Below are 144179 nucleotides of genomic sequence, written 5' to 3' on the forward strand. Positions count from 1 at the left end.
CCATCATCAAATCATGTTCTCTTCTCAGTGCAGATAGGAACAGGCTGATCACTTTACAAAGAGAAGATTCTGGAAAGGTGGGCTGAGCACCTCAACTGCGTCCTGAACAGTCCATCATCGATCAATGATGAAGCCATTGATTGTCTGCCCTAAGTGCCAGTCAATGAACCACTGAATGACCCACCAACCCAGAAATCAATACATCTGTTCTCTAGCGGCAAGTCTTCTGGCTAAGACTGAATCGCAGCAGAGATATACAAGGAAGATGGTGCAGCTCGGAGTAAAAAAATCCATCAATTGTTTCAGCTCATGTTCTCCGCCATGCAGATTGATGCATCCGCCATGCATCACGAATCGCCATCTGAAGAAGCAACTGGAAGTGGCCCTGAAATTCGATATGTTTAAACACATCGTGTTCGTCATATCTTTTGCAAACGATGTATTGGTATCCTCTGAGAGCCAGACTTTTTGTGTCCCGTATGAAACGATCGCCCTTCTTACTGTGAACGCTGTCAATATTCCTGCATCAAGCATATATCTCACGTTCAATTTTTGCACAACAGTCTATGAGATTTATCTAAGTTTTAGGTTGCTTAAAATGATGAACAAACCAAGCAACAATAACCAGATGTATGTTATCTGCAATAATACAGTCTCTGCACATTCATTTAGATCAATTGTATTTCCATGGAAATCCTTTCGCAGAGGCCCGTTTATTGCAACTCTCATTATTTCGTGTGCTGGATGACCAAATTGTGAGAGATATGAATCACATTCACCCGCTCTACGAAAACACACAGGGTAACAAACCACCATATCAGCTGAAATTGCATCAACGAGATTCTATATTGTGTTCCAAAGACCACCATATCCAAGGTCAACACATAAACGTGATATATCATCGAGAAATTCCCTTTGTGTTGGATGCCGATAATGGTTTTACCGGGCGATATGAGAAACCACAGACGATATTTTAAAACAATTATTCAACAATTCATCTATATCAGTTTGTGAATCGACGATGGTGTATTTTAGTGATACCTTTTCCATCTTATCATGGAGAGATTCTTTGCGATAAAGTTTACCTCACGGTAGCACGAAATGATCAAACCGATAATTGAATCCCAATTCCGATGCTGGATCCGTCTGACAAGATCGTGCTTACTACTATTATCAATTTCCTCAAAAATATTACCGTAGTAAATTCTGGCAGTTTTCCTCTGTGGAAAGTTTGTTACGCTTGTCATCGACGCATGAACTGCTTGGTCAACTATTTCTACAGGGGTGCCTCATGTTTTATAGTTTAAAAAATTATGCAAAACCTCGTCAGATATTGTTTTTACTACCATCGGAAACTTTAATCGTTTTTCCAACGCGGCGACGTCTACTATTTTAACTCCTTTCGCTTTAAAAGTTTCTGCCAGTTTGTTTATTTTTTCGGTTCGGAATTGTTAATCCATTTCCTCGTCGGGTGTTCATAAAATATTCTGTGACCCGCTGAACCACGCAATTTCAGATGCTAGTTCATATCGGTTGAAGAGCATAATTATCAGGCTCGTTTAGTAGATAAAGTACGTAAATAACATCGGTTACAGGATATGCTCAGTCAGTCAATACCAGTCAGCGCTCTAGGTGCAGCATTTTTGTTTACCGAACAACACGCTGTCCTCGTGATTCTTTAACAGGGTCAAGTTTGTCCCGGATAATCCATGTTGGGCCATCCCCACTGTCATGTTCGATAATAATTTAATTCTAAATAAATAATTTTTATCACCCACCAGATGATCAATAATCATCCGCACCCGCTGATCATTCATTGTAACATCAATGAAAATAACATCGTGATCTATACGGAACGTTGATCAAACAAGAGCTGCGCCATCGCGCATCAATTCCTCCCTAGTTATTCTGACATATTCGGTTAATTGTGAATCAAATGGTGGGCTTTTTTGCTTATCGTTAACATCTTTTTAAGTTAGGTGATTTGCTGAATAAAGGTTCCTTCCATAATTCCATTAGAAAACTCCAACAAACTAATAGCGTAGGCTTTGCTAATGGTTTCTATCAGCATAACTGATAATAAATGTAAATAGCTCATTTGGAACAATTGTATCGGCAATTATCATAATAATATAAATTCGCTTCATTTGATAACATTTTTATTGCAATGTAGTGACCTCTACATTTGAGTTCTAACTGTATTTCATGCCTATAGGATTGTTTATGGTATACATTTATGACGGTTAAATAGTGAGTTGGAATATTTGACAAACACAGAACATTGTGAATAGAAGTTGAATATTAATATGAATTGACTAAGTTGCCGTTACGTTATAAGATAATGATAATTGCTCTTTGCTACGATATATTTGCAGACATCGAGAAAAAAACTACCTGATGGAGAGGAATTTCTTTCCATCTGCTCAAGTTGTCTAGTCCCCTCTGGTCACTGGCTAGTTTAGTTTTACTTGTAACTTGATGTGGTTTGATTCACAGATATGTCGATGCATCAATACGTAACCGTATGCAGCTTATTTTAAACTTCATCTGTCGTTAATAAGTATTAGTCATTTACCGAGTTAATCTTTTAATTGAGAACTCATCTGAAACAGCTTTTGAAGAAACAGGCACTAATATTTTGTCAGTAAACACGAAAAAGACTTGCAAATTGCCTGCATTATACATATTAACGCAAAATGACATGCATCGTAATATTGTCCCCCCCCCCCCCACCTTCAGCGCCAATTCCATGCTAATTATTTATCCAGGCATAAAGGAAAGCGTAAAAGAAAAGGTCCAAATGTGTTCCACGTGTACAATCAAGTACATTACTTATTATTTTGTTGACCTCTCTCGTGGCCTAGTGGTTATGGCGTCCGCCTCCGATGCGAGAGGTTGCGGGTTGAAACCCTGGCCGAGTCATACCAAAGACTAAAAAAATGATGCAAATAGCTGCCTCGCTAGGCGCTCAGCATTAAGAGATTAGTGTTAGGACCAGTCGGCCTGTTGTCAGGATAATGTGACTGGGTGGGACATCATGCTACATGTCTGCACCGTGATGCTCCAGTGCTGGACATCACTATAAACTGCCACACCTCAGACAGCGATATGTTAAAGTTACGTTAAAAAAAACAAAGACACACACATCATTTAGTTAACCATTTTCACACGAAAGTTCTTTGCTTGTTTTTTTTTTGTTTACTTTTGTCGAGTCTTAAAGCTACACTACTTGTTTAACACAGTGCAATATGTTACACTGAATTCTCACTTTGGTTATTGTTTGTTCCGGTCCAGGTAAACACTATGCACCACTCAGAAATTAATATAGCTTATTCGCTGCAAGTCAAAACAGGATCTTAAGGCAAAGGAACAGAGAAACGTTACGCAAAAGCGAACATTAATTGTTCTATAAATTGCTTAATTTTTACAGAGATGACGCCAGTACTTACGGATAGCGCAAAAGTTTCACGAATTCACGCACTTGGAAAGCAGTATAGGGCGATAACTCCTGCATATTAACTGAATGTCGCACATATGAAAATGTTCTTGGCGCAGTATATAATTTTTATTCAACCGCTCATCCTTAAAGTGTTTTTTGCGTCATTAGTCCCGACAATAAATGTATCGTAGCTCTTGTCGCGACATCTGTTTTTCGGATGGGCAACTATTTATACATCAGCTTGACATGAAGGTTGTTAAACTAAATTTAATCAACGTAACAATTATGTCATACTTTGAATCTTGTTTCAAGGAAGTTTTACAGATACGTGTTTAAAATACAAGCTACCTAGAAAACCAAAAATGGATGATTTCTAGCGTAGTTCATCTTCAGATCAGCCAGTGTAGAAAAAGCAGAATACCAAGCCCAATTTAAACTACAGGCAGTTTCGAAGTCCAACGCAATTTTAATTTCTTTTCGCAAAACAATTCATCCCTGTGCGATTATGCGCTGCAAAACTATATATCCCTATCCGAGTTCAGATAAACGGAATAAATCAGGATGAACAAAAAATGAAATTAAGAAGTGGATATATTTACTGGATCAAAATACCTCTGTCTGGTGGATAAAGTAAGTCCAGCTTCTGATCAAATGGATCACCATTAAATGGCCTAAAATGTTCATTAAAAGTCACTGACAATTAAGAGGTAGTCTGTTTGAAAGCATTTTAGCTGCCATGTCATGGATGAGAATGGCATACAAAAATAGATGCTAAGTATATTAGATGCTAAGTATGTGTCTGTAATATGCATACTGGGAAAACATTCAGTAAATTACGTACAAAGGCATCATCTATCACTCTCAGACCTCCCAAAGATGGAAAGACCATCAAATTCATGTGTATCGATAATATATCGTTTCGTACCCTGTGTATCGTGAATCGAGGCGCAGGTATATCGTTTCACCCATATTGATATTTGAAAAAAAGTAATTTCATTGCATCGTAAACTTGATATTGCTATTTATTTCTTTGACTATGACAAAAACAGGAGTCAGTCTAAAGGAAGTGGTGTTCTACTGGCCAACTTAGTTTCTCCCCAGTTATCAAAGATGAGACCATCTCTTTTCTTTTAATTGCTTAGTGTTGCAACTATCTCTGATATTCTTTAGTTATAACAATAGTTTCAAGATGGCTGTCACAGCAGCCAAACTGGATGCAAGATCGACACTTTGTCATTTAAGACCAACAATATATTATTAGAAGTCTTGCCGGGATACAGCAAGAAATGTACTACTTCAACCTGTAATAATAATTGCTAGCCAATGTTTAGAACATAAAATAAAAAAAATATTGCTTGCTTTGAGTGAATTAGCATGTATTTTACTAAAATACTTTCATCCAACCGATGAAACATGTCTGTTATTCTCGCATTTCAAGAAAAGTTCTTATTCATGCCACTTCAATATGTGGGATGGGAGAGGGATTACTTTCATCTACTAATGGGTCCAAAAACTAATATGACCGCACCATTTTAGAAGGAGTTAAATAATTTAGTATGGCTTGGTAATGATATTGCAGCTTTTGTATTCCATCTGCATGGCTGCCCGTGACACTAATTCTTGTGGAGGAAAGTATTAAAATATTTTAGCTATGGCGAGAACTAAGCAAACTTTCCACAAGTTCACTGCGATTAATTGGCAAAGACCCTTTACTAACCACCTGCACACATAAGAATAAATTCATTTTATATGCCAAAAAGTACGATGAACCCATTTTAAACATTTCAGAACTAGAAGTGAAAGGCCAAGTGGTCAGTATATCAATAGCCCCTCCGATAGTTCGATAGGTTGAGGACAAGCTAACATATATCTACGTATCAGGCCTCTTCTTGGAAATTGAAAATCGAGAGATAGAAAATAAATTAGAAAAAAGCTGCAGAACAAGGTTAGAAAGTGCCGGATGGCAACAGTGTGGGGTTTTCAGACTGTTAAGACTGGTATAAGAGTACTTACTCTAGTAAAAGAGGATGTAGTCATGATCCCCGTTTCTCTGTATGATGGGATTTCTCTTAAAAACCTGGTACAGAGGCTGCAAGAATGACCGGCTGTGCTCCGGCTCTAAGCAGACGGGGCATGACTCAAAAGAATGCAAAAATCCCCCAGCCCAGAGCATTTACGTTAATCAAATATGTAATAACTTCATCGATGTGGTAGAAGGAGCTCAGGGGGGAGTACAAATAAAAGGGGCGATAGGGCCTACAAACGCAGAAATAGACTAATTGATAGCAGAGTGCATAAATATACAATTAAACAAACACGAAGATACGGGAAAAGCACAGAGGGCAGTCAGGAAAGTGTTACACAGGCCCCATCAATAAATACTATAGACACATCTACGGTTGAAGTATTTAGCCCAACCATTCCTCATAGTGGGCAGACTTATAATATCCAAGTTCCCAGCATAGACAGATCCGCAATCTCCGATGGCGCGGAGAAAGACTCCAAGTCCTGCAGAGAATTGGAGTGGGATAATTTTAAAGGAAAACGTTCTCACACACCCACTCCCCCCAAAAAAATAAATAAATAAAAGAGTCAACAAAACCCGAGTTGACGCATTAGAACAATGCAAAAAGCACATATTAGCCAACAATAAATAGTATTTATTGCAGAAACTGATGGTGGAGGAAGGGAACTCTTCCTCATAATGTGAAGAAAGGTGGGAGACGTCCACAGAGGACATTCCAGAGAAAGAAGGGGTCAATATATAGGTCTCCAATCCCTGACATCAATTCCAGCCCAAAAAGAGAATAAATAGAAAACTGTTGAACTCAGGTGAATCCATGCAAGTGGATGACCCCCCCCCCCCCATCTCAGAAGGGAGTCACAAAAAGAAAACCCCCAAAACAGCGATTCCCCATACAAATTCTCCATTATAAGTTATTAAAAGACAAAAGGAAAAGAAAGTTTGGAGACTGACGGAAAACAAACGCAAATGGATTAAACAGACGGACATAAAGAAAATGTGACGGACTCAAACGACGCTGAATTAATCAAGACAATAGACTGGGAAAAACAGACAAAGTTTCGGAAAGGGACATGGAATCAATCGACAATAACACAGAAAATATCAACAGAATCAGGAAACTTAGTGACGGATTCAACGTGGAAAACAAACATGGAGACTGACGAATCAAGTTAAACAGCTCAACAAGATTGCTCAGGCCGAAAGTGACCAGAGTTAAATAAAACAATTAAATAACTAATGTGCTAATAATTGTAATTTGAATTAATAAAATACGAAATAAATTATAAAAAAATAGGCAAGACATAACTGGCAGACAAACTAAATTGGGAGTAAAATGGAGGAACGAAATTTCTGATTGCGACCATTAATATAAATCTGGTTAACGAAGAAAACTTAGGGAAATGTATAGAGGAAACTAAGGACTATGAACAAATAATGATACAAGAAACATACAATAATACGACAAAGGAAAAAAAGCAAAATTGGAGATAAAAATGGATGTGATTTTAATCACTAGTGATAATCAAGAAGATATTAGGGGTGGACTAGCAACAATAATTCGAAATAATAAAGGTATATCACGACGGCAACTACATCTAGGGGATATTTTTAAGTGCGTTTAATCCATATAAAAATTAAAGACTGACGTTGCGTCAACGTTAACTTTCCTGCACAAAGAATTAAGAATATATCTTTTTTTATAGAAAATTTAAGCACACTTTTACAGGACATTAGAATGGAGAATTTTATAATGGAAGGGGATTTTAATTGAGTGTAAGACGATGTAGATAGTAAAACATATTTAACACCAAACGATAAATTACTAGGTAGGATATACAAGATTTTAAAAACCCACAAACTATTTGATCCATATAGAAGATTAAACATTTTAAGGAAAGAATTTACGTATGAATATGGTGTAGACCAAGCCAGTAGGCTTGGGATACATAAAAGAGTTTAGAACAACTGAGTGTAAAATATCAGACCATAAGATAGATAATAAAGACATAATAATGGAGGAATGGAAAACGTGGGAGAGGCGGGGCAATGGAAATTAAACAATAAAATATTAGGTGAAAAGGAATATGAAGAAATTATAAAAGAAGGTTTAAGTTTTTTTTAGAGAAAGGCAGCCAAGATACTGAAAATTAATGGGATATCTAAAAACGGAAATTTACAAAGAAAACTCCAAATTATTGTAAAATAAGGAGATAGAAAATAATAAATGAAAAACAAGAACTTAAAATATTTGTAGACATGACATAGATAGATGAGGAAAAACAAATAGAAACTTCTAAATGAAATGTTATAGGAAGCAAAATGATGGAGGGAAATAAGAGAAGGGAAATTTACAATACTTTGCAAAAAGGCAAAGGGTTATATAAGAGGGAAGAATTTAGAAAGGGAGGGGGAGAGTAGAATCTGGAAAGTATAAAGGACGGAAATAATATTTATACATACAAAGATGACATATTGAAGTGTATAAAAATACTGCGAAGATGTACATACTGCTTAAAAACAAAGAAAACAAGATAATAAGTGCATACCTGCACAAAGTAGAATGTGAGGTGGTGTCATCAGAACACAAATACATGTATGATGATTTCATATCAAATGAGGAAATAAAGAAGACAATTTTATCCCAGGCGAAAGGAAAACTGCCAGCGACTAACGAGCTCATCAAGGAATTCTATCAGAAATTTCAAAAAGAATTAATGCCTATTTTAGAAACACTATATAACAATATATTTTAAGGAATGGGAACAATTTCTAAATCCATGAGGGAGGGAATGATCAGGATATTATAAAAGGAGAAAGGAAATAGGGAAGACCTTAAAATCTGGAGGACTATCTCTCTTCTAAATGTCGATTATAAAATATTGAGTACGATTTTATCAAATAGAATACAAAATTGTGTGAGGAAAATAATTAATGGAAACTAAAGTTGTGGTGAAAAAAGGTAGGGGTATTCAGACTAATATTTTAAACATATAAAATGTGATATTCTATATAAACCAATCTGGTCACAAGGGTGCCATGATACTTTTTGACCAAGTAAAATAATTCGACAGATTATAACACAACTACATACCACAGGTAATAAACAAATTTGGCTTCTGGAAACATTTTAGGAATGGGCCGAAATCTTGTACACTGGAATAAAATCGAGACTACAGGTAAACAGCAGTCACGGAAAAAATTTAAATTCAAAGGTCAGTGAGGCAGGGATGCCCACTGTTCATGCTATTATACGTAATATCAATTGCGATCTTGAGTCACAAAATAAGAAACAACTCGAAAATAGAAGGTATACGCATTCCAAACATGAAACATGAATTAACACGCATATGATTCCACGAACTTTATCAAGGATGCAATATCTTTAAGCACCTGCAAAACGAATGTGAAACTTTCAGAAAAGCCTCACATTCCAAGATGAACAACAACAAAACAGAAATTTTAAAGATAGGAAACTGGAGGAGAAATCACCCGGGACTAATACCATACCTAATAAAAGATAAGGTCAAGGCCTTAGGAGGGACCCTTGGCCATCAAGCAAAATAGACAACTACAAATACATAGTATCAAAGATAAATGGAATATAGATATATGGATGCTTACGCCACTGTGCTTAATGTGGCAAAGACACACATGTAGGCCTATAGCAATATGAATTATATACTAAAGCTCCGTTGACCTGGAAATAAAACACTGAATGAATTAGACAAACAAATTGTACATTATATCTGGAACAGCAAATATGCTTAAAGAAACATTATATACGACGACTACTAAAGGGTGATTAAGTCTTTCCAATTCAGTTATAACTAAGGTAGATATTATTTTAAATAGATTTGTATTAAAAATAAAATAAAATCCGACATTAGCATGGGAAGATTTGTAGCCATACTGGCTGGGTTCTACTTTAACCCCCCCATATATATATATTAATATTTAAGTATTTTCGTTTAAAGGTTGTTTCTCTCTCTCTGTCTCTATTTCGCTCTCTGTCTCTCTGTATATATATATATATATATATATATATATATATATATATATATATATATATATATATATATATATATATATATATATATAGAGAGAGAGAGAGAGAGAGAGAGAGAGAGAGAGATAGGTACAACCTTTAAACTAAAATACTTGCAGTTCCACAGAAGTATAGATATATTAAAGAAATAGTTAAAGTATAGAGAAAAAAGGAACAATGGGGAACAGAGAGAGAGAGAGAGAGCTTCATTCGAATGTATCGGGGGAAACAACGAAAACTGTCAGATGTAAAGTTGACCAAAACACTGGGGGATTAACTGGAAAAATGTGTGGAAGACATAGGCGAGAATTAAAGTCCTTAGAAGTTCAAAGTATGATATTTAAATGTGTACACGATGTATGGCTTACGGGCTAAGTGGCTCTTAAAGGACACATGGTAAAGGAAATACCCAAATGCCCAATATATAAAGCAGCCATTTAACAAATAGCTAAATGTAAGAATAATAAAGTAGAAGGAATTAACTTCATAATGCAGATATGCAAACAAGGGAGATACCGAATAAATATTTATTATATCTAGACGGAATATCTGATATAAAGTACACAAAATATAACTGATTATATTGTTAAAACAATGTTGAAATGTGATCATGTAGTTAGGATTAAACAATAGGTCCTTGACTAAATAACATTTTTCTGCACCCTTGTAGAAGTCAACTGTGGGGATCGGTCCCAGTTCATCGCCCCGCTTAGAGGGCGGTTCCAGCCCGTGCGCGGGCTGGGGCTTCTCCCTCACATGTCACAAGTATGAATTGTTTTTCCTTTTTAATACTATCTCCTTTAGTTGTTCTTTTTATGTTCGCTCATTAACATAATCTAACATTTAAGCTCACATTACAAAAAAGGGAAACCCACCAATCTAACACAACATTAACAATCTCTTTAGATAGGTAAACCAGGCCTTTCAGACGGGGAACATGGAACCCGCGTACTGGAGGAAGTACTTAGTGTACATATCACGAAGTGAACAGGTCTGTGGGGTAGTTCATGAAAATCTCGGACGCAGTACACGGACAAACACATAAAAACATAAAAGATACACGAACACAAGACTAACAACATGATTTTCATCACAATAACAAACACAAACACAAATAAACATACAGACGCACAGGGTAAAGTTTTACCCATTTTTTTATTTTAATTTTTATTTTCGGCATTTTTTCTTTAGACCTCTTTTCCAGCTTTAAGAAAACTCGAAGTACCACCAGACCATGCCCCAAAATAAGGAGCAGCACGATTATCAAATAAATGTAGTGTAGCCCATTTTATCAGGCTAGGCAAAGTGCCCTCGAATAATATTAAAAGAATGAGAGAGAAACTTACAAGATGCAAATAGAAAAACACAGTTTAAGGTTTTCTTTGTATTTTTACCTTTTGTTAGAATACATAACTATCTCTCATTCTTAAAGAAATTTAAAAGCAAAAAAGAACAAAAAAGAACTCCAAAATGTAAAGTGTTTTTATTTTTAAATAAATAAAATAACAAGTATAAAACCAGGGGAATGATATAACATAATGATGTCCTTACAATAATATCTATAGCATACAATCAATATAACAAATATGCATATAGCAAACACAAGATATAGGCAATCACATAAACAACATGGGGAAGAGAATCCACCACAGACAATGGCCTTTGGTCAGATGAACAACTCCCATTAGCTAGAGGAGCCAGCCTGGGTACCTCACACATACACATAAAAGCTTTTTCTTATGTTTCAGCAAGGGGGATGGGGGCCAAAAAAAGTTAACCAAGTTAAACATAAAAACGTTTGCAAATGGATAAAAGACCTTGCAATACAGTTTTAAAAGGCATATATTTGATTTAGATCACCTTAAAATATAATTTTATTTCTTTGTTTTGTTTAGTATGGCAATAGAACCCATAGACACACTATCGCCTTAATGATGGGTTTGACACAATATGTGTGTGAAGATTATGTCGGCATATGGATGTAGATGGACATACATAATATAGTTTTAAAATGTACATATTTAAGATTCTGATCATCCTAAAATATAATTTTAGTTTCCTGATGGCAATACGGACATTAGAAGCGCTGTCGCCTTAATGCTGGACTAGACAGAATATGTGTGTGAATAGTCTGTCGCCATAAGGAGGTTTTGACAATAAAATTTGTGTCTAGGTATTAAGACGACGCAACATTAAGGCGACTAATGTGTGGTTATGTTTAAAAATAAATTTTGTTCTATTAAACATGAATATTGAAGCTTGATAATAGGAATTATAATTTATTTTGATGAATTCATATACAAATATGTGCTGCTGTTTCATAATACAACATAATGTTATTCTGTGACCCTAATGCTGCTCTGTGACATATGACACCCTAACGCTGGTGTGTGTGTGTGTGTATGCGCGCGTGAGAGAGAGAGAGAGAGAGAGGAACCACATTCCAAATATTTTTCCCGGTGACATTTTGTCATTTTGACATTTTAACATGCTTATAATTTAGCAAGGCCAAACTGAGTCGAGTATTAGGACTAAATAGTTTATTTTCGTCTCGAGATTAGACACGGTTTGGGTCTAGGACTATGGTGGTACTGGTTGAAAAACTAAACTAAAATTTCAATTTATGACGACAGTGAAAATATTTGGATAAGTTGACTTCAAGCTAATCCTATGTGATAATGTATAGCTTTCCAATAATGTAAAAAAGTTTATAAAAGGGATTTGATTCTCATACTTAAAGGAAAGAAAAGCTAAATATTCAAACCTTAAATGTATTTGTTTTAAACAATACGTGTACTTACAGTTAATGAACGATGATATATATCCTCTTGTTCAGACAATATCTAGCGATACCTAACCGCCCAATTTTTATATTTTCAGTATTATTTTACAGTATGTTTTTCTCCTCATTGTCTAAGTCTTTTGATGTATACACATAATCATTTTCATGTACCTTACTATATATGTATAATACCGCCAGAAATAAATGCGCGTTTGCATAATAACTGATACGCATGAGAGTAATGTAACCGTCGAAATCAATGTTATGTTTATTCATCATAGATGTGAACTTAACACAGAAGGGTAATATTTTACCTACAGTATATTTCCCGAATATCCATTTCAATGTATTACACATAAGTGTTGTATCATCATGATGCTATCTTTCAGTCTCTGATACAGCTAAGGACAAGACATATATATCAGAGACAAGATAATATTAAATGTGAATCTTCATACAATCATCAGATCTGAACAGGAGGGAAAAATAAATGTACATATTAATCTGACACATTTGCTTTAATATATTTAATCTGATTACTTTCCTGGGTGACATTTTGGTCAGCTTAATATCCTATTAAATGCATTAAATAAAGCTGGACTGTACACTGTCCAGCTGTATATTTAAAGGGACTGTTGACGAATATTTTAATAATTATAAGATAGAAAATAATGGAACAGGTATACACTTGAAATGGGTTCGATACATTTATGAACTTTATGATAATTAATATGGACAATTGGGTTGAGAATTTACTTGTATCACACAATCTGTATGTTACCATTCCTACCAGTTCGAGAAATATCACTGCTGATTACGTTTTACACCATTTCGTTGAATATAAATAGAAATACTCTCTACCAGGCACGAAAATATGTTGATAAATTCTGGTTACTGGTAAATGCAAGTATTTATTTTTCCTAGAACGTGTGTGACGTGGTTAATTACGTTTCATTTGAGCCCGATAAAAGCATGTAAACACCAAAATTTACAATAGGTATGAAATTTGACAAATGTTGGTTTAATGTGCAATTCATCAAACGTATCCAAACTCTGAACAGATCATTTTAAAAGTGTTTGATGACTAGAAAGCAGAACGTGTCTTGACATAGTGGAAGATAGATTTATTTCTATATAAATTTAAATGGCACAATTTAACAAAAGTAAATAAACATTCCTTTTAACTAAAGAATCATGTGTGCTGTAGATGTAGAAATTTGTATAAATATGATTGTAACGTCTACCTCTCTGCAAAAAGGGTGGTTAATTGGATTTGGCTGGCGTTATCTAGAGGATGCCCTCCCTCGATATTATAGCCCGGCGCGAGTGAAAGAAATATAGAATTTCAACATAGAACTGAGCGAGAATACTGGGAAGAAATAGAGTAAAACGAGCCCCTTTTGACAAGAAAATAACAAATTTAATCAGAACAAATTAATAACGGCAATTCCAATTCCAGTTAGATTATATCAATAGAATGTAACAGGACTGTCCAGTTTGGATTTATTTCATCATCATAACGAGAGGTCAAAATAGCGCAATGTCCACGATTTATTTGCATCACCTTCCTCTCTTGACCGTATATTAACGTCTCCTAGTTTACACTTTCTAAGCGCTATGCTTTGCCTCTTTATGGACTTCCTGGTCCTTTTATTCTGACCTCGTCCTTTGTTTCCTCAGACTTCTGTCTTCAGACTATCCCGTCTCTTTCCAGGAAAGCTGTTCCTTAAAGGACAATATTACCCCAAAATTTCGGTATACCCCACTCTCTAAACGTACAAAAAAATTACCTCACGTTACTCAGAACATGTTGGCTATCCACACACTGACTAAATTCTGACTTAGTACGGTAGGACACTGACCTCGCTTCCAGCGGCAGGTCTTAAATTACCACGTGAGCGTCTATCGAATATTACAGTATTCTTCTACATATGCTACAACATGTTCGATCACTATTGCATGAAATTCATAAATTTTAACTCACAGCAATCCTTAACCTACAAGATTATTCAAACATTACAAAATCAGATATAATTAGGTGAGTATCGTTAATTCACGATGATCTATATCATCTTAACAAAGAAATAAGTTATTTCATATAACCCTATGGAATCCTACACATATGAACATTTGGATCGCATGCAATCAATTCTACCAATGGACTAATAACTGTAAAATGAAAAGGTAAATTGCATACTAGCATCAACACTTTCCATGAAATTGAAAAATTAAATTGCATAACAAGTGTAGCATCAACACATGTCCAAGAAAATGAATAAACGATACATAATATGGTAACCTGGTCATAGCAAACACATTTGCATAAAACAAACACTCAAATAATAGAATATTACGTGAAACTAAAATTGCGTACTCTATTGCTGTTCTCTTTCAGCACTTGTGCGTCCTAGCACTAAAACCTGTCTTTCTTTTACAAGACGGCCACCTGGTCCTTTTCTTGTTTAACGAGGAAAGCACTATTCTCATTAGGCCTCCCCGGAGTCAAGCCTACACTTGCTCTTCCAGGAAATTTCAGACTAAAGAATTTCGACTAAGGTCGTCACTTTAAATTCTGATTGCTTCTAAAGTATACGCCTTAATTTATTCTGCTAAATCGTTTGCAGCGGTCCCTAATTCTTCCAAAAGAAATAACTCCTTTCATCAGGTTTAGACAGCTCGGAATCTGTGAACGACGGTGTGTAACAATTTCCTTTTGAAAAAATGATAAGTGGTTAGGGTTGGTAGCTCAAATGTTTACTTTCTAAGGACCGTGTTGAGATACCCCCGGTCAATTGCACTGAGTTGGAATGCTGCCCCTTTGAAGTTTACACTGACATGATGGGAATGAAAGAAGAAAGGTCGAAGTGACCCTTCACAAAGACGTTTCTGGTTTAAATGCGATAAAATTTTAATGCTCAATGCATTCAACTTTAAAGTTCACTGCAATTGAAAATTCGACACTTCACAATGATCATAATATTATTATTTTTGATTTTGCCAACAAAACAAACGTCTAATAAAATTTATTGCGTTTCTTCCAGCAGTTTAGTATATCTTAAGATAGTTATTCTACTGTTTAAGGAAATCACTCGATACCAAGTCTCAAGGAAGGGTGTAAGTCAAACGCATATGCTGATGTGATTCTAGGCATGTAGTTTGACTTGACATATGTTATCCTTAATAGCTTTTTTCTGCCTACGAAATATATTGCCTCTGATTTCTTCAAACTGACAGGCGGATTTTACCTAAACTTTCACTGTTCGTACAGCAGCTCCATGACTATAAACATTATAAGAGTTGTTTAAGTCAAATTATTTAAGCACGGGTTCATCTTCTGATTTGAATATTTGATGTAGCTTCAGTCATTTGGCTGCGATATATGCAGTGAGATAGTTTATAGTGAATTCTAGCAATGAGGCATTATGCTGCAAACATATCGCATCATGTCCCACCCAGTCACATTATTCTGATACCAGACCTACCAGTCCTAACACTAACTAGCAGATATATTTAGGTCATACTTGACAATTTTCTTAGAAGCCCGTTATCATATATACTATAAATAATAGACATCATTTCGCGCATTGCAATGTAGTGTAGCTTACAGCAGAAAGCTACAGGTAGATGAAATCACCACCTAGCATGACTGACCAATTTGTTACAGAGTATTCTCGTTTAGGTGAGTGTTGCTTTTCATGAGTACTCTATTTTAATTTCTCAGCATATAGCTGTTTTCGAATGAGTTACACGACATATTATTGTTCTTTATTGATCTCATGCATGCGATATCGAGTTTACCATCTTAAACAATAGGTGATAATGAAGAAGGTAACGAGGAGGAGTAATGATTGTAATGGTGGATTGGGTGATGGGGATTTCGATAACAATTTCAACAACAGCAATAACACGTAGAATATTTGTTCAATGTATTATTTATTTTGGTTGTTTGTTTTAATGACACTATTAACAGCTTAATTGGCTACAGTATGCTCAGGAAATGAAAGATAAAAGTGTGTTTTCCAATAACACACAGAAAACAGCTGAGCAGAGAATCTTCCTATAAAGGTGAATGAAATGATAGCTAAACTTTATCATGAGGCTGCAGAAAGAAACTCCTCGTCGCAATTGTGGTAATGTATAAATGACTGAAGGCAAAATAACAGAAATACAGAAAGTAAAACGGGTACTGTAAAAATCAAATTAATAACATGTGAGTAAAAAAACTAACACACTATCTATAAGGGTGCATTGTTTGTAATACCCAAGGCACTAATAGATCAACACTACAGCTTAATATTGTATAAAATCTAAGCATTTCCACCACATACTGCAGAGAAAATCGTGGATCAGAAATTTAGGATGGAAGTTCTAAACAAAAGAAGAGAAAATCCAGCCACATGAAGAAAAGCATTATTTTGAATGGCAATATCCCTACCGCACTCCAAGGATTTTGCCGAAAAGATTAGTGTTTGCAGTTGTATACATGCTATGGATGTCACATGTTTCTGAAGCACTATATGGTGCGAAGAATGCTAGCGTAAGCGCAATAGGGCAGGGCTGGACAGGGACAGTTGAAGAACGAATATTTTTGATCGACACAGAAATATCGAAATAGCAACAGGGACAAATCGGGGATAGCAGGATATATTAAGGCGGAGCCTATACCCCCTACCCACATGACGCTTCCAAGAGTAAATTTCGGTATTAATCTACAGTTTGATAGTTAAAATAATGCCCTGGAAACGTTTAACGTGCAGGTGACTGGGGGTGGGGTCGCCCTTGAGCATTTAAAGGGGATTCCGTTCAATGCCCCCAAATAATAATAAGTAATATTTATTCATCCGGTCATGAACAAAATCCTTAAGAGACCTGTTATGAGCACAGTTTCAAACAATTAGCAAACAGGCACATAGTAGATGTATAGATAGACTGACCGTGGATGGCAATTAAATAGGTACGTACAATAGTTTTGTTCTGATTATTCCCCTTTTTCATGTATAAAAGATGCAATACTCGCATATATGTTGACTGATTTACGGGTCTGTAATAACTTAGTTACATAAATGTAGACCAATCTGAGACAGCTTTATCAGACTGCCAAGCAATATAATCACAATGCATCAAGTGGAACTTTGCTTCAAGCATTCCCTGCACAAACAAATATAAATCACCACTGTATGTGATACCCTGTAATTACCTTCTCCAACTCTTAATGCCAGAACTCTATGTGATACCCTGTAATTACCTTCTCCAACTCTTAATGCCAGAACTCTCCGTGTAGTTTCAGAGTCTGTTTACTTTGCATATGCAAACCGATGAAAGCGTAAGGTACATAATTTAACTTCAGCAGTCTCGATGTAACGACGACTCTGACTTTGATAGTGACGGTCTTAGCTTGTCGTTTTCTTTTCCGTTTCTATACAGTCTTATAAATAAATATGTGCAACAACAAATAAAAACAGGTGAAAGGAAATGCTGAAAAGCTAGGTAATGACTTAGATGGTGATGATAATGAAGATTATACAAAAACAGTACTCGTTAGTAATTTTTAAAAATATATCTATAGAGAGAAAGTACTTTTAAAGCGATGGAAGAAAGGTTTAATGTTAATGTGACATAAAACTTGTTCAATAGTTTATTTCCAAATGCCGTGCTCACAGCCGGCCCCACGCGTAAATCGAGGGGCCTCCGTCAAAATGATCCAAATCGGGTCCCGCGTTTGCTAAGGCTGTTACTGTGCATGATAGTGTCAGCTGTAATTAATATTTATTTACGAAGGGCTAAAACGTAAACCGATAATGAATGAAGCGGTATTTCATCAAGCTCTCCCAATGTCTGTCACCATGTGTTTACTCAATCACGTAGTTAAAGTCACTATTGATCTTTACAATTTTTGAAGTGTTGGCTTAGCTATTATACTTTATGCAGTGTCACTGCATATTTATGATTGCTCATTCTTATTTCTTAAAATACATTTTTATCACCGTGCTTTGCGGGAGGCTAGGGTAGTGGTTTCCTAATACATTTATATAAACAAGTTTAAGAAAGCCTTCCATGCTACGCAAAAGCTTGTCAAAATCGTCTGACAACCAAGTATTTCATGTTTAATTTCAAGCCTCTTAAACGGGTTCCTGTCTAGATTAATCACCACAAAAATGCTACTGTTACACATATATACAACTATGTTCGATGCTTTAAGTCTTTACGTGACAGGTTCACACAAATAAACTGATAGTGTGGTCCACAGTTGGACATTAATTGAATCTTTAGAAATATTATTACCATATTTGGGAAGTTTATGTCAGTTTCTGCATTGAAATTATTGTCAAATAAAAGGGGCTGTCGGCATCCATCATTTCCAAGGGCCTTCGTTTCAAATATTGCAGGTAAAGATGAACCGGGTCTCGCTCCGGTGTTATTCCAGTAGCAAAATGCGAGGTATTGTTGATCTGTAGTCATCCTTCCCAGTACCGTCAAAGGTTTTGCTATCCCTCTCAGCATATTGAAGATATTATGTACCGGTTCAATCTGTGAAAACTTATACATCTCCAAACTTTAATTTTCTGTGCTCGTCTCGGTCTCTAAATTCAAACATTTTTCCTAAAAAGTGGAACAGGGAAAATTGAAAAACAGATGGTGTGTGAAAGCCCATTTCACCGGCTGAAAATAAAGCTTCTTCGTCATTGTGGCTTATCGGCTCTGATGCTCTTGCTTTTCTTCCAAAACAATCCTTATTCAGTTGCATTTTTTTAGAATTTATGCTTCGATTGATTTCTGAAATGGACGGTCTCTAAGAGAGACGGGATACCCTTTAGCCTTAAGATGTCGTTCTATGCTATTTCTTATGGAATCTAAAGAGCATGGCTCATACTCAGAACCATTGACTTTGCGAATCGTTATAAACATCTCTGCTAAACACGTGTTTAAATGACCCAGACTGATATTTTCAATGCAGCGTGTCTCACGTTTGTTATCATACAGCCATCACTGCATATTTCTGATATCACGTTCAGTCGCCTGCTTTGTTGAATGTTTATTTTGTGATTCTATGAATTCATCCACATTGTCAACTTTGGCATCTTTACTTTCAAATGGCTCAAACAGCTGGTTACTTCATCCACAGACAAATAAAATAAATCAAAAGTGCTGGCTTCTGCGTAAATTGTTTGTTTACAATAGAAAGTAGTTCATTTATGCACGTGAATGCAATATGTGTATTTGCGCGCATGTTCAGTATCGGGTAATATTACACGATTCTGACAATGTAATGTTAATGGGGGAAAAATGAACATATAATACATTTAGATTCTGCCTATAATATTGGTTTGTGATTAACCCGTAACTGACCTATCGCCGTAGCCGAAATAACCCGTATTCAGTGGTATAACATTGACTTCTGAGATGAAAACAAGAAGTAAAATACGTTGTAAAATAACTAAAGCACAGATTTCAATCCGCAGTGAACATGCTAATTTTCTAGATAAGAATACGAAACAGTGTTCGTAAGCACAAAGTATGGTAAGCAGTTTTAATGGACTGTTATGTGCTGCTGCGATGTAATTGGTTAAGTTTCGCTTGGAACATACATACATATTTACATATTTACATACTTGCATGTTTACATACTTACATACATACATACATACATACATACATACATGCATGCATGCATGCATACATACATACATACATACATACATACATACATACATACATACATGCATGCATACATACATACATACATACATACATACATACATACATGCATGCATACATACATACATACATACATGCATACATACATGCATACATACATACATACATACATACATACATACATACATACATACATACATACATGCAAAGAGGAAGAGAAGAAGTTATCACAAGACAACCTGGCCTTGAGAATCTCACTCAGGGAGAAGAATAACCAGCTGGAAACTATAAATGCTCACCAGCTGTTTCTACACCAATTGCTCGGTGATAAAGTATATAACAAGGCTAAAGAAAATGTAACTTCAAAATGTGAGGCAGAAACTCAGACATTACTAGCTGATATAGTGCGTATGGGCAATCATTCAAATGAAACACAAACGGAAAAGAGGACTAAAGCGATAAATGCTCTGGACTCTGATTATATCAAACGGCGGAAGCATTTATCGGATCAAACGGAATATACGGCCAAGTCAACTGACTCAAGGGAAGGAGTGGCGTCGACACTATCCACCATACTCAATACCTCCAACGAAGAACCTACATTAGTTAAAGATAACGATGTACGTGATTATCTCCAAGATCAGAAATACTCGGCACGAGTACACACAAGGAACAACGATAAGGAGAGAAGGTCACCATTAGCAAACAATCCGGGCACCTCATTGAAGGACACTGATAAAGTAAACAAACCGATTGAAGTTATCACAACCAACAGAAACTACAGACCACATAAACGAATGAGGAACTCTTATGAACGTCGAGTTCTAATGACAAGAATACCAGTTGATAGAACAAGAGAGGAGATGAGAACCTGTATTAAAAAACACGCTAAAATTAAAGGGGTAGAAGTAATTGACTCTCAGATATTAAAGCATTGGCGAGTAAAAGGAGGAAAGGACACTTTTACTGTTTTAATCACGGTAGATAAGTTAGACTTTGAGAAAGTTTTAGAGGAAGGTTTTTGGCCAAATTTTGTATGGGCAAGAGAATGGTATGAGGATTATGGTGATAAGGACACCCATCAGTACTGGCGTAAATAAATAAAGGAGTAGTAAGTAAAATACATATATTATGGTAAATTGCTATATAGTCTTTGCAATACTTGTGTTGAAAATCTATTTTTCGTTAAGTCAACTAATGTCTAGTCATACATTTCGTTTGTTGACGTGGAACGTAAAAGGAGTCATGTACGGGTCACCTTACTTGTATTCTTTGCTAAATGAGGTAGATGTTGCTGTACTTACTGAGCATTGGCTTCTTCCGGAGCAGCTCAATTTCCTAGATAATATACATCCAGATTTTAAATCATTCGCACGCTCTGACAAAAGACTAGCAGTAAATTTCGAAGAAAGGCTAAGGCATACGGGGTTCGGGGGAATAGCAATCCTTTATAGGAAATCACTCCGCGTTAATCCCTTGTCGAGCGCTGGCAGTGACAGAGTTTTAGGGATAGAGGTAAAATGTAATGATAGACTTAAATATTTTATATTCGGGGCACTTTTGCCATCACCTAATTTTCCTATTGCAAGTTACTCGGAAACAATAGAAGAACTAAAAGATCAGTTTGATATTTTCTGCAAAGAAGGCATTCCCGTACTTGCCGGAGACTTCAATGGTCAGCTAAGTTCACTGTTTAGCTCCAAAGCAAATTGTTTAACATCAAACGCTAGAGGCACTATTCTGGAAAAGTTTCTGAGCGATAGACATTTAATATCTGTTAATAGTCAATCCATTTGTGAAGGGCAAGATTTTACTTTTTTCTCAACCGATGGCAAATCAAAATCTTTGATAGACCATATACTATTGCAAAAAAGTAAATTCGATTTAGTGGTTAAGGCAGAAATAATAGATGATCATCCTTTGAACATTTCAGATCATCTTCCTGTAAAAATAGAGTTGGTCACACCTTTAGTACATAAGGCAACAATGGCTGACGAGCATATCATTCATTCCATAAATTGGAAGAAAGCCTCAGCAGAACAAATGAATAGATATAAGGAAGCAACACGCAACGAATTGTTAGCGCAAATGCATAAAGCAGAATTAGCGACGAATGTCGATATTGAAATTATTATTCAAGACACAGTAAAGATTTTACATGAAGCAGCATCTAGGTTTCTCCCCATAAAGAGGTTTTGCCCATACGCTAACCCCTATTGGAAACTATTAAACGTAAAAAAGTTTCACACGGAAATGCGGCTGAAACGCAGGGTATGGATTTCTAATGGTAGGCCAAGAGGTTGGGAATATATATCTTATGCGAACTATAAGAAAGCGAAGAAATTGTTTGCAAAAGAATTATTGAAAGCTAAAGAAATATACGATAGAGAACAATTTAGTGAGCTTGAAAAGGCTGCAGAGCTCGATATTTCTACTTTCTATAAGTTTATACGGAATAAAAGAAATAAACGCGATTACATTCACGAAATCGAATCAAACGGGAAAATTGTACGCGATCACGACTCTATTAGAGAGTTATGGGCAAATCATTTCTCCAGTTTATCACTGCCTGACAATACTTATCTGTACGATGAAAATCATTACCAGATGGTCTTAGCAGAGGTCAGAAAACAAACTAAAGAAACCTATTCACACTTTGATGAACTTGTTGATAAAATCCCCACTAGAGACGAAATCAGTAGTGCAATTAGCTCTCTCAATAAAGATAAGGCATGTGGCCACGACGGTATTGTTGCTGAGCATTTACTGTTTGCGGACCCTCCAAGCAGTGTAAAATTACTTGAAATTATATTCACAAAAGTGTACGAGGCCGAGAAGTACCCGTGCCACTTTAAACAAGGTTTGGTTATACCAATATTCAAAGGAGGGGGAAAGAACAAACTAACTATAATTCCAGTGCTTCAGAAAGTTCTAGAACAAATTATATATAGTAGACTACTTATATTTTCTAAACAGATTTCTTTTCCAAATCCGTTGCAACAGGGTTTTAGAAATAATTGCGGTAGTATCACTGCAGCGTTCTGTATCAAAGAATCTATATGCTACTATTTGGATAAAAATACTCCTGTCTATGCTACATTTCTTGATAATGCTAAAGCCTTCAACACAGTTTGGCATAACGGGTTATTCTACAAGTTGTACAGACTTGGCATCAAAGGGAAGACCTGGCGCATCATGAAAGATTCGTTTGAGAGAGTAACAAGCTCTGTTTTATATGCGGGCAAGCTGTCCAAACGCTTCGATATTATGCAGGGTGTAGGACAGGGCTGTATCTTGTCTGCCTGGTTCTTTCTTGTAATGATAGATGATTTGATCACGGAATTAGATCACACTTTGCGAGGTCTAAATCTTGTTGATCTCCACCTGCCTTGTGTCTTATTAGCAGATGACACAACTGTAATGTCTAACTCGCGTCATTCAATGCAACAGCTGCTAGATACAATTTCCGACTATGCGAAAAGGTGGAGATTAAGATATAATGCAGATAAAAGTTGCACCATCTTGTTTACTAACAAAAGAACGACTGGTATACCTTCTTTTATGCTCGACAAATCTCCAATTCCGGCAGTCAAAAGTCAGAAGTATGCCGGCATACCTCTAAAATACAACTTAAAACCAAACGACGCGATAAAAGAAGCATGTGATAAAGGCAAACACTTGTTAAACTCTTTATATTTTATTGGTATCAGAGATGGAGGAATGAACCCTCTAACAAGTCTGAAGATTTGGAAAAGAATTATTCTACCCTCGGTCCTATATGGATGTGAACTATGGTCAGGTATCACAAACTCAAATATAGAAGAACTTGAGTTATGCCAGAGATATGCAGCGCGACGTATGCAAGCTTTCGATAAATATTCGCCTACGGAGGCAACAAGTAGTACCTTAGGACTCTGGTCAATGGAAGCATACATAGATAGGATGAAATTGCTCCTTTTCAACCGATTATGTAAGGGTGATTGGACTTTTATCTGGAAAAAGATTTTCATTATGCGCCTATGTCAGTATCTGAACAACCCGCTAAAACAGACGGGATTTATACCTGATATTGACAAAATAACTAAGAAATATGGTATGGGAAATGTTCTTTTAGACTATGCAGAAAGTATACAAACTGAAGAAAAACTCATCTGGAATCGACATATTACTGATATTATCCAAAACCATGAAGAAACTACCTGGAGAGCAAATATGGAACTAAGGGATGATTTAATTCACTTCAGAAACATTCATTTGGACTTAAAACCAAGTAATATATGGTTTCTTGGGCGTAAATATCCATCCATGTTATGGCCTCTCTCTGAAGTAATGAAACTATATATCATGCCTGTTGGTAAAGTTATGGTATGCAAACTCTGTGGAAAAGAGACTGACGACAGAGCGAAACATCTTATTTTAGGCTGCGAAATGCTGCTTGAGGAACGAAATGTTTTCTTTGAGAGAGTGATTGACTCTTTAGAAGTGAGAGACGGGGTTAACTTATTCAATCAAGAAGACGATATATTGTTGGAGACACTTCTTGGAAGCAGGGTTGACTGCATGTCGTCTATTGACGATGACGTATCAGATAGGCTCATGTTGGTGACCGCAAACAGCATAGCTTCATTCTACAATAAAATGTGTGCCCTACTATCAACTAACATGCCCTAACATGATATTAAAAGTAAGTAGTAAATTAACATTAAATATAAACAATTAAAGGCCAAAGTCTTCTTGTCAAATCCGCAAATTTTGTTGTCTGACAGCTGTTTGTGTGTGCGTTTATGTATTTGTTTATGTATTTGTTTATGTTTATTTCCAAGAGATTTCTGTATGGTTTTCTGTATTTATATATCTCATTTTGTAAACGCATTAGTTGACGATGTATATATCATGCTTGCGTTCTCGTCTATGATGTGTCTCATAATTCTATGATATGTATAATATGTATCTTAGCAACCTGATATACTCTTTGCTGTAGAGGTTACTAAGTCATTTAGACAGTCAGTCATAGATAAATGCATGCACGCACGCATACGCGCAAACAAGTATATATATGCATAAATACATGCGTCATATGAAGAAAAGAAACTACATATAGAATTACACTGTTATAAGTTTTACATTTCATTTTCGTTGCTATCTCGGACTTAATGTTAAGCACATAACACTATAGACGTATTAACTTTTCGAAATATTATCATCATCAAGCAACTGTTAAAAGATCAGTGCCATGCTCCGCCAAATGATTGCAGATCTGCATAATTGCAGGTATTGAGATATTTCGTTTTGTCAATACGGTAGCTTACACAGTATTACAATTGTATTACTACTGTATCTTTGTCACTTTTCTGTTCTATTTTATGATCTTGTATTATTCTGAATTTGTTTAATCTGATGTAATCTCTTTTTAAAGAGGAAATAAAGTCAGTCAGTCAGTCAGTCAGTCATACATACATACATGCATACATACATACATACATACATACATCCATACATGCATACATACATACATACATACATACATACATGCATACATACATGCATACATACATACATACATACATACATACATACATACATAAATACATGCATACATACATACATGACTGCTCGTTCAGCTTGGGTCTTAATTTTCGAACATCATTTCCTTTCATTTATATTATTTCATTTCAAGTATATATATGCATAAATACATGTGTCATATAAAAAGAAATACATTTATAATTACACTGCTATAAGTTTTCCATTTCCTTTTCGTTGCTATTTCGAAGTTGATATTAAACACATAACAATATAGACGTATTAACCTTTCGAAATATTATCGTCGTCAAGCAATTGTTAAAAGATCAGTGTCATGCTAAGCCAAATGCTAGTTAGCTCTGATTACAGATTTGCATAATTGCAGGTATTGAGATATTTCGTTTTGTCAATACGGTAGCTGACACAGTATTACTGTTGTATTTTTGTCACTTTTATGTTGTATTTCATGATATTGTATTATCCTGAATTTGATTAATCTGATGTAATCTCCGTTGAAGAGGAAATAAAGTCAATCAGTCAGTCAGTCAGTCATACATACATGACTACTCGTTCTCCTTGGTTTCTTAATTTTCGAACATCCCTTCCTTTCCTTTATTTTATTTGGGGGTTGGGGGAGTTGAGGACATGGATTGGCGCGTTGCCGTATCAGTTAGGGCATTGTCACATGCTAAATAATTTATAGGTACCAGTACATGTGGTACGGATTCCAGTCCAACTCGGAAAGAATTATTACTCTATAATCCGTTTGAAAATATTTGTGCTGCTACCCGATCGGATATGTTGCTTCGAATTTTCTAGTTCATTAGGCGGACGCTAGGTGATACCGGAACACAGTTTACATTATTCGTTGAGGGTATTTCTAGTAAGAATGAATAAAATGCGAATAGGAACCTGCAAACAGTATTCTTCATGATTGCATTTTTTCAATTATCCATTAGAAGAAAAGACTAGAAATGTCTCTGTGCAAAACATGTTTTTCATAAAGTTTAGTGATACGCCTGTTAGAGGGAATACAATTCTTAGACTACGTCTGCATGTGTTCCTCATAGAAAGAGGTGCATAACAGGGTTATTTGTCGTTTGTCAGTCACTTACATTTTATACATTTCATGTGGAAAACTATTGTTTTTAAACTTAGGCTTTGTTGCTATGATGTTGTTTTATGTATGTTTTGATGGCACCTCCATGTTCTTTACATAAATATGTAGTTTTATATATTTTAAAATGTTAAACCTGGTGGAAGTAGTGAGGGATAGGAGAGATAGAGAATGACAAGAATAAATAGGTCTTAATATGGTAATATAAGTCTGAATAACACACAGAAGGGCGCATATACGTCTTAAATCTGCTCTATTCTTTCTTACTTGGTATTTCGAGAGGAGTAACTTCTAAAGTCAGCATTTGTGGGTTTATCCTTAACCCATGAGATGCCGTACCTAGGGTCATACCTCTTATACGTATACACGTTATCAGAGCAAAATGGCATGATCCCTTTTGCAACCAGCTTAGGTCTCTCGGTCTCTCACTACCTCTAGTGTACGTGGCTCAGGGCTATCATTCAGAATCTGTACACAGCAGGACCCCATACTCACACACGCACACGTGCTTGTCCTTGAAAGGAGAACACTTGCTTGCCTTTGAAAGGATAATTACCTATATTATCTGAGAGAGTCTCTGGTACCCTGAGTTCTAAAAAACATTTATCGACAAAGTTATTAATACTCCTCATTCTCAAATCAATATATCACTCCAAAACGCACAAATGATATTTCTTTAAAAAAATATTAGCGTGTAATGCAGACCCTGTGTGGAATGATTTATCTAATAATGCAAAATACATGTAGCAGTGGATATATGGAAGACTTTTAATGCAGCTGTAATCTTTAAATTCTAATGCACATAGCGCGTTTGATTATCTTCAAATGTCATGATTTTTCCTTTACCTAGTTTGGCTTATAAATATTAATATTCTTCACACCATACATTGCATTGCAGCTCGACACTGATTGTAAAGAGCCTTTTCTTAAGCAGTATATTGAATGCATAATAATAATAATAATAATAATAATAATAATATTATTATTATTATTATTATTATAATGGAGAACGGCCATTTAAAATCTGGAAGTCGACAAATCTCATGTCCAGTTTTCCTCGATATCCGAGAAGTATTGTTTACATTTTATATATTAAAATGCGCATTCAAAACAATTCATCATCGCACATGGCAATAAAGCATATGAACAACGCTTGATTAAACTGTTGTGTTCCAATTTACATGTGAAAATTCATGACAGCATTTTTCCCTGTCTAGCACCTTATCGATCTGACATAAAATATATTCATTTAATAAATAAATGAAACAGTGAATTAATTATTTACTGGATGAATACATTTTATTCTGGAAACATTTTCTTGGGCATAGGATTAGTGGAATCTAATTGCTAACCTTGGATAAAAATATTTTAGAAAGCTCTTGCCTCAACCACGTGTTCATTTAACGAGACACAATTCACGTAACTGCTATCAATACAGATTCAGATATAGGCTATACAAGTATGTGGACAAAACGTGGAACTTATTTGTTGAACTGACAATGTTATTATTGTGCCATTTTCTTAATATAACAAATACGGCATAAACAATATAGTCTTGTTTCTTTCTTTCCGTCCGAGTAGAGACCATGTCATTTTCTCACAATACCTTCAGTTTGCAGTGGCCGTTTCAGCTTGCACCCCAAATATCGAACTCTGGATGAGTAAAAGCTACTGCATTTTTTTCGGGGTGGGGTGGGGTGGGGGAGATCAAGATCACTGGAACCTATGTTTAAAGCTTGATTTTTGAAATCCATGCAATAGTTTAGGTTTGCCGCACCAGACTGTTATCAAACTTCATGTATGTGTCATACACGGGTAGGAATAGTTGCAGAATAATCTGATAGAAAAACGTAAAAGGATAAGATCCATGGAGATGAGATTATGTTTTTAGTTTCAGGCATTCGTTTCTCCACATTACGTGTCTGATTAACTGCACGTTTGTAAATGGACTATACTTTAAGGGTTTGGAATCATATTAAGCATCAAATTCTATCAACGTTGTAAAACTTGTGATCATGTTCTCATCCATTGATTTATTTTCCTGGTTACTTTTTCATTATGTTCCTTTTGTCTGGGATGATTGTCAGTGTTACGGTGAAGCACATTTTAACTTTTAGATTTGACTTTTCAATAAATATAGTTTGATGGCGAATAGCGCCATTGAATAACACATTGATTTTACTGCGCATCAGCACTTTAAGTCTATATAGAGCCACAAAGGGGTTATATCATAAAATATGAATGTGTGAAAAATGGTTCATGATGAATTAGTGTTAAAAATACAAAGACAAAAGGATGAAATTGTGAGGATAATATACCAATATTCTATATCAACGGTCGATGGAATTGTTATGTATAAAGGGTAACTGGATAAAAAGGGTATTTATGGGGATTGTCATCACACAAGTTGGTTAAAAATATTCCGAACATGGATTGCACATAAGCTAGACGTTAGATAACAGATATTAACTTTAAAATACAGCACAAATTTACTGTGCCAAAATCTTATTCATCTACTGAACATTGGAATAACGATTATGTATAGGCTGGAGATTTTAACACGCTTTCCGACAGTGCTTCAAGGTAAAGGATTTGTTGCAAGACATGCAAAGGGCCCCAAGTGGCCGAGTGGTCTAAAGCGGTCTCCGTTACGAATCACTGCCATCTCACCTCTGTCTGCGTCGGATCGAGTCTTGGATTCGGCCAATGTGGGTATGTGAGAAAGCTTGCCGGTAGCTTCTCGAGGGTCGGTGGTTCTTTCCGGGGATTTCCCGGGTTCTTCCTCCACCATTAATACTGGCCGCCATGTATAGCCTATCGTGTGCTGAAAAATGGAGTTAAACCCTAGAACAACAACAACAACATTAACAGGACATGCACTTGGGTGAATTTCACCCTATAATATGTATGAGCCGGTTATACAACTATGACACACTAATTCAGGTACTGGTTACAACTCACTTACGGAGAGAGACAATTTACCTAATGAGGGATTGACTACGCAAGGCTTGTTATCCACAGTTTTATTCCATGATGCCTGTCACTATGACATAATAATGTTTGAGGCGAGGGTTAAATATAGTGTATGTATTTTAAGATCAAAAGCGGTACATATATCGTTATTTTGGCTATTCGGTTTTCCAACTAGGTATGATGGGGTGACTGAAGTAATGATAGTGACTCGGAAGAAGATGACAGAGTTTACAATACTTTTGGTTTCGATAGATTTCATGCAAAGGTCAATTGACCGGATTTGTTCTGAAAATATCGAAGCATTATCTTGCAAACGAATCTTTGTAGTCTGATTTCACTACTGAAGGCGGCTGCATCAATTGTTTCACCTTCCTCTGAGCCGTCAGTATAAATTCTTTTTTTGATCTAACATTTAGGGAGAAATACTTTATATGAGGCATGAACAGAGGATGGATTAGTCTTGAATATTTTCTGTTCATGCAGAGTACAATATACTTTGGGTTGTTTAAGAAGCCAAGGAGGCGTTATAGAAACCATCGACGTTTTCGATTTGGAAGTTTAAAAGTTCAGGTGTTGTATCATCAAGACTGGAATATATCCAATGCCAAAAAGCAGGACCCGATTGTAGTTCATTCTGGGAAGAAAGGTGTCTAGTTGGATTGCAAAAAAGACACAAAAGCAGGGTTGAAATATGGTTCTCAAATTTAGGGCATACCGTAAGGATAATTTCTTCTCTTTAGTGTGTGTGTGTGTGTGTGTGTGTGTTGGGGGAGTCCGCTAATACTTTGAGTAAATCAATGGCTTTGAAGCATTTAGTTTTCATTTCTTAATGTGTGGAATGAAGGTACGTTTTCTGTCCAAGACATTTCCGAAAAACTGTTTCATCAACAACCGGCATACGTGTTCCGTCCAAGTGAGTTCAATATCATGTGTTCGCAGCTGACAGTAATATATACATACCGTTTTGAGAATTTAACACCATGTGCAGTTGCCCAATTCTCAATATTGTTTGTATTTTGGTGCAAATGGTTTTCAATTTTATGTACATGTTTGGATCGATAACATAATACAAAATCATTACCATATATGGAACAATTCAACCAGGAGCCAAACTGTTGCTATTACTTTTGAAGTTAAAACTCATAGGAGATCAAATGCTGTCAGAAAGGGCGGAGACTACTCGTACTTGGAATTCCCTCTCTAAAAATAAACTACGACATAAAGGTGGGAAGACGACCATTTGGATCAGATTGTACAGGTCTTTCATTATTCCGTACTTCCTTGTAATATCACAGGCCTTTCCATAGGCCTTTCCCAAGTCGAAGAATACGGCTAGTAAATGGTCTTTCTTGGTAACAGCATCGCAACTAAATGTTTAAAGCCTAACCAGAGACCTCTTTGCCTTGGTAATTTGTATTCTTTAATCTCCATGAAGTTCGAGAGTGCGAGTATAAGAAATGGGACGAGCAGTCTTTGAATCAAGGCCGCCTGGGTGGGTTTGTTTTGGTTGAAACTTCGTCTTTGATGACATATAAATGCAACACATTGACATCACTCGATGAATTACAGCAATTACTGGAGAACAGTCTCAACATAATGTAATTTTAATGATGATGGAAAACACCAGGATATTTAACAACCGTTTCCTGTTCCTTAGTGATAAAGGCATGCAAATGAAAGTCATAAATGCGTCTCGAGATATGTTTTCTATATGTGTCTGCTGTAATCATTTATCAAGAATTTTCTTACTGAGGTATTGCTTTCTCTCCTATTGACATGTGTTGGGATGGTTAAACATACATCAGACCTTAGGAAGACATCATTCAAGCATCCACATGGACAGTTAAAGATTCAACAGTTTTTTCCCATCTGTCGGACGTCGAACGTTTGCATGAGATGGCCATTTCGAAATCGATTTTCGTATCACTGTTAGGACCACTAAATGGCCGTTGAGAAAACTCGATGGAAGATGGTCCATGTAGTGAAGAACGGGTTCAACAATTAATCTTGTTTTTGCCGTTGTTCAATAACAAATCCTTTTAGAACGAGAAAATAAGCTGCCGATGTATACGTTAAGTTAATTAGCAAACTTCTGAATGAATCTAAATTTGCATATCATGATATTCAAGTTCGTTTATGCAGAAGTCAGGTTATCCTCGTCCAAAATAGACTTAAGGGTTGGATATAGATTAAAGTACTCATGTACTAATTTCTGAAATGGTTGGGAAACTTCGATTGGCTTCACAAATCACATGTTGTTGTTGTTGTTGTTGTTGTATGATTTAACGCCATTTTTCAGCACAAGATAGGCTATACATGGCCGCCAGTATTAATGGTGGAGCAAGAACCCGGAAAAAACCCCGGAAAGAACCACCGACCCACGAGAAGCTACTGGCAAACTTTTTCACATAACCACATTAACCGAATCCGAGACTCGAACCGACACAGACAGAGGTGAGAAAGCAGTGATCCGTAACGGTGAGCGCTTTAGACCACTCGGCCACTCGGGGCCCTCCAAATCACATGTACTAACATTGTATTATTAAGGATGACTAAACTATTGATTTACTCAGACTTTCTATTTATGCAAGCGTAATTGATGTTATGATAAGCTAACAAACCCTTCACGAATCACTTCCCATCTCAAACCCTGGTCGATTCTGTCTTTGCTTTAGTAGCATAACTATAGTTATAGTTATAGGCATTCTGAAATTTGATAGTGAAATTAGTCATCATGATGGTCCTAATATAGCAAACAATGTTGCCATGAATCTCAACACAGAGTATTAGCACCGTGCCTAGATTTATGGCAAAGGTGATTTCAGCAAACTTAAATTGATAGCACAAACTAACTGGAGAGGATTATAGTGATGCTGCAACAGATCACTCATCTGTTTTTCAACTTATTGAACTGTTTCAGGGTACATAAAATATCTGAAATGTTTGGCAAAGATGCATACTATGTAAACTAAAGAGAAGGAGGTGTTTGGGTTAATCTGCTAAAATGGTTTGAAAACTATCTGTGACGTTTGCACGTATTGGGGTGGGTTCTTCCAATATAATTTAATTAAATTATGATGAAAGTTCCACCCTGGCTCGTGAGGTTAGAAAGTTAAATTAATGACGAGGTAGTTTTACAGCTCTGAGCCCCCAGTCAGCAATGCCGACGGTTAAATTATAGAGAACACGAAGATGAAAATTCAATCAATAACAATTTAATAAATTCGCATAATTAAAACGATAACTTCCAATCACTCGTCTTTCCCTCGACCAATTGACAGCCTAATTCATCCCGTGATTTACAGCGTGAGTTCGATTTTCCCCCAGTCCTTGCATCTACTCATCTATTTATTTCCCGCTGATTCCTTCCTTCTTTCCGTTCCTCTAACTCCTCCTTTGTCTCCGTTTCCCTCTCTACTATCTCCTCCTACAATTTCGCTCCTAGACTTCAACTTCTTCTGACTTCTCTCCTTTCTTCTCCTTTCCTCCGTCTCTACTATCTCCTCCTCCAATTCGCTCCTAGACTTCAACTTGTCCTGAGTTCTCTCCTTCTTCTCTTTTCCTCCGTCTCTCTATCTGAGACTACGGGACCAAACTGAAACTGGTCTGTCCCTCAAAGCTTCCTGTGAAAAACCACAAGGCGTTAACATATGTTTTATCGAATCTCACCTCACACTATATCGACAATTAATCATCAGATAGCTATCACTGTTTCGGTCACGCATGCATACACATCGAAATTCCCACACACTTCTTGCAGGGTAAACAATGGCGTAATAACACGGTATCAGCGAATTGTTATACAGACATCAATACATTGCGTCACGTCAGTATATACACATATATATTTAACCTAATCGTACTACAATCTGACAACAATCAGACGCATGTCTGTACATTACAAATATTCAACAATGGCAAAATCTATAATCATATGAACATATGTGTTAGTCTGCTATAAAATACCCACATAGCAAAGTACAATATTAATTCTTACGACGGCTAGCAAGCTATATAATTCTTTACAAATATCAATTCATTTCTTCAAAATATGCAAACATTAACAAAACAAAGTAATTCTTTGTACTACAATTCTAGTAATAATAAAGTATACATACGACCAACAATTAAAATGCAGTCGCATTCCACAAAGACCGAACAAATATCCTACTGACCTTATTTGAAGCTCTCTACTTAGAATTTCCTGCTCTAAGATTTTCCCGCCAATAACGAATGGCTATTCGGAGTTACGCTAACCTCCACTCTGGGTAATTTCTCTCAGCAAACTAACTCTTGCCGGAAGACGCGGGGATATCATTCTACCCAAATCAAGGTCTCTCCCCTATCTCGATTCTGATTGGATGGCGCTGTGCCCCTGTCCAATCGTCTTAGCGGCCAGTTCAACCTGTCTGTCTGTTTGCAGGGAAAGAAGTTAAGACACTCCCACTTCTTCAGGCAACTTCTTTTGATCTTGGAAACATTTCGACACCTAGGTGATAATTGGCTATCTGTGACTTCGCAACTCCTATGTCCGGCTCTTCAATTCTAGCCACAACAATCTTACGTAACGGATTAGTGCTAGCCTTCGGCAATGTTTCACATCAAACAATGGCCTGTCAGAATTACTTTGATTATACATGTTTCAACTGGGCTACTCTGGGTCGGGGTAAACCTGACACTATCTAAGTAATAGGAAACATCTAATATTTATGCGCGATATTTATTTCAGAGAATCGTTTTAAATGCTGGTGTACCACAAGGATCTGGTGTTGGGATTGACTTGTTTCTGGTTAGCATTAACAATATTGTATATGGCATGAATTCTCTCATCCATCTATATGTAGATCAATCGTATCTGCCTTCAACAAACTTGAACAGGATATCCAATGTCGCATATCTTAAAATCATATGCAATAAAATGTATAATTTTATTGATTGATTCTAGGGAAAACAGATTGAGTCGTAACGTAAACATGTTTAAAAAGTAATTGTTATCGTGTTCAACCTGTTGACAGCAGCTCTGTGAGACGTGAATTACCTTTGACCTTCAAATGCCATGTTCTGATCCATGTATAGCCAGCAACACAATGAGTTGGTGACAAAGTACTCTCTGTATGTTAGCTTAGATTTATTGGTTTGAACAAAATGAAAAAATCACAATTTTACAAGATCCATGTAAATAAATAACTGATACTACATGATCTCAATATTTATTTAAGTCATGAATGTTCTCTTTATGAACCACCACCTCTCTCTCCCTCTCTCCAATTATGTTTAGCTATTCGTTTTTCGAGAGTATTGTCATCTTGAAATATTTGTATCATGTACAGATCTAGGGATAAGCTAATTAAGTTGTTTGAACTTGTGTTTAATCATGTTGATTCAAATTGTGAATACAAATATATCCTGAAACTAAATACTATCCCCGACCAAAACCACATAACGTCAAGGGGAAAACGAGATTCCTTTGATGCGCGAGATAGTTTACCTTCCGACGACATCAGCATTCGAGTTTACTCCACCTGGGGAAAAGATGATCTTAGGACAGTAAGCTCACATTTCCTTAATATGGTAACTTCTACCAATTAACAACATCAACAGCGCTGTATATCTAAAGAATTTAAATTACTTTTAAAAATCATAGCAGGCATTAGATGGGTTCTCTACCGAGTTAACATTAAACTGTATTATCCGTTTAAATAAGTCTGATAATTGTTTTTGTCATTTAATAAACCTTTGACTTAAAATGAGATGAAAATCTTCAATTTTGTGTAATGATATTTCAACATATTTCTTTGTTCCCATGATATACAATACAACTAATTTAACAATGAATATAGCACCAGAAGTAAATGTGTATTCCTTCTTTATCTTTGCTATTGGATTGAAAAGTCTTATCAAATATCATCTCTGTTTTTGTTGATACTGCGAATACAAATTTTGATGGACCGTAAACCATCATTGATGTAGACAATATTCAGGACAGTCCACGTCATGCATATGCTCAGGTAATGGTGAACAAGCTTTAGATTGTTAATCTCATAATTGAGTATTGATTCTAATCAAAATATCTGCTCACATTAATGAAAGTAATTCATATATTGCTTCCTTTTATTGTGACAGGCTAAAATAACAATTTATATTGATTCGCCAAAAGGTTTACAACAGCAACTGTTAAAATTCTCATTTATATTTATTTTTAGATTGGGGTAAAACTATTGCTCTGTATCCTAGGTATAATAAAAGCATTCTAGCTGTAAAAGGTAAAATATAACTAGCTAAAAATATTAATCTCCCTCATTTGCAAAATAGTTCGATATTTTATGGTCAATAACTTGTTCGAAGCCCTATGATCAATATAGTTGTTTAAGCGCTCTGATATGAAAACGTTTTATTTTATCTTACTTGTAACTACTCGTTTAGAGCGAAAGAAATACAAATATACCAATTGAGTGAAAATTGTTGTCAAAATTAGCCATGCATATATCTTAGATAATAGTTTTACGCACGTTTCATTCCTTCCTTTTGCCACATAATGTATTTGTCATAGCATGAATAGATATAAATGATCCTGTTAAACGTCTCTCTAACACTAAAATATCATCTGTATAAATAGTTTCCACCATTTTAAAATAAACTCTTCGCATACGAATAAATATCATCATCATACAGGTTATATAAATTTTTAATTCCCTGTCTAAGGAGATTCCAGCGAAACTTTTTATTATATCTCATGCACGTTTCATTTTCTTGCCCAAATAATAAATACGTATTTACCCATATGTCGATAACGTTTAAATCTGATTTCTAAAACATTACCTTAAGTATGTTTTGTGTGTCAGTGGTTTGTTTCGTTACAATTTGTGAGATATATGAACATACAAAGAAAGACAAAGATATCATGTACCTAAGTAGAAGAATATATGTTCTAGGCTTGTTTGCTACATCTTTGATAACTATTGAACATAAAGGGCTAAAATCTAAAGACCAATTAGAAAACCATGCAGGGTATATTCAATGAACTCAGCATAAAGAATGCACTGAATCTGTCTTATTTTTCCGTTACTCACTTATTGAAGTTGCTTCAACAGCTTATGTTGTTGCAGACTCACTGTATCTTTGAATTCTCCGCATCAGCTAATTATGGTGTACTAAAGTGGGAAGATGTGTTAGAATTATAGTTTACTATACATACACTCCAAAATTCTTCAAATATGACCCATGACATCAAATTCTCTTTCATTGTTAGGTAATAATCGTGGAAGTGACCAAGTGAGTTTAAGTTGAATTGCGACATTACATCATTTAATTACTGGTAATCAGCAATAACTATGTTGAATAGCTGATGTTCGAATAAAACATTAATATATATATATATATGTTTGGGTAGTGAAGTGAGTTGCGCTGAATCATCTATTCTATGGAAACTAATGACGTACTCGTATGGACCGATATCGTTTCTAAGAAAATTAGATCTCTTTTCAGCGTGACATAATCATTGCTTCAACGAACGCGTCATCGATTAAACTCTTAGGCAACAGCTCTACAGATTGAATGATGACGCGAAAGATATATGGTCGTTCTTTCTACATTTGTTCACCTGCAATGATTCAAGAACATATCAAGTGTGAAATTCTCATTGTTACTCTTTGTAAGTTTTACCTGTTCATCTGGACAACGTTTTAACAATCGTCTTGATAAATAATTGAATGTTACAAACAGACAAATTATGAATGAATAGAATGATATAAATTTAGCCTCGGAAATAACAATTGCATTCCTTATGAGCAGCACCTTTCCACGTAACTGTTTTGAGGTCTTTATTGCTAACATGTTTACTTGTAATCTGCTAACATATATGACAGGTATTTTTCAATGTACAATGTTTTTCATCATACTCTGAAAGCACCATATATTTAGCATTTTCTGGGTTTAATTTGATGGAAGCTACTTTTTATTCCACACAAATAAAGACAAAACACCTGAATGTCAAGCAAAATCTTCTTAATGCGATTATTCTGTGATAACTATCCATTCACTTTATGTACACACAAATTTTGATGGAATCTGCATTGTCCACATTTGCTGATTTTCCCTTTGGAACCTACCTCCTTGAGTAGCAATCAATCGGAGGTCCATGGTGTATTTTACAGATGCATAGAACTATCACAGTTTTGTGTAAAATATGTACCCCTGTATGTATATTTCTGCTCCAATGTGAAGCACACAAAATATCACAACTTATCATCTCCAAAGAAACACCGCATTTCGATGTATGGATCATTCTCGTTTGCCTCCTGATATGTATGACCCACGGTAAATTGTGTTTTATTTGCTCACACTTGATTCTGTGTCATACTTCCAATATGCTAGAGGTGTGATTACTAGATTTGTACACACTGGAGTATGCAACGTTTCATGTACCGTAGAGGTACGATGGTACGATTAAGTAATACTTATATATATATATTACCATTTTGTTCTACCATCAAAATTATATGCTGTTTACCTATCCTTCGAGCACGCTATCCTCTAATTACTAGGTCACTTTTAAGTATCCGTTCTCTACGTTGCCATTACATACCCAACATTCGTAAATTGAAGTCTTGAAAAGAGTAGATGACATTCAGAAGTTAACATGTATAAAAAGAAAAATAATTTGGAAAACAATACACCCTTGGATTTTAATCAAAAGCTCTTTTTGCGAAATATGCGCATAACGTCTCAGAGTTCTGGTTATAAATCTCTCAGTGTTGTTTGTTTAAAGGTATTATTACAAATTCTACCTTTTTCATAAATTCAGTTTATTATTCATGTAGTAAATTTATATTCATAGGTATGTTGAAAATCTAATTTTTGATACTTAAAACACAATTTGCAAGACGCACAGCAATAGCGTTTTCTTGAGAATGTTATAGGCACTTATTTACTACTACATGTTGCGTTTCCTGCACACATGTAGATCCATAACCATTATCAAAAACTTACAAATGTAACCCTTAAAACTGTTTACTATAAACATGACTCCATCAAAACACTTATTCCAATGTATCGACTTTCTTGTTTGTGTCCTGTGAACATCAGAGTTATTCTTCAAATTATCTTAAGAACATTACTGCAGCAGACATCAGGAATTTGGGAAAGTACCTAAGAGTTACTGATTTGTATGATGATAGACGGAATATAATCCAAGCATGATAAATAAAAACAAAATTTTGTGTTCGAAGTCGTCAGTGAGGGCAATAGATTGGAATTTGAAATGCAATAATCCCAAAACGTAAACATCATTTCTCGTATAAGCAAGATACACATCTTACTAAAGTTAATAGCTTTAAAATATTACATGGCACTTATAGTGCAATATATAAATATAACGGACCATATTTCGTTCTTGTGTAAACAAGAATCGTCAAAGTTTTGAAATGAAAGCTTAATGATTTGTTCAGGAATGTTCTGTCTCTCACAACGATCCAGCCAGATAAACAAGGTCCATTAGATAATCTACGGGTCTTTGAAGCTGCCTGAGCACAGACGTAACATATAATTCCACGTCTTCCAAATTATATACTACGATATATTTTTATACTTCAGATGAATCTTCAGTAGCCTGAGTATTCTGACAAATAGCGTGTCGCAGAATTGTAACCGAGTGGGTTTTTGGACGAAATGAACAAGCCAAACACAATGTAAGAAAGATGGAAATTTATGAATGAGTTAATAATGATAAATATATGATGTAAAAAAAATACAATTGAAAAAATAAACAAAACAAATATTGAATAAAATGAAGTGCAGATCCAAGAACCCTCATGGACTGCACTTACCCCTTAAACAGTATGTTGTTCAACAAGAACAAAATTATAAAGATTCAAAACAATCTTATCACGACTAAGATTCAAAACAATCTTATCACGACTAAGATTCACAACAATCTTATCACGACTAAGATTCACAACAATCTTATCACGACTAAGATTCACAACAATCTTATCACGACTAAGATTCACAACAATCTTATCACGACTAAGATTCACAACAATCTTATCACGACTAAGATTCACAACAATCTTATCACGACTAAGATTCACAACAATCTTATCACGACTAAGATTCACAACAATCTTATCACGACTAAGATTCACAACAATCTTATCACGACTAAGATTCACAACAATCTTATCACGACTAAGATTCACAACAATCTTATCACGACTAAGATTCACAACAATCTTATCACGACTAAGATTCACAACAATCTTATCACGACTAAGATTCACAACAATCTTATCACGACTAAGATTCACAACAATCTTATCACGACTAAGATTCACAACAATCTTATCACGACTAAGATTCACAACAATCTTATCACGACTAAGATTCACAACAATCTTATCACGACTAAGATTCACAACAATCTTATCACGACTAAGATTCACAACAATCTTATCACGACTAAGATTCACAACAATCTTATCACGACTAAGATTCACAACAATCTTATCACGACTAAGATTCACAACAATCTTATCACGACTAAGATTCACAACAATCTTATCACGACTAAGATTCACAACAATCTTATCACGACTAAGATTCACAACAATCTTATCACGACTAAGATTCACAACAATCTTATCACGACTAAGATTCACAACAATCTTATCACGACTAAGATTCACAACAATCTTATCACGACTAAGATTCACAACAATCTTATCACGACTAAGATTCACAACAATCTTATCACGACTAAGATTCACAACAATCTTATCACGACTAAGATTCACAACAATCTTATCACGACTAAGATTCACAACAATCTTATCACGACTAAGATTCACAACAATCTTATCACGACTAAGATTCAAAACAATCTTATCACGACTAAGATTCACAATAATCTTATCACGACTAAGATTCACAATAATCTTATCACGACTAAGATTCACAATAATCTTATCACGACTAAGATTCACAATAATCTTATCACGACTAAGATTCACAATAATCTTATCACAACAGACAGCGTTGTTCTGGAAGCTCCAGATGATTCCAAGAAACTTTAGACTGCTTAGCACAGCTTCGGACCGCTCTAGTTATATTCACAATAACATTTCATATACATTCACGGCTACAGACACGGTCAGCTACCATAATAGTCAGCTACTATAACAGTCATCTACGAACACAGTCAGAATCATCTTCCAATACAGAAACAGCTTCCAACACAGACACAGCTACTGCCAACACAGACACAGCTGCCAACACAGACACACAGATGCACAGACGCAGCTACAGATTCACATACGCAGACGCACAGACGCACAGACGCAGCTACAGATTCACATACGCAGCTATAATAAAACCAAATGGGACATAATAGTTTATGCAGAATTTCTATATATGATATTACTTTAAAAAATCTGCGTTGTAATAAACATTATTACGCGATAACACAGTACAAACCGAATAAGCTTCGCCTATTAAATAAATAGAATGTAAATTTAACACTTACCCCTATGGCTGGAGAATAAAGGAGAGTGTATACTCCTTGACGTGATCCAAAAAATGACCAGTGTGGTTTTTCGTGATTCGTCTTACTTAAATCCATAGGAGAGTGAGTACAAGTCGGGGTAGAATACCCGTGCACCTCATGTTAGTCATGATACCCGACACAAGTAATCTGTGGCTAGGTACATGATATACAGTCGCTTACCTGGAAAAACATATTCACCCTATATAACGTTGTACGCATGTACAACGAGAAAAAGTCTAATTGTTTTAAGACAAAACCAAGTTATTTCTTTGCCTTATTCTGTGACATAGCTTCACTGTATGTAAATCTGGCAAGAGCAACAAACAAACTACAGTCAGAAACTAGTATATAATGTACCAAAAGGAAAGTTACTTTATCATTCTCTTTTCTGTTGGTATTAGTATTATTTGTGTGCTTTTTATTAGTAAAGAAACAATACATAATCCGGAATATGTTCTAAGAATAATTAATTTTGTATTAAGAAAGAGGTGGATTTTTTTTTTTTTTTTTTTTTTGTAGGTCAGTACCAGTTATGTTGACATTGTAATATCGGAGTTTAAACAAATAAGGCATGACATCAACAATATTTAAATACCACGACTATTAGATACAAAATCATGTAAAGTTTTGCAAATTAACACATGTCTTATGGGTGTATTATTTGTCTTGTTTTTCCCTGTTTTGTCCTTGACAAACACCCAAGAATGCTTGGACCTGTTAACAACAAAGTTGCACAGTCTGTTGTAAGTAAACTGTTGAAACTATAAAGCCAAACACCTAATGACGATACCAACACGAACGAACATACAAAGAATAGGCAGTGTCCCATGCTGTAAACTATAAAATTTGCAAAAGTATTCTTTTAATAAAATTTTCCTGGATAACGCTACTTACAATTTGTTCTGTATTGATTAAAACTTGAAAGTTATTTGAAGTGTGCGATCGTATTATTTATAGTCAGCCTCCAGACTCTACAGTCGATGGATGGTTGGTTTTAATGGCACTTTTAACTCTATAATAGATGCGTGAAAACAATGACATTAGATCTGAATGCCATTTACATGATCAACCCACCCAGGCAACATGAACCGGGATCGTAGGTGCTACCAACTGAGCTACAACGGCTAACTCCACCCATCTTCAGCTAATAATATCATCCACGATGCGCTAGGTGTCTATTATATACTTTGCCTAGGGACATTAGAATCGTTGGAAAGATGATGGCAACATCTACCTCAACAATCAAACCCACGTTTGGGTAAGAATTATTGAACCGGCAAAGTATGTTTGTAATACTTTACCTATTTACTACTGGATTTATTACATAAATCAAAGTATTTGCTTGAAACAATACAAGCAAATAACAAATACAGTTGATTGTTCCAATACATATATGGGTTTATAGTCATAAAATAAATACAGATATATAAGTGCCAAGGGTGCTGAAATAATTTTATTATTAAATTTTATAATCAACACCATATATTACTCTATCTAACAGATAATGTTGTTTTATAACCCAAACAAAAGTACAATCTATTTAAATTAAAACTGCATATCAGACTTCATTCTACAGCATAATGTATACTTACAGTAATATTCAACTTATTAAACTGTAAGCATGTCAAGTGTGAATTACAGGCTTAAAATATTATTTCATGCAACACTAATAACTGTGCTTTATTTTATCGGGAAACTTCAGTTCTTGATGAATGCGGAGCAAAACGAATTCTGGTCAGTTCTGTCTTAAAGGTTACTTCTATAATATGACCTGCAAAGAATATCTAGAGAACATGTAACGTCATAGAAAAATGACGCTTTTTAGTGCTATATTGATGAATTTCCAGCGGAGCGATCATTAACCGAACCAGACCCGAATGATGCATATGAAAACCAAACATAGGCTTAACCTGAATGAAAATGGCGTTCAAAATAAAATCTGGTAAGCAGATAATAGAGTGTGAGCGCGGAGGACAGCCGCAAAATATCCAGAAAATTAAGACTTTGATATTCCAGTAATTGTTCTTGATCACTCTTTACTCAATTCATCCAAATAATGATTCGTTGCCGCGATTTGGCGGGAATCAGCGACACAGAAATCATGAAAGACATAACGAACCAAGGTGTCACTGCCATTCGTCCAATCCGTATACAAACGTGGTGGAACATTGCGGGTCGCAAACACCATCTAACTTTCCTTCAACACGCCAACACTAACCAAGGTAGTGAAACTTGGAGTGGTATAGGTGAACATTGAGATATAAATAAAATTCCACTTAGACATTTAAATTGTCATCAACACGACCAGCACGAAGACAGCTGCTCCAAAATGCCACGTGTCCGATGCGGAGACTCTTTCCATCGGGACTCGAGTGCAAAGCTTCCACAGTTTGTAAACTGCGCCAAAGATCACGTAGTTAACTGTAACGACTGAGAAAAAAGTTGAAAATAAAGAGAAGAAATTCGAAGAGGGAAGTACATCTCAAATATCCCATTTCCAGAAGATAGAAAGATGTTAGAATCTAGAACCTCCCTACATTACCAAACCTTCTTGGCTGTAGTAAAGAACAACCCAAATATAACATAGGATGTAAAGATCAAAACATGTATATCCAATGCAACAAATCCTTAAAATAGTCCACCTTAAAAGCCTCAGAAAAACACAATATCCGCACAGACATTCAATAATACCCCATCATCAAAGTCACCAAATCAAAAGCAAACATAACCCAGAAAGGACGTCCTTATCTAGCTGCATAGTATGTTAGAGCAGTTTGGTAGCATGGTAGAAAATTAAACTGCCCCGTGTACTCAAAGCGATAAAATATTTAACCCCGTAAATCCCCTTGATATCTAAGCATGTAAAAGATATATAAGATTTCCTTAGCGAAAGGTCTAGTCTAATTGCTTTACCATTTGTACTTTTAATTTTGCAATGAAGAATATCATAGTATAATGGAATTTTCAAAGGCTCAAAACCTGTGGGAAACCATTTTAAAAGCTACGGATAATATCACACTTAGAAGTTACTCCTTTTCTAAGACTTACTCAAAAAATATTGACAGAGCCTCAGGAGCAGATTATATAGCTGAGTACAAAAGGCCCTTCATAATGCCCTTAATTTAAAGAATAATTTACAAAACATTATTGCGAGCGTCACTCTTTGTAGAATGATTAATTCTTGTTCCATTTAAATACCACCAAATACCACCTTGCAACTAAATAAATTCAACAGCTGCCTATCCTGTTCTATTTGAAGGTTTCAAAATACATGCAAATGTGTGGCAAAAATGTAAATTTAATTTCTAGAAACGATTTGTGTCTATCTCACACGACCATATTTACATTCAGGAAATGGTACATATATGTGCATATATATATGACAATGTGTTCTCCTTCTTACTTTTGGATCATCATTGGAAGGGCACTTATGGACTCACCGTACTAATTCAACTCCAATGGTAAACATATGGAAACACTATCATATTCAAAATTCAATAACTTAAAATTTATGGGTGCTGATGATGACACCTATAATTCTTCATACACATCTAACCTTGGTGCAAGCTTATGTGTGGAGAACACCATATGACCCGCGGTACTTTGTTTACATACATGTGCATGAAACACGTGTTATTGATTCTGCACCAAATGAATCAAGTGCTACTTTCAGTATTGAGTACTCCTGAGTCAAGCCTGTAAAAATGCTAAAATTGCATCAGTAGAAATTTGTCAATATTTTTTTTTTTTACATTACATATAGGATAAGCTCTCAAAAGATATTTTTCCTAAAATTTTAATTTTCATTATTAACCAATTACGGACCACCAAAGCTGTAAATACTCTATTATTTCTTCACCCATTTCTAGACTGGTTCACAGTTCTACCGCATAATTAGTACCGTGTGTCCTTATGTGACCACAGAAATGAACACCTCTTAGTCTCTCCATGAAAACATTGACTCTACCACCCATGAGCCAATTTCGTACTGGACTTTAACGAAGGCCGATTGGATCTAGTTTGCAGCACTTTCCAAAGCTCGACTGAGCAATACATACAGTTTTAAACATGAATCATCCTTTCCAACATTTTACCTTAATTGTGTTAGCGATTCTAGAAATATATTTTCTTAAGTCCTCACTTAAATCTAAAACAGCACCAAAACCATGGTTTACTAAAGACTTTTCAAAAATTATACAATGCCGGGAAGAACAGAAAATTTAACAAAATTCCGACCCGGCTCCCCGAAAAGAAATCAAAAACAATATGCTTACATGTCTGTAAGATACGATGAAAACATGATGATCCTTAACTCACTCTGGACAAAACACCTATACCGGTTGATGAAGGAACAACGGTTTTAGGTATTGTCTTTGACTGAAAACTCACTTTCATTCCACACATTCAGAAATCATGAATAAACTTAACGAGAGGAGAAAACAACGTAACAACTTGTTAAAAATACAGTCATTGAAGACATCCATTTTAGTCAGACAAAAATCAAATGTGTCTTAAAAATGTTTAATAGTTTAACAGAACTCTAAAGACATGAATACGGAAATATTTGACTCTAAAAATTCGTATGGTTATTTCTGTAGCTATATCAATTATTGTTACAAGGTTTAATTTAATTAGTCTAAGTTCTATACTCATCCCTTCAATTTGTTTCCTTCATGAACATATAAATATTATCGGCATTTTTAGTAAATACTGATTTCACAATTTTAATACTGTCAAGATCATTTTGTAATATACTTTTCAATATCTTTCATTTCAAAAATTTTTCTTCAAATGGTATTCGACTTCTGTTTTAGTAGCTATTGTTAATGATGAGAAATCGTTAACATCCCATCTCTTTTCTTTAAGTGGCATAAATAATCATCAACACTTTCATCATCTTGTGGGATCAATACCATTAGGACCATTCTTTTTTCAACTTCGGATTTCTCACTTATTAATAAGCTTTTTCTTACTCACGAAATAATAATTCAATGATGTTTTTCCTTCTTAAACTCCCTACTCTTAATTAGCTATATCATTCAAACTTTCATCCAGAATAACATTTCCCACTAGATTCTATTTCCTGCCCTTGTTTGACATTAGAATTAATCGGAGAGGTAGCGTTATACTCTTAAAAGGTACCAACTCTTTGCCTGTGATCTCCCACTGTATCCTTCTTCTATGCCGCTAAATGTGTTATAATCTATCATGAAATTCATTCATCATGTTAAAGTCTTGATCTTGTATCGTCATCATAATTAGCATTATGGTCACCATCGTCGTTGTCTAGAGTATCATCATCATCATCATCATCATCATCATCATCATCAAAGCTTGTTACCCCGATTTACAGTATCATCAACCTTAATTCTGAATGGCATTAGTACAATCAACAAATGAATTTAACTATTTAACAATGATATCATAGATTACAGGTAAAATAAATGATTCAAAAAAGCTTATAAATGGATTAGAATCGAATCACGAAGAAGGAGTTTGCTTACACCATAGTTAGCCAGAGAGTAGCCGAATGGATGTCAGTATCTTGCGTCAATCCCAGTAAGTCTGTGTGAGAAGATAGACGAGGAACCAGGGGTTCAACCGGTTTGAAGGGCCGCCGGTCTCCTTTGTCTAAACGAATAGTAGAAAGGTAACATATTTCCTGTTGGGCCAAAGACGCCATTCTTACACTCGAGGCCGGCCGCAAACTACGTGCACTTCCGTTCATGTGCAATCACTACCCTTGTCCTCGGGTTTTTTTTTTTAATATAAAAGAGGTGTTGCAGACAGCCAGCTTGATAGCTGGCGGACAATGAAATAATTGTGGTCAAACTACCTTGTGTAACCAAGGTTCTGCACTTATGATTGAGCTGCAGACATAGCTTTTCTAGTTTGGTCTAGGAAAACGGAAGGCGATTGTTGGTGACTTGTGCAAAGGAGTAAAGGTATTTCATGAACGAAATTGTGTGTTTTTGTAGGGAAAGAAAAAGACAATTAGATAATAATACCATCTTCGAATTAACCTCTAACTTAAAGGATTACAGTATACATTTCTTGTTCTTATTGTTGTTGATGTAAGATCTAACGCTTTACACATCGCAATGTAGGCTATTCATGGTAGCCAGTAAAACTATAGAAGAAGTTCCCGAGAAAACCTGGTAAGAATCACATGAAGCTACTGGCATGCTTTATCATATACCCACTTTTGCTGAGCCCGAGACTTCATACCAAGCGACCAAAGGTGAGAAGGATGTGTTCGCATTAGACCAATCGCATAACCGGGGCCCCTACATTTCAATACCTGCAACAAATTGTATAGCATTGCGCCAGCAATGTCCAAAATACTCTGTATAATTTACAATATGTGTATAAAGACTGTAGTTATATCACGTTTATTAGAACAGATCTATTATATAACACCATTTTAAGTCAAACACATAATACATGATATATTGCAATAGACTATGTCTAGAGCAGCAGAATAACCACTACTACCTGTATATTTTAATATCGGTCATAAATAACCTGCATTGTGCAATAGTAGCTACCGACTTTGAAATGTCGGTAGCGACTATGCTGCTAGAAAGGTGTAAACCATTAGTTTGGTACGAAGTGACAAACATTTGTGATGGATAATGCACGCTACAGGTATATGAAGAATTATTTATATTTAAACAAATATATATGTTATCCCTATTTGACGTCAAGTCATGTTTGTAGTGTGCTTATCAAACATGGCGGCCAGTTGAATGCACTTGCATATCGCCTGTCTCTTTTAGTGATAAGAGGAGCTAATGCATAGAAATGATACTCATCTTTTATTAGATGAATACTATTTACAAATAGTAGGCATTAATGATTTGACTGTAAAATAAAACTAGAGAAATCTTACATATTGAATCATGTTTGATGGAATTTTATTGCATATTTTTTTCTATAATGTATCGAACATTGTGATGTCTTGTAAGAATACTATTCAATCTGTGTCATTCTAGTTCTGAGCATTGTCTTCCTTTTAATGCTTTTGTCTTAATATTCATCTCGTATATTAAGTAATATTCATATGCATCACTACTATTTTTCCTTTTTATCTATTTCAAAATAAATCTCCGCGTGTCAGCATGGCATACTTAATATTATGTCAGACATTACGATACATATTAATACATATACCGACCTCATTATCTTTTTCATGGAAGTAACCGAAGAATATAATCAAGCTTTTTTGATTGAATACATTTATTATATTTCACAACTTGGAACGTTCTTACTAAAAGACATTACTGGATGTTCGCGCACAAACCTCTTCCGGCACAAACGGAATTCAGCAGTCATTTTTCATAAGTATTAACTGATTAATTTGTTTTTTCATAAACACAATCTGTACTCCATTATTTGGGTAGAAGGAATTTAGACCTTAAATAGTTTAACAAACTTTTCAAGATTTTGTTATCTATCCAAGTTATTTCTTAGCCAACATACTGAACATTATATTTTAAGTACTTTGGTTGTAACAGAGGGTCTTTATAAAGGTGGGTTGTTTTAAAAATATGTGCATGGGGCAACAACTAACTGTAGCATATATTAATAAAATTGGTTTGTGGTACAGGTCCGATTATCTGTTCTTGTCACAAAGAGTAGACTAATTATATAAGAAAACAGTTTGAACTGCTTGATTGATGTAAAGTTAATATACAAAGAAAGTTCTTTGCGAATTCAAACAAGGTTTCCTCCCACTTTCACAGTTTTAATTGAATGTTATCAACAAAAACGTTCCAGCTGGAGGTCAGTGTGATGTCTGGTTAAGGACTTCCGTCCTGTTTTAATTGGAGGGGTGGTAATGTTGATCGTTGAAATCAGAGTTATTCATCGTCAACACAAGAATTAAAAGCTTAAACGGTAGTCATTGGAACAGAAATATCAAGAGGACTATTCCCTAACTTCCCGTAACATTGATACCATCCATATATTGGACGCTAGTGAAAATAGTACAGTTATCAAGAGTATCAGGGATAGCATTTTCCGGAACGATGGTCTTGAGCGCTTGTGTAAAAGTACACAGACGTTTATTATATGTGCGAAAGGTTTTTCTATGAAAGCACTAAGATGAAAGTAAATAAATATGGACATTATCTATGTAATACGATTGCTAACGACTATATATATATATATATATATATATATATATATATATATATATATATATGTATATATATATATATATATATATATATATATATATATATATATATATATAAGGAGAGAGAAACAATGGGCGAGAAGCTTTGAATCCTACATTTGATGAGTCTTTACGATATCTTATTTATTTGTTCTTAGGATTTGGCATCATATGGTGGACTAATGGCATTCTGTCACTAATCAGCAGATTCAAATCCATTGTTGTCGGTCCAATTCACTTCCGTCTCTTAATGTATGCTCTCTTATATACAGCTTAATTTCAATCAAATTTCGTTGGCAGCATGAACTGAGTAAGACACGTTTGAGGTTGTAAAGTCATCATTTGACAGACTTATTATGTGCCAAATGCTACATTGATCTTATATGGCAAGTGGCCACATCCTCTCTGTCTGCGAGTGTTCGAGTCTTGGGCCCAGCAAATGAGGGTACGTGTGAAGCTTGCCAGTAGCTTCTCGTGGGTCTGTGGTTCTTTCCGCTATTTTCCCGGATTCTTCCTGCACCATTTTTACTGGCCTATCTTGTGCTGAAAAAGTGGTGGTAAACCCTATAACAAGAATAGCAATTGGCTGTCGTTGAGGAATGATGATATCAATAGCAAGCTCGGTGTGATCAAATATATCTTAGGCTGATGGCCTCCTTAATACAGAACCAATCGTAGGGACGAGGTAGTCATTGCAAGGCTTATACCTGGTCATAGGAGATAAAGCAATCAAATAAACTCATTTATGTTTCATTCAGCAATAACTATTCGTATCTGGGGGATAAGAGCTATATACCTCACTGACGGTGAATTAATCACAACTTAAATACTGATAAATCTAGCTGAAACTGTAGCTAAACAACTTGTAGCACAATTAAGTTTGCAACAACTAATTGTGGTAAATCATTGTACGCAGTAAATTTAATAGCGACTGAATATGATAACATTTGCGACTATATCCTAATATCTTGAACAGCTCTCCAACTGTTCTGTATAGTACGACTTATGATAGAGAGTGGCTACTAAAATTAAAAAGGTGACTGTTATGAACAATACAATTAGCCAGATGCATGGTTAGAAATACTAGTTGATATGTATCAAGAAACCATGCTTTGTTTCTTATAAACCTTACTGTGTATATTTAGATCTGATGAGAAACTAAGGCAACTGGAGTTACTTTCAGTAGTAGACATTTAAAAATATATGCGTAGTTGATAGTACAAAAATACATGTCATCAAGAGAAAATTCACTATTGTTCTTAGTCATCTTTATCAAGAAGATATGTGAATCAAAATCATTTTCGAAGGAATTGATTTCGCTACAGACGTTGTACAAGAAGAGAGTGCATATACTTTAGAACAGAAAAAACAGAGTTTTAATGAGACTTGAGTGTATGTTCAGTACAGAGCACTTACGTGACTACGGTAAAGTGTTTGTGTAAGACACCAAATTTTTAAAATCATGTTAAAGACTCCTTTCTGCTTGGTTCATTTGGATTCTGTACATATCATGATAGCATGACATGAGCAAATTAGTTTCCTAGTAGATTTCCTTGTAAGGCATTAGCCAGTTTTCGAACATATCCGATGTTATTTCCTTTCATTCATAAATAGATTTATTCATTTTTATTCTTTCTTATTATTTTATGTAGCTTATATGAATAGAAGTTTGACCTAAATCCCAAACATTATCTAATACGTACACCGGTTAGGGAATCCTTTAAAGGTTCAAGAACTGTCTTATTCATATATTGCTCGTTAAACAGGTTATCCATAGGATATTTATTACTGCTGTTTGGATATCTGCTGTCATCCTTCATGTCGAGCAAACATATCTGCTTCTCCTTGGAATACTTTTCCCGATCACATTAACGTTATGAATATAAGTCTTAATTTCCCCCGCATCCAGCCCTCCCAAGACGAAAATTCGTCTTATCTGTCAATAATATATAGACAGAGGACAATAACTCTTGCCCATTAACTCCCTTGCCGCCATCAGGTGACACTGATTTAAGCCTCCGCTGTGTAAAGTGGCACTAACATTCACTTCACCTCTCGCAAACAAGTGGATATTTGTTTCTTCTATTTTCATAACGATTTTATAACGCACAACGATTTTGATGCCGTCCCGACCGAAGCCTACAGCCCTCGGGGTCTCGATCATACCGTCTATCCGAACTTCAATTTTGATTCCGTATGGACAGTACCTTCCAGTCATCAGCATTTGATCCATACCGTTTAATGGCTGTATAACTTTCGTTCAATTTTGTATTTTGCCAGGTCTAGCGGAGCCAATGAACCATCACATTGTTGGGCATATGATTCATATATCCTTCTGTCCTCCTAACGTGGACTGAGCATAATCGTAGTTAGCAATGGAGAGGACTTTATGAAGCGCTCCCGAGATCACGTTGTCTGCCACCCTACGCAGCAGGTGGGCATCCCTTTCTTCCTTATTTCGCCGCAGTTGAGAAGAAAGTTATTGCCAAATCTATCTGCTAAGATGAGTAACCGACGTAATTAAAAAAGGACCTTTTATGAGAATCAGCTTCCAGTACACTTTGCATTATCTCTTGTTTAAGACCCATTCTTATGCCTGGTTTACAAATCCCTGCTATAGATCAGCCCTAGGCTATGGTTACTGTGACTTCGCATGCCTCTACGATGGATGTCATTCTGCACACCAATTCCAAGCTTGTTCGCAATATATTGATCACGTCTTCGTTGTTGGACTTGGCTCATCTGGCGACTTTTTCCAACTTGAAGTAAGGCCGGCAAATCACAAACTTCCCAAACCCCACGAAAATAAATGTGCTGTTAGGTGGCAGGATAGAAATAATGTGGAGGTAGACACTCGAAGAACTTCCCTTCCATATCTGCGCAGCAACCGTCCCCTCATGATCATTACATATTTACCCTCAATGACTTGATCACCGGAGACTAGGAGATACGAATAGTTCGCTGATCAGCCCAAAAGCCAGTTGCAATCGTGATCATATGCATGAACACAATCTGCTAATCAATTTTAAAGACACTAGTATCAATGGGTTATGAAAAAAACTTTTCTAATCTGAGCTTCCCACACTCGCCAGTCATTTGTGTCCCTGACCGCCCAAAAATATGTATTTTGTAGGCGCCCGACAAACGGTATTGGATTGGTCTCTTTCCTACAAGCAAGTTGGCAATGCAAATCCATGAAGGACTTCGATTCTTGTGTTGCCAACTTCCCCTCCTTTCGCCCTCTCCATTCCCGATGAAAGTATCGTCAGAATCAGTAAGGGACTCAATTTTAGAGCATGAGATATGAACTCTCATCGAGAAGCAGGCGGTGGAGATTGTTTTGGATCCATATTCTCCGGATTCTTCCTAAAAGGTTTTCAAGCAAGGACTGTCAATTATATTTAAGATAGATTCGGCAATCTGTCCTGATCTTCACCTCCCCATCCGTCCGTCCTGTAGGTTGCATACCGACAAAGTTATCAGTTACACGATCTCTCACGGCTTAAGCAGATCTCCTAGAGTCTTTGTGAAAGTACTCCACTGAATTGTAATCCATGATTCATACGAGTTCAGCTATTTGTAGGGCGAAATATTTGGACGACATCATCCAGATACATATGTTTTGTTCCATTCTAGTGAACGGAAAGAACGATCTAATTTCCCTTTTATTTAATTAAGGTTTTCTGATCAATTGGGAAGGCCCATCGTTGTCCATCCCATTCGTTCCTCCATGTTGTTATGAATTTTCTCACCCACCTCAACCTGATAGTCCTTTTCACCTTTGGGTGGTCTAAATCGTCTTCCTCGCAGGATTCATTCCCAAAAGAAATATATAACAAACAAAGAGTTTATGCAACTAATGCGATTGTTATATACAGCAGAGGATGTTATCCCACTGGGTTGCCTCTAATTCCTCCTTTTGCAAATGAACTTGCCATCTCAAAGGCTTCCATCTTTCATGCTGATTGATTACAGGATCAATGTAACGGGCGAGATAGTATTGTATAAATCCTTTTATTTATTAAATACATATACTAGGGTTTCATTTTTTGTGTACAACGATACCGAGAGTGATTTATGTATATTGTACAATATTTCGAAAGAGTGAGTTCGGTTCATCCTATGCCGCAGGTGCGAAGTGCTTTCAAAGGGAAACGTCGAATGTTTCCAGCGCACAGATAAAGTATGACGACATCGTCTGTGTATAAGCGCATCATCGTAAGATTAAATCATCACATTACGGAACGTCTTGTCAGCGAGCGGTGTTCATTAAGGACTTGCAAATCTTCATCTGCGGATGTATGTGAATTATTAATTTCTTGTGTATAAATTATAATTATTGTACTACCACGTTTATTTTTGTAAATTTGCTTAGTAGCATAGGTTTACGTAGTGCAATGCAAATATTTTCTTTTCTGGTTTGTGACTTAGCAAGGGATTTTATTAGCAATATAAAGCTGCATTTTTTAAGAAACGTTTAGTACCGTAGTATTCTTGTCGGACACGATTATGTTTACTTCTGAACCTGTTTGTTGTTTTGTAATTATTGTGCCGATCATGTAATCTCTATAACTTAGCGTATATAACGTCATTACGTTGTATCGTATATGCCCGTGTCGTGCATAGTACACGGTGTTAGATGTATTTTCAGTTGACCCGAGTGACCGGAGGTATCCGAGTTATCGGAGTTATCAGAGTTGACGTGGCGTCAGCTGCCTAGCTAACCATATAAGTCGACCATAGCAGCATTGAAGCTAAACCATTGCAGCCGTAGAATTGAGTAAACAGTGTTTCTGGTCGAGTAGAAGGATGATCGGGTATTGCTAACCGAGATTGGTCGACGCAGATCGCTTGATTAATCAACCTGGAACACTGAGGATATGATTGGATAGTGTGACTGGTAGCCAAGTGTGCATGTGATGGAATGTGTCACTCCATACATGTAATCTTTTAGCGGTGGGCTAATTCTTGGGTGAGGGGGGTGTTGTAAAACCCAGTGTGTTTTTGGGACTGTAAATATAATTTGTATGTCTGTCTCTTTTGTTTACATAATTTCACTATTTGAGTGAAAACATTTTACTATATGAGTAAAATAATATATTTGTTTTTTTCTATTTGAGTAAAACACATTATTTTTTGTTGTGACATCAGTATGAATCATTCACCGCTTGTGCTTGTACAGTATAAAGTCATTGATTTGTATTTTCATTATTCAGTCCGTGCGTTTTATGTTAATTGACCCAATATTTGGATCATATATACGCACATATTAAAATCATAATTAATTGCTTATTCAAGTCGTTTGTTATTAAACATTATATATGTATCATCATTAAAAGATTTCTGTTGTAAATCCGAAATCCTACCCGGTTATCTTGTTACAAATATCATTCCTCAAAGAGTTACACATTTGAGGGGAATGCGTCTCAAATGGCCACACCAGGACGTGACCGTATTTATTAAAAACGCTACCACCTGTGATTGACTAACCCATATGTTACCGGACCGACCATTGTAGGCCAGAGGATCCATGTCTCCACCTCAATTTCTTGGAGATGACAATCATATCATCAAAATCGTTCGTTTGGGAACTACCAACTTCAGAACGAGACTGAGCTCCACATGCCAGACAAATCGGTGGTAGTGACAAACATCTTCTAAATGTTTCTTTTTTTCTCTATTGTTCGTCTGTTTACCGAGTACAACGATACTCATCAAAGTGGACAAATGTCTCTCCAACGCTTGAATATATAATACTTTTGTATACGAAATTTCAGTGAAGGCAATTGGTCACATGAGACATATTTTGACATTTTTTCAAATATGCGGTTTTAAGTGTCAGGAATGAATATTATTTTTGTATGTTTCTATTTACATAGTTGTCCTGATAAAATTTGCTTTGCGCCGTTGTAATTTATTTTTCAAAAGAAAATTACTCATTTTTGTTTGGTACACGATTATGTTTTTCCGTGTTAAGGGACAGTTTTAAAATAATCAAGGATACCTAATGAAAGTTCCAAGTATATATCATTTACGTCTCTGTGTTCTTAATGTAGGAACCAGACCAGCAAATTTTGTCAAGGGTAAAGAAATGTAATTCCCTGAGTCATGAAATTAAGACTTATGACGAACTACAGTAATGTCATGTCTTGATAAAAATTAAATCCAAAATAGTCTTAGAATGTAATATCACAAGCCCCCAAAAATATAATATTCCTATTAAAGTCTTTGGTATACCTTGACCGGGGCTCCAACCCACGAACCCCCGCACATGAGGCTGACGCCAAACCACTAGACCCCCGGAGCAATAAAGACACAATATAATACACATAACATCTAATATACGGCCATTATCATTGTTATATATTTCGGACAGATTTTCTTCTATCCATCAAAAATTATTTACCGGTATGTCTTTGCTCATCGCCCACTCACATAATTAAGAGTAGCGTTTAGGAACATAATCAATGACCTTGACTATGACTTTTGTACTCATCGCCATTTTTATTTGTCATCTATGTTCAAATAGCATTCGTCTTTGCTTTTGCTCATCCGTGTGGTATCTTAATAATTGCACCACTATTTTAAATTCAGTCGTAAAGAATATATTTAAATCCTGACAATAAGCAAATCCTGGCGTACTGACGTTTTGAGCTGGGTCAGATTTATAGTTACTCTTTATACATGCCTAATTTTTCGTTATATCCCATAACATCACTTTATCTTTAATTTTCACATAATAGTCGTGAAGGTAAATTAATGGGTTACAGTTAAAGTTTGTGATCATATCGTGCACATACTGGTAATCGTCATTAAATGTGTTTGAATAGGTAAGTGATGGTAACACATGTATTATATGAGTGAATATCTTATTCATACTAAGAAAAACAAGTAAATACATTCATTTTAGTTTCTTTTTCTGTTTGAGTGCATGTTTTTTTTTTCTTTATAAGGGATCAAACGACATTTCGAAAGTACATCACAAACAAATTAATTCCCAAAACATGTGTGCAAAAATTATTCATAAGATAAAAATGTTCCGAGGTTTTCATGTGATGGCAATGACATGTCATGGATTTACACTTGACCATTTTATTAAGAAACTTTTTGTCAAATAAATCGATACTTACATACTGTTTCGATGCGTTTTGTCTCTGAAGAAGTACGGAATGTCATATACAAGACATATTACAATCTTTCAGCATTTTTTCCTGCGAATTAAAATTTTCAGCAGTCCAGTTCTTCAAAATGTACGATGTGTTAGTAGCTTGTTGTTCAAGAACATTATTCGCAACACTTTCTGACTGCTGCAGGATAGCACCAGGGTCGTATTCAATTATTTAGCTGTTACCTTTTATTATCCAATCGGCTCGCATATCTGGATGGACAATTTTACCCCCAAAATCATCTTTCTAATTATATACAGTGGAAACTATTATAGTTCACTCACATTTTATAACGATCTCTCTTAAACGTCCCAAATAATAATAATAATAATAATAATAATAATAATAATAAATGTGTAGGGTCTATATCATCTTGTTTAAAGTCGTATGTTATAAGCCAACAGGAGTTTTTCCATTCAGTCTGCGCAACACATATGGTAGAATAATTTAGATTTAAATCATAATTTAACCGTCTCCTTTAAAATACTAGACACTATATATCGATGTCTCTCACTGTTTCATCAACGACATACTCACCTCTCGACCGTCACTCAGGGGTCGTAACCCCAACTCCGTTATGCACAACATACGTTATTATGTTCCTGTCTGATGACAATATTGTTTTGAAAATGTCTCAGCAGCTGCAATTTATGTATATCTGACATATGACCTCACCAAAGGGACCCCGAACATGGGACATAATGCTCATACCCATTCTTGTAGATGGCCACTCGATGGTCACCCTATGTATTAAGTTTGGTGGATTTCCGCTAAGCTGTTTGGGATGCAAACCGGGTAAGGATAAACTGATAGTCGAATAAGTAATCGAATGGAGAACTGGATGGATCAACGGACACAAGGAATGTTCACAATATTTCCCTACTAAACCATGGCGATAATTACTTTTCGTCAGAGTTTATACATGCGTGCGTGGCAAAATATGGAGATCAATATACAAGGAAAAATAATATTGTCTAGCCAAACTTATTGTCAAAAGCATTTACATGTTTATATGAGATGCATATTGCAATTATTACAACCATTGTGTGATTATCAAATAATATAAGCGCAACTTTAAAAATGCGCTGTACACAGTAATTGTTAAAAGTTTAAAAGGAGAGGATTGACATATATATATGCAATCTTAATAATACATTATTCCAAGAATAATAATTGTTCTCTTATTTTAAAACCTTCATAAACAAATTTCGCAAGTTAACTTATTATTTTCTTATTTCTAGAAGCGAACAATTCAATGTGATTTTGGATGGATGGTTTATTCAAGAAGTACTTTCGAATTAGGTTTATATGCAAGCTAGTACACACAGGGCACAATTAAATAAAATTAAATTCATGTCGTTACCCCAAGAGTAGAAATTAATACAAATGTGTCTGAGTGAACAGAAATATCAACGGGATTTGTATTCTCAATGGTAAGGTGAACCTTAGCTCATAACAGGGGAAATGTGACTATTGACTAAAAATTTTGTTCTTACCTCCACTCATACTGATTAGCACAATTAAATATATTCTAACGCAAACATATATCTGGAGTTATAAAGATATATTACAAAATAGAACAGTATACGTTTAAGCTTAATCTAAGTAATTGTGTATGAAAGGTTTGTTATACATGTACTTTAAAGCCGTGGTCCGTGACAAACATCTAGGACTACATCAGCAGCCTACGATGATAACTACCCTACTCTAGAAAATATATCCAGTTTTTAGCAATATGATAATGGAGTTTTCAGAATATTATTATTATCAGTAGTAGTAGAAGTAGTAGTAGTAGTAGTAGTAGGCTTAGAAGTGTTTCAATCTGTGAATGTATCGCTTCACGAGATGCTGCATCGATGACTTGTCTGTCGTAGACCCAAGATATCTGCATATAGTTTCATCTGTGCCTCTGTGTGTGTGTGTGTGTGTGTGTGTGTGTGTGTGTGAACGTAGAGAGGTGACGGCAGAAATATAGAGAAATAAACAGCGAGAGTCATAAAGAGAGGAGTATAAATAAGTGCACCTTTCATTTGTGCGCGCGTATATTGGCTTGAAGAGTTAAAGAATCTATATAACAACATATTTGATATGTGCTTGAGTGTGTATTTGAATGTCTGTGTTTTTTACACATCAAATTGTGATGCTTATCGTGTGAATGTGTACACACCAACGGTGAGATTCTGTCCTTGATTTTATCCAAATGCGAAATTTCTTTTCTGTAACGTCGGAAAATAGGAATAAAGAGTTATTGCCAAGTATGTGGTGTCAGCCTATTTGATACAGTATTTCTACATATTAGGAGAGAGAGAGAGAGAGAGAGAGAGAGATGTGTATGTGTGTGTGTGTTCTGCATGTGTTTGTGCATCAGTTTGATGATAACATTTCGTAAAGATTAAATTATGAGAAACTATTCAGAAAATCACCCACATGAAGATATAAGCCTGGTTGTCAAATATTTATATAGCTATAAGCAATGTAGAATAGCAAAGGCATCCTATAAGTTCTAGTGATATACCAACAAATATTATTACGCATTGGGCTGCGTTTTTCTCTAAATAAAAGTGAAAAAGATTTCAGATTGAAAAATCACTTAGAATTTATTGTATTCGCATAACTGTCTAGTGTGTATTTATGAGCTCAATTTCACTGTATACGACTTCATGTAAAACTGTTTCTTGGAATAAATGCTATTTGTGTCTACTTTCACCCCTTTACCTGTTATTGTTTCACAAGTTATTTGCATTGATTGAAAGTCTTGATGTACGTGTATTAATTTTAAATTACTATATATACCGTATCAAAACACGATAAAATATTCATAAGAATATGAACGATATCAGTATGTTAAGAAGGGCGATTATGCCAGTCACATGTAAAATGCAAATCTTCATATTTAAACCCGTCAAAAGGTAATCACACTAAGGATACGCATAAATGAGTGCATGAGAGAAGATGATGAACCATAACAATTGAAATGGGTTCTTAGCTAAAATTACAGGCGAACGGTAAATTATGACCCTAACATGTGTCTTGTAGAAATGAATTTTCTTCTAAAGAAAGATTAAGATTTATAATTGTAAAAGCTGTTGATATGAAATATATTTTCATAACCGTCTAATATGTATATACAATTAATATACTTACATAGCCGTCTAACATGTATTCATAAGCTTAACTTCACAATCAATGAAAGTAATGATATGCATGAACAAATTAAAAGATAATATAAAATCTATATTCCTACGTGAGTAAATGGTCACAAGAATATGAAACCTTATAGAATATTAGGAAAGGTGGTTCTCAACGTCAATTGTAACAAGAAAATGTTCATATTTATACTGGTCTCAAATTAATTGTACAGAAGGTAAACATAATCATTGGGGGGTACCATTTGTTGCTGGGGTTCGTAGCTAATGGTGACGAATTATAATGCTCGAAACCGTATCCAAAGGAATCATGAATACGCCAGCAATTGAATTCACTCCTTAGAGTATAATAATACGTTGGTGTCAAGTTGGTAACAGTAACTGCTGAAATCAATGGAATATAAACTTCAAAGGGAGGCGAGCAACTGGTCAAGGATTTAAAACATATTTGAATATGTATGTGCTATAACAGAAAATAGAAATATGTATTATTATGTTTGGTGATTCTATATAACAATGATGGAGAACAAAGCGATGAGCAAAATTTCAAAATTTGGAGCAGATAGGTGGAATAACGAATGTTTGCAAAATATTATTCTGGCCTCATAAGGAAATAATCAATAATCATGATATGCATCATAATAACTACTCATTACTTAGAGATAATAATTTGATTAAATAAACATATTTAGATTCTAAACAAATTGCATATTTTCTCAACAAACAGAACATATCATGGATGTTTTGACCAACCGGGTATTCTTGTGGATATAAGGATGCTAGGATGTAAATAAAATACTATATAGATGTTTTGAGAAGCTACTTTATGTTACTTTTTGCAGAAAGAGCACCTTGACTTCATGAAGAAAACGTCACTTTGAGGAGAGAAAGATTAGTCAGTGCTGTCAGCATAGCTCTAATAATACTTTGATAGCTCTGACATTATATGCTTTATTATCTCACGTCCAGTTTTTGTCAATACTGAGTGAAGAATGTTTGAGCATTCAAACACATTGACCATCGCACATGGAGATCAATTGTATGTAAAGCCCTTGATTAATGATTTGTATTCTGATTCACGTATTCATTATCATGACAGCAAACTATCGATCAAATATAAATTGCAAATAACTGACTGAATTAATAAATGAATCAATCGATGAATTAGTGAATGGATTAAACGATGAATTCAGTTTCTTCTTCAATTTGTTTAATGGCATCAAACGTATTTGATAAACGCAGGTAAAAGTTAAAAAACTAGTCGGTTTGTTCTTTTCCAATTTTCGGGGCCCTGAGTGGCCGAGTGGTCTAAAGCGATCTTCGTTACGGATCACTGCCATCTCACCTCTGCCTGCGTGGGTTCGAGTCTCGGATTCAGCCAATGTCGGTATGAGAGAAAGCTTGCCAGTAGCTTCTCGTGGGTCGGTGGTTCTTTCCAGTGATTTCCCGGGTTCTTTCTCCACCATTAATACTGGCCGCCATGTATAGCCTATCGTGTGCTGAAAAATGGCGTTAAACACTACAACAACAACAACAACTTTTCAAATTTGCAATGCATATAATCTCATAAAGACTCCTAAACTATCACAATCAAATCCAAAAGCGTGTATTTTACCTATTAATATATTAATCAGACATTATACTCTGTTTGCGGACACAAATGCAGTGGTAGTTCTCTTTTCAGCTCGTATCAGTTTATGCCAAAAAGGGACATTGTAGACATGAAAACGGTTCAGATGTAGGTGAATGTTTCTCGGCATTTTATCAGCCTTTTAGCGAAAATAACCAATGTCAAGGATAAGTAACATAATGTCGAACGTGGTGTTGACAATATGAAGTCAAGCTTTCAGTTATGTTGTGATAGCATCAAGGTCATAGATGAGCAGAGTGGAATCTTTTCATTAGAAATATTCCTGGCTCAGCAGTTTTTTTTATGTCGAAACAATAGAGGTAAACGTACAACCGTTTCTTCACGGAGGCGCTGAATATTAATAATATAGTGCTTAACAACATGCTTTTCCGAGCATTACATCGTTTGAAATCAGGCGACAATTCCTACACAAAATCCAACGAACATTGACAGGTACCTCATATTTGATGATCGAGACCTGAATTTAAGAAAAGATACCTAACTGCCCAAAGGCTCTGGATTCAGTAAAGTGCCAGATTTAACATCAAAAGCAGCTAAACTCAGGGAAACTGTCCTGCAACAAAGTAATTCCATTTAAAGCGTAGAGCACAGGACGATGGCAATGGTTTTTGGGAAGGAAACAATGTTACGTATATTTGATTTAATTTATGTTTGATTTAAAATTGTGTTTGATTTGATTTGATTGTTTGTGTGTTTTTGAATCTTTTTCTTTTCTTTACATGTCAATATAATGTAATTTTGTTTACAAGGAATTTGATATTTTCCATGGACCTCAGTATGACCTGAATCGTTCCAAAAATACCTCATAATAAGAACACTTGTTTCTATTTTTGACTTGGTTCCTGGCCTTGATTGAGGGTCAATTAAACAACATTTTCTCGGAGTAAAATGATTAATTCTCATCAAAGACACACTGGGACTACGTGATTTTATTGTAATTGTAAACATGAATTATTTTGGATTATGCTTCGATTTGATTCTTAAAACCGTAAGTTCATATTTTAGTTTTCATTTTTACACTATTTTTCCAGGGAAATACATTATTATTTTTTTTAAAGCTTCTTGTTTTCACTCTTGGTTCTGTTGCTGTTTATTTGAGCCTAAACACGTAACATAAGTACACCGTTTTGCTTTATTCTGTAAATTAACAATTATTTATTAATTTCGTCTTTTTATGCCGGTAGGGAATGTTTAGCATTTGAAGCAGTCTTTGTTTACTGATCGATTTATATAGTTTTCACTATTGCACATGTGTGGAGAATGTGTTGCCATGTTATATGTTGCTTTATACCCATTTCTCTTCTCGATTCATGTAAAGAATATGAAAATTAATTGAAACATTGATAAGTATTGCAAAACAGCACGAGACTACGCTTCAAAACAAAATATTGCAAATTAAATTAACCATTATATTTTTTCTATCTTCCCTAGCCTTGATTTTCTTCTTCTCCTGATTTATATTTTTATGTTAGAATACTAGCCATTTAACGATTACAATAATATGGCACTATCATATTTAAAACATTTTAACCAGACAATGTGATAAATTCCAATTTATTATTATAAAAGTAAGCATCCTAACATTACTTCCTTACAAATTCAATACCAATAATGCAATCAAAGTTACGTGAACGTGTGGATGCTTTAGTATCGATATATAAGAATCATTTCATATTTAACCTGTTTGTAATGTGGTTTGAAGACAGCTAGTATGAATCGAATATAGTAAAGGAATGTAGTAATTTCAGTTTTAAGCTGCATGTCTAAACTTGGCCTTAGTTCCGTGAAATATTCACACTCATTGAGTCTTCTATAGTTACACACGTTTATGTATTTGGTGTATATACTATAATAAACCTATTGAAAGCACAACAGTTTGCAGCGAAGATGTATATGTTCAATGGTCTATACTGGTTGAGGGGGAATAGAAAAGGCTATCAAGTGTTTTCCTATAATTATCTAAAGCAAGACATATCATGTAACTTTTTCCTTGTACACACACATACATACATACATACATACATACATATATATATATATATATATATATATATATATATATATATATATATATATATATATATATATATATATATATATATATATATATATATATATATATATATATATATATATATATATTCAAACTGCGATTAGAACTTCAGCATAGAGCGAAACACCCGATTCTAGAAAATATTACTTGCTGTAAACCTCCCTACAGGATATTAACTTTTCCCTGAACCAATTATTCCAGTGTAAGTATTAAGGGATGGACGCCATTCCAAAATAGTATGTTCTGAGATAATATAGATATGAAGGACAACATTTTTACAGAAAACTATAACGTTCATGTGTCAATCCTAACTTTTAATTCTGAGATAAAAGAGAAACGCACTAGAGGACAGAGGCAACTATTTCTTGGAAGAACGTGAGTGAGAATAGAGTTACAGATTCAGGACGTGTATGTCAAGGAAGGAAAAAACATCACCAGATAACCTTGTCAAGTTCATTGCTGGGTACACGAAGGACCCGTAATATGATTCATTGGAATGGGAACGAAAACTGAAACGAAGCACTGGCTAGCTATTTACAATTCAGTAACTTGATTTGCACATAAAATCACTTCGAAAACCCGTGGTCTTATTCTGTCAACCAATTATCCTTTTCTATTAGCTAGTTCGCATTCCCAAATTCATTGTTAACATAGAAGAAAAAAGAAATTATGGCATTGTTCAAGTGAAATGCTCCTTCAAATACAAACATCTGATGCCTCTTGAAACCTCACAGAAAAGCAATCTCTAGCGTAGTGTTAGAAATGGTAAGATACAATTAAAGTTAAATCATCGTTACTACTACCAGTTGCATGGACAGCTACCCATATAGTATTGACTAATCATAAGTGGTATGACCTTATTGTGTCAAACCCAAAGGATTTGGTTTGATAATCAAGTTGAAGACCTTTTTCATAAAAACCATTCTGCCAGAAATGTTCTTGAGGAGAAATGAAATTTATGTTGATCTGAATAAAATGTAGTAACCAAGATTTTGACTCTAAGCTTGTTCCTTGGATATCTAAAATAAACAAAAATATATTTAAGCTGAGCTGCTGGGTTGTTGAACAAGCTGCATGCCGATACCATTCTGAATCGAGCTAAAACCTGATGTAGATACTTGAAGACATTTTATATTGATTATAACGACTAGACGTTTGGTTGGTTATAATGATTATAATTATTAGATTAATATTTTCCGTTCAGACTGTATCGAAATTTGATCATTAATACTGACCAGAACTGATGTAAGAATACATTTTACTTTGAGCATTCATAATACATACATGTAGAATAAACCATGTTTTCTATACGTTTACAAGTATACAAATTCAGTCTTGTACAGGTTATATCTCTATAGCAAAAGTTGAAAATATCTAATGACGTTAAATAGCAGGTAATTGGCATCGCGACACTTAAGACTTTAAACACTTATAATTTGTAGCTACATTTCATATGAATCCTTACATTCGCTCTCCGTCCTGTGTCTTCAAACTGCTTCCATGTTGACCAGTTATGTTTTGCCATAAAATGGGGACTCACAAGGGCAATTCGGTTTTGAAGTTGTCAGTTCACTAAGTCAAACAACCATCATCAGCCATAACTGTTTCAAGTACCTGACATAGATCAACCACCCGACAGCTCTGTAATGTTCTTGTCCGAAATGCGTCCTGCATAAAATTCAGAGAAAAAAATATAATGACACAATAAAGAATTACACCAACCAACATATTCCATGTTATATAAAATTTGTAGTTGTAAAACATTGAATATATTGTAGCAACCCACGGGTGTGAGTCCATATTTCATTGTAGTCTATGATAACGCCTCTAGAAAGGTTCATGCATGTTTTATGTTACTACTCTTCTGCATGGCCATATACAAGTATAGGTACTATCGCAATGGATAAAAAACTCAGCCACTTCATCCAGATAATGTTACATAGAGCAGATGAACTGTGCAATATTTGTGCCAGATTTTCTTCACACAACCCCAGTCTAGTTTGCATCAGCAGCAACAAAACTTTGTCTAGCAAACTCAACTTCCTTGTTGGGTCTGACTTTTTTCAAATGTACTTAGTAGTTCTTTACGCCACCTGATATTCTCCCTTTCCATTATATATATATATATATATATATATATATATATATATATATATATATATATATATATATATAATGTGTCGAGTGTCTGAAATCTATTGCTTACTTCTTCAGGGTTTGGAACAGGACATATTTCCTCTGGGCTTCCTTCTGATTTAGTAATTCCTTTTTCATTCCAAAATGCACTGCAGATATATTCGGTTGATGAGGACATCTTCGACGTTTGACATCTTTAACTAATGATTTGTTTGCTCTTGTTGCAAGTCTCTCTCTGTCTCTCTGTCTCTCTCTCTCGTTCTGCTCAAGTACTGAATTTATGTATCTTTTCTGTTTAGTTTCCAGGTCACTTCCAGCTAAATATAAAGCAATTGCATACTTTAGAATAGCAAGAGCATCTTTCTATCTCTTATATGGTTGTCGAGCAGGAGAATACGCGTAGTTTTATTTAAATGTTCAAAATGACACTTCATTAAGTGTAATCATTGTCGATTAAGGAAATGCTTTAAAGTTGAATGTGTTACCATCCCATTCCCAAACATTGTAGCAATTATTAATTCAAAGTTTCATTATAAACGAAAGTGAACTTTGTCTTTAATATTCTCAGTAATAAACAACATTCTTGTCCTTATTAGTTCTGAACCACGCTTCGTTCATCTTAGCACCTTTTTATGTTCAAGTAAATGATTTTATGATATATAGAGTGTACAGCTGCAAATTAGTATGTTGACTGTCAAGATGAATAAATTGGAACAAAGATAAGGACATGTTGTGTATGGTACATTATCTACCATATTAATTAAATAAAGTATGCATCATGAGACCTTTGGATATTAATTTATCATAGCTCACAGTTTTCTTTGATTAGGTTTGACAGTCTCTAGCAAGTCAAGAAATCATTATGTATCGTCAAATCATTTCCTTGCATTAATCAAAAAGTCTAACAAATCTGTTGTTATACATATTCAATTGGATTTGGGATAGATGTGTCGTGTGTGCCTGCATTTCCTCGCGTTTAAAGTAATATTTGTTCTTATTTATCTAATGTCTATCGCCTTTATTATAATTTAACTTTTCCTCTTTTAGTTCCTTATTTGCTTGTTTATGGGTATTTTTGTATTCTATATTTTCACTGTTCATACGTCTCTAAAGTTTAGAAAATTATATACATGAAAGGATTATGATAACAATGATGTTTCTACCTTCAGATTTGTTTATGGAATTCTAGACTCCAATGTACAAAGCACACAAATTCAAGCGCCAGAAAGCAATATTAACCACAAAAGAAATTTTCATTTTGATACTCTTGGTCATAGGACCTGCGATGGGTAATGTTTGAAATAGATGATGAAATGCAAAGTACGATGGTATCTATGTAACCATTTAAGGGCACACTTACTAAGCTCCTCCTACGTGTGCTTTGTTTACCACGTTTTATTATGTATGCACATAGGAAACATACTCATTTCAAAATAACTAAAAGGAGTGTCTACAATAGGGTAAACAACAATTTGTCAAGCAAGCATAAACAACTTAAAGCAAATGCTGATTAATTAAACAAATTTTATAAGTGTTTTAGCAGCTTCAGCTTTTTCATGTAACAACTTTAACAGTTTCTTTGTATCTTGCGATTTTAATTACAATTCCGACAATTTCTTTTTAGGTGAGATATGTATCATTGAAAAGAAACAGTTTATCTTGATGATCGACTTTCACACTTGAGGAAAATACACTCTAACTTTTTTTCTAATGCACGTATTAATCCATTAAATTCAGTATTTCCTTCATTAATTAATCTACCTATTTCATATTTATCATTCAAAACTTTCTTCCAAAAGAGCATAACTCCAGCACATAAAATATGTTACCTCTTTCCAAACTAAGCTAAGCAGCAGGGGGGGCGAATCCGACATTTTGTCCAAACGTCATTTGGCTTAATTAATACTTTCTGCACTCAGCGGATCCGGTGTCGTCAGCGCCTGGTAAAAAAAAAACGACGTCGTCGTCGTTGTCATCGTCGAGGGGCCAAATCGACAATTGTCCGGACGTCATTTGGTTTAATTAATGCCTTCTGCGCGCCGATCCTAGCGTCGTCAGCGTCCGGTAAACACATCGACGACCGCGTCGATGTCATCGCCCCCCCTGCTGCTATGATCTTACAAACAGAGTGATCACTAACTCCTCCTCTTGCAGATCAATTAGGTTATTTGACTGATCGGTAAGTCTGAAATTAATTCTCGTTAAAAGCCGATTATGGCATCGCATATAGACCGGATTAATCGGACTCTCAACGATCAAAAATCCCGGAGGGGCTGTTGGTGAAAATGAATAAAGGATGTACCCCTGTTGAGCTTGATTTGATTGCTTGGTATCCACCTGGTAACTCCCTTCGATAACATCACACACCAGATTGATTGCTATCACCGATGCAATATTTACGTTGTATGGAGCAATATGCCTACCACCATCTCCGTTATCGTATCTGAGGATAGTTGATGGGGGGGGGGGGGGCGTCCGCGGGTGGATTCTTAGGCCATCCTAGTATGGTTCTTATTGAACTGTTATAAATATCAACCATATACCCCGGTGTGCTTATTTCAATCGTCGACGATAACGTCGGTTCATGAACCGTAATAGCGATTTTTGATTCCTTTCCTGTGATCGATTTTATCCTGCGTTGAAATTCCTTATTGATTTGTTCTATTTGGTATGACCCAGTTGGTATTGTAACCTCATTCCAGTCTGGGGTCCCATCGGGCTTATTTGTCCATGCAAAAACCAGCGAGTTATTAGGTTGTTGTCCGTTAAATGCGTCCGCTCGGATATTAGGCCAACTGTGATATACTCGCAATTTTGCCAGCGCTATTTCCTTCACTGGAACCGGCGACGGGAAGTTCACATTGAATTCTGGCTTCGTTGACGTTATCGATATCATATTTGTTTGTACCGGAGTGGTATTCTCCGCGATCCGCTGAAGTAATTGAGACCCTTCGGGGTTCAGCGACATTATTATTATTCGTTGTTTTTAGTGTCTAATTTCAACAACCAGGTGGTTCCGGCTTCCAGTTGAAAATCCTCGATTTTTGACATCGCGGAGCTATACAACTGGACCATCGTGGAGAATTCAACATCGGATATGAACAAATTATCAATCGATAACGAGATCAACCCGGATAATTTCGAGTACGCGTCGGATACTATTTGATGTTTTACTGTATACTCGTCGAGTTTTTTCTGAAAACACGATGATATCTTTTTAGTGATTGCGTTGGCGACTCCAGCAATTGTTGTCATCGCGGAGATAGCGATTGGAACAGCGATCGGGGCTATCGTGGTTACCGTGGATAAAATAACACCGGTACCGGCTACTATACCCGACACCGAGTACACGACCGCGTCGATGGTGGTTATTTTTCTGCGGTATTTTTTTATTTTTGCGCGGTATTGTTCGGAAAGCGTTTTCAAATTCGCGGAGAATTCTTTTGCGGTATCGAATCGATATTGATGTGACGTCGGTGATACCTCTGATTCAATTACCCTGGTGGTCATTTTTATTTTAAAAGAGCTAGTGTTTTTAATTAATTAGATTCGCTACAAATTCCACATACCATGTGATGTTTGTCCTAAATAGACTGCTATCAACGGCCTTAATTATAAACCGTTCAATTGTATCCTTGTCAATGATTGTTGACACTGTATTGTTAAACCCGAATGAACTCGACGATGATATACTAAACTGCATCGCCGAAATCAATGTCAATCGATAAATGCCCTTAACAGTTGCGGTGATATTTACTGTATTCTGTGTAGGAGTCCAATCGAATGATCCATGCCGAATTGTGTATACTGTGTTGATGATGTTCTCATGAGGGATTTTTATTTTTTCGAATTGCTCTGCTACTCTCGGTAGTCCGTCTTTAATCGCTTCAACATCAGTTCTGATTGTTCCTATTTCCTGTGTATGCCCGTCTATACTTTTTTTGTTCGCTGCAACCCTAGTAACGAGTATATCTATTTCCTGTATATGCGCGTCCACATCTTTTTTGTTCGCTGCAACCTTAGTAATGACTGTATCTATTTCCTGTGTATGCGCGTCTATATTCCTTTTGTTCGCTGCAACCTTAGTAATGATCGTTCCTATTTCCCCTGTATGCGCGTCTATATTCCTTTTGTTCGCTGCAACATCAGTTTTGACTGTTTCTATTTCCCCTGTATGCGCATCTATATTTCTTTTGTTCGCTGCAACATCAGTTTTGACTGTTTCTATTCTCCATCCATGCGCGTCTATATTATTCTTGTTCGCCACAATATCAGTTTTGATCGTTCCTATTCTCTGTTCATGCACGTCTATACTTTTTTTGTTCGCTACAATATCAGTTTTGATCGTTCCTATTTCCCCTCCATACGCGTCTATATTCCTTTTGTTCGCTGCAACATCAGTTTTGATCGTTCCTATTTCCCCTCCATACGCGTCTATATTCCTTTTGTTCGCTGCAACATCATCTTTGACTGTTTTTATTTCCCCTCCATACGCGTCTATATTCCTCTTGTTCGTTGCAACATCATCTTTGACTGTTTTTATTTCCTGTCCATTCGCGTCTATATTCCTCTTGTTCGTTGCAACATCATCTTTGACTGTTTTTATTTCCTGTCCATTCGCGTCTATATTCCTCTTGTTCGCTGCAACATCATCTTTGACTGTTTTTATTTCCTGTCCATACGCAGTGATATCATTTATAGTTGTTGTAATCTCATCCAGCTTGGTATTTTTTTTACCAAAGAATTTATCAAAGTTGTTATCGATCCTGTTAACATTTTTTCGTAACGTGTAAAATTGGCCCGACAGCGTTGTAAACTCCGAAATAGTAGTTTTTATCCCCGCAAGATTCGGTTCGGTTACCGTCGGGGTCCCGAAAAAACTAGCGGTAGTGAGCTGTATATCGGTGATAGATTTTTTCACCTGCGCGTCAAGTTCGGTCACCGATTTATCCAACCTTGTAAAACCGTCTCGGATTAATGTTATCGTCGATAGATGTTCACCCGGTTTGAGTCGTCCGTCGCCGGTATACAACGCGATAGCGTCCTCGGCGGCATCACGCTGTCGTATTAAAACGTCATCCAGCGACACATTACTGGATTTCAATTTACCCTGGCGGTCTTGAAATACAACTATTTCGCCTGGGTCAACACTGGTTAAATTCAACGTATCAGCGATTTCATCCTCGATTAGTTTTTTTATGTCATCGGTGGCGGGCGTTTCCGTGGGCTTTTTCAGCGCCGAAACCGGTCGTCCCCAAATATCAATCATCGTTATTGTAAAAAAAAAACGGCGTTTATAATTAACCCGCCGGGCCTCTACGACCCCACTAGTGTTTTCGTTTACAACCACATGAGGTGGTTTTCGCGATGATGAAATTGCCGCGAGTACGTTCAATACCTCACGGCCGCATATCGGTGGGTCGCTTAACTGCTGTGTTGGCAGCGTGGAATAAAAAACCCGGGCTGAACACGTCCGGATATACCGCATGAACTCGTTCGGCGGGGCTAACCCGTATGAATCAAAATAGACGACCGCACGCGGATCAATCGCGTACGCAACCCAATGAGTTCCCGCCCCGGAGGACCCATCGAGGTTAATTATGCCGGTTTCAATATTCCTTGGTGCCGCCGGTAATTGATCCCTCATAAAAACACCTCTGAAGTTTTTTATCGCTAACGAGTCGGCGGCGTCTATTAAATCAAAATTAGACATGGGAGTCATTGACTCCTGAGTCAATAAACGGTTCCCGGTAGTCTTAGACCCTTTCCCGAGTACCATGAATACGGAGTTCCCGGTAGTCTTAGACCCTTTCCGGCCACGGATCGTTTTTTTTGTAGCCTTTCCCGGTTGCCTTCTTCAGTGCCATCCCCGCCGCGGTACCAACGGCCCCTAACGCAGCCGCCTTAGCCACTGCTGGTGCGGCCGCGGCAATCAACGCTGGAATCGCAGCTAACAGCGGAAATATCCCACCGGTCTTTTCCATGTTTTTAATCGCTGCGGCCGAGAAATCTATCTGAACACCCTTTTTATTCTTCATCGCATTATTGAAATGTTTTATTTGACGCGTCGTCAACGATATCTTATGATTACCACCCGCCATCTGCGACGGCTTCAGCGTTATTGTGGTCCCGCATTGCTTAGCCGACTTTGATCGTAATTTCTTGACTTGACCATCAGTCAACTCTACACTGACGACACTATACGACATTTTATTGTAAACGTGTTTGTGCTTTCAATTACATGTTTTCCACTGGCGCATCAACGATTCTCATTCGTCCACCAACGCCTTCTAGCAGCATTAATTTATCGCTGAGAATGACAGCAACCGCTCTGTAATTAACACCACCCGGGGCTATACGAGCTCGGAAGTGTATATCAACGACGGATTGTCTCGTTAAATCAAGATGTTCCAACGAAAAATAATAAATCGGATACAGCTTTTTAAAATCAAGTTGTGATATTTGCAAACCAGTGTCGACGTTTTGATCACGACCCATATATGACAGCAATCGATGGTACACACGTGCGACATGGTTGTCGTCGTAATTAAGCTGTATATCCTCGGATGGTTCCTGTTGTCCGTTTATTCTCAGCGAAACATCCCTGACTCCTAATTGATCAAATATCATATGGCTGCGTTCTTGACTGCCCAATCGTTCCCTATTCTGTAGCGCTATGAATATATGACGCGGGGCTGAAACACCCTGTTTTGACGCCAAGTGCCATGTAAACGTATCGGTGACGTTATCCTCTTTAGCATCAGTTGTTACCGCTAGCCAACTCAACAACGATTTCCCTCCCTGTTCCATAAATGCTAACAATCGTGCTTCCGTGGTAACTGATGGAGTCAGCACCGGCATCCACAATGCCATTTTAGTTAAAACAACTTTACCGGCAGCGACGCCAGCAGCATGCTATATTGCATTGTTATCATCGCCCCTTCGCGTCAGCGCGATTGTATGCTTGGCCCCATAGATAACCCTCCTGACATTTCTGCAGAATCCAAATATGTGATGGAGTGGAATCGCGCATGAAAACTGTCGGCGTGGTCTTTTAACATCAATATTCGTACTGCGAATCCCATATTGTAATTATCGTTAAGACTTTTTATAACAGTGAAATCAGCGTCCGGTTTTGCTCTGCGGTCTGGATTGGCTGCTTCAGCCTGATCACCTGCGATATCTTTTTTCGTCAGCACGTTAACGTACTGAAAATGATCAGCGTTATCGGTGGAGTCCTTCGCAAACATCATAGATGGGCCCGCCGATCTTGTATAATCATCCGAGTATCTCGCTAACCCAATTATCGTTGTTGCAACATCAACCTCGCGTTCTATTGATTCAATTTCTCGCCCGTCAATAAGATATCTGGCACTCTCAAATAACGCCATGATACCGTTGTTAACGAAGCCAACTCGAACACGATCGTCATCCGCGTATGGTGCATTATCGGCGGCATTTGTCACGAGTTCTCCCTCAATTTCGATAAACGCTTCACACGGCAAAAAATATTTACTGGTATCTTGGACTTGAAGTTCAATTCGCGATCGTAGGTCGGGTTCCGCTGCATAATAAGAATAATATTGATAATCACGGACAGAATCATCCCTGCGCACTGGGGCATCCATATCAAACGCGGGATCAGCGGTTCGCGCAAACATTTTATTATTTATCATGTTGATGTTTTCAATTGCGATTTTTTCGTCGTAAATTCTTTGAATTCTGTTTAAGGCCACCCCCACCCCCCCGCTATTGCGTTCATGGGCGCGTTGGTGGATGACTGAGCCGCCAACGACTCTAGTTTTTCTTCCACGGCGTTATTTATTACTTTACTGACATTTGCAGGCATCACTGTCGTTGATGGCATCACCGGTGGTTTTTGCTTTTTTCTTCTCACCAACGACATTAGTTTGTCCCGCGCGGCTGAAAGCGCCTTTCCGGCAACGTCTCCAATAGCACTAATACCCTTATCACGAATAACATCAATAGCCTTCATTCCTAATTGTTTGGCTAACGGCGCTACTTTTGGAGCCATTCTTGTAAATAACCCCGCAATGGTGCTACCGAGACCATCTCCATAGTACGCGCGGTAAACAGGCAATCGCGAGTTTACCACGTAGACGAGTACTGGTTTATCGTGGTTGTAGTGTATAATCATCTTTATTATAAAAACACCGGTTTTCCAATTAGTGATTGTGATCATCACCCCCCCCCCCCCCCACCGCCGTGTGGAAAACCGGAATAAATTTTATCAAAATTTCCTGGGGTTTTTGCCCTCGATAAAAATCCGGTTTTTTCCGGTTTTTTCCTGATTTCTAGTCATTTTTGGTCGTTTTTTGTTGCCTATAGTCGTTTTTTTTCGATTTTTCAGCAAAAACATCGATTTTCTCTAAATGATTTCCTGGGGTTTTTGCCCTCGAAAAACAACCAAAAACGGTCAAAAAACGACCAAAAACGGTCAAAAAACGACCAAAAACGACCAAAAACGGTCAGAATTAACAAAACGATAATTTTTTTAATCATCCACGAGTTCGTCTATGAGCGTTCCATACGCACTAACGTCCATGATACCGCCCGTAAATAACCGCTTGCAAATATCAGCGGCCTCATTGATTATTTCCGGAGAGTTATTTCCGGCTCGTTTTCCTCCGATTAGTACCTCTAGCCGTGATATATCACTGAGAACACTGTTAGGGCAGGTAACGCCGTAGGATTCTTTACCAACAGAGTATCCTTTTCCTTTTTTTGGTATTCTACTTTTTACTTTATTGTGGAATGCGTCGTAATCGGGACCACCACCACGTGGTAATACTTTTTCATATTTACTCGCTAAATACACCATTCTTGTCCAACCCCTTAACGACTTTATATTTTTCTCGTAGCCGCTATTGATATGCTTATCTCGTAAATTCTTAGCAAAATTGTTGGCGGCAAAATCAATTAATTCTTCATCGCTGAAGGCCCTGATTTGATCTATTGTGCTCTTCTTGAGTATATTCCTCTCTCTCTCTTTTTCTTCCGATGTTTCTTCCAGTATTTCTTCTTCCGGTATTTCTTCTTCTGGTTCTCTTGCGGTAGCACCTAGTTCTTCCTCGTCGGCCATTGTAACATAAGGTTCCTGTGGTTCGGTTATAGCGAGTGGTGGTGGCCTCCGTGTTGTAGCAGCCGCTAGTGTTTCTAAAGACCTTTTTGTTTGTTCGGTCTGAGCCGCTATCTTTTCAAGCGCATCGAGAACGGGTACAGTTGCCGCCGTAACATCTTTGGTCGCTTTAGTTACCGGGGCAAAGAGTTGTTCGCTTCCAACAGTAAAATCGGTTTGTAGTTGCTGCCGCGTTTGAAGTTGCTCTCGGACCCTGTCTCGTAACGGTATAAACCTTTTAAGCGCCGCTAGCCGCTCTCTGGCTAGCCGAGTAGTAAGTGATTCGCCTACCATTATTGCAATTGCGAAGCAATTTCTAATTTCCCGCCCAGTGTGCCATCGGAGGCTCCGTCTATAATCCTTCTAATGTTTTTGATCTTACTAGAAATCTCCCGGCGTCGTTCATAAACACGTCCAAGTTCTTTTCGTATTATTTCAACGGCAGTAAATAGTCCAATGAATGCATTTGCGTCATTGTGGTACAAGTTTTCATTAATCGTATGTTGTAATCGTTTTATAAAAAAGTACTCGCGGGCCAGGGTAAAACGTCCCCGTTTTGATTGCTCGTTAATAATTTCATAATCGGATAATATTTTTTCGCTGTCGAGACCATCAGATAATTCAATTCCTTGATTTTTTAATTTTGAAATCTCGGCTAATATATTATTGATGTCTTCGATATTCATTATTCCTATAAAACATCTTGTTTTTAAATAAAAAAAAATGAACCCCGTGTATCAATACCGAGGTGTTCAACAACACTGAATACTTTGTTTTCTTCCGGAATGGACAATTTATTGTCATGGCGACTTCGTCAGCGCCATAGGCGCCGGTGACTTCGTCACTCGCTGATATTTACATATGAAAATCGAATTCTATGCCCGGTCTTTTTTGAGATTGCTGTTTGATATACTCGTTCTGCTACTTTTCGTATTGAGGCGATACAAATGTCAAAGTATCTACTGGCTTCATTCATCGACTGAAATATTTTTTCCTCGTGAGTTGTTGTATCAAATGACTTTACGGGTTTTGCTTTCTTTGGGTATTTACCGGTTTGGCCTTTTTTGGTATTTTGACTCTGCGAGACAGCTTGCAAGTTTATAAGAGAATTATCAGTCTTATTATTATTAATATGATCAATCACAAGTTCATTTTCGATTAATCCGTTGAATACCTCAAATACCGCCCTATGAACATGGTACTTCTTCTTTCCGGCACCAAACACCAGATACCCCTGATTACTTACGGTACCAACCGGCTTCTTCAGTTTGCGGTTTCTAACAATGCCGTCGCGAGATGCCTCGTAATTGACGAACACAGGATGCGGCTGAAATTCTTGGTCCATTTATATAATAATACTATTTGTCTAATTTATTATTTGGTTTAATTATGAATCTTTCAACGTAGTCTTGGGGGGTTTTGATGACGAAGTCAGCGGTGGGGTCAATGACGGCGTTTTTAATTCGCTTGTCATAATAGCGTTTTAGTTCCCTGTATTGCTTTCCGCCACAATTGATACACAACTGCGATTTTCCTCTTACACCGACGTGGCAAACCAAGCACGGGAGGGGGCCAAGAGAACCATTACGAACGCTTTGTAAATGGTACCCGCAGAATTCACCTCTACATGATTTATTGCACGGGGTTGTCGACCCAATCATCAACCATTTGCAGTGATTCATTATACTATATTCTTTCATTTAAATACTTGTTTTAATTATATGGATGAGTTCGAGAGATTAGCAGCAATTAAGCCCTGGAAAAATATTAAGTTCAATCTCGATAGAGTCCTCAAGGACGCACCAAAAGCGTTAATAAACGATAGAACCCTGTTGAGTAAAATACGCGATTGTATCAATGAATTCAAGCGTGATGGTGCATCTCATAGTTGGTCAACATTTCGAATTGATGGCGTTGTTGATGCTACCATGAACGACAACCGCGCAGCAATGATAATATCACAACTTGACTCCAGCAAGTATTTCTTCAGAGTAAAATTCATTGTCCGGGTGGAATCAGGTAATTGGATCATACGTGATAAATTTGAACCAGTTCTCAGCGACAAGAAAACAGTCATTGTTAGCCGCGACTCCAAGCCGGGGCTGTTAACCGGAATTGACAGACCATACTATGAACGAGCGTATCCTGAAACAGCAGTTGTTTATGGAATATACCCGTTAAATAAGAAACCTGATATCGGAAAACTAGCGCCGATGAAACAGTCAACGGGGATAAATTGTGTAGCAGAACGAGTAATAGAGCATTTTACAAATGCGTGTCGAGGAAACAAATTGACTGATTTACGACGTAGCAAAATCAACCGGTGGGAGGAGACAGTGCGCGAGCGAGGAGCAACCATCAGCGACATAGCGAGATTAGAAACGTCGTTGAGATTTCCAATAACCGTTACAACGATAACCGGTGAAGTATTATACGAATCAAAGTACAAATCAAATGGGGCCCCAATCAAAATTATTGATCATAACGAACACGCATGGACGCCCGCGATCACAGTGTTTCCACGGGATAGAACAGTAAAGTATATCCCGGGGGAATTTTTGGGAGAGGACGGTTTTCTCGCGGAGAGGAAACTATTTGATGCTATCGCTTGTTTGTGTAAAAACGACCCTGTATCAGTGTGGTTACTTCGCAGCGCTGATACCTTTGATCAGTTTGTAAGACCAAACGGTGAATTATATCGCACTGAAGCGTTTCACAACAAGATGAAAAAAACCGCCATGGAATTTGAAGAGCATGATGAACAACTGCTAACAAATTGTTTTACGATTCCATCGGTTGTAGCTCATGTTGCAGCGAGGAAAAATGCGTGGAGCCCAACGCGCAAGGAATTTCTACCAGATGTACAATCCAGTTGTTTGGAGTATTATCACGGTGGATTATGGAACACTGAATACAACCGCGACGCTATGATTTCCGTTGATATGGTTGCCTGTTATCCAGCTAGTTTTCTCGGGTATGGATCCGCCGCTGAGTACTTTAAACGATTTGGACACCCCAGACATGAAATGACTCGTGTTGCTATTAATGGACCACTGCCTGATTTTGATTTAACCGGATTCGCTCGCATAGTATCATTTGAGTTCGCGGCAGGACTCCATCGCTGTTGCTATATTTGGATCGGTAGACACATGACTGAAAAAAAGTGGCTGCCAATAGCGCTGCTACGGTATATGATTGATTGTAGCATGCTTGTATCGTTGATTGTCAGTGACGCGATTATATCATACCGGGCGCAGACTGAAGTCTGGTTACCAGAACCGGAGCGTCTAGATAGCATAATTGACGAATCCAGAAAACACATCGATGCCGACGAGGAATATATCATCGAATGGTCCAGGAGGATATTCAACCAACGAAACCACGAGGCAAAAGATCTCGGTAGAAGAATAATCGGTAAGTTCACACAAGGTGGAAAAAACTGCGACTACAAACGATATTGCTCACGGCTGATTATAGATGACGCAGAATATGATTTCGTGATCAAGGACGCAGTGGCAAAAAATAGATACGTGAACTGCGAAACAGCTTTCTTGTCCAATGGAACAAAGTTGGGTACAGTTGTTACCTACAGCGATGGAGACAGCCCGGCATACCCACATTTGAGGGCGTCTATGCTGGGTTACGCCGCTATCAATTTATTCTCGATGATAAATAGATTCCCCGACACCTCGGTTAGAGTAGCCGTTGATTCGTTTTATGTTGACGTAGCGTACAAGGAAAACGTAGCTGGGTTTACTAGTCCGGACGAGAGTTGGGGTACATGGAGAATTAAAAATGAAATACGACGCGATTATTCCCCATCAGCAGATGTCACCGTTGAAAACAATTACCTACGCGGCGATAAATTATCGGAATGGTCTGATGCACCACCGTGTTCTGATCCAATTTGTAGACACAAAACGGTTTATTTAAGCGGCTGTGGCGGGTCAGGAAAGACGACTCGGGCAATTGAATTATTTCGAACGCGGGCAAGTATAATCGTGCTTACACCGACCCATAGACTAACGCGAGAGATAAAACAACGAAATGTTGACGCCGTTACTTATCACAGCTTTTTTCGATACAGCGGCGGTGAGTGGACTCCTGATCGAATGGGTGAAAAATTTATTCCTGGGGTTATCATCTGGGATGAAATATGTACTGTTTCGTTAGATGTTTTGCAAATGTTTCTTGATTGGTTGCTGCGCGCGAATACAGCGGTAATCATGTGTGGCGACCATGGCCAACCACCACCATTTGTCGGCGAGGGTCCACATAATTGGTTAAAGGGTTTTGTGGACTATTATGAAGAAACCGATACTAATTACCGAGCACTTGATGAACAACTGCGCGGGGTTAAGAAATTAATCAGATTACAGCCGGATAGAATTCAGTGTGAAATAATCCGCGAGGTGATTCCGGAAACGCCGTTAAATGAATTCTGGGAAACATGGAGACCAAATGATTTGATTGTGGCGAGTAGAAAGATAGTCAGAGACACACTTCAGCGGAAGTTGTTTACGTTGCATAAGGAAAAGTTTCCAACGCGTCCAGTGCCGTTATGTTATAGACCCGCGCATACACGGCGGCAGAACATTGAAGTTGAAATCCCGGGCCCGACGGCGTCAGGGACAAAAAAACAAATTCTCGTGCTGAATGATATCGTGCTCGTTGATATCAGCGTCGTCGAGGACGCGCTACGTGCTGATAAATCCCCGTGGACGCTAGGATACGCAACAACAATACATTCCTCGCAGGGACTAACCATCACGGACACAATTGTTTGGATGGTTGATAATCGCATCGAATGGTCAAATCTAGTCTATCTTGCAGTGTCCAGAGTACGAAGGATAAATCAGCTTCGAAGAATTGTTATTGACGGAGTCACTGACGGAGTCACCGACGAAGTCACCATCGATGCAAGCGTCATTGATAGAAAACTCTCGGGTTACCGCCAACAGGATAAAAAAAAACAGCGGCGTTTTGATATTGATGCCGAATTAATAATTGCGTTACGACAACAACAGAATAATCACTGCGCGAGTTGTAATTGTGTAATGCGCTGGCGTTATTCGGATAAAGACACTCGCCAATTTACCGTGGACAGGATCGATAACAGTCTCGGTCATGTCAAAAACAATGTGAGATTGACCTGTCTTGAGTGCAATAGACGCAACGGCGCTAGTTAAGACCACGCGGGGGTAATTGAGTATCGTCAGGTATCACTTGTAGTTGCTCGCGTGTAAACCCGCGCTGAGGAGCAGTTGAATCTAGTCTATAGATCGGTGGTCTACCAGTTGATCGTGTTATCGTTGATATGTTATGTGTGGTAACACTCCAAATAGGATCAGTAGCCCTTTTTGTACCGCCTTCAAGCTCTCCTGGTTCATACAGATATCTAACAGTGACATCGCCGAGAATCGGCTTGGAAACGCTATCTATTTTTGATCTTCCGGGTATATACTCGTATTTAATCGCGTCGCTGGGCTTCATGTTGATTGCTCGGGTAATCTCGTTATTTAACGCGGCAATTACGCCTGGCAACCTTTTGACCCATTCACGAGATCGTTTTTCTTGGATGAATTCCTTCGCGTATTGATATCCAAATAACCGTTCAGCAACAGTCCGATTGAATCGTTCAACAATTGCCTGATCACGATGTAGCGCAGTATGACCTCGTCGTACCGCGACGCTATGATGTTTCAGCGTTGATAAAACAGCGCCGCGAAATTCACTACCAGGATCAACTTGTAATAGATTTGGCCAGCGCAGAGGGCCTCTTCGATAAATCCGCTCAAACGCATCGGCTACTTCAGTTGCTGACTTTGTTTTTAACGGCTCCGCTTGTTTGTATCGACTCGCAACATCAACTACGGTTAGCGCATATTTGTAACCGTTGTCATGCGGCAGAAATAGTATATCAGCCTGATGAACTTCATTAGGTACGCTGACATCAAAGCGCGAGAAGTTGATTTGTTTAGGCGGTGGTAGATAGATTTGCCATATAGCCTGTTTGGACAACCAATTAGCCGCAGTGACCCTCGTTACTTTTGCAGCGCTTGCAAGCTTACCAATTGCGGCCTTCCCCTTCCAGTATCCTCTCGGAGAATAATAGATGGATTCCATGTTGTTATTATAAACGCTAGCGTTTTCAATTACCAGCGCGAGAAGCTCCGCTTCCAATCATTAATTTACCTTTCATAGCCGATTTTACCAACCATGAAGCCAATTTTTCCTTGAAGGATTTATCAGGAATAGCATTTAACGCGTGAATTAATTTTACGTCCGCGATATGACGCTGTTGCAGATCGCTACTTTTGTAGTAAGCAACATCATGAGCATGACACGCCTTATCGATAGCGTTTATTGGATACTCACCGGGTTTGGGCTGATTTTGATCATCAAGTCTGATATCTAATCGTGTTCCCGGGCCACAGTAGCTATATCCTGGGAGGTGTTTTTCTCCTGGATACTTTGCCCACGGGGTTCCGGGGAGTTTTGATAACTTGGCTGCAATATCACCTCCTCGCTTTTTTTTAAAACATCTCCGGGTTTAATAGAAATAAATCTAAATTTCTTTGTACCGCATTGTACACACTTACCAGTAAGCGCCGATCTGTTATTTTTTGTTGTAACGGTTGTCATATCATTTGTGCCAGTACGTACTCTACACTTCACACAATATAGATCCATAATTTATGTATAGAGACATGAATATAATTGACTTTTCAGCGACTAAAACAAGAGAACCAGTTAAGCATGTTGCAGCGTTACCAAACTCGATCCGGATGATTATCATCGGACCATCTGGATCCGGCAAGACGCAATTGTTACTTAATTTAATAATGAGATGGATGAAGTGGGATAAGTTGTATTTAATCGCCCCTAGCGTAGATGATCAACGATGCTACGAGGTGTTAAAAGATTTCAACGAGAATGCATCAGCGATCGCTAAAAAAAATGTTATTGAGTTTATTACGGATATCAATGATGCACCAGGTATCGATGATATTGATGGCGACGTTAACAATCTAGTCGTGTACGATGATGTTATGTTAGACAATCAAAAAAAACCAGCCAGGATATTTTCCAGAGGCAGGCATAAAAACACTGACGTGATATATGTCACTCAACGATACACTCAGATTCCAAAAGTAATCAGAGACAACTGTAATATTCTTGCTGTATTCAACGGCGTTGATACACACACGCTACGAAATATTTGGCAGACATGGTGCGGCGGTGACATGGACTTTAATGTTTTTCGAAACTTTTTTAGTCATGCTCAGTCGACCCCACATGGATTTGTAACGATAAATTTACATGACCCTCGGACACGATATCGTATCGGACTTGACCAAATATTCGGTTAAATTGTAAATAGCCACTTAGCAGCGGGGGGGGGCGATGACATCGACGCGGTCGTCGATGTGTTTACCGGACGCTGACGACGCTAGGATCGGCGCGCAGAAGGTATTAATTAAACCAAATGACGTTCGGACAATTGTCGATTTGGCCCCTCGACGATGACAACGACGACGACGTCGTTTTTTTTTTACCAGGCGCTGACGACACCGGATCCGCTGAGTGCAGAAAGTATTAATTAAGCCAAATGACGTTTGGACAAAATGTCGGATTCGCCCCCCCTGCTGCTAGCTATAAACAAATAGTTATGTAAAATTGTGTAATGCTGTGTTGTTTCTTCAACATACCTAAGTCTATTTAATTAGCTTGAACATCATCCGTTATAGTAGAAGTAGATTACATTTCATTTGTTCATATAGATATATTTCTAGAGTCACATATGGCTTGTTTATTACTTAAATCACTATTGTTTGCGAAACTTGTTTCCTCCTAGTAGTCTCTATATTGTGTTAAGTGCTTCTAACATACTTGATTATACATTTAGCCTACAAGCTGACCACATGTTTGGCAATAATTCTTTTAATGTAATTATGTTATGATCGTACTACCTTGGTCAAGTATCATCGCTGTCAACGCTGTTGACTTAATTTACAATATCAATAACTTGAATTCATTTTTCTCCAGAATGAGAAGATTACAATTAATGACTGAAACTAAATACTGCAAATGAACTTACAAAATATAACGTTAAAACGGATTGAAGAAAAGCTGATAATGGGTGAAAAATAACTCGAAGATTTATTAAATCTTTGCAAATGCTAGCATTTAAACAAATTTCAAATCGTTTGCCAGATATTGTACTTTACACCATGATATATATAATTAGGAAATCCTTTACAATCGATAACTTGGAAAATGCTAATTGAGAAGAAGGATGACTTCTTATGCTGGTAATCATCATTATCATAATCAACAAAACAATCAATACATTACCTATTACGGAAACATTCGAAGAGCCCGGAACGTTCTTATTTAGATCTTACATGGTAAACAGGTTCTTCTCATTTTAATTGAATGATAACAACTGTAGAACGTGATGTCAACCGTTGAATCGATAGAAGACACAATGCATGATGCAGGCCATAGCTGGGGTCCTTCCAACTACGTACATGTACGTAACAGGGCATACACATATGTTTTCTTTAGCTGGCGATACGAATGGCAATAAAGATACTTACATTTATACATTCTGAAATTCTTCAGAAAGCACTTTCGTCCTTCTACAAATACGAATGTCATGACCCATGTCATAGAAATTCTGATAAACACCGAAATTGTTCTGAAATTTCAACTTATTTTACTGCTGAAATATGCCATTCTCCTTACTTCACTGAACTGAGCCAATAAATCCAGTACATCATAAGAAGAAAAATATATTGGATTGGGTCAACAACAAAATAAAACGACGTCCATCTATACCAGACCCATTGGAAAACAAACTTTTTCAATTTCCATTTATCAAACTATGGCTCTAAATTTTAATTTTAAGTAGACCAAAATGAGAAGTTCAACGTTCGTTGGGGAGTGCTATGTGCGTATTAACATTGTTACTTTGTATTGACCAATCTACGGTTGTGCATTTATTTTGAAATGTAGAACAAATTCAATTACTTTCCTTCTTGTAGTGAATTCCTTTAGTATTATACCTTAGGTGTGAAACCAAATGAGTATATAATAAAAGTGTTACTGCATTTGCATGGGAGAATATGATCATGCAGTGTTAATCAGATAAAATCCTTCATAGTTTCCCACAGCAATGCTGTAACCTATATATACATGACAACCTCTAATATTCAACCATTATCATATTGAGATATTTAACCACAACTAACGCAACCATGAATCCCACTTCAGTCATTACGGATATATTTAAAGCATCAGCATGAACCAATCTTAGTGTATTCACGATATTAGTGCGGTCACATTTATAGTTAATATACATATATACCGATATTCTTTACAAATATCCCACAGCATCAAATAATCTTCAAGTTTTAATCAATAGTCGAGAACGTGGAAGAGTGTATTTAAGTTGATGGGTAATATCACATCCTGTTGACGCTGGCAATCGTCATTAATTTGTTTGAACAGTTGAGTAACGATTAAAGCTTTTTTTATAGTAGTTATGAGCAGCACTTCTGTACTTACCTGTTATGTGGACATTGTCTCTAACATGACTTCAATTGTATTATTCTCGCAGATATGGCATGTGTTTTTGAGGTAAAATAAATGCACAATATGTTTCGCATTTTCTAGCCCTAATTTGATATATAATTTTTTCATGTTATCCAAACAGTTGTCCAACACTTGAATACGAATCAGAAACGTCTCGAAACGATCAATCTTTAATCATGAGTTCAGTGCAGGCACACATATTGATGAAATCTGCATTGTCCATCTTTATTGATCATTCTTTTTAACATCATTACCAACAAGTAATCGGGGGGTCCATGATATATTTTACTGCTGCATAATACAATCACAGCTTTACGTAAAATGCCCCCTGTATGTAAGGTTTCCATTATGTATACCATAAAACCCACCACTTACCACCTCCATGGAGAGGAAACATTTCGTTTTACGGATCTATATATAAGCTATGGGTCAGAGGTCTGTGGGGGTATTGTTTAGTTTTCTTTCGCATGCCGTTCGACACATCTGATATGGACATGTTAAACATCCGATTAAAGTGTTTTATATGCCTCATTTGGCATACACAATGTTTATCACCTTGGACATAAAATTAAGTTTTACTTCCTTATTTCTTGGCATTTCTTGACTAAAACATATGGATGATATATAGATTACTTATATCCAATTTTAGATTCAGAAATGGGCCTCGGTTACTTTGTACTCTAATGGTTTGATATGCTGTCCTTTAAATGGCATGTGAATCCTTTAAATCCATCCTCTATCAAGTATCATTCAAACCATACTAGTCCTTTTGTATGTCATTATAAACGACAGAGACATATAACAGGTTCATCTACTTGCCTCTTAAACGTTTTCAGTCATTTAAAAATATTAAAACAAGATAGGTCTTTGCTCATTAACTTTAATATCCATACAAACTTTAACAAACAAAGTGACTCACAATAGTATAAAGAATGCAACTAGATTATATTTTGACAATTACTTATATTATTCAGAATTATTTGCTTTGTCTCCACTTCAACTTAATGCAGAAGGAAGCGCAAATAATGGTATTTAGGATGGGAATATGTTGGTTGTGACATAGAATTTTACAAATATTCTATTATTGTATCGATTTAATAAGGTACGATGATCTTTAAACTGGTTTTATACATGTTACTTTATCAATGTATTTTAGTTTTGGAGACTCTTTGTAATTTTGTAATTTGGGTTGAAAATGTCAATCGTCAAGGTCGCACGAACTTTAAGAAAGAAACCAATATCATTTCAACCACACTACTACTATATAGCTGTCGCACTGTCAGACAAATTCAGAAAGATCCTAAAGAAGGCTCCTTTTATCCAAAGACATCTTATTCTACAACTCATGACCATACTTATTTAATGGCTCACATTTGAAACAAACAAACGGCACGTGTCGATTTTGTGGTCAACGGGTCTAAGGCCGTGGTTTCGGAGAATGAAAGCAACAAAACTTAAAACAGCTTGAATATCTTCTATCATTTAATGTAATCATTTAATACAATTTGCATGTGATTATTATATCATTAAAAGTTTAGAGATTAAATTGTATTTCTTTCAAGTGTTTAGGTTTATACTTTCCAAAAAGATATTGTTCAAGATATGTAAGGTCAGGGGACACAGTTTCTAAAATAGGTTATTCAGATTTCTGATTGTTAGAATATGTACAGTTTTAACGGCCTTATTTCTCAACCAGTGTTGCGATTGATCAAAGACGTAATACAATCGAATATCCTTTGATATTATCATTAATACTGAATCCATTCACGCGTTTAACTAGTTTGGGATCTATAAAAGACAACTCAAAGAAAACATTCACAGTAAAATATAATTATCGTATTCATCATTATCTAAAGCCTCAATGTTATCAGCAATCCTGTCAAATAAATTAGAAGATGATATAAAATAGTATATATCCCTTGTACCATATATATTATTAAGATGATAATGTTCTGTGTATATATATATATATATATATATATATATATATATATATATATATATATATATATATATATATATATATATATATATATATATATATATATATATATATATATATAGTGTGTGTGTTTAGCTATTATTCATGATTGTAGATTGTAAGAGGCATTTGTCATTTCGTAAACCATTGCATACCTAACCGTTGTCCACTATTGGAGATGATGCTTTAAACTAATAATCATCTGTTTACTTGGATTTGAATTTATGGCACATTTATTACCTATGGAAATTGTGTTGTCTACATAATGTTTGTATTGTTTGCAAGTTAAAACCTTTTTTTAGCGATATTTGAGTTCATTGTCTAAAATTATTTGCAAACTTCAGAATGTTCTAGAAGCATTTACTCACATCCTGGTCATATTGTTATATTTTAGGCTTTAATATAATGCTTTTATCTAACACTTTAGTTATTTAATTTTAACATCAGTCTTTGTAGAATCACTTATATGCTGCAGTTGCTAAGAGCTCATTTATATTTTGGACTAAATCATTACTTTGGGATTATTATGAATTAATTTCAAGACATTCTGTATTCTATCTTTGTGATATAGCAAGACTGTTGGTACATCTACACATTCAAGATTGAAATTCATTCGGAACAAACTATAATATTCGACGTATGATAGAACATTCATGAGTATGTAGCATTTAATTCACAACATTGTGTGTTCCTTTTCAATTTCATTTTGTAACTGAGAGAATTAAATTATTTGCTGAATTATACGCAACTTGTTTTGCTTATGATGTTACTCAGCATGTTCTGTCTACATAATATTGAACATTTCAAAAAAGTTTAGCATAAATTTTGAAAGGTTTACTAACCCTTTTGGCAATAGCATTTTATGTCTCTCTTTTGGTGTTCGTGTCTTTATAAATATCCGTATTTACATATATCCAATTGGTTCGTTAAACTGATATGTCGTATTGATCGGAAATGGTATCAGACTGAAGACGTATTCTTTAAATAAATTAACGAAGATAATATTAAGACAACACATTGGACGAGACTAAACCGAAATAATATACTACCTACCAACAACTTGTATAGTAGCCGATGCCACAATATGTCTTTGAAAAACTATTATAGAGGAAGAGGGTAGAAATAAAAATTAAGTTAATGGGAAGGAAAATATTTCTCATACATACCTGACAATAAAAATACAGACTTTATTTTAGAGGATGATATGAACATTTCTAAAACCAATTGCACGACTGACTCAGAGACAATCAATTAAGTCCTTGTAATCTTATTAGTAAAGAAAATCTTTCACCGTTTAAAAAGAATGGATACAAGAGTGAAAATTTACTAAGCAACTGTGTTTAATTATTCTGCACATATAAAATCAAGCACCTGCAATGCCAAAACTTTACTCTATGTTTACATTTGCGTTACAGAATTGATACACATATGTATAACTGTAAACAACAACTGTAGTTAAAGTTATATATAGATGTCCATAACATTTATGGTCAAACGTTAATAAAAGATTGGAAAATAACTATTTCAACTCGTGAATAAGTGTGTATCCTGTAAACAAATTGAGAATTTGAGAAAGGAACATCGCTAGAAATGTGTTAAGCAAAATATGACATGTATACAATCAAAACGAACAAAGTGGAATCTTCTTGTCATAATGATATACCTGTTTCATCTGACATAATTTGCTTATTGTATTATGGATATAAACACTGAAGTATTAAAGTAATACACAATAAGAAATAGACAAATGGTCACTAAGGACAATTTTCGTCGATGTATGATATATTTAAATATGTGAACTACCAGTCTTCTCACGCATGAAGTTTCTAAGCAACTCTCTATTCAACTTAGAACACGCTATTACTGAATTCCGACACCACTTGCTAATTTCGTTCATACACATTATCATAAAATGTTTAGGCCCTTTAGTATTTCTACTCACTGATATCGAATGTTTCAACTATTTATTTAATCGTGGTTATCTCAAAGCCACCTGTTATTTTCTTTTATCGAGAATAGAATAGGAGAGTTCTAGCTGTATAGCTATAGGATTAAGATATTGTTGTTATTTTGTCATTGATAATTTTCTCATTTTCAAATGCTGATTTTGAATTTATAGTACGAAAGTACAATCAACTGTTATCTTAGCAAGATTATATTGCATTCGGAATGACAATGTTACTCATTACAAGTATTTTTCATGATAAGACGCATAAAGTGTTGGCCACAAGCCACATAAATAATTTAATTTGGAATGTATATGCCTATTATGATATGTTAATGGGTGATGTAATGACAACAACTTCGATTACTAGATTAACAACATAATATTGGATTTCAAATACGCTGGTGCATGGTACAAAAGGGATGGATGTTGAAATAATATATATACGAATTGCATAAAAAGATTAATATATATCAATGCCCATTGTGGGCCAAAATATAGCCTGAGAGCTGATCAGAACTTGCAAACATGTTTCATTGTTGGGTATCATTGCAATACAGTTTGGGAAAATTTAAAAATCAACATAAATATGGCTAATGTTTTGGTGCGCATAAATCCAGTAAAGTCATGGAAAAGCATAAATGTCAACAAATTAAACATGCATGTTAATTACAATGAAATCCCTATGAAATAATTACCTGAAATCCAGTTCTTCGTTCTCCTTGGGTCCAGATATTATTACAATCAAATGCTATGATTTTTGTTCCGAACAGATGATGGACAAGACGATACAGCACAACACCTTGCCTTGGTTTCGAACAACTCAAATAGCCGCATCACCGACATGCCGAATCCACGAAGATCTAATGGTAAAATGGGAATTTGCCCTATTATACCAATCGTACACGCACGTATTCATTCATGACGTACTTTATGGACTTTATATGAGAGCAAATTTAATTAAGTCTATGAAACCAACAAAATTCTAACGCGTTGCTGATTGCGATAATGTCGATAGAGACGTCATTGTTTACTAACATTAATGATAAAAGTATGGAACAGAACTTTATATTATCTTAGATAAGAAAAGGGTGAAATTTTGAAACAACAAAACAATATACACAACATTTCAGCAAATTTCAGGGATCCAAGAGTTCGATGTTTGTATTTGGGAAATACTGTTTACGGATTTGGGTAATATAGAAAATGTTCTAAAGAATATGTTTTTCATTCATTGAAGTTGTCGATACATATTTTGCTTGATGAAATGTTTTGTATATACAACATGTGCATAGTTGATTTGTTATTATATTAGTTGGGTCGCTATCTTATCATTCAATTTTGACACATTTCTTCCAAATATTAATAGACGTTTCTTCCAGCCACATTTTTTAAAACATCCTGCTCCTGAATATATAGTAAGACAAGTCAAATATCTATATAGCCATCTGAGCAGGACTGTATTGGATTTGGAAAATGAACCATACACTGTCTGCCTTATAAAACATAATGCATGTGTGTTTCAAAGGAAACATGGCATTGATGCTAAATATTTTTCTCCCTTTTAAGTATACTTCGTAATAACACATATTAAGTGTTAGTCAAAATGTACAGAATCTGTATTTTGTATGCATATTATAATATCAATTATGCGGCTAAATGTTTTCGGAGGTCTGTGTAAAACGTACAAAGACGTGTTATTCATAGATACCAATGAAATACATTTTGGGAAAGTTGAAAATCTAATTGAAAAATATTTTATAATCAGTGCACAGGGATGCACACATTGGTTGGTATCAAACCAGTTATTGTTCTGAAACGCTTTATAGCTAGCATATAAAAAACTTGTATTTAGTTCACAAAAAAAAAAGCCCATGAAATACTGATCATGCATCCACTTATTTGCTCTCCATGCATCAAGATATTATTACAATCAAATTTTATGATTTTATTCAAACAGATGCGAGCGAAGCTAACCGAGGACTAGAAGCTGGTTTGAGTAGGAACACCACTACCATAAGGGATCAATCATCTTTATGTGGTAAAATGGTTTTTCCCTATTTTGTCAAAGTTAAACGCACTATACATATTCTTCCTTTCGTTACGGTCATTTTGAAAATACAACGTGTTCATAGTTTTTTGTATTATTAGCTAGAATTGGTTGATATCTTATAATTATTTGTTTTATAAATTGTTTACAATTTTCAATAGACGTTTCTACCAGCAACACTTTGTTAATTCCTGCTCCTTCTAGTTCCTTTAGTCATATAAACACATATCACATACATTCGATCATCTCAGCTGATGCAGTTCTTTTGGTCATATGCACACTAGTCACATACATTCGATTATCTCCGATGACGTATATACAATACATTTGATTGGATCCTGATTTATTTGCATTTAAAAATCTAAGCTGGGCAGCAATGAGGAAGGCTATATGCGGCTCATTAAAAACAACTTTAGGGCTTGATTGGTATTGAGTTGCGTGTACACGTACTGTCTTAGAATGTAAGCATTACTGTACCCCATTTGTGCTGGAAAAGGTTCCCAGAGCTTATCCCCCAACTGTTACTATATTTTGTACCTTTTGCACCAATCCAAGTAGCTGGACGTAGTAGGACGTTGTGCACCAAGCGCTATCATGTACCATATTACGAGTTTTACAAAACACTAAATTCTAGAATAAAATGCAACTAAAGATTTTAGTAGAAAACTAAGAACATCACAACCTGAAAGCCAAGATGACGAGACAAAGTACTATTTGCGCTATTTTTCACATAACAGTTGCTTTGCAATTTTCACCTTTTACATAGTTTGAAATAATGTAAGACTAGCGAAACAAGACATATACGTCATACCTATGGTTCATCCATCATCGAGTATGCAAGTGACAGGGCATACACTTCTTTTTTCTCGTCTGGTAAAAAGAATTGAAATCAATATACTTACATGTATGCATCTTGAATTTCCTCAACATGTATTTTCTCAGGAAGTTCTGTAAATCCGAATGGCATAACCAGTATAATCTAATTTTTACTACATTTCCAACTGAGAAAACATTCTTCTTATTGCACTCAAAAGGACGTGAATGTGATATTCCATAGTGTTTCTTAATAACTTCAGTAAAAAAAATCTGCATTTGTCGCTGATCTTCATGCTAAACAGTCACGAACAGAACAGAAAAAAGGTGCTGCTGTTTCAATGATAGTCCAGTGCTCAAATAATATGTATATCGTAGGATTGACTCAGCTATAAAAACTATCGAACGCGCGATGAAGTTCAAAGGTCGCTGGGTGGTGCTATATGCGCATTAATATCGTTACTGTGTATTGATGAATCTACGATTTTGTATTTGTTTTGGGATACAGCATAAAATCAATTACTTCGTTTTTTTAGCATATTCATTTTAATATTAAGCCTTAGGTAGAAAAATAAAATGAGTATATGATGACAGGATTACTGCTTTTGTGTGGTGTAATATTAACTCGTTTGTTTCAGACTAATACTTCACTTCCGAGGGAGGGCATGCAGTATTACTCAGATAAAAACGAGTCCTAATCAAGTTCAGTAACCTATAAATTCTAATGGATTACGGCTTTAAAATAGTAGTAGATTTAATTTGTAGTACAATAGATAAATATAATGTAACATAATTTGTTCTTGTCCGAATAAAAATCGCCAAAGGTTAGAACTGAAAGTTTATTCATTTGTTCAAAATAAGTTGTCATCATCTCCATCTACAAACAATTCTGAGTTAGATATACCGGCCTCAGCAGACGGTCTTTTAAACTGCCTTAGCAAGGATGGAAAACATGGCATGTCTTCCAAATGATAAAACTGCGATAGTTTTTTGGGTGGGGGTGGGGTTAACCTCAGAAGAAACACAAACTGGAAAGTGCATATAGCAAGCTGACTAATATAATGACTAGTTTTTCGTTGTTTCAGTTTTATTTTCCTTAAATGCATTTAAATGAAGAATTTTGATTTATAAATTCTGAAATAGTACTATCTTTACAGATGTTTAAGAACTGTTTTGGGGCTAGTACATTACTCATTAAGTCAGTTGCTTTAATAGCTTACATTATTGCAGACACCCCTTCAGTCATTAAGTTCCGTTCGTAAACAAGGATATCGATGTTTTCTTTATCAAACATTGTAAATTGGTTCAGAAATATGATCTGCCATCTGGTGGGTATACAGACAAATACTTTCTATATGTATAAATCTGGCAACAGCAACGAAGAGCCTGCAGTTGGAAACTATTATACACCAGAACAAAATTATGGAAAACTATGGATACATAACTTTTATGTTATGATAGAGTGAGATGTTTTGTTCATCATGTTGATGGTTAATGTAATAGATATACTGTGCATTCTGTGGAAATTTGGAGGTATACAAGTTATTGCAAGTGCGGATGTTCTTAGATTCCACCTGTACCTGACCATCACATTTGAGATTCATATGAATATTGCTTAAAATTGACCATTTTCGCGATGGTTTCTTGCACAACAATGTCATTGACGAAGCCATAAGACTTGATGATTTAAATTGCATCAAGACTATCAAAGTTCAAATGGAAAACTCCATGAAGATACCAAAAACTTTGATCTTAAGGCTACAAATGCTTGTATTCCCTATCTCACCTTCGCAAGGAAATACCAATAACATATACATGTTTTCCAATAAATGTAGTTTTGTATGCCACATATTTAAATGACAAGACATAGGCGTGCCACATATTTAAATGACAAGACATAGGCGAAGGACTACATAAAAAGAACATGAAGTGAAAGATGAAATCAGCCTGTAATGAGTAAACCATTAGTATTACGATATACTGCATATTTGAAACATGAAAGTTAATATGACATTCTTCTATACTCAGTAAACCAATAGTATGATGAATCAATACATATTATGAACATGCAGTTTAAAATCTACCTGAATTGTGTAAACCAATGATAACATGAATGACTACAAAGTGTGAACATGACGTTTAAGTTGATAATCTACCTATTCTAATGAGTACGCCACTAGTATGAAGATGGACCAGTGCTATGATAAGAATACGGCGACAGTGTATATAGTACTGATATGACATTGAAATTGAATTGCACTATATTCGGTAAGTTGAAATATTTTCATTTTATTAGGTGGGGTGTGGGCGTTGTTAGAGATCCTAACAAACAGAAAAGTTTTTAACAATTAAAAGTTATAAAGTAAATGTTTGTATTAATGTTCATATTGATATTGTATCAAACGGTACTCTTATCAAGATTATTTATACATTATTTCAATCCGTATTATATACAATAAAGACCAATAATTCATAAAAGCAAATTGTCATGTAAGTGGTTGAAAATTGGAATGTTTACTTTACTCTATGAAAAACGAAAGGAGAAGAAAAAATGTTTAATTTGATCACTATTTGGTAAAGAACTGTACCGTTGTAGAGTTTCGAATACATGTTTATTTCGCATCTTATCAAAGGAATCCTAGGAAGCAGGACAAAATCGAAGACAGTGTGAGTAGACATGACAGTAGAATGACATATCGACTGGTAAAAGATCTCACAACCCATAAACAAGGGAAACTACACCAATCCAAGACAAATCAGGACAATGCCTCACAAAAGATAAATAGATCCTGAAGCGATGGAAAGAATACTGCTAAGAACTGTACTATAATAAGACCCAAGGATATCCAGCAGTACTAAATTGCCATCAGGTAGAAGAAATTGATGACATCCCCATTCTTTGTTAAGAAGTATGAATTTCAGTTAGGTCACTAAAGAAAGAAAACTCAGCCGACCTTAACAACATACCAACAGAACTCATTCAAGCAGGAAGAGAAGAGCTAGTCACAGTTCTAATAATAATTTACAACTTGATATGGCAGACAGGAGAATGGCCAATCACATGCATTCAATATTTGGTCATCGTGTTTCGCAAGAAAGAAAACCTACAGCTCCGCCAAAGTATAGAATCATCAGTTTGATCAGTCACCCGAACAAAGTCATGCTGAAGAGCAAGCAGGCTTCCGAGCAGAAAGGAGCACCATATAATAAATATTCAATCTCAGACTCCTTTGCGCGAAATACCTTCATCATCAGCAGAATCTATGCCACCTCTTTAAGATTTCAAAAAGGCCTTTCATAGGGTATGACATGCAGCCTTGTTGGCAACTATGATGAAGTACATCAGCTCAAACCTGGTGCAGGTTGTTGAGCATCTCTATGACAAAGCCGTCAGTGCTGCTCTCATCAGTGGCAACGGAGGAGATTGGTTTTGAATAACCGTTTGGAGTCAGACAGGGATGAATACTGTCACCTAGTCTCGTTAAAATTTACCTCGAAAGGATCATGGAGGATGCCTTACATGATCACAATGGCACTGTCAGCATCGGAGGAAGAACAATCACTATCTTTTGCTACGCAGATGATATTGATGGTTTAGCAGGAGATGAAAAAGAACTGGCTGTCTTGGTTGAGCGCCTAGACACAACCTCCACAGCTTACGGTATGGAGATACATGGACGCTCACATCCGATCTACAAAGAAGGATTCAAGGCTTCCATATTAGATATTACCGCAAGATCTTGGGGATCTAATACATTTACCATGTAACCAGTTAAGAAGTCCAGCACAGGATCCAAAGAGCCATCAGATCCTATGACAATCTCTTGAACGTTGTAAAAAAGCGCAAACTGAAGTGGTACGGTCATGTCTCAAGATCATCAAGATCATCTGGACTGACAAAAACAACCAGTACGTGGGTGCCGAAGAAGGGGCAGACACAGAAAGATGGGAAGACAAAATTAAGGAGTGGACAGACATGATATATGATGATTCCTAAATTGCAGTAGAGAACAGGGAAAGATGGAAAAAAATTGGTTGTAAAGTCAATTGTGGTGTCCCGACAACTTCTTAGGTTAATGATGTTTATGATGATGATGATGATGACGATGATATCTATCTATATATATATATATATATATATATATATATATATATATATATATATATATATATATATATATATATATATATATATATATATATATATATATATATATACTAAATTACTTGGTATTAAAAGCGATTGTGCTTTTACAGAAAGTATAGATGTTTCCGTTTTAGTTGAAAAGTGAAATTATATACAGTAACGGCATTTAACTTTAGACACACTCCTAACGAAGACGAGACATACAATTGGTTTGTGAAACTACATGCTTCTTATGAATCCTTGTGCACACCCAACAACTGAATATTTAATTCACCTGGCGGGTGGAAAGTAATTCATTATATGATTCAGTTTCAAAGCCAAATGTTTCTTTATGTTACCAACAATGTTGTTGGTTGCAGCAGAATAAATTAGGAATGTTCTACCTGCTTGGAAATCTATCACAACATCGTTTAGTTGTTTTGTTTTGTTTGGCTTTTTTAATTGGTAATGTTCTCATTTGCAATTGTCAATCTTGAATTTGTAGCACAAAATACAAATAAATGTATACGTATATTGATTAGACTTACTGAATTTGGAATTCGTTGCATCCATCATGCACTATATATAATATTGTACCTTAAATAGCTGCAACCAGACGTATGATTCAAAGGAAACAAAGCATTGTTACTCACAGTTTTTGAAAACTATGAAATATAAATTTATGTATACTATAATAATTGACACTATGATAAAATTGGGTCTAAATATCTTATCTGATCTTATCAGACTTTGCAATCAGTCGTTATTGATCGGCATTAATGTAACACAGGTCGTGTTTTATATTCCCCTAACAAAGCCATCATGAATCAACCGTCAACTGATGGTAAGATCATGTTTTTTTCCTATTATCTTTAATTTAAACGCACAAATACGAATTACACGGATTCATTCATCATATATTTAATGAAATTTATGTATGACAATTAAATATGTATTGGGCAATGCACACCTTTGTAATTCACTCATTTTAAATTTGCCACGCATTATTGATTGAGGTATTGTCCATAGAAAGAAGTGATATTGCAGTAACATTTAAAGGTTACTTCGAAAGGAATTTTATATCATATACTTTTGAACAAAGTAAAGGCTTGAAACAGCAAAATATAATATGCATACAGTTGATATCCTAATAATTCTGAACACGTTTATTTTCTATTTTAATAACAGTTTAGGCTCCTAGCAGGTCCCATTGTCATGTGCACATCAGTATATCGTCTCACCAATATACATTTCATCAACTCCACTGATTAATGTAGTATGTAGACTGGTTAATAGCAAATATTTTAAAGGTGGTATTTATCATACAATACACTGTACTGGTATCCTACCAAGAAGGTCCAAGCCACTGTTAGTAGTATGTTGGACATCAGTTTGACCTTTGCAAATGTATAGATTGCAGATGATTACGTTACAATCAACGTACGTTTATTTCTCTAACTAATAAATAGATAATTAAATCTATGCAAATTAAACATATACTTAGTTCTTCTAAGCAGGCCATGCTAGAATCTTTGCTATTAACAACACTGAGTTATTTAAATATATTAGTACTGAACTTGTCTATTGCATGACCTTAGTAGAAGTTGAAATGATAAATCTTATTTTGTTTCAGAATAATGTTTGTATTGAACATACTACATATTTCTGAAAAATAATGTAAAACAGTTTTAAAGCGAGAACTAATATCTGCTGCAGAATATTAATACTGGCTGCCTTAATTCCTTAATAGCTAAATGATTTGAAATAAGTATTCTGTTCTCCATTAAAAAGGTATTCATATGCAAATAATAATTAATTCTTTGGGAAACAAACGACATATATATTTTAGCAATTCATCTGAATGTTCCCTAAAGATAAAAAACATAATTATATTATTTTTCTACAGTTTGTGTGCATGATACATTAATTGTGCAATTTGGACCTCATATTTTTCAAACCTATATATTAAATTACAATGATAGCTTACAAGAAATACAACCACTTGATAGCGCCTGATCTGATCAAGTAAATACAAGATAATCGGTATATATCATAATTTAAAGAGTTTGTTTGTCAGTGAGGACAAAAGAGTGCTGAAAGCAACTGGTGATTTGCTTTTTGCAGTTTACGAGTCCTAAAATTAAAACATTATTTCATGTATAATTATGATTCAAATAATAGTGCTAGTTAATCGGTTATTAAAATAGTTCATGTCACTTGTAGTGCAATAGATAATCTAATGGGTGATATCTTGCTTTTTTTCTGTAAAAGAATCGTTAAAGTTTTGAATCAAAAGCATATTACATTGTTTATAAGAGGTCTTTCTCATTACAATCTCCAAACAATGCTGCGTTACATACACAAGCTCCAGTAGATGATCTACATGTCGCTGAAACTGCATGAGCACGCAAAGGAGAACATAGTCCCATGTCTTCCAAATCATGGCCAGTTCTTTTATTACATGTACGAAATTGAAAGGTTCCTATAGCATGCTTGTTAAACTGATTGACTTTGTTTTTAATTCAGTTTTTTCCTCCGTAAATTCAATATCGTTGAAAAGTTCGATAACTGATTTCTGAAATATTAGCTTCATTCATGATGTATCAGAAACAAAGGATTTCTGCTTTTGGATTATTCGTTAACTGCAGTTTCTTCAGCAGCTTACATTATTGCAGACACATTATCATTCAGTTGCTGGTGAAGAAGTGTAATAATGTTTATCATTTTAAATATTTTTTATTTTCTCATAATTGTAATCTGTAGTAGGATGGGGTATACACGCAAGCAGTACCTCCAAATATAAATCTGGCAACAGCAATGAGCAAGTTGCAGTTGGAAACTACTATATTATCTACCAGAAGGATCACCGTTTATTCTATTTTCTGTTGGTATTAGTATCATTGTTGTGGCTTTTTATAAAAACGAGATCATTAATTATTCGGAATATAATCTATGAATAAATGCCTTTATATTAAAAATGATATTGCGCACTTGCTCTTCCTTTTGTAGGTCAATATAAGCTATGTCATCATTTTAGCATTGGAGTTACAACCATATATACCAGTTTGAAATACCACATCTATTAGATCCATAATCGTGTAAATGTTTGCAAATTTGTTGTTTTCTTTTTGTTATGCTTGCCTTGTTTGTCTCTGTTTTGTAAGTTTGCCACTGACAAACGCCAAGTGAGAGTTGAGAGCGCTTTGGCTAGTTAAAGTCTAGTTTTGTACTGTTCGTTGCCAGTAAACGATTGAAAGTGAAACGGCAGAACTCACAGTTACGATAACAACATGAATGACCGTCCACAAAACGGGCAGTACACACTTGTTCCATGTTCTAAATTATAAAAACGTGCAAAAGTACTCGTTTCCGAAATTTTGTTCGATAACGATAAATCATTTGTTGAGGATGGATTAAAATGTAAATTCTAGTCTGCACTTGCGATTATATTATTTATAGTAAAGTCTCTGGACTCTTCAACCAATGGATAGTTGGTTGAATGGCACTTTATCAGAATATTGGATGTTTGGCACCGAGGACAATACCTCTGAATGCCTTTAGCAAGGACATACCGAAACAGCTCCTATCACCCCGCTTAACTTTGGCTTGGACTGAACCCATAAAGCTTGGATTGCAAATCCGATGCATATTGCAACATAATGTGAACGTTATCCTACAGTAAGATGCACTGTTTTAAACTGTAAGCGTGTACTGTGCTAATTACATGCATAACAATTTATTTCATTCAACACTACAAAATGTGGTTCGTTTAAAAGTTAGTTTCTTTTCTCGATTTATGTGAAGCTAAACGAATTTCATCAAGCCTATCGTAAAACGTGCCTGCATCATATGATCCGCATTTGTTGAGACTCCAAAAGATTATGAAGAAATCATGTAATGTCTTTGAAAACGTGATGGTTTGTTCTGACTGTCACACTATCATCCTACGTGTCATACTACTAACATGTTCAGGTAATGTTAACACTATTTGTCTTGGCTGAACCAATACAATCGAATACAAATACTCAAAGTATTGTTATTCTTGACAACATATTTGACCTGAATTAAGAGTCTGAGGCTGTAGGCTCCTCGACTACAATCGCTAGCACCATTTAAAACATCTCAATCCTTTATGTATGCAGCTCAATTGTTGATATATTCTTGTCGGATTCATACCATTATAACCATTCCTTCTTCTTCATATGCGGCTTTCTCACTTGTAGAGAACTTATCATGAAGTTTTTCCTATTCACGAAGTACATTATTCAATTAAGTTTTTTTAATTCCACTGCATAATTCGTTTTATAATTCAAACTTTATTCCAGAGTAACATGTTCCAGCGTATTAGTTTTCCCCTTCGTTTAACATTAGAATTAACCTGATAGTTAAGTTGCATTCTATTTTAAATAGGCCGATGCTCTTCGCCTGCGCTCTGCTACTGGATCATTTCGTCTATGCTGCTATAAAACTGTTATATCCTGAAATTGTTCCTTTATGCTCGAAGTGTGAAAAGCAGATTGTATTTCTATTGTGTATCTCTAGAGTGGTTATTTTCTTACTCCATAATATCTTTCAAACAATATTTTTTCTATAGCCTAGTAGGAGCTAAACGCTTAGTACCATAATTATGAACAAACCTTAAGGTCCATTCATTTTGATACATTTTGTGCATCTTCCTTTGGCTGTATTCATATTTCTTTATCTTTGTATACGTGTAAAATACTTGCTTACACATGCATTGACCATAATATATCCATAATTTCTGAAGAATTCATTGTAACTTATTTTGTTGTGATGGTATAATTGTGGTCTTGTATCATGGATATATATATATATATATATATATATATATATATATATATATATATATATATATATATATATATATATATATATATATATATATATATATAGAGAGAGAGAGAGAGAGAGAGAGAGAGAGAGAGAGAGAGAGAGAGTTATAAATATACACCAGGCTATCCCAGGATTTTGAAGGAGAATGCTTGATATTAGTAGGCATAATTAATATTTAATAAAACTAATACTGGTTAGATAATTTGTAATTCGTACTATACCGAGATTCGAACCCAGGTTGGCAGGTAAACGATACTTAATCGGTGTTCTCTACAATTAATCCTATACATCTTGATTTCTTTCATATGAATACGGAATGACTATGTTGATAGATGAGAATTAATTAATAGGTCGTAATGCGAGTGTCTTTGCTACATTCGAGTGCATGTAACACCGATTAAGTAGCATCATTTTTGGTGATGCGTGCTTATTGGAGATGGAATTTTGACTCGTGTGCAGGCAAGGCGATGGATACCGTTCACCCCCATGACTGGGTTCGAATCTCCGTATATATATATATATATATATATATATATATATATATATATATATATATATATATATATATATATATATAAGTTATGAAGCTGAACTGAAACAATAGTGATTATATGTAATGTGGTTACAACGTCTCGTTTATAGAGATATTTTGACAAATTTTGAAACAGACTATACGACCGGGAATATATTGAATACCCTTTCGATCTCATAAGTTGGTTAGCATACAATAAAGTAGGTGTGGGACAAAGTCTTGCAAAATTAGAAATTTGGATCAAGACTCGGTATAGTTCGAAGGTAAACAATTATATCATTAATATAATGATGTTATTTGTATGATTCGAAAAGAGAAACGTTAAACTGATTTTTCCGGGTTACAAGTTTAAGAAGGTCCTGGGTTGTATATTCATACTGTCATTCTGCATTCACATTTGCATATGCATTTAGAATACCAATTTGGGATATGTTTGTAAACATTATGAATATTACTTTCTTAAATTAAAGGGGATAGTTCCTTCTTGAAACAAAACGTAATTCAAAGCTTTCAGAATTGACATGTCATTGTTTGATAATAGCACAGAGCGCGGCATAGGCTGACACGATGGTATATAGTTTCAATTAAAGTAAAAAAAAAAAATCAAAAATTTTTGCCACAGCGTCATGCACGTAATACAATGTTTATTTAATTTAGTATTAACACATTACAAGTTAAATAAACAACTTAGTTACCGCTATATACCATCGAATCTTCGATTAAGCTACTAAAGCTAGGCAGAGAATGATTTTAATGAGAATATTTAGTTTTAAAATAAATTTCTTAATTAATTGGGGCATAAAGGAAATAACTAAGTTGTTTTAATCTTGTTCAGTCAGTTTACAAACATCCAATCAAAACAAGCAGACAATTAAATAGACATAATAACTATGGTATGGAGATAATGTAGTCAATAGCTAGTTAGTCTCATTATATGGCATATTCAGTACATATAGACATTATAATTAAATTTGAGCTGATAAAAATAATTAAACTTAGAATGATTTAGTAAACGATAGAAAACTACATCCGTGTATAGAAGTATATAATAAGATAAACCCCTTTTTAAAACTGTACAGCTGTTGATATGGCACGTGTTTTTGGTTGAAGATGGTATGCGTTACGGATATTACAAGGCTTATATTTCTCCTAGCAAAAGATTTAATATATAAGCTGGTATATACCAAACGATTAATATACAAACAGACTGTGAATACAACTGAAACAATTCTGATTAAAGCAAGAAGCGAAAATTAATTACATCACATGAAGATAGTATGGCAGGCACTTAATTCACCAAATGGCTAGAAGTACGTAACTGAAGAAGCCTGGCTGTTTAAGCAAGGTTTTATTTCCCGACGCTTAAATGGTGAATCCAAGGTCCGTAATAACAAAGCCATGTTATATTACCTTTTAATAACAGTTGACAAAATAATTGCAAATAATAAATTTCATTGCAAAATGTAGATTTTACAGTTTATTCTCACAATGTTTCAAATGAATCAGTAAGCAGAATGTACTATCATATAAAAGCCAAGGATGAATCCAATATCGTATTAATACGCAAAGGTTTCTATAATCTTGAAATACATATCAAATAGTCAAATAAAAGAACGACTTATTATGGCGACAATAGGGAAAGCATAAATGCTGAATAACAGAAACTTACTCCTAAAGTATCAATAAATTTACAGTTCATATAACAAAATACGGCTCTAAATTACCAGGATTTATTAGAACGAATACATATATAGAATCAGATACAGTTCATGGATTGGTGCAGACCCAAAATATATATATTTTCCAGGATCAACTAAACAATAAAAAATAATTATGTAACAGCTCCTACTATACTGTACTGGAGTCCCTACCAAGTATTAATATATGTCACAGTTGTTTCATCTCGTTATCATAGAATGGACGATTGCATGAACATAGAGACAACACGCGCAAACATTACAATGATTTAATTAAATGAGTATGATGCGATAATAACAATTAATAAACAGTAGTAAAAGAAAACGATAGTTAAACCATTCTTAAATAGTATTCACTATTCTTAAGGTTCTTTAGAACACTTTACGTTCACTGATCATTCTTGCGCTGAATCATTATTCACTGAGTATATACACCCTCCATTGGCTTGGTTATTCTATAGGTACGCCCTCCAGTGTTTCCATCATTGTGTATGTGCGTCTTCCAATGGATTCACCATAGCATAGTACATTATATACCCTATATTGCTTGGGCTCCCGTGTCCCGACGTTCTTAGGACGTCCCGGCTTGATCCACCCGTGTAGCAGATTCCCTGTCTTGCACAAGCTCCCTTTAGCAATGTGTCATCCCGGCCTTAACTCTGTAGGGTTGGAAGCAGGTCACGTGGCTGGCGCTCCAGTGTGCCAACGTTCTTAGGACGTCCCAGATGTGTCCATCCTTCTGACAGGATTCCCTGGCTAATACAATATCCCTTTAGCAGTCTCAACTTTTTCCCCACTGTCGACGTCTGCTAATCCATTTTTAGATCTTTATCGAAAATCTAACTTTATTTAATGCATAAATAAAACAAGTACATATTTTAATACAGGTTTTCACACTCACAAAATGGTCACAAACATCAAAAGTTAAGCTGAAAATTAGCAAGTAATATATTTTAATGGTATGCCTACAAATTCCATCTATAATTAGAATATCTCAAGTACATGCACCAGCTATGTTCATGAAATACATGAGATAGCTATCTATAAAAGGCTCTAGTAGTTTCCGCTTCAAGTCCATATAGAAAGAGGGAAAAGGTAAAAACGAAGTACAAGCCAAACATTTAACAATGACTTAAACGAAAGCAAGAATTTATTGCAAGATTTGCAGATCCTATAGAATCACTGATGCAGCTAATAAATATTTTCTATAGAAACGAGATGGTACACGAATCCATAAAGCGTTTGAGGATAATAATTTGAAATATATGTAAACAAGGAGAGAACAATCTCATGCTAAATGTAACTAATAGATTATAGCTAGAAAAAGTCTCAGATGCTCAAAATTTACATACCGAGAGGCTAAGAATTAAATCAATTAATTTAAACTTTTTGAAAGATGCTAGAACTGGATCATATATAGGAACTGTTGAAAACATACATAAATTCTTCGAAGAAGCTAAACAGCCTTAAGGAGTGACACGAAAGGAATAAATATGTCTAGGAACATGCACTACCTTACAATCCCATCTTCACATGTTCCATAAAAAATTAAAGCAACAGAAGAATTATAATGATGAAGATACTCACAACGCTGTTGAGGACGTTAAAGCTTGCGTGACAAAGCTGGAAGATTAGGCAGGCAGATGCCAATATTAGTGGCTCACAATTAAAAGAAAGGACTGACGTTTAGGAATTTAATATAAAATACAGGTCTTAAAGAATAAGACTAACATGTTTAGAACTACAATTAATATGAGGATAATGTTGAATATATCAATCATTTGAATTCTACAATCCTCTTTAAAAGATCAAAGGGTACAGAATATCGAAAATGGACTCCTTAAATAGATAAAAGGCCAACAAGTGGTTACCGTAAAGCGTATACCTGTAACGATAAGAAATTCTATGTTAATATTGGCGTGGTACAAATACACATTGATGAATTAGATCTGAGTGCAAAATTAATAATAGGTGATTTTAACGGATATAATAAATAGATAGCCACAGAAACAGACTAAGTTAAAAAAGAAAACAAAGTGACGTAGGTGAAAATACTTTAACAATAATTACAAGAACTGATTCAATAAAAAACAATTATTGAAACAAAACATAGATATGGAAATCAAAGACTTTTAATTAATGGCACTAATGCAAAGTTGAATTATCATAATCAAACATTTGAATGGTCATAATCCAAAGTTTAATGGTCATAATTAAAAGTTAAAGGGCCATAATGAAAAGTAGAATGGTCATAATCCAAAGTAGAATGGTCATAATCCAAAGTAGAATGGTCATAATCCAAAGTTGAATGGTCATAATCTAAAGTTGAATGGTCATAACGTAAGTTTTATTGGTCATACTGCAAGTTTAGACACAGTTTCATCATAAACTCAAGGAAAAAATATTACAGTTTTATTGTTTTGTTTTCATTATTCTCCAAACGTTGTTATTCTGGTTAATATGAGGATAAAACCATGTGCATAATATGAAAGGACACTATTTTCAATTAAAAACATCTTTCATTGTTATAGTAGTAATTATGGGCTATTAAGCAAATTCAGAAAATTGTTTTAAATAAAATGTATCGGCTGCAAAGGACAAGTTTATTTGTGACTATGATTACTACTATAACAATTAAATACCCAGGATTCAAATAGCGCTTACATAAATTTACATAAAATAACAGATGTTGTTATGGCTCATCGATTCCTAGGTCTATACAAATATTTTCCAGTATTCCAACAAGTTGATGTTGTTGTTGTTGTGGGGTTTAACGCCATTTTTCAGCACACGATAGGCTATATATGGCGGCCAGTATTAATGGTGGAGGAAGAACCCGGGAAAACCCCGGAAAGAACCACCGACCCACGAGAAGCTACTGGCATGCTTTCTCACTCCAACAAGTTGAAATAAACTAGTTGAAACACTATCAATTTAAAGGTTTAATAACTGTAGAAACATCCATGTAAAGTTTTGCAAACATAACCGTTTTTCTGTTTTATTTGTTTGCCTTGTCTGTTTTGCATTTGCCTTGGAAAAAGACTCATTAAGAGTCAATTGCGCTCAGACTAGTTAGATACTAGTTTTGCACTCTTCGTTGACAGTTTATTGCATATATATATATATATATATATATATATATATATATATATATATATATATATATATATATATATATATATATATATATATATATATATTTATATATATCTTGATTTGGACTTGAGTTAAAGATAAAGAAGGCATTCTAAATATTGTTTTAAATAACAGGATTTGTTTATAAAGTGACTGCGTTAGTTGTTCAGTTTAAAAAATCGATATAATATTCATTATCGTTTCGATTTAAGTTGGAAACCTTAACACACTATAACATCTGCTATCATTAAATCTCAAGAGCAACAGCGTTTATATCTGTTTTTTATGTTAAGTTTATTCGATCCTTATTTAAATGAAGAAGACATATAATCTACTTTTGGAGATACAGATTTAATCTAATATAAACAGAATATACATTTTTGGTAACTTAAATTAAATATTAAGAGAAGAAAGAGTGTGTTATGTATATCTATGCGGATTTGTACATCTTAGTACCTTATTTTATCTAAATGTTATAATCTTTATATCTGGCTGAGTACAAACTATCTTTATTTCGTTTATCCTACGTTACTTGAATATGTTAAGATCATAATAATGCATATGATCTATTAACATATGCTTATGTTTGTGTTGACAAGTATTAGTAATAATCGTAATAAATGGCGCTTAGGGAATAATTTGGCATGAGTTTCCACATTTCTACAATAATCCTGTAACTTTCTTTTGGTTGGGCTAGGTCACGGGAATAGAAAACTTCGGCGCTAAATGAGTAGTGTATTCTGTCATGTGGGATCAGTTGCAATAAATGGTGTATATAATGAGAGAATTAAGCAATCTTTTAAATCTGCAGACAAGTTTTATGTAGCACTTAGATATTTTTCGAGGAAAAAAACGTTTTGACTGTTCAGTGAAAATAGAAAGCCCTCATTATTTTCGGACTCAAATATATTTATGGTACTGTTATGCAATATTTGAAGGAATACCCGACAAAGCCGTCACGGTTCTTGGTGGATCAGTCCATTTACAGTTTTGAAATTTATTAGGAACTTTTCATTAATTTAGGACTATCATTGACCTTTATAAGACCTTTATAAGAAATAGTTTGAATTCTCCTCATAATACTGTATATAACTTTCATTTATAACTTTGATCATGAAATTGTTTCTTAAGGTTTACAACACGTTTTGGCTTAGCATTTTATGTTACTTAGTTGTGACCGTAGCGTAGGAACAGTATAGTTACTCACTATAAAATAATTTGGATAATGTTTGATCTCTATATTCTACTCATCCAAATGTTAGTGTCAATTTAGGATAATCTAGTAACGTAATCGAAATCGCGTTACTAACCTTCTGATCAACATATAAATTATCAGTAGGTTTTTGCAATTGTTATTGGCGCTATTTTGCATATTAGCTATACGGTTGTAGACTTCCTACAATAAGTAAAATTAAATGTAACTGAATAAATATAATGGTAACATATATACAATATATGAACACCCAACATAACAATACGCCAAAGAGTATAGAGCATCCTAAACGTATCATTGCACAATACACACTTCAAGTAATATAAAACCTCAACAGCATTTACAACTTGTTTACCCCGGCTAGGACCAAATGGTGTTATTTTATCTGGTAGGTGTGTCGTATCATTTAATGTGATATAAAGGTTACAGATGATGCAAATATTTCCTTTGCAAAAATTAATCATTTTACATCTTTCTACATTCACTTGTACCTTCTCCGTCGTTCCATTATCCAACTTTGTTATAGACTCCACCTTACAAAACGATTGATATTACATTACATCATCGGAGCCGTTATTTCCCAATGGTTAGCATGCAAGACTCACAACAAAAGTGCGCAGGTTTGATTCCTACCGTCGGGCCAGCCCGGGTCACATAATGTGGTGTGTCGTCACCTAATGTGGTGTGTCATTGGGCAAAAACTTTGCTCCAATCGCCTCCGCACTAAATAACCTTCACGTCGGTTCGTCTCTTAAGGGTATGTGAAAGAGCTTGCCTCCTCCAAATATACTGGCCACTTTGCATGGCCTGTATGTTGAAGCATCTCACAAAAAAAGAATCCATGTCATCATTATACTTTATCTGACACCGCGTACAACATACACGTTCTTCTGACCCCCAACCATTAAAACATTCATCATAACCTTTCCATTTTACCACGATATAGTTTTGCTGCTGTAACAAGATAACAGTGATGGATAAAGGATTAGAACAGAACACATTTGATGGTGATACAAACACAATGTTTAATGGTGATTTACTTAAATAAGAAAAGAATTATGATCAATACGTACGTGTATAAGATCCAAATATTGGACAAATTAACATATTCGCACGAACCAAATAATGCAACAAATGAAAGTATAAATAAATCACCTTACGCAGCACAAGGACAAGTTGAATGATCGACAGTAATTGTACACGAAGAAAAGAATGATGTGCTTTACTGAAGTAGTAAAAACGAATTCACTCAAATAGCGATAAATGAGGTATTTTACTCAGATAGTAAAATGATGCAAACAATCATACGAAATATCTTTACAATCCCAAAACAATGGCTATTACAATCCCTTAAACACTGCCACGGCTAAAATAGTACATGTATGGAGTTATACACTCTGTCACTAGCACATTTGGCTACCAGACATATTGGTCAATCAAACAATCATAATTCCAGGTAGCCACAGACCATCATTCAATTCCATGGTCTATCAAGCAATCAGCTCCCACCAATCGGTCAGCAACGCCAGAACATCTGCTACTCGACCAACAACACTGTTAACTCAGCTCGACGGCTGTTATGGTTCAGCTTTACAGCTGATACGGTTAACTTCTATGGTTAACTCTACAGCTGGTACGACGTCAACTCAAATCAGCTATACAGCTGCGACTCATATCAGCTCTACAGCTGCGACTTAGATAAGCTGAAAAGACAACAAACACCGTGTAATATGCATGTTACGGGCATATACGATAAAACGTAATGACGTTATATAAGGTAAGCTATACAGAGCTTTAGAAGATTTTCAGTCATATCGCTACGATGTCTGCAGTGTGGCAGTTTATAGTGATGTCTAGCACTGAGACATCATGCTGCAGACATTTAGCATGATGTCCCACCCAGTCATTATCCTGCCACTAGGCCAACCAATCCTAACACTAACCTCGTAATGCTGAGCGCCAAGCAAGGCAGCTGTTCGTATCATTTTTTAAGTCTTTTGTATGACTCCGCCGGGAATCGAAACCACGACCTCTCGCATCTGAGGCGGATGCTCTAACCACTAGACCACGGGAGCTGTTCATTATGCTACCTAATTTGAAGCTACATACAACATATAGCAAAATAAACGCGCTAGTACAATAGTTATAACATATGCGCAAGAAATTAATAAATAACTCACATACCTCTACAGCTGAAGATGTGCAAGTCTTTAGAGTATACCACTCACTGAAAAGACGTACCGTTATGTGTAGATTTACTCTTACGGTGAGGCATTTATGCACAGACGATGTCGTCATACATCGTCTGTGAGCAGGAAGTATTCGGTTCTTCCCATCGAAAGTAAGTCGCAAGCACGGCATAGGATGAACCGAACTCACGGTTCCGAAAAATTGTTCATTATACATTAATCACCCTAGGGTGTCGATGTACAAAAAATATTACGAACCCCGAATACATGTATTTAATAAATAAAATGATTTATACAATTTCGAGACAGCTGCTCAGGATTTTACACTCTAGACATATTTCATTCTTGATATTTTCTTGTCGAGTAGAGATAACTTCTTCTTGCAAATGATACCTAGGTATTCTCTCCCTTTCAGTCATCTAAATAATACCTCTCAGTGGAATGAGTGAGAAAATAACTAGGGAAAATGGACGTATGTTTTGGTATTCTAGCTCTCTCACCAGTGGTATAGATAATTGTTCATAGTTATCTTTTGTAAGCTTTCAAAGTAAGATAATACATACTTTAGATCTATTCACTTCCTTTTGTAATAAACCTATACATTGTCTTGTTTTATTTCCAATGTCGCGTTCCTTCATATTGGAAAAGATCCGAAAAATAATTATAATTTCATCATATTATATTTGTTCATTTGTAAATTTATTGCTTGTTGTTAATACGTGTTTTCAATATATATTTTATCACAGTACAATGTTATGGCGTTATATAGCCGTACAGTGCTTTTCCGCCGTAAAATGAACAAGCAATCAATCAATCAATCTGGTTAACATCTTGAAGTGTATTTACATCACAGCAATTAAGCAAATCATTCTTCATGTAGGTTCTAAATGATAAAAAAGATTATTAACCGAAACTGTGTCACTGGAGCCCAGGTTTCCGCTTATAACATATTACATTCATAACGTAATGCCACCTTAGCACCTCAATTTATAGAACTACGTTAAACGATCTCAACAAAGTATGTTAAAATATCTGCAAAATAAAAATATTATAAAATAAAATAACTACAGTTGGTCAAAGCATAACATGGGCTCTGATGAACACCAAATAACGAGCATAACATTTCTAAAGTCGAGGGTGGGGAAATGATCTACAAAGAAATTTGAACTCTCACCTATGGGTACGTAAATTGGTTCTTTCCTATGTTGATACACATTGCTGTTGGGTAGTAAGGTGGGAATTTTGCAACAAAAATATTCAGAGTTAATATGTATCCGTTGCAAAGTGAATTTGAAAAATAATAAAACTGGAAGATGTTAGCTGTAGTTTTCATTGTATGTGTTTGGTGTAATATACGTTTTAAGACCACTTCAAGAGGATTTTTCTCATAAACTTGTTAAGGACACAGGCTCTTGTTCGTTTACCCTAAAGTTTGGCGATGATTATCCTTGGTTTTCTTTTCGAAATTTGATTTAGATCTATTGGCCAAGATCGTAATATTTTTCAGAATCACAGCCTCGCATGTTTTCAAAACATTTTCAAGTTGAGTAATCCCGGTGTTTTCGTAACGTTTTGAGGGCCGCTTGTATCAGTGTTATTTAGTAAACGTTTAATGACGTGTCTTCTAGAGTGAAAGTTACAGGTTAGGGGTGATGTTCTGATAATAAAGGTCAGGTTAGCTTACATATGTTACATAGTTTACATCTCACAATTTATTATAGGTCTTTTCAATGTTTATCTCTGAATAGCGTGCAAGGTTGGAACTAAATCAGTCGCCATGCTCACATACTGCGTTAAAGCAAGCTACCTGGAGCTAGGAATATTAAGCATCGCTACATTTTATTTATTTATTTGTTTGCACATACAAATATAAGTATAAAATTTATTTATTTTTGAGTCGATAAGTCTAAGGTGAGGTCGTCATTCACCACAACATTAATCCTTTTATCTCTCAAAAATGTGATTGACTAGGCAAATGTTTTCTTGAAATTGATTTCAGAGATTCATCAGAATACTCTTATTATATATAAACTCATTTTCAATGTTTTAAATGAAGACCATTCTTTATAAAGTAACCATAAAACTATGTATAATATTTAAAATGTAACTCCCAATATTTTTAACATTACAGATGAATTCAAGCATACTTGGGGTATTGTTCTCACTGTACAAATACTTCTTCTGTACTTGAGCTGTACTATCATACTGGAATACACACAAAACGTACGTGGTAAAGTCGACAGGAACGTTTCGGATTGGATGTTACTTGCTTTCAACGTCGGCTCGTCCGTCTACTTTATCATAGCCATCACCTTCATTATAAAAGAAAAATGCATGAAGGTTGTCAACACGGAAGACAATTATCATCCTTGGCTTGATCGCTGGAAGCTAATTCCCATCTTATTACTTGGTGCATTTGGTATTTCTGCCTTCGCAGTAACGGTAAAGCCAAAACCGGACGATGAAACAAACCTTAATGCAATCGGATATATAATTATGTCATGTATTCAACTGTTATTATTTACTCTTAAAGTCAGTTTTAATTTTCATAAAACCAATCAATTGAACGTGTTCTGGACATTTGCAATCGCCATAGGACTGTCGTGTAATATTGGTGTTTTCTTTCATCTTGTCTGGGAAGAATTTCAGGAGAAACGAGAGGAAATTCCGAATAAATGGTTGCTCCCTTTTCGGCAAGAGGTTGTATTGTATTATTTCTTGTTATGGGTGGATTGTATACCTAAGAGTAGCCAGGCCTCAGAAAGCAACAGCGGAAGCCAGACAGAAGAAAACAACAGCGGAAGCCTGACAGCCGAAAACAACAGCGGAAGCCAAACAGCTGAAAACAACAGCGGAAGACCCGTTCCGGCCCAAAGGCGCAGCAAAACATACTTGTGTTCACGACAATATTGTGAGCCAAGCACCGTCGTAGTGGTTATTTTTTGCATTTTAGTCATACTACTCACCATTGGTTTCCTATGCACTTGCGGTAAATCCCCAACACATTTTTTGATCCACATTTTCAGGGCAACGGCGTACCTTCCTGTTTTCATAGAAGTCTACCACTTTATGAAATTGCTGAAAAAAATGGATCCCATTTCAGAGGAACGTATCTACTATTTCGCAAAAGATGAACTTCTGCTTACAGTTTGTGGTGTGATATTTAACATTTACTTCCTTTCATTATGTATACCCGATATTCAGGCACTGATAGAAAATAGAATCAATACGTATACAGTGAGTGAAGTTTGTAAGATGTTAATAGGACTTACATATGTTCTCGTTCAGACTCGTACAATACTGATACTTAGACGAAAAAATAAATCGTCTTTTTCTACTCTAACTGAAGGTGAACAAATTCGATTCTGGTGGATATGTATAAGTTTGATATCAGTAAATATAATATTCTGGGTTGGAAACTGTATTAAAAAGGGTATTGAATGTGGAGCCTGGTCCTTAAACGAACTTGATCGAACATATTGGAGAAATGTAATGAAGATTACGTTTCCAGTGGGAATATTTTACAACTTTCATTCTTTTGAATTACTGGTGGAACGTTGCTTAGAATTTGTTCCTCACAATGAATCAAATTCCGCTTAGGATTTTGAAACTCATCATCAAACCAGCTGAATATTTTTAAAGATGACATTTTTAATCTCACTTTTACTTTCTACTCAGAAAGATTCAAACATATTTTATAAAGCAAAGTTTAAAACACTGTGTAATGAAAGTTTATATCAACAACAAAAGTATCATCAAGATCCAAACTGACCTGTGGCATATATTTTATACACGGACGATATAGACTCTAAACATTTGCGAACGTATTATATGTTTTGATAAGCTCTAGCAATTGCACCACCTTGTATGCTCTTTTGCTTCAGTTATAAGCATGTGCTCTGACCTGAATAAGTGCATGAACTGGACATTTCTGCTTGATATAATATATCAACATCGTCTGTAATAGAAATTATTTCGACACCATTCAAATATTTTCAATTACACTTTCACCTCTTGGAGTGTAACATACGTATACACCGACATATATGTCATTACCAATACTCCAACTACCAGTCTAAATGTATATACATTTGCTTAGATTTAAGAACCATATACCATGTACACCATTGCATATTTGAATCATTCTGTTACACATTACCTTTTCATGATCATCATATATGCCAAATGTATTTACACTATTAAAGTTATAATTGGCACGAAATCTAAACCTCGGACACTCTTTATGACTCAGAGATAATTACTTAATCGAACGTTGTGTCATGTTGGACTATATAATGTAAAGAAGTCTACTTGTTCCTTATCAAAATATTAGAATCATCAATGGAGATATAACGGAAACAAATATGAATTATTTGAATCAAAGCAAGTATATTAAATTTTAACTGAAGATGTATTTTATCTTCACTATATCTGACTTTGTGTTTATTTGTTTTACTCGATATGGGCAAGTGAGAATAAAAACATGATGAAAATATTCACTAGTTAGATATAGCCATGTTTCCACCAAAAATTAGAAGCATTAACTTTAATTTCAGTTCATTACAAATATGGTAAAGAGTGATTGCTTTGAGTTGATATGTGCTTAAATTGGATCGAGTTGTGTTACGTGTATGTTAGCGCATGTACTCTTGTTAGCATAAAATTGTGAAACGTATATTAAATACATTAAGTTCGCTTTTATTTCAGTAGTGTAGAGTCATTAAATCACAAACAGTAAAAGCACTTTCACAATGTAAAGCGGTGACGGTCAACACCACAGCTAATTACTTGTACATATTCTAGCAAACATTGGGCTGAATTGAAACTAGTTCCTTGAGCAATGCTTTATAGGTCCTTGGCATTATATGTATAGAAAAGGAAACTATTCCTAACAATGATTAGTTTAGTGTTACTCAGACAAAGAAAGTAAATAGTGTATGCAATTTGACAGTTATCAAAGTTTGTGTCAGGAAGATAATGTATTAAAAATTATCTATCATGTTGTTGCTATTTCTTGCGGCGTACAGTTTCAAACTTGCTAATATGCTATGGAAGCATTTAGTATATCCCTTTGTGAAAGCCTATTTGGCTGAAGAGAATGGCATCCTATATCACACTGTTGAAAAACATTATCTGTATAATATGCCTACAAGTAAGATTCAAACCTCTGAACCATCCTTTAGTTTATGTTTCCATCCCAAATACAAACCTTTGTATACAAATAAACGAAATGCCATACCTACCGTTCTCATTACAATTTCTTTCAGTCTAGACAGTACAAAATATATTTTTAACAAATCCATAAGACATTTTTTTTCTGTAACACCTCCCTGTATCTATTTATGCCATATGTGTCATACTTCAATGACAACATTTTTATTAATTTGCACAAGAAAGCTAGAAGGGTCTTTACTGAAATAGTATTAAACTTTCGAAATTAGGTCAAAACTGACTCTTATATAACCTAAGCCTTGGATATAACTATTACATGAGCAGATAATAGTAATCATTGCAACCAGTACGAGGATAAATGTGTTTTGGGACATAACACACTATTCAATACGATGTTCAATACCTCTGTTTATAATAAGTTTTTATTTTTGCATGCATTAGCTACAATATATGATTAAACGTCAATACCCAAGACAGCATATATCATATCATGCTAATTTGATGCCTATCTTATTAAATATGTCTTTATATGGTCGCTCGTGTTGATCATGTAGAATTATTAATCTGAGAAGTATGTTTAACATTACAATCTGTATGATTTGTTCAGCAAATATAATAAAATCTCCAAATAAAATGGGTGTATGCAACGTGTATGCTTAAATGTTAATTGATGTTTTTACTGAACAATATAGAATTCAACGTGTATGTTTATATGACTGTATTCTCGACTACATATCTAAAAAAATAAATCAAATATAAATAATTGTGTTAGCTTGTTATGATTTATAGCAATCAAACTGACTATGCCCATTTAATTCTCTTTCGTTTACACCTGTTTGAATTGAAAATAATAAAATATGACTTAGCCCGACACACTCGCACCGTTTTTCCGATATTCGCATAGAAGTATGTGTATGCGTAAAACATTTTCAAGTTGCATTGACGTAATGCTGGTATTCATCAACAACGAAGGCAAAGTGTGTGTGTGTGTGTGTGTGTTTGTGTGTGTGTGTGTGTGTGTGTGTGTGGTTTGGCTATTTAATGTAGCTTTAACGATTTTTCAGTCATATCTCTACAATGTCTGCAGCGTGGCAGTTTACAATATGTGATGTGATGTTATGTGATTTGAATTTTTTACGTAGCTTTAACAATTTTTCAGTCATATCGCTACGATGTCTGCAATGTGGCAGTTTATAGTGATGTCTAGCACTTGGGCATCATACCGCAGACATGTAGCATGATGTCCCACCCAGTCACATTATCCTGACACCGGGCCGACCAGTCCTAACACTAACCTCTTAATGCTGAGCGCCAAGCGAGGCAGCTGTTAGTACCATTTTTGCAAGTCTTCAGTATGACTGGGCCGGTGATTGAACCCGCGACCTTCCGCATCCAACGCGGATGCTTTAACCACTAGGACACCGGAGCGGTTTAGTCATACAGTGCTTACAGTGTATAATAAATAACGTTGAAATGAAAAGGAAATGAAAATACTAATACAGTCTACTTCATTAGACTATGAAGTATAAAACCAAACGTTGGATCGATCAGAAAGGAGAAGTGGAAGTGAGAGAGAGTCTGTTGCCGACCCTGAACCTCCACATGTTCCTCCAAGTTACTTTCTGTCATTTTAACCTTGTTACAATTTAATATGGCCAAGATGAATCAATTATTAGGGCGAAATTGAAAGGTTTATTTTCGCCTCGCCATTCAAAATGCTTTAGATTTCGGCGTAAAGTCGTTTATAATTAAATTTCGAACCGTTTTTTTTTTCATACTCACATTGATGATTTCTAGTGTAGACGTTTCAATAAGCATGATAATTTCAAGTCTGCAAATTCTCTATCACTCTCTCTCTATCACACACAGACACACACACACACACACACACACAGAGACGCAGTCACACATGAGGTTACATAAACACAAACTCCCATTTACATAGATGAAGTTTTTAAACATATGAAGGTCTGAATTGTATGCGGTCGCTACAATGGATATTTGTCGACGTGACGTGTACTTAGCATTTTATATTGAAACAACATAAAGGAATATTTGTTTAAAAACATTGTCTACATTGATTTAAAATCAGCGTTTCATAATTCAACTGTTTTAATTTTGAGTGATGTATCACTATATGCATTGGCAATAAACAATGAGTCTCTCTCTCTTTCTCTATCTCTCTCTCTCTGTAAAAGTCATATTAATTACGCATAGTTGTAATTTCCTGTAAACAACAGGCTTTTTGTCAGAGCTAAGGAATTTAATGTAATTACATAAAATGGTGTACGTTAGTCAAGTTGGCTCAACTTCCAAATTGCAATATTAAGAATAAGGGTTGACGCAAAAAATGTTGAATCAATGTTGCAATTTAATCATATGAGTATTGATCCACATGGTAGTTACTGTAGGTACTTGGACTATACATTCCAATGGAGGCTGCTCATGTAATGACTTTGTGACTAGAATGCGTTTGTGCCATGTTGTCAGCAACCGGTTACCGCATTCTGATTGTCTCTGTGCAAAACACGGGCATAAATTTTTTTTATGCATTAATATACTGGTCGACATAGTTAGAATGGTCCATTTAACAAGTATTTAAAATTAGTTTCGTTACATTACATTTGTGATTGTAAAATATAGTTCTAAGGACTGGCCAGTATTTACTTTACAATTGCGTTCTCTGACTTATTAACCAAAAATATTCTTTGTAAACTTAAGTATGACTTTTATCATTGAGTTTGCATAGGGGTGTTCAAACTCGAATAGTCATTAAAATACATGATCAATCCTTAAATAAATCAATATAAAATGTATGACTACATAGAGATAAACAGTTTTATCAATATTTGTATTATGTATAACGCACACTTATTAAAGATATAGAAAATAAGGAAATAAATAAATTTAAACAAAAATATATCTTGATATATTCTTGACAAATGTTAAATAGTATATCAGAACTAAATTTATATAATAAAAAGTATGGTGTGCATAATGCTTACTATCAAGTATTTTATAAATAATTAATCATATTATATTGAGAATTACTTTAGAAATGCACTTTCATTTTTAAAGGATTAGTAAACTTATTTTAGTATAGTAAAGAATTAGTAAACTGTGCTCTCCAGGGTCTATACATAAATATAGTAGAGGAAAGCACTTATGAAGGCCAAGGGCTATCACACATATAAAACGTATTAAATTAATTAATACTGAAGTATTAATACTGACGTGTTAAATGGACCATTCTAACATTGTCTACTAGTATATTAATCCATATAAAAAATAATCAAGGCGCGTATTTTGCACAGAGACAAAACTATCTATACTATAGTCTGATGAAGCATTAAAGCGAAACCGGTCACACATTCTACGTGCTGGTATTGTTTATTTTATAATTTATAAATAAATCAATATGTATATTTCATGCCGCATTGCATGGACAGGCCCTTTTCATTTTATTTTATAACCGCATTAGACGTACATATAATGTTTTAGCACGGTTTTCTTTCACCTTTGTTATTGAATATATAGAGAGATGATTTAGATCATTAGTTGGGCCGGTGTCATATGAGACATTATATCAAAAGAGTTACACAGGGAAAATTGAAAAGCAGCTTTTGGTCGATAGTCCATATAGCTAGGGTAAATAATACTTTATCGTTGTCATGTCTTATTCCTACCAAAACCTTCAGTTGCAATTTTTATCGAATATAGTATTTTTTAATATGGTGCGTCTCTGATAGATGTATGATAGACCTTGGCCTCCATAAATGCTTTCCTCTAATATATTTGTATAGACCCTAGAGAGCACATGTCATGGTTTAAACCATGCTATTTGCGAAATGATCAGAACGGTATTTTGTATTCGTCTCTTATGTCTGTTGTTGACATTGCGAATAACAAGTTTATTGGTTTGCTTGTTTGAATGTTTCGTCTCTGACACAATGAGCTAATCCAGGCGGTTAACTTTATCATCTATACTTTAAAATGGATGAAACAGTTTGTTTAGTTCATTCAAAAACAAATCTAATCAACCAAAACCTAACGCGTATAACTACGGTTATATATATTTTTGTTGACAAAGTAGTTTCTAATACACTATACCATTTAAGGCACACGTTACGTACAAGTGCATGCAATATCGATGTTTTCAGCATTGTAAAATACTGCACGATTCTGCTTGTGGTTTCAGCAGAAACCACAAGCAGAAGAAATAATCGCTGAAGAACGGGCCGGGTTCCAGAGTGGAAGAAGCACAACAGAACAAATATTCAATCTTAGGATTCTGTGCGAAAAGTACTCGCAACACCAACAAGACATCTATCATGTGTTCATAGATTTCAAAAAGGCGTTTTACAGAGTGTGGCATGAGGCATTGTGGGCCACAGTGAAGAAGTATAACATGGGTCAAATGTTAACCAATAGCATCAAGCAGCTGTACGCCCAGGCTAGCAGTGCAGTAATTGCCAAAGGTTATGTGGGGGACTGGTTCCAGAGAACAGTGGGAGAGCGTCAAGGCTGTCTCCTGTCAGTAGTAAGGTGGGCCACTATACGTACAATGGAAATTAGCATTACGGAGACCCCTGGGCCACTATACGTACAATGGAAATTTAACATGGCGAAAAATCGTGGGTCAATATACGTACAAGGGGATTTAACATGGCGAAAAATCGTGGGTTAATATACGTACAAGGGGAATTAACATGGGAAAAAAAATGTGGGCCGATATACGTACAAGGGGAATTTAACATGGGGGAATAGAGTTTGGGGATTGTTTAGGGACAAAGGGGAATTGAATATGGGATTTTTTTTTTTTTAAATTTTTTTTTAAAAAAGGGGTAGGCAATGGAAAGGCTATCTCTTTTCGAGAAATATGGCTGGCCCTGAAAAGGGCCTTTGGGTTTATGTTAATGTATTCATTAACATAAAGGGTACCGCATTGGTCTTCTTCTTGTCCTTAGGCTACGTCTCACTGTTGGTCCGTAAATCAGCACTCTTTTCAGGCATCCTTGTCTTTCAACGTAGATCCTACGTATCCACAGGCTGGTGTTTGTCCTGTGGACAACGGTCCATTTGGATCGGACATACATGGATATGTCCGTCCGGAACATCATGGAAGACACAAGCGTAGAAGATTGCACATCGGTCCACATCTTGAAGCGACGAGAACAAGTGAATCAATGCAGTGAACTGCGCTTATTTATAGGTACAGGAAGGATTGAAACGGATTGAATTCATTCACCAATCCGAACACGCGTTACAAAATTCAGTCAGCTCGCATCCAATCCGAAGAGAGCAGTCTGTGACGTCACGTGGTCTATATAGATTCGTTAGCGCTTGTGTGCAGTCAATCTATGCGACAGTCATTCAACATGACGGAAACTCAGAAAACGATCCATTGGGGTGCACCAGCAGGGGAGACTGCCCAAGGGAACCCGGACTTACTTTCAGAAGAGGTACATTGGGATTTTGTGGATTTTCTTACCTCGCAAGAATTTGTTCCGGAACCTTCGTTACCTTCTTCATTACCGCAAGTGGAGAATTTTAGACAGAGACAGAAAGAAGAATTGGAGAAATTTATGCAACGACAAAAGGAAGCGGAACAAGCTTTTCTCCTACAGCAACAGCAACAGCAACAAGAAGAGGTAAGAAAAAAACAACAGCAACAACAGCAAGAAGAAGTAGCAGCAAAGAAACAAGAGGGTGAAAATCAAACGGCTACGGTACTGTTGGACATTTTAGCGGAGTTAAGAAGTCTGAAACAAATGTATCAGACTTCTTTATCACGACCGAAGAGAATACGACCTTCCCGAGCTAAACACGCCAACCCTGTGACTAAGCCTGTCGTACCACCCTTAGTGATTTCAACCCAATCATCAGAAGTAGGCCTTGGCCGTGGCAAAGGCTTAAGGCAGTTAAAGTTGATTGGTTAAACTCACCCCTACACCAGAATAAAAAGGCCCTTTTCAGGGCCACCCACATTTCTCGAAAAGAAATACAATTTCAATTTGCCAATAACTCAAAAATAAACCCCACCCATTTTACCCTTATAGTACGTGTCTGTGTATGAGTGCGTGAGTGTAGCTTCTTATTTTAAAATCAAAACTCAAAGACACTTACCTTATATCATTCATATATTCTTTTATCCATTTTTTTACAATCCAATTCACAATTCACCACAGAACACTTTACTTAAAAGTTCATTGACTTCTTCTTTCTCCTTGTTTAGTCTCTCTGTTTTTTGAATTTCTTCACCGTTTTTTCCTCATTTTCTTCCCTTCTTCTTTTCTTCTCCTGTTTCTTTGCTTCTTTTAAATAGAATTGTCTTCTTTCTTCCTCTTCTTCCTCTGAAGAATCCCTCTCTTCTTCCGAAGAATCCCTCTCTTCTTCCGAAGAATCCCTCTCTTCTTCTGAAGAATCCTTCTTTTCTTCTGACTCCTCTTGTTTCTTTTTTGGGCAACTCTGAAGACCAATGCCCTTTCTTCTGACAGATATAGCAAGTATCTTGACTTTTATCTCGAAAGGAAGGAGAGTAGTCCGTCGGCTGGTCTGAAGAGAATTTTCTAATGACCCCTCGCAAAGCTCTGACGAAACGTTCCATCTGGGTAGTCTCTTCCATCGTTGTGCTCGGCTTGAGAGTGAAATGAATAGTGAAAGGACAAGACACACACCCTTTTTATATACGCTGGTTTGCCAAGACTATAAATTAGTCTATGGTGTTTAAACTTGAGTCATTTGACGTTTTGCACTCAAGATGAAACGATCCTATTCATTCGAGAAGAAAGAAGAAGAAGAAGAAAGTAAGAGGCAGAAACGTGATCTATCGCCTCGTGCCAGGGCTGAAATCTTGGCACAAATTCATGCCAGTGATTTTGAAGAGGACATGAGTGAACCAGAATCCGAACCCTCTAAACCAAGTTCGTCACCCTTAGTCAACCCTGAAAAATACTTTTCCATTCGAGAGACGGAAAAGCGCTCCTCTAGAAAATTTAGAACCACGGCTTACACCTACACGGTGAAGTTTAAAGATTTCAAGGCCGACGTACCCTTGGAGAAAGCAGAAGGGTTCATCACCGAGATGTGGGATTCTTTGCTCACCGCACTCAAGCGACAATGTCAACCCAAAGAAGACGATCGCTTGACACTATCCATAGATCACGACGGTTTGAAATCCCCTGTTTGGATCGAGTTTAGCAGACCTGCAGAACTAACCCCTTCCAAAATCATGGACAAGATTCAACACGTACAACAATCTAATGACCAGTTTGACATCACCGATGGTAAAGCCACACTGAAAATGGCCCACGTCTCTCTTCCTCAAGGGACAGGACGCAAAAAGATGTTATTGGTGAACGAGCTTCGCAGAATTAAGCGTAGTCTTGTCCAAATTCACAATCCTCATGACCAGATGTGTTTAGCCCGTGCCATCGTGGTGGGACGAACCTATGCCAACAAGAACGACACGACAGAATGGAAAAGAACCTGGAACACTATTCAACGATCCGATCGAGCCAAACAACGAAACGAAGCAGAACTCCTGTTGCAACAAGCTGGCCTGTCCAAAGACACACCCTGTGGCATTCCTGAGATGCAAAAATTGCAAGATGCCCTAGCTCCACGCTACACCTTGAAAGTGCACCCTCAAGAAATGCGCGGGTCTCTGTTGTTTCGAGGCCAAGACTTTAAGGACGGAAAATACATTCATGTTTATCATCACGATGACCATTTCGATACCATTACCAGTATCACCGGATTCCTGGGATACAGATATTACTGTGAGAAATGTGACTATGGTTATAATAATCGAGAGCAACACAAGCATTGTGGATGGAAATGCCCAGGATGTTTGGCCTCTCCACCCTGTCTGAGCGAAGAACCAGTGCCTTGTTCGACTTGTCTGCGCACGTTTGTCAGCCCTACCTGTTACCAACAACATTTGAAAACACAAGGTTCACAGAAGAAATGTGCTTGTCAACTCCTGAGATTGTGCCCTACGTGTAGACAAGGCATACGTACCAACAATGCCAAGGCACACGTATGTCGAGGAAAGAAAAAATGTCACATTTGTCACCACATCGTGGACTTGGAACACGAATGTTACGTGCAAAAATACCAACCCCCACCAGAGAAAGAGGACGGTCACAAGAAGAAAGGCAATTTCATCTTTTTCTATTTCGAATGCATGCAAGAGACCGGCATTCACATTCCTAATTTCTGCGTGGCTCATCGAGCGTGCGAGAAGTGCATTCAAGAACCTATCTTCAGTCATTGCCCTCACTGCAGCAAGATTCCTGGAGGACGTGAAAAAATCTTTCGGGGACCAAACACGTTAGCCGATTTTGCCCAATGGGTCTTAGACCCCGTCGACAAGACGTGGAGCCAAGAGGACATCGAACGTTACGGAGATTGTCATCGTCATGCCACGGTGATGGCTCACAATTTCTCCGGATACGATGGACAGTTTCTTTTGAGGTACTATGCGGAACAAGGCACCGAACGTCCTAAAGTGACTTTGAACGGAGCCAAAATCATTTTCATGCAAGTGGGACAAGTACAGTTTAAAGATTCGATGAGCTATTTGGCCATGCCTTTGAGCCGAATGCCTAAAACGTTTGGAATGACAGAAATGGCTAAAGGGTACTTTCCACACTTTTTCAATACGGAAGCCAATCAACATGCTGTTCTACCCCATTTGCCTGAGGCTCACTATTACGACCCCGACAACATGCGTACCGAACAACGAGAAACTTTCTACGCTTGGTACCAGGCTCACGCCTCGGACCCTTTCGACTTTCAGGAAGAAATGCTAAAGTATTGTCGTTCCGACGTGGACATTTTACGGCGTTGCTGTGGAAAATTTCGAGAACTGTTCGTGGAACACGGAGGGGTCGATCCTTTGACAGAGGCTTGCACCATTGCCAAAGCGTGTTCCTTAGTGTACCGCCAACGATTCATGCCTGAAAACACCGTGGCTGTCATCAGTCCTCAAACGACCCACTATGTCAAGCGTCAATACTCGGTCAAAGCCCTACGTTGGTTACATTACTTGTGCGACAAGGAAGACAAATGGATTCAGCATGCCCTCAACGGAGGAGGCGAAAAGACCATCGGAACGTATTCGGTAGATGGCTGGGACTTAGAAAACCCCAAGATCGTGTACGAGTTTAACGGTTGCTTATTTCACGGATGTCCCGTCTGCTACCCTGACCGTGACACTAAAAATCAGTTTTTACAACGGACCATGGAAGACCTGTACCAGGACACTTGTCAGCGACGCCTAAAGCTAGAACAGCAAGGATACCAAGTGGTGGAAATGTGGGAACACGAGTACGATCACCGTTTGAAAACCGATCCCGAGTTTAAACGCCTCGTGGAAAGTTACCAGTTCATGGACCCGCTGAACCCGAGGGATAGTTTGTACGGAGGAAGGACCAATGCCACCTGTTTGCTGTACCAAGCCGACGAAGAGAAAGGAGAAGAAATCAAATACTTGGACGTGTGTTCGCTGTATCCCTACGTGTGCAAATATTGTCGCTTTCCTGTAGGGCACCCGCAATTGTTCACGGAACACATCGACCTGAAAAACATTCGACAATACGAAGGCTTGATCAAGTGTAAAGTTTTGCCTCCCACGAACCTATACCATCCCGTCTTACCTCACCATTGTCAAGGCAAACTGATGTTTCCCTTGTGCCGTACTTGTGCCGAAACGTGCAACCAGGACCAACCTTGCCATCACAGCCAGGAAGAACGTGCCTTGACGGGAACCTGGGTCAGCGTGGAATTGTTCAAAGCTCTGGACATGGGATACCAACTGTTAGAAGTGTACGAAATTTGCCACTTTCCCAAGACACAACAGTACCACAAGGGTGACCCTACTCAGAAAGGCATTTTCGCCGACTACGTGGATGCCTTTTAGAAACTGAAACAAGAAGTCAGCGGCTATCCTTCCTGGTGTCACACTCCCGAAGACCAAATACAATTCAAAGAGAAATACTACGCACAAGAAGGCATCTCTTTAGACCACATCGAAAAAAACGAAGGCAGGCGATCGTTTGCCAAAGTGATGTTAAATTGCTTGTGGGGTAAAATGGCACAACGACCGTGTTTACCCAAGACGGAATATTTGACAGAACCTTCCCGCTACTTCCAGATGATTCACGACAAAACCAAATACATGAAACACGTGGACGTCGTTCGAGAGGATTTAATCTTGGTCAATTACGAAGAAGATCTGGACTTTGTACAAGACGACCCTTTTGGAAATGTCATCATTGCGGCTTACGTGACAGCTCATGCTCGCTTAAAATTGTACGAAGCTTTAGAACTGCTAGAAGAACGCGTCCTGTACTTTGACACGGATAGTTGCATTTACATCCATCACCCGATTCAACAGCACCCTGACATCGAAGGAGACCGTTTAGGAGCCTGGACAGACGAGCATCCAGACGACAAGATTCTAAGTTTCGTCAGTGGTGGTCCCAAAAATTACGGCTACGAATACCGGGACAAACAAGGAGAAGTGCACACGACGTGCAAAGTGAAAGGACTGACTCTGAATCATCGTACCAGTCGAGTGGTCAACTTTGGGGTATTGAAAGAAGCCTTGCAATCGGGAGAGGATGGAAACTTTAAAGTGACCACCTATCAACCGAACAAGATTGTACGTTTACCCACCCACCACATCGTCAGTCGACCCTTGGAAAAAGTTTATCAAATTGTATACCAGAAGAGAGTGCGACTTCCCAATCACTTCACCTTACCGTACGGTCACGTCGGTATTGGTCTGTATATAAAAAGGAACCCTAGGCAAGATCGATAGTTCATTGTTCATTGAAGTAACTTACCATGTCGTTGACGAAGAAGAAACCAGATTGGTTAGGAGTCAAATGTTGGACATCACCGAGACCAGGGTTTTGAGGCTTGGACACAAGAGGTGGCCTAGTATGCACGAGAGTTATTCAAGGAAAAAAGTTACTTTTCAACCTGTGTTAGTGACGGTGCCAGAAGAACCCGTCACCCAGGACAGGACTGTCGTGGACAGGCCTGAAAGACCCTTTCGGGAGGACACTTGTGTGACCTTACCCCTACTATAGAACTGGTTAGAACTTTACCCAAAACATGTTGTACAGACACTTGTGTTTATTCCACGTTCATGGTTATCATGTGCCTTTTATTCTTGTACTTAAGCCTTTGGCCTTTATGTATCTTTTGTCTTTCGTATTCATGTTTGAAAAAAACATTCAATAAACGTGTTCTGAAAAAGTATATAAACTCTTGTCTTGTTTGTTTTTCGTGTCACAAGTGACATTTCTCACACCATGGCTACCTCTGCTGTCTCTGCTCCCTCTTCCTCTACTGTCAAAGTCATGGACGAACACTTAGATCGTGCCAGTTGGGAGGCTTTGTATCTTCGCCATCCCTTTAACATGCTCATTGCTGGACCTAGCGGTTCAGGCAAAACCGAATTCGTCAAACGTTTGATCGAACATAAACATCATTTGATCGATCGACCCCCTCAACGAATCGTGTGGTGTTACAAAGAGTGGCAATCGGCGTACAGCCTCTTGCGAGAAAGTCAAGGCGATTCCATCGTGTTTGTGGAAGGCATTCCTAAAGAAGACGATGGCATCGTCTCTGACTCCCGTCTAACCCATTTGGTCATTTTCGACGACATGTTAGGAGAAGACGAAGAAGAAATTAAACTGTGGTTCACGCGCAAAGGGCATCCCCGTAATGCCAGTGTCGTTTACATCACCCAAAATTTGTTTCAACAAAGTAAAGCCCATCGCACCATCAGTCTCAATGCGCATTACGTGGTCTTGTTTAAAAGCCCTCGAGATAAATCGCAAATGCAAGTCTTAACCAAACAGTTAGGAACGCCTTGGTTGACTCAGGCGTACGACGATGCCACTCAAACTCCACACGCCTATTTACTCGTCGATTTGAAACCTACGACTCCCGAGGATTTGCGATTTCGTACCCACTTGTTTCACCACTGGTGCCAAGACGGAGGGCCTGTCCTGTACACGTCTCCGTCCTCGACTTCATTTCACTCCCCATAAAAAATCTATAAAAACCTCAGACCCTTTTTCGTCTGTCTCACTCTCAGTGTGAACATGACGTCCCTTCAGTCGCATCTTCCCGTCAAATTGATTCGTGCCTTGTATGGCATCAGTCGAGAAAAAGATCCACAAACACGAGCTCGTGTCTTAGAAGCTAGTCTCAAAGAAGTCTTACGATGGTTCACGGTGACAGCACGTCAATTACTCCAAGGAATCATTCAGATTCCTCATCAAACCAAACGCTTTTTCGATCGAAACAAAGTCGCTTTGGTCCAACTGGCCGATCCCCGCATCGACACTCAAACCAAAAAACAAATCATTTTGAAACCTGGAGGGAGCGGTACTCTAGGAGGGGTCATCATTCGCTCACTCTTAAGATGGGATCCTAATGCCCCCAAAGTTATCCCCAAGACAAAAGTCCAACGAAGCCCCAAGAAGAAAAAGACCAGGTCCCCAAGGAGAACTTCTCCAGTGGCAGGACCCTCCTCTGACCAGACACCACCACCACCCCGGAAAAAGAAAAGAAGCCCCCAGAAAAAGAAAAGTCCACAGAAAACTAGTCGCAAGAGAGGCACTTCGGCCTCGACGCAACCTTACACTCGCAAACCACGACCTGCCACGGCGGTGACTGCGTCTCCGGCAGCTTCACGTTTGTCCACTTCTCCGTTAATGACACCCAGAACTGAAGAGTACTTGGAGACGTTGATCACACCAAGAACTTCTCCGTTGATGACCCCCAAAAGAACTTCCCCAGTGGCAGGACCTTCCAATTTAGTGGCAGTGGCTGCTGCTCACAAAGTACCTTCTCTCAAAATCAAAGTTCAAGAAAGATCGGGCATGTTACAAAGTTTGCTGGATTTGTCCAAGCAAGAACTGGCTCGATTTAGTCCGTTACGTACCCCTGCACGACGTGTCATGCCTGTCCTCAAACTAATACGACGTAAAGACAATCAGTGGCGACGCGTTCCAGTATAAAAAAGGCCTGTGACCAAGTCGGGTATCACTGTTTTTTTGGTGCTCCTGAAGACTCAAAGATGTCACCCTCCAGAAAATCCCAAGGAAAGAAAAGGAAAGGACTGCCACCACGTTTAGCCAAACATGGGGACATGTTATCTGTCCTGTCCAAAGCTTCTCCACCCCTACGAAAAAAACTCATTCAAACAGCCTCCAAAGAGGTCATCGATACCGTGTGCGAATGTTGTTTGAACGTTTTGAAAGGCACGATCCCTTTGTCCAAACACCAGAAACAATGCTTAGTCAAACATCGTCACGTTCTTCGCCAAATGGTTCAAAAGAAAATTCCCATTCGTCAAAAACAGAAGATGTTAGTGCAACGTGGAGGTATTTTACCTCTCGTGTTAGGCCCCATACTGAAAGGAGTCTTGGGAACCATGTTGGGAGGACTGGTGGGAGCAAGATAAAGAGGCCTCGGAAGTTCCAAGATCTCAGAATCGACCCCTGACAACCCCATGGAAGGACGAAAACTAGCTTTAGTACCTTACAAACGATGGATGGAATACCATCGGTGGCAAGAACAACACACACCGCATTTACCTCCCAATCCCCATTTGAGCGAGATGTCCCAGTTACAACACGAATTGCAGTCCTTGATGGATCGCCAAGATTTGTCCGAAACAGAAAAATCGCAAAAGTACGGTCAACTCTTGCAACGACTGCAACTCTTTCACCAGAAAGCTTTAGACGAAACAGCTCTACCCACTCTGAAAGATTTTAAGACCTTGATGAAAAGTCCAGCACCATCACCAGTACCAGTACCAGTACCAGTACCACCAGTACCCGTGACCAAGACAGAAAAAGGAGAAGAAGAGGAAGGGTTTCAAACTCCACCAGAAAAAGTACGCAAGTTAACAACACCACCTACCTCCAGAATTGAATGGATTAAAAAGATGATGGCCACCCCTTCTTCCTCACAAGAGAAAAAGAAAGTGAAGACAGAAGTGAAGACAGAAGTGAAACAAGAACCGATATCCCCCGCTCAGACATCCTTCTCCTCTTCGACACCTATTGCTGGCCGCACACGCAAAGCATTGCAATCCAAGAAAATACCCCAAGAGAAAAAGAGTAGCATCCTCCAAGAGTGGGTGTCTTATTAACACACCAACCAACACAAAAAATGGAAAAAGTCTTAGCCAGCATTTACTACGATCCCTCCCATCCTGCAGGTTACGCAGGAGTTCAAAAGTTGTATCGTGCTGCCAAAACGCGACTGAGAAGTCTCCGCTTACCTCAAGTGCAACGATGGTTACAAGAACAAGCTACCTACACTTTACACAAACCCATTCGACGCAAGTTTGTCAGAAGTCGCACCCGAGTGGAAGGCATCGATCATCAATGGCAAGCCGATTTAGCCGATGTCTCTCATTTGGCCAGCTACAATCGTGGCTACAAATATTTGTTTTGTGTCATCGACGTCTTTTCCAAATTTGCCTGGGTCGTGCCCTTGACTTCCAAATCGAGCAGCGAGTTAGTGCGAGCCCTGCAACGGGTGTTGAAACAAAGCGGTTGTCACTCTCTTCGATGGCAAACGGACAAAGGCACCGAATTTCTGAACCAAGCTTTCCAAAAGGAATTAAAGAAACGTGACATTCATTTTTTTACCACCGAGAATCCCGAAACCAAAGCCAGCATCGTGGAACGTTTTCAACGCACTTTGAAAGAACGCATGTGGAAATATTTTACGCATCACCACACTCTGAAGTACATCGACATCTTACCGCACCTGGTGCAAGCGTACAACCAATCTTACCATCGAAGCATCGGACGTGCCCCGCAAGACGTGACTCCCGACAACGAAGTGTTGGTGTTTGAGCGTCTGTTTGGTACGTCCCCGACGAGGGCTGTCCCCGAGAAAAGTGGAATGTTGGCCGTAGGAGATTGGGTGCGCATTGGCAAAACCAAACGCACTTTCGACAAAGGTTACTTACCTAACTGGACCACCGAATTGTTTCGCGTCACTGGACGAGTGCATGGCCGTCATCCTGCCGTCTATAAATTGGAAGACATGAACGGAGAAGTGCTCAAAGGAACGTTTTATTTGCCCGAGTTACAACGTGTCACCAAAAAAGAAGACGACGTGTACGACATCGAAAGCATTCTCGAACGCAGAACCCGTAAAGTGGGCAAACGACGTGTCAAAGAAGTCAAAGTACGTTGGAAAGGATATCCACCCAGTTTCGATTCTTGGATCGACGCTTCGCAAGTCATCGACTATAAAAAGAAGTGACCATCATGCCCTTTCACACAGCAGACGCAGCTACGTCGACCACTCCTCCTTTACCTAGTTCTTCTGTGCAAGATTTACAAAAACAACCCTTGTGGGTGTGGTGTGGAGAACGTGTGCCTAAAACGCAAATCGTCTTTTTCTGCCAAATCTTCGTGGTGTATTGTGTCATCGGGGCAGCCATTGCCAATTTGAGTTTGCAACAAGGAGACAAACAATTGTGGACCATTTTATTGAGCAGTTGCATCGGTTACCTGCTTCCTAATCCCTCCCTGAAATTCACCTCGAACGGGAACCCAGGGAACCTTGTGTCCAGTGCCAGTGCCAGTCACCACTTCAACCACAACCAGAACCCCATTTTAGACGGAGACACGCCTCTGACGTCCAGTTATATCCCCTCGGACAGCCACAGAACTCTGGAATTATGAGTCACCAAAACCAATTTTACTTAACCTTACCCAGTGACAGTTCCATGGAGGTGTTTCCCAAGAACACGTTGTGCTGTTACACGGCCAAATTACCTCAAGCCATCCAGTTAGATCACGAAGCCCATTGGGAAGTGGCTTTAGTAGAAATGATTCACCCGACCCAAGTCCTCAATGTCCTTCCCAATCAAAATTTTTTTGATGTGGAAGTTCATGACGAGCAAATGCAACAGTGGATGGATAGCAATGTCAAATATGACAAGAAAACCCGTACACAAAATCAAAAGTACACCACCTATCACTTGTTCATTCCCCCAGGCTATTATTTTAGTGGTCAACATTTGGTCAGCACCATAACCTCCAGGTTTAATGTCGTGTTTCTGAAAGCTTTGGAGCATGTCAACAAAAGTGTCACCATGGAGTACCACAAAACAGCTCGTCGCTTCTTGATGAAATTTGAACGGAGTAAAATCATGTCCATTTTATTTTGTCCTGAATTGTTTGACATGTTGGGCGGAGACATGGACATGAGAAAGACCATGATCAAGAAAAACGAATTACCCATCGTTTACGACAACGAGTCTTTTAGCAAGTTATTTCGTGCCCCGGTAGAACTGAACCAAGGACTGAATTTGATGTTTGTGTACTCCGATGTGGTGGAGTATAACGTGGTGGGACACACCTCCGTACCGTTACTGCGTGTCATTCCTTTCAAAGTAGATTCTGCCACGGGCGCTGACGAGGAAAGTGGAAACACTTACCACGTCCACCGCGAATTTGTACATCCTCACTATTTGCCTGTCAGTAAGTCGTATTTGGACACGGTCAACATTGCTATAAAAGGAGATCTGGGACAAAATATTCCATTCACCAAAGGAAAAGTCACGGTGAAACTCCATTTTCGAAAACGGTTCTCTCACGACTCGTAAGTAAGTCACGTATCCAGTGTACCGAGGGGTTGCTCGACAGCGAGGACACGGCTTAGGAGATATGTTAAAATCGGCCTTTCGTTCGGTGGCCCCGGTGTTGAAACCGATGGTGACACGCGGATTGCACGCCTTGAAAGATGCGGCACTGACGCAATGCAAAGAATTTCTCCAAAATGTCATCATCGACAAACAAAACCCTAAAGAAGCCTTCATGAGGGCAGGCAAAAATGTCTTGCTGCAAACGGGCAAAGACATTTTAGGCCAACGAGAAACACCTATAAATGCCCTGCACGCTACCGAGTCAGGCATTCAGCAAGGACAAGGCAGAAAGAGACGACGAAGAAAACACCCTTTCACCAGACTTCAAGCGAGAAAGGCCAAGAAAAGAAGAACCGTTCGAGACTTAGACGTTTTCGATTATTGAGAAAAGAGACAAAAAAATGATGCACCGAGAATCTTGCGCTTGTTCCAAGACGGAACTGGACCTGTTTGCCATGCCCCCCACGATGATGACGATGCAAGAATCCCAGTGGGTGGAATTTCACCCCGTCTCCTCACTGACCGATTCCGCTCCCATCGAGTTTGAAATCAAAGGACAGCCCGAAGATTACATCGATCTGAATAGCAGTTACTTGTACCTGAAAGTCAAAATTCTAGATAAGACTGGAGGTGCTATAGACGATGAAGCAGTAGCTCCCGTCAACAATTTCATGCATTCCTTGTTCAGTGGAGTGGACTTGTACTTGAATAACAAACTGGTCAGTAGCAGCATGGATACTTACCCTTATCGTGCCTACCTGGAAAATCTCTTGACGTACGGAATAGATGCCAAGAACACTCATCTCAATGCCTGTGTGGTATGGGAAGCTGACGAACCTACCAAGTTTGAAATATTGGAAACTGATGAAAAGAAAGACAACAATGATGGATTTGTAGAACGAAGAAAGAGAATCACGGGAGCCGACACAAGTTTAGAACTGATGGATCGTTTGCATTTGGACATGTGGTTGCAAGAAAAGTATTTGCTGAACGGGGTGGATGTCCGTCTGAGACTGAATCGTAGCAGTGCCGCTTTCCATTTGATGGCTGATAGTGACGGTTACAAAACAAAAATCCTAGAAGCCAGACTCTACGTACGCCGTGTGGAAGTGTTACCTAAAGTGGGAAACGACATCAGTCAGACGTTGAGCAGAACGACCGCCAAGTATCCCATACGACGCGTGGAAGTGAAAACCTTCACCATTCCCAAGGGACAGCGATCCATGATCGAAGATCATCTGTTCCAAGGACAGTTACCCAAACGTTTGATCGTTGGTATCGTCGAGAATACAGCCTTCAACGGAGCTGCCGAAAGAAATCCTTTCTACTTTCAACACTTTGGCGTGTCCAAAATCGAAGTCAGTCGCGATGGCAAGACCTTGTGTACCCGACCTTTCGAACCTGACTTTACCAAGAAGAATTACTTGAGATCGTACTTGTCCCTGTACGAAGCCACCGGACAGTTAGGAACCAATACCAGTCACGGTATTACGTACGAGGATTATGCAGGAGGCTACGCTTTGTGGGCTTTCGATTTCACTCCAGACCAAGGCAGCGACGAGGGACATTTCCACCCTATGAAATTCAGTTTAAAGACCGAGACCCTGATGAAACGGTGAACGTCATCCTGTATGCAGAATTCGATAATAGCATAGAAATCAACAGTTTGAGAGAAGTCATCCTAGATTACTAGAAACCATGGAAGACTGTTATCCCTCTTTACCTAGTGGAGAAACTTTTAGTATTGCATTGTTGTTAAAAAATGTTAGAGTTGTTGTTGTTTAGTGTTAAGTGATTTTTGAATAAAAAATGTTGTGTTTTGAAAAATTTGTTTGATGTTATATTGTTGGATTATTGTTAAAAATGTTAGAGTTGTTGTTTAGTGTTAAGTGATTTTTGAATAAAAAATGTTGTGTTTTGAAAAAAATGCCTTTGTCTTTTGTTTAGCTATAAGAATGTTGGATTGATGCTCTTTCATTTCTTACTATCCCTCTCATGACACTCACTAAACGTTGCGACTCAAAAACCGTGTGGGGGATGTTTTCCTTCACGTCCGCGCTTTGACTTTAAGAACCGGGTTGTTTCCAGTCTAACCATCCATTGTCGACTCATCCTCCTAAGAAGATGTGCTCCAAACTAGCTAAACTCAACGAAGCCTACGTGAATTTGCATAGGGTCAGACACAGTCTGATACCGAAGCCAGAAGAAATAGAGAATGTGAGAATGTTAAAAATCACTGAAGACCTGATAGAAGAGCTCTTCAGAGAAGAAATGAACAGGGAAAAAGAAGAATGGACAGAGAAGTACAGACTTCAGAGACAGCAGCAACAGCAGCAACAACAACAACAACAGCAGCAGCAACCTGAACCTGACAGAGGCTTTGTCGATTGTCGTATCGACACCAAAGAGTTCTTCTTCTCTTTCCGAAGAAGCAGACCTATCGCCAGAAAGTCTATCCTCAGAGGACATCGCATTCTTAGAAACTAAAAAAATGTCATAGCAAACAAAAAAACAGCCCTTTTCAGGGCTACCCCCCAATACTCTAGAAAAGAAATAACGATCGATTTGCCAATGTGTGTAGGTAGAGTAGTGTGAAAATAAACACTAACTCTTTTTAAAAAAATGTGAGGGTATGTGTTTGTGAGTTTGTGTGTTTGTAAGTGATCAAGTACATTGGTGTGGATAGTAGATTAAAATGATGTCTTTATTTGGTGTTTGAGGTGTAGATTTGAGGTTAGATTGGATTGCTTTGCGTATGTGGATAGTCTATTGAAGTGATTTATAAAAATTTTTAAAATAGTGATGGGTAGCATAAAAAAGTGAGTGAGTGTTTCTTTTAGGTGCGCGCGTTGTTGTTTTTGGTCATGATGTAGGTAACATCAATTTTATGTTTTTTAGGGAGATGTTTTCCTTCACGTCCGCGCTTTCACTATAAATTGAAACTCGCTGGGCAGTCTAGCTACCCTTGTTGATTGATCAACACCAAAAATGAACACGAGACTGTCTAAACTGTTGGAACTTCATGTGCATCTGGAATATGCTAGGCGCCTGTTGAATGAACTGGCCGCGGAAGCCATTGTGGAGGAGGGAAGGATAAGAGAGGAGGAGGAAAGAAGAAAAAAAAGAAGAGGAGGAGAGAAGATATAAAGAAGAAGAAGAAGAGGGAAGAAGATACAAAGAGGAGGAGAGAAGAAACAAAGAAGAGGAGGAGGAGAAGGAAAAGAAGAGAAGAAGAATAAATTTCAGAATCCCAGAGAGCGAAAATTGGGATTCTAAAGGATAAGATGTGTATGTGGCGCCAGGCCTGGAAGGTGCCACCATTAACCAGGTGTCCATGAAGTTCCAAAAAAAAAAAATAAACAGCCCTTTTCAGGGCTACCCAATACTCTAGAAAAGAAATAACCATCAATTTGCCAATGTGTAGGTAGAGTAGTGTGAATATAAACACTAACTCTTTTTTTAAGATAGTGTGAGGGTATGTGTTTGTGTGTTTGTGTTTGTACCCGCTCACGTACGATTGTGTGAATAGTAGATTATGGATTTGTTTATTGTTCTTAGCGTATGTGGAGAGTATAGTTTGGGTTTTGTAAGCGCTCACGTACGATTGTGTGGATAGTAGATTATGGATTTTGTTTATTGTTTCTTAGCGTATGTGTTTGTGTGTTTGTGTTTGTGTGTTTGTGTTTGTACCCGCTCACGTACGATTGTGTGGATAGTAGATTATGGATTTGTTTATTGTTTCTTAGCGTATGTGGAGAGTATAGTTTGGGTTTTGTAAGCGCTCACGTACGATTGTGTGGATAGTAGATTATGGATTTTGTTTATTGTTTCTTAGCGTATGTGTTTGTGTGTTTGTGTTTGTGTGTTTGTGTTTGTACCCGCTCACGTACGATTGTGTGGATAGTAGATTATGGATTTGTTTATTGTTTCTTAGCGTATGTGGAGAGTATAGTTTGGGTTTTGTAAGCGCTCACGTACGATTGTGAGGATAGTAGATTATGGATTTTGTTTATTGTTTCTTAGCGTATGTGTTTGTGTGTTTGTGTTTGTACCCGTTCACGTACGATTGTGTGGATAGTAGATTATGGATTTGTTTATTGTTTCTTAGCGTATGTGGAGAGTATAGTTTGGGTTTTATTATATGAAATGAAAAAGTAGGGGATGTTTTCCTTCACGTCCGCGCGTTGTTTGGTCATCATCTAGGTAAGATCAATTTTACGTTTTAGGGGGATGTTTTCCTTCACGTACGCGCTTTAAGTATAAGAACCCACAGTATTCGTCGTTCAAACCATTCTGCAAAGAATAAAAAAAGAAGATGGCTTCTAACCAAATGGACAAAATACAAACATTACAAGACGTTTTAGACAACTTAGGAATGATGGAGCAGATGTTGATAAGACTGGTTGAAGACCATTATTCCTATAGTCCCAATCGTGTAAAGATGGAAATTAATAACTTAAAAAAGGTAAAGGACAAGATTAGTGGTGTCATGAAAGAGATAAAGGAGGAGAAGGAGGATGAAGAGGAAAGAATAAGAATAAGCAAATGGAACGAAAAGATTGAAAAAGAAGAAGAAAATGAGAAGAGGAAGAAAGAAGAGGAGGAAGAGAAGAAGAAAGAAGAGCAGGAGAAAAAAAAAGAAAGAAAAGAAGAGAAAGAGTGTTGGAGATAAAATAAGAACTTGGTGGAGAAAAAGAAGAAACTAGAAGCAGAAGAAAACCCAAAGGCCCTTTTCAGGGCCAGCCATATTTTTCGAAAAGAGATAGCCTTTCCATTGCCTACCCCTGTTTTAAAAAAAAATTTAAAAAAAAAAATCCTATATTCAATTCCCCTTTGTCCCTAAACAATCCCCAAACTCTATTCCCCCATGTTAAATTCCCCTTGTACGTATATCGGCCCACAATTTTTTTCCCATGTTAATTCCCCTTGTACGTATATTAACCCACGATTTTTCGCCATGTTAAATCCCCTTGTACGTATATTGACCCACGATTTTTCGCCATGTTAAATTTCCATTGTACGTATAGTGGCCCAGGGGTCTCCGTAATGCTAATTTCCATTGTACGTATAGTGGCCCACCTTACTACTCCTGTCACCCACGCTTTTTAACATCTACTTAGAGCCCATCGTGAGCGAAGCCCTGGAAAACCAGTGTGGGGCAGTCAGCATTGGAGGGCGTAACATCACCAACCTCCACTTTGCAGACGACATTGATGGGCTGGCAGGCAGTGAAGACGAGGTTGCCACCTTAGTGAAGAACCTGGATGAAACATCTTCCAGATTTGACATGGAGATAAGCGCTGAGAAGACAAAGCTGATGACAAATAGTGGCAAACAAATCTCAGCCAAGATTAAAGTCAGAGGACATGAACTGGAAACAGTGAGCCAGTTCAAATATCTTGGTTCCATAATCACCGAAGAAGGATCAAGAGCAGCATTTTTGACAAGAGCAGCACAAACAAAGGCATCTATGTCAAAGCAAAGACCCACCTGGAGAGACAAGAATATCTGTCTGAAAGCTAAAATCAGACTATTGCGAGCTCTAGCCATCTCAGTCTTTTTGTACTCATGTGAGGCATGGACTCTGACAGCAGAATTACAACGAAGAATCCAGTCACTTGAATTGAGATTATCTTCCATGGAACACATCACAAATGAAAAAGTGCTTAACACCATCAGGCGCGAAGTAGGCCAATATGAGGACTTCCTCACCACCATCAAAAAGAGAAAGCTGAAATGGTATGGCCGTGTCACTAGAGCCAACAGTCTATCAACAACAGTCCTGCAGGACAGCATCCAGGGTGACAGAAGGAGAGGTAGACAGAGAAAAAAGAAGACTGACAACATCACAGAATGGACCAGGAAAAGTTTTGCGGAGACACAGGCATTGGCACATGATCGAAACAAGTGGAGGGAACTGGTTAGATGTTCAGCAGCACAGTGCCTTAACGATCACACTAGGTCATGAGACTGATGATGATGATGATGATGATGATGATGATGATGATGATGATGATGAACAGATGAACAGAGTCTGTAGTTAAATATATGTCTGTACATCTGGAAATTAAAACGTACCTTTTTAAATTAGATATGATATATGCGCCATGAAGCCTGAAATAAATCATTTGTATCTTATTGGCTTTTGCTTTTTGCTATTCCATTAAAATAAATTAAAATGTCAGCAAACATGTCTACGTTTCTTTTTCTCGAATTGCCCCATTGAATTTATGGTCAAATGTAAGTTATATATATATATATATATATATATATATATATATATATATATATATATATATATATATATATATATATATATATATATATATATATATATATATATATATATATATATATATATATATATATATATATATATATATATATATATGACCTACCTTTTATCAAGTGATACTTATCTTCGTACCAAATTTAAAATAGGGTCCTGTCAGTCATCGTTTACCGGCTCTCGCTTATTTCGTTTCAAAATTTGTTATGCAAGATTTTATACAAAACGTTCTGTGACAGCATGCGCTACGTCTATGTTCATTATGCTTGTAGCTATTGTACTATGGTCAAAATCTCTCTATTCAATTGTATGTCTTCCTCGTGTTTTTGTCTCCTTGCAAGTCTGGCCGCTCCAACAAACATAATTTGTACAGAACAAAATCAGTCGAGTAATAAATCTCTTGATTTTTGCCACTATGTAAACTGTATTTGTTTAGTTTTTATTTTAGTGCGGTAATACCATGGTAATGAATGTTTATATTGGCTCGGAGAAAGTCATGAAATCAACGCGATATTGACATTCGATTACGTGTATATGGCAAGCTAAGAGATATTTAGGTGCTTTCAATAGGCATCATATCTAAAATAATCAATTGCAAATTGTTGAGATCTGAGTATGGCCTATCTGCATATTTACATCGGAATTAAAGTTAATATTTCTCAAAATTTCAAATACTCTATACGTGTCAAATTTGTTGAAACTGATAAATCCGAAAAAAATATTTAAAATGTATCGATCGTTTCCTCTTCTAATTATTGCTTTCAATGGTATGTTTATTCCGTTATAAATCTGAATGTTAAAACTGGAGACCAAGATCAAAATCTGCCCTCCTGAGAGCGTCATAGCCATTGTTCAGTAAGTGTGTTTATTTGTACAATTTTCGATAAGAATGGAATAAATAACACTATTTGGTTATTTTAGACTGTTACTACATCCATTTACGTCCCTTTACTCTACTGCAACATATAAAACCTAACATCTTAGTTCCCCATATAATAAATTATATGGTTACTTATGAATATGAAGTATACTTGAATACCTTTCATATATTTAAGTTTTAAACATCATTTGCAATATAAAAACACAATATATATAAATGATGTTCCTAAAGTGACAAAGGAAAAGCCACTTCTTTTTCTCTGAATAATTTTTGCAAGATCAAAACTTCAATTTGAATTTGAAGTGTGAATGTGCTTTTCACTTGCCAGTTTCATTTCTTTCGTTCTACGTTGATAGTCCCTCTCTTTCTTCCGCTTGTAAATGCATTTTTTTAAACTGCATTTGTCTTTCTTTCTCTTTTTATTCCCCTTGTAAATGCATTTGTTTTTCTTTCCCTTTTTCCAGTCTCTCTCTCTCTCTCTCCTCTTTCTCATAGTGTAACTGCATTTGTCTTTGTTTTTGCTTATTCTTCCGTTTGTCATTGCATTTGCTTTCACTTTCGTTTTTCTGAAGCTCCAGCTTCCTTAACTCCAATTCCATTTTTTATTTTAATTCTAATTTCTTCACTTTTATATCAGAGTCTGATACAGATTTGCAAAACATTTTTATTCAGAACATTCTTTTCTACCAAATACTGACCTAAATGTTTATAATTTCCGGTTTCTTTAATGAATCCTTTACATCAGAAAGATCATATTTTCTGGCAATTTCAATCAATGCATCAGTTTTTAAAAGATCTCGGTGTTCCTTGGTAGGATGTGAAAGAAAGATTTTCACTTTTGAAAACATTTTAGAAAATGCTTGCCGATTTCACTTAAAGTTTTAAAACCTAGGGGAATTCACATTTCAAAATGCCGTTTTCTGAAATATTCTAGCCAAAAATTCAAAATTATCCTTAGGACGAGCTCCCCAATTATTATGTTACGTGTTTATGCTCAAATAAACAGTAACACAGGAAAGGGTGAAAACAACAAGCTTTGAAAAAATATAATAATTTATTTCCCAGGAAAATTCTGTAGAAATAAAAAAATATGAACATACGGTTTTAAGAATCGAATCCAAAAATAATCCAAGAATGATCCCTGAATACAATTATAGAAGTTCTAATAACAAAATGTTCTAATGATTTCAAGTTCGAGTCCCGACGAAGAATCTAAGATGGACGACGATGACGTGTGCTGTAATATGTAGTGTTGAAGCCTACATTTCCTTGCAGAAACAAGAAATACATTTCCGGTTTTGGAAATCAGAATACATTTTATAAAAGCTGCCTTTGTTCAGGAATTACACATGAGCACACGTTTCTACCAGGATAGAAAAAGATTTAATCCGTTTGAAACCAAGTAATTTGAAATAACTCCAAACAGCACAACATACAACTTCCAGTGTAAGAGCCCAACTGCCACTGAGAATATCTCTCCAAAACAAAGGTTATATCGTATTCTAAAACACAAAAGGGAGATCACGTGATCATGTTCAAGAACATCGTCAAAATTATGTACTTGTTAAAGATCAAGTACACCCAGTTTGGCCCTGAAGAAAACCAATCATTTTATTCTAAGAAATAAAAAAAAAATTGTTTACATCTTAAACACGTAGCCCCATCATGACCTCGACAACAACCAATCACTTAAAAATAAAAATAGAACTTATTTACGTGGTTGTTATTAATTTTGAATCAAGGTCAGGATCTAGTTCAACACCTTTTGTCTACAAAACGAACCGTCAAGGTCAAACTATTTTCTGAAAAAAGTATCATCTCTAGTGAATACAATTTCATTACAATATCATGTAATGAAAATAAAAAAAATAAAAACTGACAAACACCTAAATTGAATTAGATCAGATATAATTAAATCAAATATACATAAGAGAACAATGCCATTATTGACAATAAATCTAATCTTAAAATACTTTGATAACTTTAATACTAAATACATTTTTGGAAAGTTAATTATGTTCATTTGATTCACAATTCAGTCCAACGTAAATAGCTTATAGTAGTTCCTCAATGGCAGATTATTCAGCGCGAAATGTGCAAAACTAACGAAACAAATAAATTTCTATGACTTTCATTATTTATACGTAAAGTATCCTCTGGCAAAATGGAGAAAACATTTGATTACATTAAGATATGAATATGTGCTAATATAATTGATTCAATGCAAGTCGTTACTAAGACTGCCTACGACATTTTTGTTTTGTTGGGGGGGGGGGGATTTGCTACAAGATTTTTTCCAGCCAGCAAAGCGCATACATTTTTCTCTCTTTTTATCTCTGCTTGAAATAAGATACTCATAATATTCAAGTCGATACTATATACCTTCGCTCACAAGTCGACTGTTTTTTTTTCTTTGTAACTGATTCGATTCATACAGAGTTTGAGTCATCTTTGGGTGAAGTGTCCACCAGTATTGTTTACAGTGAGTGTTTGCTAACAAATATATTGCTTCAATTTTTGTGCAAGGCCTAACAACCTGCATTTGTATTAATATATGTGTTTGTTTTGGTATTTTAACTCCGTGACCTTGCCTCAGAATTTAAATTTGTTCAGTTGCAGGCTTTACTAGATTGTATGATCAAAGAGTTCAGGAGCTCATGTTCAGTCCCTCATAAATATAAATATGATAGTGAAGAGGAGGAAATCGAGTTGGACGATACTGTCGATAACTAGACGACGATGATTTAGAATGACAGAATTACGATGAATAATTTCAGAACTTTATGAGACAATGCGGTTGAATTATTTGACTTTGTTCAGGATGGCATTAGACAGTGGCATTTATAGGATAATTTGAATCACAAAAATAGACAACTTTCATTGTTTATTTATAAGACTTGTGAAGTTAACGCATTACGGGAGAATGTGAATCGAGTAGTTTTGAGTTATGCTTAAGTGGTATATGAACTACACTTGAATGCATGGATATATCATATCAATGTATTTAAAATTTTTAAATGTGTGGATTTATGTGAATTTTAATTAATACAAACCGAAAGTTGTCAATTTATTTGCGAAATTATCCACTCAGTAATATAAGTGTCTTTTACACAGGTTTTGTCCTATATTTTCTATACATCCAGTCTCATCTGCTTATTTTTTTCAAGCACATCTCTGACTCACCAAAGACATGTCAGCCTTCAGACTGATCTGAATTCCAGAATACACCTTATATTATTTTAGTGAATTGGTAAATTTGTTTTGCATATATTCGCCTCATATTTTGTGTTAATGTCATGTGCAATGGAGTGCATATTGCGTCAAAGCTTTATGTATTTTCACAATATTCGTTTTTGATTTTTATTATTATATTTCTTTGTGTTCATTTCACTGATGCATTATTAGCTGTATGAGAGCTTTGTATATACTCATGCACTTCATTCATTATCATAAGCATTTGATTATCATACATTGTTTTCAGTGTTTTCACTTAATCCATACCCATTCGATTTCAATCTTGCTCCACATCTACCCAAAGAAAAATTTAGCTACCACGCCTCAGAGCTAAACGTCTAAAGGTAAAATTGTTTAAAGTAATGGAGTCCTGAACATACCAGATTGTATTTAATACCAAGAAGTATAAGTGATTTATTTGTATTTATTGTTAAAAGGTTACCCAGAAAAAGAAATAAACATCAATAAATGCAGTAATAATATCGCGCTCGGTGTTATTAGATTCACGGGACTTTATTAGCAGTATGTATAATATGAAAGCTGGTGATAGGTATTTGTTGCTCGTGCTGGAATATGAGGACATTAAAATGAAAATATATGTAAATAAATTGAGAGCTGACAGATCTTGACAACAACGAACACAAGTCGGGATACGAAGATCCTCCCAAAGGAACATCTCCATGGAAGACAAGAACACTAAGATAAGAGTTCCTCAGATGGATTGACACTCTACTAGCCGAAAAGGCTTTTCTTGAATGCAAGATAAGACTATTTCCTCATTTTTAATTTCCGAGTGTTGAAACCATATTCTTAAGCGTTACCATTTTCTAGTTGGCCGCTGCGGTTGTCATAGTGGATATTAGATCGGCTCAAATTTATTGAGAACCAATTAAACATCATCGAACGTCTGCCTGTCGAACTTCGTGCTAATATGACTTTCCTTTCAGGAACAGTACCAATACCACGATTCTGAAGATGGCTGTTGCTGTGGCCATATTATGTTTAATTGGCACAATTTTCATTTAGTACCAGCAAGATACAAGACGTCTTTAAGTGGGTCGATTGAACCATCCACACGGTAGGAGTACTGATAGATCTTCCAATATGGCCGTTCTAGTGGACATAGCTGATGTGCAAGTAAAACCATTTTCATCTCGAACCAAACAGATATCACGAGATGTATTATGGCGAAAATTTATTAAAGTTGTGACTTTTCGTTTAGAAGGTATAACTGACAACAGATCATAGCATAAGCTCTCTTGGTCTATGGCCAGTAGAATTAGAACTCGTAGTGTTTCGAATGGCTAGTAATTATTATACCAATCAACTTATGAAATGCAAAATAGTAATGCTATTGTGGGTACTTCATGTTAATAGGATCTTTCACACATCGCAAATAATTAAATTGTACTGAATCCAGGTTAACATTTTAGGTAGAGTATTTGTGGAAGACATCACAATATCCAGTGGAAGTGATGACACTTGGAAGTTGAATGATTACAGCATCGTCTTGTCCTGTAGTATAGGCTGTGGTGACGACGGGATTCTTGTGGAACAGACAACATTTAACATGCTATAACAGATACAATATTGGAACTCTATGATGAGGTGGAGGTTAAGCAAAATCTCTAGTAAGGAAGTCATCCAATTTACAGTATATGATACCTAGCAAACAGTCGGGTTTTCAGATACTAGCATGGCGTTACCCACGTGACTTTGTGCTCCTCTGATTGGTTTCAAATTTAACAGGACACTTACAAAAGATCGATGGAGGTATCTAAGGTTGAACCACTATTATTTGCAGTGTGGCACAATAACTTCGGAATCAAATGTATGTGGACCTTGCAATCGATAACATTTCTACATGTCTTTCATTTGAATAGGTGTTTAAATAGTGCTTGTTACAGGGTATTAAGTTTGGAAACAGTTTACATGAGTCAAGCTATTTTTTTAAAAGCACACTAAAATTAGTAATATATATGCAAATAATATTTACTGATAATCACTGAAGCTAGAAACAAGGAAACAAGACTGCACGGTAATAATGTTCCATGCTTATGTAAATAAAGAAAACTGCACACCTCTCTTACATTTAAGGCATGAATAAAACGTGTAGATTTTACAAGTTGATACCAGTATTTGAAAGAATCTCATGACATGATAACTTGTGCAGTGACTAATTTCTATAGAAAATCTAGAAATAATGGAAAACAGGTTTTTTTGTTGTTACACTATTACTATAAAATGTTGTTCAAGTATAAATAGCATACTTGTGCTGTTGTACCGTGCAAGACCAAGCCAGAGTAAATCAATGGCAAAATGGCGATTATGACAGATCGAAAAAATTAAAGTAGATACGTGGTAGAGCTACTGGGTGATGAAAGTTACAAGTACTTGTTTCTGACTGATAACAGTGGACATCTTGAAGATGGAGAAAAAAGCAATTAACCTAATCAAACTAGCTTTCACTGGAGGAGATTTAAAATACTTCTGTTCCTGATGATGAAACAGTACAATCATATAATAAAAGATTTGAGAAAATGCATTTGTTCTGGCTATGTTTACAATAAGGACGCAAATACAGATTTCAACTGTCTTTATTGAAATTAATATCTTCACAGATGATTTACAAAGCCATATTTATGATAAGCTAAAACAAATGAAAACAAACTTCGAACGCGTTTAGAGTTTTTTAAAACTTGATTAATGATTTTTAGGTACATTGTGTGATTACCATTTTTTTATTGGTGTAAACTGTTTCTCCACGTATTTGTATCATGTATGTGTGTGTAAACGCATCATGGTGTCCTGCTGATAGTAATTGCTGTCATCAATCATGACTACAAAAGTACACTTGCCAGATTGTGTATCAGTATATTCACCCGAAATCACATCTTGCTCTGAAATGCATAGAAACTAAACATATTTTGACTCTAACATTTTCTCTGATTCAATATCACTAGTTCAATCAATACACAAAGGTAAAATATAGCGAGTGCGCAACCTTACTTCCTTCTAGTATTAGTAACCAGTAAGTGTACTACTTTTAAACGGTCATGCTTATACAGCCTTAGATTATTTATTACTACTTAATATCATCAGTTACATACCCATTTGATCGGAAATCAAATAATTGTTATGTACTTGCACTTTTATCGCTCGTTGGGAATAACCTTTCAGCGTATACATTTTTT

General features: G+C 36.5%; 1 protein-coding gene across 2 annotated transcripts; it reads left to right on the forward strand.

Moving 5' to 3' along the window:
- The first annotated feature begins 15871 nt into the window (after window positions 1-15871).
- Window positions 15872-114641, forward strand: LOC149797301 (uncharacterized). 2 transcript variants are annotated; one of them, XM_089962021.1, is made up of 4 exons: window positions 15872-15971; window positions 88870-88965; window positions 90057-90137; window positions 110837-114641. In XM_089962021.1, the coding sequence occupies exons 1-4, from the start codon at window positions 15917-15919 to the stop codon at window positions 112303-112305; spliced, it is 1701 nt and encodes a 566-aa protein (XP_089818147.1). In that variant the 5' UTR covers window positions 15872-15916; the 3' UTR covers window positions 112306-114641. The 2 variants fall into 2 exon arrangements, with proteins under 2 accessions (XP_089818147.1, XP_089818148.1); XM_089962022.1 differs by lacking the exon at window positions 110837-114641 and adding an exon at window positions 91598-91735.
- The last annotated feature ends 29538 nt before the right edge of the window (window positions 114642-144179 follow it).

This window comes from Sinohyriopsis cumingii, chromosome 6 (genome assembly GCF_028554795.1).
Source record: "Sinohyriopsis cumingii isolate HCF-2022 chromosome 6, ASM2855479v2, whole genome shotgun sequence".
NCBI classification, from domain to species: domain Eukaryota; kingdom Metazoa; phylum Mollusca; class Bivalvia; order Unionida; family Unionidae; genus Sinohyriopsis; species Sinohyriopsis cumingii.

Coding starts and splice junctions, on each gene's coding strand:
- LOC149797301 (XM_089962021.1), top strand. CDS start 15,917: ATGAAATCACCACCTAGCATGACTGACCAATTTGTTACAGAGTATTCT. Junction 15,972..88,869: donor TACAGAGTATTCTCGTTTAG/GTGAGTGTTGCT, acceptor TGTTCCGAACAG/ATGATGGACAAGACGATACA. Junction 88,966..90,056: donor GAATCCACGAAGATCTAATG/GTAAAATGGGAA, acceptor TTATTCAAACAG/ATGCGAGCGAAGCTAACCGA.